Source organism: Pseudonaja textilis, chromosome 1, assembly GCF_049901715.1.
Source record: "Pseudonaja textilis isolate UNSWEBS1 chromosome 1, rPseTex1.2, whole genome shotgun sequence".
In the NCBI taxonomy this organism is placed as follows: Eukaryota; Metazoa; Chordata; class Lepidosauria; order Squamata; family Elapidae; genus Pseudonaja; species Pseudonaja textilis.
This window is the reverse complement of record NC_141990.1, coordinates 153,272,734-153,416,912: the sequence shown is the minus strand read 5'-3', so window position 1 is coordinate 153,416,912 and position 144,179 is coordinate 153,272,734. Positions and strand designations below refer to the sequence as shown.

The following is a 144,179-nucleotide window of genomic DNA, read 5'->3' as shown; positions in this document are numbered from 1 at the left end:
GGACAGGCTAACAATGAAATTAAGAGATAAAGAAGAGTCGATATATTATAATGTCTGAGATGCCTGGTATGAATGGTTTAAGAATAAAAAGAAATCAAAATGGCAATTAGGTAAAGAATAAGAAACTATGTAAATACCTATATCTATATTCATATCGATCTATGTTTATCTATATATTAATTTGAAATTGAATAATGAAAGAAATCTGTAATGGTAATGGAATTGTAAAGTATATATATAGAGAAAGATGATAAGGAAATGTAAAAGATGTCTTGACATTGGAATAATGATGTACAAAGTTTTATTTTATGTTTTTAAATTTTGAAAATTGAATAAAGTATTTTTTTAAAAAAGAGGCCAAAAGATTGGTAACATTGTTTTCCTAAAGGGGCAAATTGTTATCTGTAGGATTTTTGTTTAACTTTATTTAGACTCTAGGGTTGTAGAATAGACTCTTCAACAATGGTGTACCATATGCCTTAATGGCACGAAATCACATGTTAAATTCTCACTGAATTGGATGTAAAGGAACCGGTCACAATTTGTGCAGTCAGGATATACCCCTCAACTTCTCATCCAAAGCGTCTCTTGAACATGACCAAGAATCACCCCAAATCAGAGGAAGCAGTCTAGTTTTATACAGTTTTAGATCCATTGTAACAAGTCCACTAAAAAAGAATTATAGTGGTAATATAATATATGGAATTAGTAATTTTAAAATGTGAAGAAACTCTCCGTATTAAATAACATGCTATCTGCAGCTCAGCTCCAACTAAATACATTTGTAATTCTAAGCTTTAGATATCCATTATGTAATAGATAGCCCCACATTTGACATACAAAACATTTTCCTAACACATTAATGCTTCTGTTTTTTCTCTCTCGCTTAAGGCAATTTCATAGAATGTGGCTTGTGCTTGTACTAATGATGTCCCATCACTGAAATATATGCCCTTCTGCAACTGATGCAATATTAACAAGATCAGTGCATTGTGTCTGCTCCTGGGGTTAAAAGTGCTTTCTATCATAGTGCTTCTTCATTGATTGATGGCTAATATCCATAGATTTATGGCTTCTAAACGATATGGTACTGTGGGGTTTGGACTGTGGTTATTTTGCTGAGTTGGTGTGCATTAGCATGATAAAAAGAAAATGGACTCAGCTTGCCTTTAACAAAGGAAGAATCAACCAAGTGCCAAGCCTCCTTGGTTCCACCCTAAGCCAGGTAAGAGCAGAGCAATAGCTATCATTGAATGCTACTGTTTGAGAGAATTTACATTCCCCTTGACAACAATCTTGTTGCCCAGGCATATCCACTGCTTTCTTGCTGTAATTGCAGCAATAGGACAATTATGGGTACTTTTGTTGGTGTGTGGTGGGTGTGTTTCTATGAATATAGCAAATGGTATGTATTGCAGAACATTAGGTGCCCAACCCACTTGATTCTCAGAGAAACGTCAATGAGGAATCCAGGGAAGAGTCTTTGATTAAAATCCTGCAGGCATCCTCAACCAACCTTGCCAATGAGGCATTGCCATGATCCTTATTGCCATGACAGACCTGTCCCAATGTGTTTTTTTTTCTTAATTAGTGGTAATTGTCTTCAAGATTTTGCTGACTTAAGAACATGATTTATTTGCCAAACGCATGAATCCAATTCTCCCTAAGAAAAATACATATGGACTCTGCCTGTGCTTTCTACAGATCTCTAGTTACATGAAAATCAAGGACAGTATTGAAAAAATATATGAGAGGAGTAGAAGTAAAAAAAAAAGATATTAACAATAAAAAACAGTACCGGTTTAGTCTACATTTAAGGGATTAGAGAACTGTAATCCAGATGAAATAGCTCATTTTCTGTAATGGTATGGGGGAATGACCTTGGGAAACAGGAAGGAGAGCCGCAGACTGAACAATCAGTGTGTAAAAGATATCTCACCCCATAAAAGGAAAAAAGGCATGGGAAATGTTTCAAAATGAGCCTTTTTCAGAGGGTAGAAGGAAAAGAGGGGAGAAATATTTGCAAGATTCTGTTAAAGTAATCTTACTATAAATAATTATTGTAAGCATGGATTTGCTTTTTATCTGGACTATTTCATTATAGAAGATGAGCAGGTTGAACCAGAAGGTGGGGTCAAATGTGCCATCGGTTTGAAGTCACTACTCTCTCACAAGAGACCCAAGTCCAGCCCTCCTCTGGGAATTCCATTGGCACTAATTTGCCTTGACCATTAATAGATCAGATTCTTGTGTATACATTGAGTGTAATAACTTTTATTGCTTTGAACTCAACTCCTGTTCCTGGTTACTTGTGCCTGACACTCACAAGGCTAACATCAATCTTACACAAACAGTGCTTGAAAAAGCAAGCATTTTGTCCCACCCTCATATATACTGTATAATTTCAGGCAACTCTTTATTAAAAAGGAATACAGCTTCATCACAAATGGTTTCTTTGTGTGTCTCACACCTGAACTGTCTGATATTGTGTTTTATGCTTATACTGCAGAATCACTTGAATGTATTCTGTGTTTACAACAGCTCTCTCTGGCTTCAGGGTGGAAAGTTGTAATAAGTGTTTGGAAAGAAGACCAGTGAATAACAAGAAAGTCTGGCACGAATCTAAAATACTTGCACAAACAAGAGCTGAGCCAAAATGTTTTGAATATGCAACATTCTGGCAGAACAAACATTATTAAAGCATCTACAGTATTCTCCTGCAATCAAGAAAGCAATTGTTCGGTAATTCTGATTTAATGGCAATTGGTATTCACACAATGACAATAGTTAACTTCTGAGGGCAGTGCCAAAATAAAGCTAAAGTCCAATTATAACATTGTGTGAGAATCTAAGATTGGACAGCTTCAAAAGCCTTTCGTGTTGATCACAGAACATGCAAAGCAATCGCTATTTCTCCTCTAGGGCTGCCAATTATAACCATATGTATTCCCTGTGGTTATAATGGGCAGTATTCCTCAAATCAAAGTTTTATGGAACTGCTGGAAAGCATTATGAATCATAATCCAAGGAGGTCCCCGCAGTATCTACTGTAGTGTGACAGGAAAACCTGAGCTCAGCACCAATTTTATTACTGAAATAGTGGAAATGAAACATTTAGAGATCCTATCCCTATCCCAGTGATGGCTAACCTTTTCGTCACCAAGTGCCCAAAGCGCACGTGCACTCATCCCCAAAATGCAATGTGTGCATGCCGTGAATGCACCCCACTATCCCCATGCATGCATGCACCAACCCCCTGTGCCCCCATGCATGCATGTGTGACCCCTGTTCATGTTCCCCACCCCCATGCATGTGTCCCACCCCGTTTGCACTCCAGCCCCAGCCCCCACGCATGCACAGCACAGACCCAAAGACCAGCTGGCCGGAGGGAGGTGCGTGTGTGCATGTGTGGCAGAGCTGAGCTAGGGCAATGGCTTGCGTGCCAAAGGTTCACCATCATGGCTGTATCCTATGATGGCTGCTCAGAGGATAGCTGTCAAATACTACTAAAGCCCAAGAGGTTTAATGCATGTTCGTTGACTGCTGCTGAAAGGAAGCACATTTCTGGTTTTCTATATAAATAGTCCTCAACTTACAACCATTTATTTAGTGACCATACAAAGCCACAACAGCACTGAAAAAAGTGACTTACTTGGTAAGTACAATAAATATAATTTTTAGTTCCAGAGATTGCACAATGTCTCTTTCTCGTTTTACAAGTATACCTGGAAATGGAAATACCCGTATTTTTAGAATAGTTTATGATAGATAGATATAGAGATATATGTATATATGTATTTATATATATGTGTGTGTGTGTGTGTTACACATATTGTATATATAGAATAACACACACACACACACACACACACACACAAGCAACATCCCCATGGTCACGTGATCAAAATTTAGACACTTGGCAGCTGTCTCATATTTTTGATGATTGCAGTGTCCCAGGGTCATGTGATCACTTTTTGCAAACTTTCTGACAAGCAAAGTCAATGAGGAAGCTAGATTCATTTAACAACCATCTTACTAATTTAACAACTGCAGTGATTCACTTAACAACTGTGGCAAGAAAGGTTGTAAAATGGGGGGGGGGGGGAAACTCACTTAAAAAATGTCCTGGTTAGCAGTGGGAAATTTTGGGCTTAATTGTGGTCATAGGTCAGGGGCCACCTGTATCTCTGGTTCTATTCATATAAGCTGTTTTATTGCTGAGTTTTCTTGCTTTTAAAGTCTTCTGGGAAGGTCATCTTAAGCTAAAAGGCAGAATATTGATTTTTACAAATTAAACTTCCAGAAAAAAACAATGCTAAAAGAGGTCATGAGAAATATAATACGTAGTTCTCTGGAAAGTACCACCACCGCTACCTGCTGTTCACAATATAATCAGAATAGAATAGAGCTCGAAGGGACCGTGGATATACTATCTATTGTAGTACACACTATTTCTTAAAGCAAAATCAAACAAACATAGTACATCAGAATGCAAAGGATTTTTCTCCAAGCAGTTCCAATCTGCATGCAAACCAAAGTAGAATGCAAGGGCTGGCTTGTAAGCAATCTACCGTGTTTCTCCAACAATACGGCCTCCACCAATAGGAAGGCCCAGCATGATTTCTAGGCATGAGGTGAAATTAAGCCCCACCCCAAATATTTAGGCCTATTTAAACCATGCTTTTCCCGCCATTTCTCACACCATTTGTTAGAACTACACGAGGTGAAAAGAAATGGGTGGGGGAAGGGCGGGGGGGTGGGGGTGGGGAGAAAACTTGCCTTTATGAGTGCCCTGCAGATAGCCTAGGCTAGAATACCCGATAGCCGATAGAAGCTCCCTGAAGGCAGAGTCCCCAGCCGCTTCAGGGCAAGGTGGGGCTGCCTGTGTCCCCTCGCCTGTAGGCAGTCTCTTTCATACGATGGAAGCTCCCAAATGCAGTCACCAGCCACTTCGATCGACCAGTAGAAGCGGCCTCGGGGCAAGCGTGCGCACACACGCGCACACACACACACACACACACACACACACCTTGCCACGAGGCCGCTTCTACCGGCCGATCGAAGTGGCTGGTGACTGGATTTGGGGAGCTTCCATTGCCCGAAAGAGACTGCCTAAAGGAGAGGGGACACGGGCAGCCCCGCCTCGACCCGAAGCAGCTGGGGACTCTGCCTTCAAGGGAGCTATCATCAGCCAATAGAAGCGGCCTTGCGGCAAGATACGTGCATATGGGCCGCTTTAGGTGGGGGAGGAAATTAAGTTACCTCCGAAAAGACGGCCTAGCCGTTTTTTCAGGGGTCAAAAAAAATAAGGCCCGGCCTTATTTTGTGAGAAACACGGTATAGATCCTGACTAGCATAGAGTGAGCTGCTTTGTTGGGATAAACTAGGGTTTGGTTGTGCTGAGGATAGATAGATGAGGTGAAACGTATCACAACTGACTGGTATTATGACAGCATTAACAAAGATGCATTACTGCCAAGCTGTATCCTATTATCCAAACTGCCCCTTTGCCCAGCATAGACCAGTAGCCGTAATTTTCAGATGAGTTCTGCCTGTAAAACACTGGTTTGTGGGGTTCTTTTTTGCTTTGGTCACCACAAGTGGAGCACATCACTTTCCTCAAAGTCCAATCCTGCACTACAGTTGGGTACTCTGCAGAGGCAGGAACACAACCTCACTTCAAAGAGTAATTGCCAGTATTTCTGATGCTTTTTAGTTCTACCTTTAAAAGTAGTCCTGCAGTATTGATTATTGTAATGTTAATTATCAGTATTACTGATCAGTGGTAATAATGATATGTTGTTGTTAGTTGTGAAGTCATGCAATACATTGCAACCCCATGGACAACGTTCCTCCAGGCCTTCCTGTCCTCTACCATCTTCTGGAGTCCATTTAAGCTCACACCGACTGCTTCAGTGACTTCATCCAGCCACCTCATTCTCTGTCATCCCCTTCTTCTACTGCCCTCAATCTTTCCCAGCATTAGGCTCTTCTCTAGTGAGTCCTTCCTTCTCATTAGGTGGCCAAAGTATTTGAGTTTCATCTTCAGGATCTGGCCTTCTAAAGGGTTGATCTCCTCTAGGACTGACCGGTTTGATCACCTTGCAGGAGTCTTCTCCAGCACCATAGTTCAAAGGCCTCACAGTTGATACTGCTGATTATAATACTTGCTTAAAATACAAAATGTTGGTTCAAAGCATAGCAATTGTTATTTTAAAAAAACACACACACACCTGCATAATCTACTTTTCCACTAAAGCAAAAACAAAAAACCTTGTGCTGTTTCATCAGTTCTCCAATTATTTGAGGTAAAAGGATTTAGCAGACCTATACTAACATTCTCTGCTTCCTTGAGTGCGAACAGTTTGTATAAGTTGGACGTGTTTGCTTGGACATAGAGAACATGGTTGAAAGACTCAGATAATATCAAAAGCTTTTCAACATTTGAAATACAGAAAATTCTTTTTTTAAATCTCTTTTTACATAAATACAAACAGAAAATTATACGAATATAGAGAAGAAGTAACCATATTCATTGGACTTTAATATGGGACTATACAGAGGGCCCCATTTACAATGAAACAATGGAAAAATTAAAAACCTTTTAGACACAAAATTCTGGTACATTTCTTGGTGCCTAGAAACCATATGCATTCTTCCATAGGAGAAAATACTCAGCACTTAAAGGGTAAACTACTCTGTTGTAATTTGATCTGGTTAAATTAATTCCAGAGCACATTAAAAGTATTATCAATACTTTTATCATTGCTTATAAATTCCAAGCTTTCTGGACTCAGTGGTGGAAGATAGATTTGTGATGATATCGGTGATGTTTCATCATAAGCCATGCCACATATATGAATTTCTATTTATGGCAGCTATACATTTGCAAAATCTCAGTGCTGTCATCTGGAACATGCCTGGATGTGGTGTCAATAACTTTTTCAAACAAACCACATCAAATATTATCAGGGCTATTTTATTTGATTCCATCAACTGGTGATAGCTTTAAGTCCCTTGGTTAGGATCCTTCCCTGCTTGGATAACAGTGTCTTGCATTAGCTTTCCAAAATTTTCATTTGTGACCTCCGTTGGAAAAGAAGCTAAGGAATTGCTATAATGAAAATCGCCCTCGCCAATCATATAAACAAGTAGTTATTCCCAAGAAACTGTTAACGTGTTGGATATTAATCTGGTTTGGATTGAACGAAGGGAGCTGCTGCTTTGAGACAATTCGGGTTTGGATTAAAGCAAAATAAAACTTGCATAAAACTTGCACTTCGTTTTAAGTGACTTTAAAAAAAAACCCGCACCGCGGACCATGTTGAAATCCGTGGGTCCATTTTGCAAGTTTGCAAAATTCCGAATCAGGTTGTCACGAGAGATCCCGTTTCCCCAACAAATACTCTTTACGGAGGGTAAATTGAGGGAAGGCAGCGGAAAAAGCATGCTATGGTCCCGTAAGTTTGTGGGGAGGGGGAATCCTTGATGTCTTAATTGCCTCTCGCGCCTTTACCTTAAGAATAACTTTTATCCGAGTTGCACGGTTTGCTCCCGGGTTTCGCGCTTTTTCGAAAGGCACGGAAGGATTGGCCGCGGTCTCACCCGAGGGGTGGAGTTGGGAGCCTTGGCGCGCAGTACAAAAGCCCCGGGCTGGATTTATCCTGGACACGCCTCTCCCAACCAAGCGCTGTGTAATACTTGACTCACAAAGAAGAAGGGATTGACTTGTTCTCTAAGGCACGAGAGGGCAGGACAAGAAGTAACAGCTGGTAGCTTATTAAAGAGATCCAACTTAGAAATAAGAATTTTGCTGACGGAATATTCAATAGAACAGCTTTCCGCTTGGGGTTGTGGGTGCTCCATCACTGGTGGTTTTCAAAAACTAATTGGACAACCATTTGATGGGTGGTATAACAGCTACTCATTGTGAGTAGCTGTCAAAACCAGTGCAGGCCTAACCAGAGGTGTAGCTTCAACAATGGCCTCAAGACAACAAGAAGTGATAAAACCGCACTGATGAGACCATGCTTGGAATACTGCGTTGAATTCTGGTCGCCATGACACACAAAAAGATGTTGAGACTCTGGAAAGTGGAGAGAAGATCAACAAAGATGATAAAGTGTCTGGAGACTAAATTGTGTGATGAATAATTGAGGGAGCTAGGTAGTTATATCTAGTGGAAGAGGCGGCTTGGGGGACATGATAACAACTCTGTGTAATACTTGACTCACAAAGAAGAAGACTTGTTCTCTGCCTTAGAGAGGGCAGGACAAGAAGTAACAGGTGGTAGCTTATTAAAGAGATCCAACTTAGAAATAAGAATTTTGCTGACGGAATATTCAATAGAACAGCTTTCCGCTTGGGGTTGTGGGCGCTCCATCACTGGTGGTTTTCAAAAACTAATTGGACAACCATTTGATGGGTGGTATAACGTTCCTGCTTTGAATGGGTTGGACTTCCCAACCCCCAGGCTGTGGCCCACTACTGGGCTGTGACCTATTCAGAACCGGGCCACATGAGAGGCAGGCCGGTGCGCACACACAGCTCCACTCATGTGAGTGGTGCCTCAATGGCTTCTCTTGTGTGAGTGGAACTGTGTGCATGTGTGTGATGCCCCAACACTTGCATGGCCTGGTTTCCCTCTCCCAGCCAGGCCGTCAAGCTGCCTGTTCCTGATGCTTCAAAAAGCAGGACAAGCATGTCCTGCTCAGCTTCGCTGACTCGCCAAGGCTGCCTGCAGAGAACACCTGAATGGCTCTGGGAGCATCAGGCACCCTCCGTGAGTCTGAAGGGAGCATAAGACCGCACCCCCCAAAGGCTTTTCTGTGGCAAAGGGCTTTGGGGGAACAATTTTGCGCTGCTTCAGTCCTTCTGTCCTTTTGCAAAAGCTTTGGGCACAGAGAAGCCTGAAGGAGTGAGGAATCATGCCCCAAAGGTGTAAGTGGAGCTGCACATGCAACCCTCACGCTATCTGGTTCCCCTCTTCTTTCCCCCACCCCCAGCAAGGCCACCCAGCCACAAAAGCTGGGGATGTTTGGACTAGAACACCTTCAAGGTCCTTTCCAGCCCTACGTTTCTAAGGCTAGAGGAACTTACCTGTAGCCATTAGACTTTTGTCAAGCAAGGATTTCAGTACAATTATTATTTGGAGCACCTAGTGATTTATTCCAGACCTAGGTGGTATAATCTATTAAGTATAAATTCTTTGGTTCTGTACCAGGAACCCAGCATGTCTACTGCAGAGACTACAATCAGAGCTAGAGACAAGTTTGGTTAGTAATATTTAATTATGGGCTTAAAATTATCTACCATTGGTTGTTCTGTTATGTTTTCAGTGATATTCACTTGGAAGAAATCCTATAAATAGAAGTTCCTTCCATGTGTCCTTTCTCAGAACATTTTAATTTGGCTGATCTTCAGTTGATTTTACCAGAGCTTGCTGTAAAGCCCTTTCTTCATGATAGTGTGTGTGTATGATTGGGGGGGATGGGGGACGACGACCTTGGTGTCTTTGACACTCCTGGCAACTACTCAACAAGTCTGCAGTTTTCCTGGTATGATTTCATTGCCTCTAGAGCTGAGGACTCCTAGAACCTGCAGTCACCTGGCTGGCTTTGTGCCTAATGCAGGACAAGAACTCAGTCTCCCAAGTTTCCAAACTCATTTCTCGCTAATAAACCTGCTTATAAGAGAGCGCAGTGGCTCACATGGTTAGGATGCTGAATTGACAATTGCCAAGCCTGCATTTGAAGCCTGAGTGCTGTAGCATGTTGGGGTGAACTCCCGTCATTTGCTCCTGCTGACCTAACAGTTTGAAATCGTACAAACACGAGTAGATAAATGGGTACCACTTTGGTGTTCTCATTAACAGGGAGCCTCCAACTGGGCATCCCCTGGCCAATGGTGATGTAACCAGCTGATCCTTTCACCATGCAAGCACTTCGTACTTCAGATGTGGAAGTGGTAATAGAATACAGTCTACATACAACTTTGACGCTAGCAATGGATGGTAGAAAACTTGTTCCTATCTCTTTGCAATCTGACAAGACTCAGCGGTACCACATAGCAACCCTTTGGGAGTACTTCAGAGCTGTTTTGCTTCCCTTTTGGGCCCATCTTATCCAGAGTACTTAAGAGAATCTCTCTTATTCTCAAGCAGAGGGGAATTTTCAGGGACTGTTATATAAAGAGATAGCTTGGTTCTAGCTGATTTTCAGAGGAAGTTTGACTCCTGTGGTTCATGAAAACATTCATGTTACTGTCTTCATAGCAATATGGAAGTGACTTGCCACTACCTTCCAGGATGTTTTTTCAACTGCCCAGTCCAGTTCATTTTCCTCATATTTCCTGGGAATATCCTATCCAGGTAATAATGAGATTCAACCCCATTCAGCTCTTTGGAGATCAATGTCAAAAACGAAGAATCAGGACCTCATATGAAGTTCCAATTAAGTTGATTTATTGCTCATGCCTATACACAACAATCAACTAAGACTCAACACTAAATTGATGCTAGGTAAGAGTTAACAGGATTCAAGAGGACAGGATTCAACGTAACAATTCTAGATTCCGTCCTCTCTTGAATCTGCCTCTGCCTCTTCTCACACAACTAGTGTTGATCAATAAGACTTTGGTACAGGCTGTCATTCTTTTACAAATAACAAAGACACCATCCTCTTCCTATTTTCCCCACAGCAGTCCCGTGAGGTTAACTGACCAAAGAGAGTGACTAGTTTAAGGTCATCCAGCTGGCTTTCATGGCTAAGATGGGACTTGAACTCATGGTGTGCTGCTTTCTAGCCTGGTGCCCTAACCACTAGACCTCCTTATGCAATCTGACAAGCGAAGTCAATGGAGAAGTCAGATTCATTTAACAACTGTTGCCAACTTAACAACTGCCGTGATTCACTTAAAAACTGGCAAGAAAGGTCGTAAAATGTGGTAAACTCACTTAACAAATGTCTCACTGGGCAACAAATTTTTTTTCTGCACAATTGTGGTCCTAAGTTGATGTACATATAAAAATACAAAATAAAAATAGAAAAAGACAAATTGGCATGGGAAAATATCAACAATAAAATGTTTTCTTAGCTGCTGTGGTCGCAGTATTTTCAAAATAATTAATGCTAAGCCAAAATCTAAGAACTTTTTCACTTTTCCAAGACAAGCAGGATACCTGGAAAACCTGGAGTAAACATGAAAACCCAACCCTGTCAAATCCATTCCAGGCTTACTTTCCTTCTCTGTCTGGATATTCTGGAATGATCAGAGCAAGAAAAATGTAACATTTTCATTTAGTTGTTAATATGTGTAAAAATGATTTTTAAAACCCTGTTTCTTACCAACCACGAGACCAAACTGACTAGATAACACTCTTACATCCAGATATTGTAAAAACCTGTCTTTGTAAGACTTTCAATGATCATAGGTAGTTCTTTTAAATTAATAGATACTTTGCTTATCATCAGCTGCCTGTTTTTCTTGGCAACAGCAGTTCAGCAGTCATCTAGATCCTTTTTAGTTTTTGCCTAAGATTGTGGAAAAATTAAAAAATAAAACAAATGTCTGTCAGTCCACAAATTTACCAGCAACTAGGTATAGATATTTATGGATGACTGAATTTCTTTTCTTCACTATCTGGAAATATCCCTTAATTTTACTCTTGGATTTCCATTGTGGGACATGTATAGCCTATAACCTATAGGGGGAATCAACGCAAACTCCAGGCCACACACCCCCAGCTTCCTATTTATTGTTTCACAATTTACAAAATCATGCTCATCCTGATATAGGAACATGACTGACTAGATTAGCAGGGGTGTCAAACTTGCATCGTCATGACATCGTTATGCGTATTGAGACTTGTGGGCTGTGAATTTGACACCCCTGGACTAGAGAGAACATTTCTCTTTTAAATAGTAAAACAGGCAGGAGATGAGGAGACAGCCCACTATGAATCTTCAGGGGCCAGATAAGAATGAATGTTGGTGACCTATTTGGCCAAAGCTCAGCTTTCAGGAAAGAACATTCATAATGCCAATTATAACTCAATAATGGGATCAAGAGGAATAGATTTTTGATGCTATTTCTTAAAGCAAAGGCAACATGATTTTTTTAAAAAAATAATTTATTTTTGCATACTTATCGAATGAATGCTTGTAACACTTTTAATGTTATCTAAAACAGAATAGAGTAGAATGGAATAGAAATTGGAAGGAACCTTGGAAATCTTCTGATCTAACCCTAACCCTATACCATTTCAGACAAATGGCAATTTCTGAAGGTAAGCCATTCCACTGATTATTATTCTCACTATCAGGAAATTTCTCCTTAGTTCTAGGTTGGACTTCTCCTTAATAAGTTTCCATCTGTTAATTCTTGTCTTCCTTGGGTATTTTAGAGAACAGGGCAACTCCCTCTTCTTTGTGGCAGCCCCTGAGATATTGGAACACTGTTATCATGTCTTCCCTAGTCCTTCTCTTTATTAGACTAGACATACCCAGTTCCTGCAACTGTTCATCATATGTTTTAGCCTCCAGTCCCCTAATTATTTTTGTTGCTCTTCTCTGCACTTTGCATTTTTCCTCTGCACTTATTTGCTTTTATTCTATTGTAAGCTGCTCAGTCACTTTGATAGTGAGATGGCAGCATATTTATGAATAAATTTCACACTCCACTTCATCAGATGCTCTTCCCAGCATTAACAGGAATATTTCTTAGAGGACTATATAACTCTAGTTTAAAAACTGAGTAAATATTAAGCACAATAGGTTAGCTAAACTTTTTTAAGTTGTGTTGCTACATTTTAAAATATATAGCTTGTGTAACTATTTAAGGTTAATTTGAACTAAGATTAACAAGATTTTCAAGAGATGCAAAACAAAGTTGCAGTGTTTACTTAAAGTCTAAATTATGAGTTTATAATCTTAGGTGTTTTCTTTTTCTTTCTTAATGTATGTGCATATTAATAGTTGTACAGTTGTTGCAAGTTCTACTGGAACAATGATAATTTAACTCACAATCTCCACACCATTTTTCAATTTAAAGACCTCCAAAACTACATAGTAATGAAGTGGGACCCAAGTGGGAGTTTTTTTGTTGATCCTTATAACGTAGGCTAATGGTTTCTTAGAAATTAATAAACAGTATCTGCATAAATGTCTCAGATTAAAATATTTTAAAGTTCTCAAGACACAGAGCCAGTGGTGGGTGTGGCTTGGTGGGCGTGGCAGGGGAAGGATGCTGTAAAACCTCCAGTCAGAAGTGATATTTGCCAGTTTTCTAAACTACTCAAAATTTCTGCTACCCGTTCTCCAGAACTGGTCAGAACCTGCTGAATACGACCCCTAGAGCAGGCCCTTTGGCATAGGCGACCAATCCCTTCTCAGACATGGAGTTGGGAAAGGATTAGAAACCTTTTGAGGCCAATGGCCACACCTGAAACATTGGAAACAAATCCCAAATGTTGTCCCCCAAATATCTAGCACAATAAGCATGGCTAACTATCAGTTTTCAACGAGCCAATCACTGATGATTTAAAACATTTTAATCATCTGCTTCTTGCTATAAAGATTGATCTATCATACTTTTTAGCATCCCAGAAGGCTGTCTACCCCAACTTATTTGTGACTTTCGGATTGACAAACAGGCACACTTCCAAAGTGCTGGGCTATAACCACTACCATCTTTAATTTTGCCTATTTAGTCTGTGTGGGCCTCAGTAAATAAAGTTTGCCTGGCATACTGGAACATTCCAGTTTCTCATTTCATTTTTTTTAAAATAAATTCAGGTAGGCAGGGAGGTTGGCAGGTACCTGTGGTCACTGAGTTCCTCCCCATGTAGTTTTTCCCAAAGGTTTCACTAGATAGTGAGGTTGAAAGCCCTTTAAATATCCTTTTGCTGAGCTATACAAAATGATGGAGCCCTTTAAATTGCACAACCAAGGCATACACTAATGCAAGAACAACCTGCTTTGAGTACAGGCCCCAGTCAGCACCACGTGGCAATATCGTTATTTTTAGTTTCCAAATGTTTGCCAAAGGCGGCAGAAAGTTTGTTCTGGTCTGCCTTCTTAAATTAAAGTTAATCAAAAGGAGTTGTAAAGGTCTTAATGATTTGACGGGAAAAGGAGATTTTAGCAAAAAAATGAATTTCCCCCTAAGAAGTTACCTGATATTATGATATGCTCCCATATCAAGGGGTGCGTTTTTTAATGAGCTGAAGTCATTAAATGACCAATGACTGCATTATCAACAAAGAAAAAAGCAATGATTTATTACCTACTAGTTTTAATTAGTATTTTTATTATAGTGCATTGTAGTATTATTACAGACATAGACTGGTTATTCATTAAAAAAAAGAAAAGCTTACGTTAATTCCAAAACACCCCAGCATTTGAATAGGGCGGTAAATCAAATGAAAACTGTAAGGTTGAAAAAAGGTAGATTGACTAGGCTTTACACAGCGATCATCCTTGTGCGTCTTGCAGAGAGGCCCACCCCAGCGGATCCCAAACTGAGCCCCGCCCGCTCCGCCTCCCAGCCAAGCTGGCTCCCTTCCTTAACCGGGTCTATTTAGAACCGCTGCCACCTCCCGAGGCCAGCCGGGCTGCATTGTGCCCCCTTCCAGAGCCGGCGGCTTTCCCTTCCTGCTTTCCCGCAGCAAAACAGCTCGGAGCAAAGTACGAACGGAAGAAGCTGCAACAGCCTGAGCTATTGCTGACCCTGCCCGACTCCTTTCAGCCTTATGCCCTGCACTGGGCTTCCAGAAATCCGGGCCAGGGCTCCCTGAAGTGCCAGGGTGGCTCTGCGTCTTCATCTTCCACTGCACCGCTTCTGTTGCTGCTGCTGCTGCATCCCCAACTCCGCGCGGCGTGGCCGACTGGGGGATTTGCGGAGAATGCCTCCTGGATCCCGGGCTCGGGACAGGCGAGATTAGCTCCCGCCCCCGTCCCTCCCCCCTCTGGCTCCCTCCCTCTCGCCGCTTCCCTGCCAATTCAGCTCCGGATGCGCCTTGGCCAGCGCTCGGCAGGCACGTCTAAGCCGGGTTCTGCTCTCCTGCAGCTCCCCCTCTTTCCTCCTTCAGCCGATCGAGGCTTAGCTCGCTGCACCGTTTCAACAAGATGGCGGGATCGGTGGCAGAGAGGGACGCGGTGGTAAGTGGCCCTTTCCTCAAATCCTTCGCGGGTCCCGGGCGGCAAGGTGAGAGGTCCCGGCCGTTTCAGGTGGGTCGGTGGCGCCTGGTTCTGGTGGGGCTCTCTCGCCGGGATCCCGCCTGGCGACGGATTCCATCTGGGGGAAGAGGGGAGCTGCGGATTGGGATCTCGAGGGAAGGAGGGGACCTGTTTGCAGCGGCGTCAAGAAAAACGCCTCGGGGACTGAAAGGCGGTGGGGAGGGCTGGGCCCGCGATTTCTTATTCCTTCTCCTTGCCGGCGTGTGTGTGTGTTTGTGTGTGGGGGAAATAAGTGTATTTCGCGTTTTTGTACCTGGGTGATCAGGTGTGTGAGATAAGTGCCTAGATGGGGAGCGGGGGAGGGGTGCATGGATCTGAGCAGTCAGGCATAGAATTGTACCTGGAAGACTTTGCTGGGGAATTGGGAGGCAACACCCTTTGTTTTGCGAGAAGGGCTGGAAGAAAAAGATGGATTCTCTCTTCAAGACTTGAAATGAAATTGGCGCTCTGTTGCTCAGCAGCCTCCCCCCCCCCCCACAACTCCTTTCTTCCCCTTTCCATCCGTCCCTGGGCTGAACACAAAGGGTGCCTTCTATGTCTGAACATGTTGTTTTGTTTTTGCTTTTAGAAAATAGAGGACAGACTTTTAAACAACTCCTTGGGATCCCCAGTTCAAGCCGAAGTGTATTTTCCACGACTGGTAAAGGATTTGCTTTCCCTCTCTCCCTCTCTTTATTTATAAGCTGGCCTGATCTGGCCCCCTTCTCCTTCCACTCTGTAATCAGCAGCTACTCATTTTGACTCCCTGCAATCCTTTTCCAGATTGTCCCTTTCTGTGGGCACATCAAAGGAGGAATGAGGCCAGGCAAGAAAGTCGTGGTAATGGGCATCGTGGATCTCAACCCAGAGAGGTAACAAGACACAGGCCCAGCCTGCTTTCCCCTGGCAGGGCTTTTCCATCCCTGTCCATGCATTCCTTCTCTGTCCAAGAACCACCAGAAAAAGCCGTGTTCCCACAAGAAGAATGTATCTGCCCAACATCCATCATTCCCGAGGACAGTTATTTTTATCTGTAGTTGTAAATATAGAAACGTCGGTTTCTCATTTGACCTATAGGGAGGAGGCGGATATATAGATGTAATATTTATTTATAAGGGAATAACTCTTGTGGGCACAAGGAGGGATGCTTCACACGTGGTTTCTGGGTAGAGAGTATCTCCTTGGTAGGGGTGAAGGAACTAAATAGAAATGGAAGATACAAACTAGAGTGGGATACTTGAAACCTAAACAACGCCTACTATAATTATTGTTGGCAATGCTAGTTAGGAAGACATTTGTTTATACATTGGCTGCATCTTGGATTTCATTGCTTCTTTTGGATGAGTGAGGAGATATTCTTGCTTTTTACAGTTTTGACATCAGTCTTACATGTGGAGATTCAGAAGACCCTCCTGCGGATATAGCAATCGAACTGAAAGCCATATTTTCAGATAAACAGTTCCTCAGGAATTCCTGCCTATCTGGAGAATGGGGAGAAGAACAGTCATCTCTTCCATATTTCCCATTTATCCCTGACCAGCCCTTCAGGGTAAGTACGGAGGGTTTATTGACTAACCACTGACAGCGTTGACATTGATATAACTTTGATGCTTTTGTTCTGGGTGTGTTTCAGTGCTAAATTTTGCCCTCTAAATAACACTGTATGTAGACTTTATCTGTAGGAATGTAATATTAGGCAAACACCAAGACATACATTCCTTCTGATGGCAATTTATTCAATCCAGATAGAGAAACATGACAGCAAATAAAAGATAGCAATATTTAGAGGCACAGGAAACTTTCTTGGCATGGTTATTATAAACATAAATTAAACATGCCACTATTTGAAGGGGTTGCCATATGATTTCTATACTCATTGGTGTTGTTTTCCATGGCTTTTTGTTTTATTGAGTGTGTCTCCTTATTCTGTGTTGAAGTGCTTTTCATATATTGCTACTCACTCTCCTGGAATGAGTTTAGCTACTTATATCTATAACAGTCATAGCAATAGTGTTTTTTTTTAAACATACTTAATGTATTTTGATCTTATTCTTTTCTTTTACACCATCTCGTTATAATAAGAGAAAAGGGATGTAATTCAGGCAGTCCTCGACTTAAGATTACAATTGAGGCCAACATTTCTGTTGTTAAGTGAGACATTTGTTAAATGAGTTTTGCCCCATTTTACGATATTCCTTGCCTACAGTTGAATCACTGCAGTTGATAATTTAGTACCATGGTTGTTAAGTGAATCTGACACCCATTGATTTTGCTTATCAAAAGGGGACCACATGACTTTTGGACACAGCAACAGTCATAAGTATGAATCAGTTGCAAAAACATCTGAATTTGGATCACATGATCCTGGGGCTGTTACAAAGGTTGGTAATGAAATGTCTGCAAGAAAGCCACCAAGCTCAGAGAGCATCGAAGACCCTACAATTCAACTCTGAGCTACAAATATTCTCTTCTCTAGAGAAATTCTCTATTTTTGAAAGTAGCAGTAGAGACTTTGAAGACAAAGACTCAAAACCTCTTTTTTCCCCCACTTCCTGTCTTTGATTAGTTTTTAAGTTTTCCTGAATGATGTTTTCCCCCCAGGGGAGTCCATCTACAGAATAATTCAGTGTGGAAAAGTGGTCATAATTTTTCAGTGTCGCTGTAACTTTGAACGGTCACTAAATGAACTGTTGTAAGTTGAGGACTACTAATAATGTAATCAGATGCACATTCAAATGAAAAGCATTCTTAGACTCTTGATGTAGAGATAATCAACAAAGCAACGCATGCTGTCACAGCATTAGATTCAAATGGAAAGATAGGTTTTAGAGCTGTTTGTAGTTTAAAAGCCATTCTCCATTATTCATTCAGGCCTTCCGTGATTCTTAGAAAAAGGTTGCTTTTGATGTAAGAGCAGCATTAAAGATGCATTGTGAAAATAATTTGACTCATTAAAGCAGCTACATTTTTCAGGCTCAGAAGCCTGAAAAGGGAAATAATAAATAGCTTTAATAAATAGCAGAAAAAAGTGCTTTATTCATGATTGTTGAGCTACTAGATCCCTCTCCTCTTTTGTTTCCATATACCAGGGGTGTCAAACTCATGTCATCATATGATATATCGGGACTTTTTTTCCTCCCCTCTGTTAAACTGGACATGGGCATGGCCAGCATGTGACATATCCGGCCTGCAGGTTTAGAGTTTGACAGCCCTGCCGTATACATTCATTGAAGATACCTATGCAAGACTAGGAGGAGCATTGGATTCCTCAAATGACACTTCAAAATATTCCATTCAGGTGGTCCAGGAGAATGTTGGAAAACTATCAAGACCATCTGCAGTGGTCCCACTGTTTTTTCGTCCTTGAAAATGTTTGCATTTGTGATTTTCATAAGATAAATCTCCCCCTTGTAGGGTTCTTAAATTAAGTCTTTATTTAATGAAATATGCAGTTTGATTACTTACTTTATTTATTTATTTATTTAGTTTATTTCTGAAGACCCTGAATGACCTACAGGATATTGTTGGGTAGGGTATAATACGTACTTATAATAAATGCAGTCCATAGCAACTTGCAAACAATCTGATGAGCCGTCATTTAAAGGTCTTATTCATCCCCCAAAGCCCTCCTGTCATATTTTCATAGCTATTCCAAAATAAGAACAGTGTGGTTTCAGATATCAGGAAGTAGAGTTTTTCAAAGGAAGGTGTCATATTGGGACTAGAATCTTTTAAACTGGAGGTGTATCCAGGTTTGCAAAGATGGCAATTGACAGAGAAAAAGACAGTGGCAATGTCTATGCTTACTTTTACTATGTATACTGAAACAATTTACACCAGTGGTTGCCAACCGGTGGGCTGGGGACCACTGGTGGTCCATGAGAAAATTTTGGTGGTCCGCAGAGAAATGTCCCCCCCAAAGCAATTAATTTATGCTGTGCCAGAACACAAGGCTGTGCCACCCACATGGCCCGCCCACCCGCTGGCTCCCACTCTTCGGCCAAGCGCAAACCTTACCTTGAATAGAGCTGGAACTGGAAGGTAAGACCAACAGTGGAGGGAAATCCGCCCCGGGGTGGCTTGCTGATGTTGGTGGGAAAGTTGATCCCATATTCCAAAGCTGTAGTAGTCACAAGACTGGCCCTTTGGTCATCCTGGAGCAGCTGCTCCTCCACCCAGATACACTGGCCTGCCATGGATTTTCCCACGAACATCAGGAAGCTACCATCAGTCAAAATTCATATTAGTGGTCCACAGGAATTAAAATTATGAGTTTGGTGGTCCCTGAGGTTCAAAAGGTTGGCGACCCCGGATTTACATAGTAAAAGTATTTACTACAGGTACATACAACACAATCCTGGCTTTTGCTGGTTGTCAAATCCTAATCTGTCTCTCAGAGAGTTTTCTCTAATTCTCCTGCTAACTGCTTTATTTCCTTCCTCTTCATTCTATCTCCTTCCCATTTCTGGGCTTATTACTGAAAGTGAAAAGAAAAGAATGGACTCAAATCTTTCTGGATCCACCTGGCTGGTTACCTTCTCCCCTCTTGGGGGGAAGAATCACCTTCAAGGTCTTCTGCCCAGTCCTTCCCCAGAGATCAGACCGTTTCCAACTATAGCCAATTCGCTCCTTCTTGGGTGAAGATGTCATCTTGCTGGGACTTTCCTTCCCTTCCTCCAAGGAAGCCACCATGGATTATTCGTCTCCTCTCTGGCCATGAACCGAGAACTGTTCTATATGCTTATGTAACTTCACTCTTCATCTTTTCTCTCCAGCTACTCGCATTTCTTTTTCTCTTCTCTAATTTTGGGTCAGAACAAAATGGAATTCCCTCAGCAACTGAGAGGTGGATGTCTCTCTAGGACTCTAGTCCCCATGGGCCATTAAAAACCATATGCCATACAAGGCTATCACTGAAAAGATGTGACTATATGTTTCCTCCGTTGGACCATAATCAAGTCTCCTCTTGACCTTATTAGACAGGCAGATTCAACCATGAGTTGTATAGGGTTTGAAAGGTGAACATCAGCATCTTGAATTGCATTCAGAAGCTAAGTGCCATCCAGTAACATTCCTATTCAGGTAGGCCTTGCCTTATGCCCATAGTTGAGCCCAAAATTTCTGTTTCTAAGTGAGACAGTTAAGTGAGCTTTCCCCCATTTTGCAACCTTTCTTGCCATAATCATTAAGTGAATCACTGCAATTGTTAAGAACCCATATGTTAAGTGAATCTGGCTTCTCCATTGACTTTGCTTGTCAGAAGGCTGCAGAAGGGGACCACATGACAAAGCTCAACTTTGTCATGCTATCTACCTGCTGTTGAAACGTGGACTGCTGGTATAAAAGGATCTCCAAGGTATAACCGCAATCCCACCCAGGGTCAATGATAGACTACATCCAATCTCAGTCAGATTTTTGACCCATGTTCGCCCTGTCTTACTGACGTTCAATGTTAAGTCTGATTTTCTCATCCAGATGCTAACAGCTTCTAAGAACTGGGCTTGCTGTGATGGAATATTTAACCAGGTATCATCTGTGCATTGATGATGCCTCATTCTGAGTTGACCTCTTCAGAAGCTTCACATAGTTATTCAACAGCATTGACCTTATATCTCAATTCTGATGATCACATACTGATCTCTTCTCTCAGCCAACTGGAAGGACATTCATTCCTAGATGATTTATTGGGCTGGAATGAGAAGAAAAAAATAATGTTTTTTTTTAGAACTTTTAAGTTTTCTTATGTATCTCATATATTTATGTTACAGTTCTCCCCTGGGGGACTCTGTTCTCTAGGATAATGATAAGAAACAGTGCCATATAAGGTTTATACTTTACAAACTGGGCTTTTAATTCCTTTGTGACTAGTGCATCTTGGGATTATGTGATTCCTTGTCTTTTGGTAGAGGTCAGTTAGATCTATTTATATATAAAATGCATTACTTCGTTCTTAGTAAGTATTGAGTGGAAACTTGTGAGAAACCAACATTGTAATGATAGTTTTCAATATTGTTTATTACTGTTTTACTTTTTAAAAGATGTGAGGAAGAAAAACAAGTTTAAAATACAGGATAAGTGATATACACCGATTTGAAGTTAGCTCAGCTTTCTAAACCAAACAAGTCCTGCATTAGTTTCCATTGATTGGACTTCTCCAGTAATGTTACTGTTATCCTAAGAGCCACATTGCATTTGTTTTCAACACTGATTTTAGGACATGAACACAATATATTGCTTAAACATTATCTCTTTTGATGTTTACTATATCAGAAAACTGAGTAATTTAAAAATATTATTTAATATTTTAAATACCATATTTTTTGCACTATAAGACGCTCCAGACCATAAGACATACCTAGCTTTTGGGGAGGAGAACAAGAAAAAAAATCTGCCCCTGCCTCCCAGCAATTTGCCTCCTTGCAGCAAACAGCCTGGTCAGCTTCAGCACAGCCTGATTTAGCACGAGCAGCTGATTGGCAGTTGGATCAGCCTCTCAGAATACCGATGATCAGCTGTTCCAGGCTGCAGGGATCGCTGCTGCCCATCGTCACTGGTGATTGCTGCTGCCACCTATCACCATTTTCGGCCTCCGTGCACCCCATTTTTGCCCTCCGTGTGTCCCGTATTTGGCCCATTCCAAGCGAGGATCACTGCTGCCTGCTGCTGCCGTTCAGTGACAATAGGCGTTGATGGCAGCAATCCCTGCCACCTGAAACGGGCCAAAAACGGGACCCATGAAGGCAAAAAATGGGGCATGCAAAGGCCGAAAACGTGTGCAGACGGCAATGGGCGGTGATCCCCACAGCCTGGAACAGCTGATCAGCAGTATTCCAGGAGACCGATCCAACCGCCAATCAGCTGCTTGTGCTAAATCAGGCTGTGCTGAAGCTGACGAGACTGTTTTCTGTTTGCCGCAAGGAGGCAAATTGCTGAGAGGCAGAGGCCGAAGGGTGGGAGCCGGCAGGTAGGCAGGGCTTCAGCAACATTCTCTCTATAAGACATTTCCACCTACCTTTTTGGGTGAGAAAAGTGCATCTTATAGTGCAAAAAATACGGTAATTGTGAACCCTCTGATAAGAACCATTAATTTAAGCAAAATATCATTTGGGTTTGAGTACTAGATTTTGTTGCCTTCCGGCTGTAGAAATGAATATAATTCCTTGTATGTGTTTAGTATAGTATTCTCTGAATTATAACGCTTCCAGCAACAATCAGTGATGATGTTTCCAGCAAGTGATTATACTCTTTAATGGGCTTTCCCAATTATAGGGTATAATATAGGGCTTCTTCCAGAACTGTTGGATGATGGGTGTTGTAATCCCCAACAATATGATCATCGGTAGTCTACTCCAGCATGTTAGATCATTGATGGTCTGCTCAATTGTACTTCATTTGAAATACTAGAGATATTGCTTGTCATCAGACAAGGAAAACTCAGTTGTCAATAAGAAAATTTGAGGAATCATCTTGAACACTGTTCCAGTTTCTAAATTTTGTGGGTGTTGAGAAGAAATTTACAAGTTAGATACAATTAAGGATTTTTTTTGTGTGTGTGTGGCAAATATTTGCTTTCAAGTAACTTTATATGAATAATGAAGATGAGACCAGAACATTATTTATGGGTATTTGGAGATCTTTTTTGAAAAAGGTTTTAAAATTTCTAAATGAAATTTTGCTTTTGTCTTCCACTTAAAATGATCATGGTTTAAAAGTGCTTGGCTTTGATTAATTATGTCCATCATCATTGAGTGCTCTCTTTCTTTTTATTCAGGGATACGAGAAGTGAATGTCTTAAAGCTTCAGGGTTGTGCAGAGTCCCAAGAAATAGAAGCAAAAATGTATTACAAATTGTAATAGTTAATGTAACAGTGAAGCGAGATTATTAACTACATATAGTAACTATAGTGTAGTTGTATCAATATACAATACTTTTTATTAAATAGAGACAAAATAAAATGTTATATTTCTGTCCTGGCAGCAGCCATTATTTTTGGAAGGAATGAAGTCTCTACCTTATCATTCAAAATTCAGGTGTATTATTTGATTTTGATTTTTTTAATTTTCATGTTTACACACCATCATCTCCCAAAGGACATTGATATTTGCTTCTACAGTTATTAAGTACTCATATACATAGGCTTGAATTTAAGGTACCTGGCATGAAACTGTTTGCGCAAATAAAAGCCTTAGCGTGTTAAAGAGTAAAGAAAGCTAGTACAACAGAGTGTTTGAAGTTTTGAACTAGGCTTGGAGAGAACAAATCTTCCTTTAGACATGAAAGCTCGATGGATGATCAAGTGCTGGATATTCTCTCTCAGTGTAGCAGTGGTGATATTGTGGGGTGAAATCGGGTGAAAATCACAAGTTAGGTATACTGCTTTGAATCCCTGAAAGAATGCAGGATATTAATTTAAAAAATCTTCAACTGTGTTCGACTAATAGTAAAATGATGCAATTGGCAAATAAGGCTCTCCCTTTTTTTCCCTCTGCAATTTACAAGATCACAAATTACAAGATCTACACAAATTAACTCTGTGTAAGGAGACCATGAGAAACTCCAACCCCACCTTTAGAAATTGACTTGTATGAGGTTGGATGCAGCCCTTTATTTGCATCAATTAACTATTAGAATCCTCTCTTTTAAATACTGAATCAGAGAAAGATTTATATTCACACCAGAGATTTCCTTTAAGTGTTCTGAAAATACATATAGTAGGCTGATGGAAGAATTTTGCAAAACCTAAGTTATGGATATGCTTTCCCCATCTAGTTATGGGAGGCGTTAAGTATTAGACCTTTGCACACTGGTATTAGAAAAAAAAGACCAGAGTATTATCTATGAGGTTCATAATTAACATGCTGAAGAAGATAACCTTAGCTATTGAGTTATATTTCTTTATTTATATCCCACGATCTGCATTGCTATAGTACCATACTGTCTTTTCCTCCTTATCTACACCAGGCACCCAGTGATGCCATCAGTACTTTGATTATGTTCTGCCATTTTACTTTTCCATTTGCTTTAGTTAATTACGACTTGAGTTAATAACTGGGAAACTATACTTATTCTCTGACTATAAATATGAAACTATATTTGACTTGGGGGCTTAGGAATATCAATCAACGATTCTGTGAGCAGGTTTTCTTTTCTCAGCTGCAAATAAATAGCCTTTCAGTTCTGCATGGATCACTGTGTCTGTCTACTTGGATTGCAAAAGAGGACATATGTGAGTGATCTAATCCAAATCACATAGGTGGTCAAAGCTGTGTAAGATAGCACATCTTATATCAACGCTACTTGTGAGTCCTTCAAATGTTCTTTCCAATTAAAATTGTGGTCCTCATTCATACTTTATTTCTTACAGGTTGAAATATTATGTGAACACCCTCGTTTTAGAATATTCGTGGATGGACACCAGCTTTTTGATTTTTACCATCGCATTGAGAAGTTATCAGCTATTGATACAATAAAGATAAATGGAGACCTCCAGATTACTAAACTTGGTTGACCTAGGTTTTTCAAATTATCATTAAAAAAGAAAAAAAAAGATAACCAAAATTTTAGATTCCAAATTGGCTCGGGTTCTGTTAGACTCTGTCTGAAGAAGCAATGAGAATTTCGTTTGGGACACCCAGCTACCAGACAGGGATCATTATTGTCTTCTCAGCAGCAAAAAGACATGTTGATGAATTGAACTATTGTTTATTTGAATGAAGAAAGCACTTAATGTTAAATAGATACTGAGCCATCCTTCTTTTATGGAACTAAAAAGCCTATCCCTGCTGGATAATCACATTATAATGGATCTTGAAAGAGTTACTTCATTGTCTAAACTGTATAAGCTATTTATCTTCCCAATAAGAGGGCAGGTTTGGAAATCAACTGCTAAATCTATTACAACGGTGACTTTTCTTTTTGCAAATCATCATCATCATCTTCATCATCATAAAAAAGTTATCCCGCACTTAAGGGGATTAATGTAAGTGTGACACCAATCACAAAAATCAGGCCAAATATGGAAGTCATTATTCAATGCCTATAGTTGATTTTATTCAAACAAGTAGCAAAGGTCCCATAGATGTTAATGGTGCAGTGTTAGCTGGACAGTGGCAGTGGTCTATCACATGCTTACCTCCTTCACCCCACAGAATCAAGGGAAGATAATATACCTAATTACAAGATTGTGGCCACTTGAATTGCCAAGGAAAACGTAGAAACTGAGTAATGGCTTCTGAATTTAGCCTGCATATTTTAGTCAGGGTATGTGTATAGAATGTAGGTCATTACATGTTTTGCACAATGTAATATTAATACAATCTTCTAAGAGCTTTCCTCTAGTTTATTTATTGGTGCTCATTGTGTTAATGTATTAACAGAAAAGTCGAACAATATTGAAGCTTTAGAGAGGCAAAGTATAAGCATTCTCAAAATACAATGTTGTAGTAACATATCATTTTGGAAATACCTGCTGTTTATCTTAAGGTGGTCGGGGATATTTTTGTGGTGCCCTCACAATGTCACAAAAGATTATTGTCATGTTTTCACCAGAAATTGCTTTCAGTATGTTGTAATTTTGCAGTGAATGATATTCAGAATTCACTCCTTCCCTCAGTGAATAAGGATTTCTAATTTAATTGGGATATGCATAGTCTGCAGTCCTATTATACTCATTATCCAAGAGTAAGCCCCCTTCTGGGCAATGAAATTGATTTCTAAGTAAACATAAGATAGCACTGTTTGAGTTTGAAAATACCATGCATTTTTGCAAACCAATGCCCTTGGTGGCTGCTGTCCTGGTTGAAGGAGGGGATGAAATTCTCAGCTCATCTAAGGACAAAAATTTAACCCTTATAAATGGCCCAATTTATAATTTAATCTAATTTTCCTAGTATAGGAATATTGGATGTTGACAAATAGTACTTTTTATTGAAGAGCATAACTGTGTTATCACTAATTATATTACAGAATGAATGAATGAATGCAGTGATCTTTTTCCCCTTGGATCTTAAGTAATCAGTGCAATTTACACACGTGGGACCATATTCACAGTGAACTACAAAGGGTTGGTTTGAATGTTATGGTGTGAAGAAAAAGGTGTATTTGCATTATTTTTAGAATTTGTATTATAGGGACTTTTAAAGACATTTATTATGGAGACTTTTGTAGTATAACTTTTTTTAAAGGCAAAAAAAGGAACAAAATAATTTATGCTTGAATCATAAAGAAGGTCTGTTTCCATCAATCAGAGCGGGAATCTTCTTATTTAAGATTATATACAATTGTTTTATTATGCATCAACTCACCCTATCTGATCTTTGAGTTCACATCTAACACAGTTAATGAAGTGGAGGCATTAATTTATCTCTTAGTCTAGAAATCTGTAGAATAAACATGGCTTCCATTATTGACCCCAGAAAGAATAATTAGTTGTGTGCACTCCCTCTATGTTGGGTTATAGTTATGTAGTGTGTTGCAAAAGTGATTGACCTAAATGGTTTGAAATTTAAGAAAAATTGGAACCGCATCACACCCAGTCTCTTTGCATGGTCGCCTAAAAGTAGTAGCAGAACTTTGTGGCGCTCTTTGGCACAAAATAGCTATAGCTATTTGAAAAAATGCTTGAGAAAGTGGGGAGCAATGGCTTCCTTGCCTTTAAGAGGTGGAAAAGGGTTCCAAAAGATTCCTTCAGGATTCACTGCAGCCAAAGGAGTATCACAAAGTAACCAATTTACTAGGGAGTTAATTTTGCTTAATATCAGTGGAACTTTTTTTTGTTAAAATGTGACACTGCAAAATTCATTCACTGATGGTTGTAGGATTTATTTCTACAAAAAATATACTTAGCAGCCATCCTATAGGACTTTCTTAGGCACATTTATTTAGAACAGGCCAATTAGACATGAACGTAATTGCCAGATAATCTTAAATAGAAACAATATGACATGGTTCAGACTTAAGAATGGAGCTGATTGTTTTTATTGAAAGTTGTGGGAAAGGAGTCAGTCTTGACTAATTCTGGCTAGGATTGGAAAGCATGTTAAAGCCACAATATTTGGTATACTTAAATATTAAACCTATTTATTTAGACAAAGAATATACAATATTTTTAAAATAGCATATTACTTCTGAAGTAATATAATAATTTGCAAAAATCTGCATATTCTTGGGTAATTTGTCCATTGAATGCTTCTGTGAGCAAATACTGCACATCAGGGTAAAAACCATATTACGAGATGAGGAGCATATAAATTTGATAAATAAAATAACATTCTGACTGAAGTTGGACTCAAGCTACTATCTGGTCCGGCAATATGATGAACAGCTCAGTCTGCAAACTGATTTACAAATCAGAATTCCTGAAGCTGCATGAAACTAATCACAGTTTTAAGTATGTGAATTTTCACTTGGAAATAAATGACCGGATCATACAATAGAATCTCACTTTTTACGTAGATTCTCCAGAAATCTTCACCTTCTACTTTCTTATGCTTGGCACACTTTTATTTCTGTCTGCTGGTTATTCTTGGTTATTTGTCCTTCAAAAGTCCACCTGTGAGAATAATTGACATCCCCTGAGTTTTTGCAAGATTGTTTTGTCATTATAGTTAGGTCTTTGAAGATTCATTAAATACAGTTACCCTGAAATGTGCTACTGGAAGAAGCTTAACTTTGAATACCCTGATTTACCCTTATTCCAAAGTAATATCATACCCTCAATTGGCCTTTCCAAACTTCCCTTGATGGGGATTAGGGGAGGTGTAGTCTGGCACATTGGGGGGACTAGGTTAGGAAAGACTGATTACTTTTCAGGTTACAGTTTCCACTACTTCTTCCCAGTAACTTAAGTCAATTTATATGTCATATTCTCTTTGTATTTCTATTAGATTCTGTGTGGGATTTTTACCAGGATTTATACCATCTCTCTCTCTCTACATATATATATTGTTAAATTGTGCCATTTTTTAATGTCTTAAGAAATCCAACAATATTTCTATATAATACAAAAGAGAACAAGCAAGAAAGATATTCTTGAAAATAAAAGCCAGAGAGGAAATTATTTTATTTATATGTTTGGATTATTTTTTTCTACCATATATCAATATGCAGGCAGGCTAAGGAACTCTTGACCAATAGATCTCTAAGGTTTTGAGACTGAATTTATTTTTTTCTAATGCTTAAGATTACAGGAATAAAAATGCCATAATTTTTCCCATGTGGAAATATCTGGTAACTTTTAATTTTATCACTTCACAGCAAAAAATTGGGAATTTCTAGCTTTCTAGATGTTGCTGAATTAATTTTCAGCATCTTAGCTCTGCTTTCTATAACTATTATAATTTAGCTATAATAATTTCTGCATAATAATTTCTGCGTAATAATTTCTATCTATAATCAGATGTTAGAAACAGAATGTACACTAAAATGACGTAATTTTCTGCTTTAAGCGTCAGTCTTGAACATATTTTCTAGGGATTCAGCTTCATTGGGACATCATACAGTTCAATACTGAATTAAAATATCTAAAACCATATTTTGTAAGTAAAGCTGCAATTCTGAACATACCTTGAGAGCGTTGTCTGATTGGATATGCAAATGATTATTCAGCTCTGTTCCTTGATAGAACAGATTTCTCAATTCACTAGTGGTGAATCCTTCTGAAGAAGATATTTTAAGTGTAAAGTTGACTTAAAACACCTGAAATTTGATTTTTGATGATAACAGAAAGATCAATCTATTGTTCTATCCAGGTTTTAATTTTGGCTGCTAATGAATTTGGCCTTGCTTATTAACTAATCAATTTAAAACCATAAGTATATTTTCTGACCTGCATGAGATTCTACTATATCTGGTTATGCTATCCATGACTAAGCCAAAGAGACAATAGAGAGAATAGCCCAAACACCTTTCTGTAGCATGCTGCTTCTTTTTGTTTTAGAAGACATGCTGATCCCGCTGAAAGAAGACTGTGATTTTCGTTTGTTGTGGGATCCTTGGTGCTCTCTGAAGCTGGCTGTTTTCTTGAAAGATGCTTCATTACCCAAACTAGGTAACATTCATGCTCTGAGCATTGATGAGGTTATCTAGTTTGAGTAACGAAATTTCTGCTAGGAAAACACCGAACTCAGAGAGCACCAGAGATCGTTTCAATCCTGAATTATAAATATTCTCCTTTATTGATTTGATTGGTTGATTTATGTGCTGCCCATTTCATCTAGAAGTGGCCCATAAATCTTTTTTAACTTTTCAAGTTTTAAGTTGCTTCGTTCCTGGTGAGGTTTTTGACACAGTGAGATGCTAGTACCACTTGAAGAATCTATTAAAATCTGACTATCTTGCTTAGAGAATAATTGCTCTCCAGCTTAATTAAGGTAACACTATGTTTATACCTACTTGAAACCATTTTTTTACCAGCTCTTCAGATGAAAAGAGTCTCAGAACTGCCCACATAAAATCAGTAATCTTACTCATCTACCCTTTTAAGCTTAAAATCTAAAAGACATAAGAAAAAAAGGATAAGGAGAAAAGAGAAACACACCAATTCAAACAATTTTTTCCCCCTCAAATCACAATTATGCTATTTACATTGAACAACATTTAAAATAAAATAAAATGTAAAGGCAAGATAGTCTTAAGCCAATAGTAGTCAAGATGGTTCCTACTCTGCAATACCACAAACCCATTCAGCTAGCAGCATAGGTAAGTTTTTCAGTCAGTTTTCCACACAGCACAGGGGACAGAACAAAGCACAACTCAGATTTCAGTATCTAACGGAACATGGATACTGAAATATTTCTCAGGTAAGATTGACTATTTCCTTTCAACATGGATTCAGTTGAGAGAGGATGGGGCTTAACACTTCATATCATGTTGGTTGAGCTCTCACAGGACACTCGGGTGCAACACTAACCTATTTTCTGAGTTTGCCCCATATACTGAACCAAAGACTAGCCAAATGGGTTTGATTTGCATAATACTCCTAGATTAAAAAAGGAAACAAATTTCACCTGGAACATCCATGTTCAGAAAATACTGAATTGTTGTACAGTATATGGTAGTACTGGAGCTGCATAAATCAGCCCCAACCTGGTGGCAGACTGGGATTTTGTGTATCTCTGTTGACATCTAGCGGTCCTCCAAAGTATTGCAGTCTATACAATACTGAATTGTGGAGAGAGCATAGCTGCTATATATGTACTGTACAATAGAAGCTCCAATCCAGCTTGACTGCATTAGGGCAAATGCTATGAATTTTTTCTCATTTTTTTCTGCAGTAGAGCTCACAGTGGGATGCATTGCAGTAGAATGATTCCATTCTCACTTGCAGAGTATGGCCAAGTACTCTTCTTTCTTTTTTTTTTTTTTTTGTAAATTTTATTTGAGTTTTCACAAAATATCATAATACAAATAAAACATCCTTTTTGAAAGTAGCATGGTCCCAGGTTACACTTCTTCATACAGACACAAATTCAATTTCATGCTCATTTTTGTGTTCTGTTCCATATCTTATTACTGTTTTACATTTTCTACATAGCTTTTCTTAACTCTACATAGCCCCTCTTAATTTTCTTAATTTTATTTTGATTATCTCGTCTCAAGTCAAATCATGATATTTATACTTTTTGTCTGTTCTTTTTCAATTTCATATTATCCTTTCTCATTAAACAAATTTTCTCCTGTAGTTACTAATTGGAGTATGACACCTTTATATCTTTTAGTTTTATCCATTTAACTCTTATTTAAGCTTCAATGTATACCTTAAAGTTATAACATCCAATATAATACATAACTTCCAATCAAATTCTGCTTGGTACATTCTTAAAATACACACTATATTCTTTAAAAAAGATTAAAAATATATGTAATTAAAACACTCATTCCATTCCAATTCAGTTCTATCATTAATATTAATGTTCATTAAAATCTTAACTTCTTTAACATTACTTTTCAATTAAATATCATACTTCTTTAGGAACAGTTATAAGTTTTCCATAATTATTTTTCCCCCTATTCCTCTTCACTTATATTTTATAAAACATTGAATAATTAAAATCTTCCCATCCTTTCCTAATTCAATTCTCTCATTTGTTTTATTTTGTTTTTTTATTAACAAACATTTCTCTGGATTACAATAACTATTTTATCCATCATTTTAATCATAGTTTCAAATTTTCTAAAATTATTTCTATTTCTAATATAACAATACAATCTTATGTACCTTTACAGAATCCCCTTTTCAATTAAATTTTCACCCATTATCTCTAAATAGGCCCTGTTTCTCTATATCTTGTTTCTGTCCTTTGTAACTTCTTTTCCTTTCCCTTTTCCCTCTCTTCTTCTCCCTCCCTTTTTTACCCCCTTGTCTCTCTACTTCTATTTCTCTCTTCTGTATTCCCCTCTTCTGTTGCTTTCCAATATTATACTTGTTTTTCAAACTATTTTGCTTTTCTTTGGTTGTTTTTTAAAATCTTAAACTTTTCATTCTCTTTCCCCCCTTTCCTTTTCCTTCCCCACATAAAATTAGTTGTTCAATAAAGTTGGCTTCTTCTTTGTCGCAAACTTCTTGTTCTGCAGGCGTTTCTTCTTGTTTTTCATAGTTCCAAATCTCCATTTCTAAAAATTGAAATACGAAGACAAAAGAACTTCTTCTTGTGCATTTTCTTTATACTTTTTAAGTTCCATCTTCAATTCTTCTAAAAGTGGTGCCATTTTAAAAACTTTTAAACAACCACCCGATTGATTTTAGTCATTCATATGCAATAACCAAAAATCCAGAGATCACCAAGTAATCCAAATACTCCCAAGCTGTTTCTTTTTGCTTCTTTTTTCCACTTTCTCTTCCTGGGGTTCTACTATTTTGTTGCCAAATTTCAGTTAAAATGTATCTTTTAGAAGTCTTGTTAAAGTTTTACTGTAAATTCCTTTTAGTCTCCTCCCTTTTTTTTCCAGATCCTGCCCTTTTATTCCTTTTCTCTCCTTTCCTGCATTTAAAAGCTTTAAAGTATCCAGAAATCTTTATTATCCCTTTGACATTTTATTTTCAGCTTCAATGCCTATTGATGTCAAAGTGGATTTTTTTTTCCAATTTCTTGCTTAAATCTCTTAGCTGTCGATACAGGGAAAGGGAAAGGAAAAAAAAATCCAAATCCTTTGCCTTCTCTCTCCTTCGCTGCTTCAAAGTCTTCTTTGGGAATGTTACTTTTTTTTGTAGTTTAAATTCCAGGGTACCTTAGTTGTTGCTTTTGCAGTTTAACCCGGTCAACCAAGACTTTCTCTTCTTATCTTCCTCCTGCACATTCTTTTTCTGGTCAAGTTCTTTGAGGTGGCCATTTCTGACCACCGCTGCGACCACCTTCGGAAAAGGGAGTAATGGCCAGCTGAGGAGGAGAGATGCGGCTCTCCTCAACTCTGCTGGCAGTCTTCCCCTTCTTCACCACTTCTACGGGGTGGCTTAGCCCCAAAACCAGCCATCTAGGGGGACTCCAGCGGTGAGCATGGATCGAAACTGTGCACGATCGCAGTTTCGGTCTGTCCATGAAGAAGCTCAAACCGGAAGATGCCAAGTACTCTTCTTAAGTATGTACATATACAGTATATATGCATATACATGAGTAATAATTGAAAAAAAGTGCAAGATAGGAAATAGAAAATTAGGAAAAGAAAGAAAAATAAAGGCAACTTCCAATCTTAACAGCAGTTACACCCACTCTGCCAGGGTAAAATATGCCAGTAATTTCCTTCTTTCCACAGTCTACTCTTTCTAATAATCAAACCCATAAATCACAAGCTCTTTTTTTGTCCTTTTTTCAGAAAAAGCCCATAAGGGTTTCCCAGTCACTAATAAATATAGTTCTTATCCTTTTACTAATCAAGTCAATTTTACCATCTGTCACTTCTAATTATGTCACCTTCACCAGCCGTTCCTCCTCTGTGGGTATTTTAGAGTCTTTCCATTTTTGTGCATATAATAATTTCCTAATAATTATCAGATATAAAAATATTTTCCTACAACTCTTTGCTAATTGCCTATCCTTGATTTTAAATATTTGTTTCAGGTTGTCAATGAGTTTCTATCTTGGCTTGTAGTAGTTATGTTATTTTCACACTTTACTAAAGTACGTCATCAAGAAACCAATCTGGGATATAAAAAGTAGAGGCCAAGAATAAGAGAAGGAGGATTATTGGATTTGTTCAGTCACAAAAACTATTAGCATTAGCTTGTGTAACCCTCTGTCACTTAGTTAATCTTGCTGTTGAATCAAGAACAAAACCAACACTTGTCTAAAAGTACTGTATAATTTTCTAGCAGTAATCAGTATTAATGTCTGATCATTCATAACCTATTGTAACTGAAGATGTGTGTAGAATATTAAATATTAACCACAGAATATTAATTCTAAGCTTTTGGTGGACTTCTGGTTCAGGCTTCTCCGGTGACGGACCAAAATCGCGATCATGCACGGTTTTGATCTGTGCTCGCCGCTGGAGCGCCCTGAGCCACCCAGATTCGGGGCTGAAGCCACCCCATAGAGGTGGTGAAGAGGGGGGAGCCGTCAGCTGGCTTGAGGAGAGCCGCATCTCTCCTCCTCAGCTGGCCATTAATCCCTTTCCCAAAGGTGGTTGCAGCGGTGGTCAGAAATGGCCACCTTAAAGAAGAACCTGACCGGACAAGATTGTGCAGGAGGAAGTTTAAAGGAGAAAGCTTGACTGACTAGGTCGAATGGAGAACATCTATTCAAGGTACCTGGAACCTGAACTTTAAAGACTAATACTATTCCTAAAAAAGATCTTAAGCGGCAAAAAAGAAAGGGAAAGGAAACAGAATTGGTTTTTCTTCCTCTCACATTGACAGTTTTAATTGACTTGGAATGTTAAGAAGAGATTCTAATATAAAATTGATACTAATCCACTTTGACATTAATAGGCTATTTCTAGCTGAAAATAAAATGTCAAATGGATAAAGATTCTTGGATAATTTAAAATTTTTCTTAAGAAAAAAGAAAGAAAGAGGAGGGAAAAAAGAAACAAGAGGGCGGAATCTGGAAAATGGAGGAGACCACCTGGAACTTAAAAAAATCGATAGTGGAATTTTAACAAGGCTTGCAAAAGATACATTGTAGCTGAAACTTTGTTACAAGACAATAAAGCCCCTGGAAAGATAAAGTGAGAAAAGAAGCAAGAAATAGTTTTGGATTATTGGATGATTCCTGGAATTTTGGATAGAGGATCCTAATGAAACAAAATAAAATCAATTGGGGGTTGTTTAAAATTTTTTAAAGTGGCATCACTCCTTGAAGAGTTAAAAATGAGACTTAAAGAACAAAAAGAAGAAGCACAAGAGGGAAGAGGATCTTTTGGCTTTGTATTTCAATTTTTAGAAATGAAGATTTTGAACAATGAAATGCTGGCAGAACAAGAAGGGCGGGATAAAGAAGAAGCCATCTTTAATGACCAAGTAACTTTAAGTGGAGTAAAAAAGGGAAAGGGGGGAAAGGGAGTTAAAAACTTAAGTACTGAAGCGACAAACAAAAAAAAAGAGTAATTTGAAAAGTAATCATAATATCAGGAAGAAGCAGAAGGGAGGATCACAGAAGGGAGAACCAGGTAGAAAAGGGAATAAAAAGGGGAGGGAGAAGAAGAGAGGGAAGAGGGAAAGGAAAAGAAGCTACAAAGGATAGAAACAAGATATAAAGGTACAGGAAAAGAGTACAAGAATTAAAGGTATAAACCTATTTAAAAGACACAAAGACAGTGGTTAAAATTTAACTTAAGGAGAGGGTGCATGGGATAGCATTGTTATATTAGAAATAGAAAAGGGTTAGAAAATATGTTTAGATGATTAAAGTGATAGGAAAAATTTGTATTGATGTATAATGGAATATTTGTTTGTAAAGAGAATAAGGCTCTCAATGATTTAAAAAGAAAGTTTAAAAAACTGAAAAGAAACATGGAAGATTTTTAATCAGTTGACAAGATGAATTGAATAAGAATAATAATTTTATTGACTATTGTTAATAACTATTGTTTTGTTTTTTTATTTAAAGACAGTAATAAGTAAAATATGAAATATAGATGATTAAAGTGAAAGACAACTGATATTATTAGGCAATGTTTGTTAAAAGGAATAGAAATGTAAAAGATTGTTATTAATATTAATGGCAGAACTACTTGAATAAAATAATTATTCCATTTACTATTGTTATACATATATACACAGATATATATACATATATACTTTTTTTTAAAGAATTTAGTGTGTATTTTTAAGGGAATGTACCAAGCAGAATTTGATTGAAAATAGGTATGTGTTATAAAATAGAGGTTAAAAAATGAATGTTATAACTGTAAAGATGTAACTTAAATTTTTAAACAAGATTTGAAAAAAGATACAAATGTGTTACACTTCAGTCTAGTAATTACAGTGGAAAATTTGTTTTATGAGAAAAGATAATGTGAAATTGTAAACAGGACAGACGAAAGTATAAAAACATTGGTTAGAAAGATTTTAAAAAATAGAAAAAGATATGTAATTGAGTTAAGAAAGGAATGAGATAATTTAAAATAAGGCTATAGGAAGTAAAGAAAGGGAAAAGCTATTGAAAAAAATTGCAAAAATAGTTATAAGATATGGATTAGAAAGTATAAGATAAATATGTATTGAGTTTATTTCTGTATGGAGAAGTGATAACCCGGGATCACACTGTTCCCCAAAAAAGATATTTTATTTGTATTTGTATGTTTTGTGAAAACTTAAATAAAACTTTTATGTAAAAAAAAAATATTAATTCTAAGCTTTTAATAATCCACGGAGAGTCACTATGATTACTCTCTATAAAGAAAAAGGCACGTATATGGAAATGCAGTGTTCTCAGGATTCAAATGGACATAAGTAGAAGCTTGCATCACATAATCTCAGTTGTGAGTGATTTTCTTTCCTTTAGGACAGTGTCTTAACCCAAGGAATTACAGTACATCACCCCATGAATTATGAGAATTCCTGGTCAGCACATGTGGCGGGGGCATTTACTCTTTAGTTCAGTGTTAGAATAATGGTGCTGGTTCCCTATTTGATGCTGCGTGCTGGAAGATGCAAACTTAAGAACAGTTGCCTGTAAGTACAAGTAGTCTGCCAGTTGGCGCCTAATGATTCCTGCTTCCAATTGCTATAATAACCCAATGATTGCCTGTCAAGAAGACATACTTCTAAGGCACTGTCCTTTTCATTCATTCACCTACATGGGAGATTAGAAAAGTTCAACTTTAGTGCTTCTTGCTAATAAATCTGAGACATTTGGGATACTTTTTGTGCCTTACTATGATTAATGATATGTGAGTTCTAGTCCTGCCTTAGGCATGAAAGTTACTCCCCCTCTGCCCAACCACCTCACTGTGTTATTGTTGTGGGCGAAGAAAGGAGGAGGAGAGAGTATTAAGTTTAAGTTATAATAAAGGAGGGGTAAAAACAAATAACAATAACAATACAGCTGTGCTATCTAAAATCAGGGTGCTCACTTCCTATAGCTGGCGATAGGCCTAATGTTGTTTAATGTTTGCTGCCAATATTATTTGTGCTAAAGGCAACTGGGGTTATTTTCGTAGTACTTCATAGGCATTGATTTTTCCCCCTATTCTCTACGTGAAAATAAAACTATAGAACTGCCTAAGATTTGGTTCTGTGATTTAACTGATATATATTAGCAAAGGGTTTTATTAATATAATTTAAGTCATTCTGATATAATTTAAATCAGGCACTTCTGGAATAGTCATTTTGAATTGTAGTGACTGCACCTTCTGCTGTGATTTTCAGATTGCTTTTCCAGTTATTTATGGGACTTTCCAGGATCCAGTCAAGGAATTCCCTCAGAAAAAGTTTTGGTCTTTCCCTGAAATGTACAGGCTAAATAGAATGGTCTGGAAAGCCTTTCTTGAATCTGATGATCTCCAGGTGTTTTGGATTATATCACTGCATGGTCATTGGCTGAAAAAGTTTTACATGAATCAAAAGTCTGCTGTAGAATGTGCCATAAGGTATAAGGATTCTTCGGAAGATTTCTTAATTTAAAAAGAATTCCTGGAAGATTAGGAAGTTTAGTATAATGAGCCTGAAAAATGTTTGGTTTGTATATGTGTGTGTGTGTTTGTCCAAACAGTTTCAATCAGTTTTGGCCTTGTGTTCTTCTGTGGGGCTTTGACTGGAGATCTTTGCTCCTTACCTAGTATAAATTGGACTCCCTTAGACTAAAGAAATGGAGGGTAGTTTTTTTGGTTATTAAAAATATATATATTCATCATTTTTAGCTATATCTTATTTTTGTGATGTTCCATGTAGATAGCTGAAGATAGCTGAAGATAGATTGGATTGTTAATGAACGTTCATCTGTTAAGAAAATGCCTCAGAGGTTTTAGTTAAAATTAATTGAACCAAAAGCAAAAAAGTTTTTTAAAAAGTGCCTCACATGTTTATTGTTTTATAGCCATGATGAACCATACAATTAAAGTAATAAAGTATGCCTCATGTCAAATTTAGCAATATGTGCAAAAGAATATCATGAACTCTCATTCTGCCGCAAGTCTTCTGAAGTTTCTATTGCTACATCTTTCGAAACTGACATAACTCATTACAGATTTTGAAAGTTGCACGAAAATCTTATTAACAGCTACCTTCATTCCTGCAAGGTAGAAAAAATAGGGTTTTTGTATTAAGTGTTTACTGCAACCTTCCCCCAAATGGTTGCCTTTAAACGTGTTGGATTACAGATCCCATCGCTTATAGGCATGCTAGCTGTTAGTGATGGGCTTTTTAGTCATCACAAGGGCACACATTGGGAAAAAGCTGTTTTACTGCAATAAATTGAAATGGATGTAATTCAACAATAAATTAAAACTTGTGCTGGAAACAATACTTATGGAGCTCAGACAAAAAATTTTATTTAAACGTCAGCAGAATGGAAAGATTTTGCTGTTGCAATAATCTGAATGGATAGTTAAATAGTATCGGTTTAGGGGATTCTTGAATTAAAGTTGAAGGCTTGCCAAAACCAATTCCCTATCAGTGGTACCTTATGTACTTTCTATCTCCATAACTTCAACTGTGTTCCTGGTGAGTAAGACAGTTTTCACCCCACCCCCCAAAAACAGATTATGCAATTCAGAATTGCCTTTAAATATAATATGCAGTGACAGAAGACCCAAATGCTTTGGTAGAGAGAGACTCTGCAGCTTCATTGAGAAAGAGAATGACCTCAGAAGGCCTCATCGCAAATCTTGCCATAGCCACAAATCAACTAGAGGCTTTAGACAAGGCACAAGGCATTGTTTATTCTTTTTGCTTGCTCTGTATCCATAATGGGAGAAATTTGCTTTGAACAGATTTGCCTTGAACTGTTTATGTAAAACAGGGATTTCTCCATTTGAGGGCCTCAGATGTCATTTCTCAAAAACTCTAGGACAACTTGTCATGGCCAACTCACCATAGGACAAATCGCTATGGGAACAATTCAATGCTGTATTAATTATTCAGATACTTTTACGTGTTCATCAAAATTATCGTAACTCTTGTATTTCTGGATTGACTTTATTTATTTTATTATTATTGGCCACATTTCCATCAAAATTCATTTTTGTATTTGTTGAATTGTCCCATGGTGAGTTGGCCATGATGAATTGCCTCATTCCGTTCTGAAATGGGGTAACAAGTCAGATGCGGATGGAGGGAGGACTTTTTATTGCTTTCTCTCTGACCCACTCTTCTCTCCCTGCCCCTGCCCATGTACCTCCCTCTGGGTTGCCCAGAGGAAGGGAAGGCAGCACCTACCTGCCATTTAATTGACTGGCAGCAGAGGAGTGCCAATTAGGCTGCAACCAATATGTGTTCTGAGATGGATGGTCATATCTGGCCTGCCTGTAGACTCAACTGCAAGCCAAATATCAGAGGAAAGGGATGTGTGTGTGATTACAGTATATATATATGTGTATATCTATATATATCTCTACACACACACACACATATGTGCATATGTGTATATATATGTGTTGTGATATATATATATCTATATATATCTCTACACACACACACACATATGTGCATATGTGTATATATATGTGTTGTGACTCCGGGATTTGCATCTGGTCCGTCAGCAGATGTGAGCTCGAGCGAAGAGGATCTGGCACTGAGATTTGAGCCTGCATTGTTGAGTGATTTTGAAGGTAGCCAGGATGAGGAAGTGGACTTAGCTATGAGAGACAAACCTAATTTATTAGGTTCTTCGAGTCCCCCCCCGAAGATCCCTCTCTGATTACACAGCAGCCAGGAACAGATAATCAGGAAAACATGCGAGAGGTTTCAAGTGAGGAAGAGGGCTTTGAGGGATCTTGGCTTGACGTGAGAAATAGACGGAGATTGAGACGTCAATCTCAATTGGGAAAGAAGTGTCAAACCAGTGATTAATGAGACTAACACGCCCTCTTTAGGGGATAAAAGAAAACGGATTGGCTTGAGAAATTTGCCAGAAGCAAAGTGTATTGTTGGAGCGAAAGAACTGTGAAGATTCTCTGAGGCATTGTGATTTATAGGCACTTCAGAATTGCCAAACAGATTTCAGAATTACTGCTGAGGACTGGAAAAACCTCAGCAGTTATCTTTGTTGGGGTTTGCTTTCGGTTGCTTATATTTTTGGAACTTTAGAGTTTTGATTGCTCACCTGTGGATACAGGTGAGACATAACATATATGTATGTGTGTGTGTGTGTGTGTGTGTGTGTGTGTGTGTGTATGTGTACATATCAGAGGTGGGATGCTATCAATTCTGTCCAGTTCTGCCAAGCCAGTAGTTCCGAAGAGACCACACCAGTTCTCTCAGAACATCTGCTGTGGGACCCACCTGTCCGTCTGGGCTCCCATACTTACCTTTATTTCCTGCTTTTGAAACGCAGCTGCTTTGCACGCACAGCAGATTGCCACGCGTCAGCTGTGGAAGACACAGGGAGCATGAAGGATTGCAGGAGGTGAGTAGAAAAGCCTCTGCACGTGCGCAAAGGGTGCCCACCCAGCCACGCCCACTGAACTGGTGGTAAACCACTTTGAAACCCACCACTGGTATATATGTATATATTTCTACAGACACACACACACACACTTTTGACAAAGGGCACCAGAATTTCATTTTTATGTGTGCCATTGTCTACGCAGAAAAGCGACAATAAACATTATCATATCATATCATCATATACAAATATCATCCTATGTCCATTTTCTGCAGACAAAAACAAAATACAAAAGACCAGAAATATCATGTAGTGAGAAATTCTTTATAATAGTTTTGCCAATGGAAACTTGATCATGTTACATTTCAACAAGAGCTGAATGCCAAGCAATGAAGATCAGGTAAGGGACGTACATAGTTGCAATACAACAACTAAAAATAATTGATTGATGTACCTTTCATTTTAAAGGGAATTTTAAAACCTGCAAACTGATAATAACACTGTTCTCTGAACTACCAACAGATGGAGGAAAGTTTGTTTCTCTCCACAACTGATATGCAATTCTGAGATCCTCAGCTTACATTTTATGGCAGAAGAAAGTCTCTACATGCCCCTTAGGAAACCTGAGGCATTGTGGTGACACAATAGTTAGAATGCAGTGTTGCAGGCTAACTCTGCCCACTGCCAGGAGTTTGATTCCTTTGATCCTAAAGGGCTCAAAATTGACTCAGCCTTCCATCCTTCCAAGGTTGATAAAATGAGGATCCAGATTGTTGGGGGCAATATGCTGACTCTGTAAACTGCTTAGAGAGAGCTGTAAAACACTGTGAAGCGGTATATAAGTCTAAGTGCTATTGCTAAGATGTTCAAACATTTGGTAAGAAGTGAACCTTTCTTTCCATTCAAGATTTGTAGCTAATAGGTGCTAAAGGCAATGGGCAACTCTGTCTGGAGAAGGAACTTCCTGGTTTATTTTTAATCTCATCTATTTTAACAGAGAAGAATAATAGGTGCTCCATTGAAATAATTCAGAAATGCAAAATACAAATGTAGATGTGACTGAACAATTCTGCTTCTGCCACACAGCCACAAAAAGAGCATAATTTGATTCTGGACATATTTCAAGTCCTTCCCAAGTGATTTTATACTTCTCGTATATGTTCACATACACAGATAGAGATTATAATGCATGCAGTTTATGCAGAATCACAGCCTGGTTTTTCATCAGGGAATAATTCTAAAAAAAATAGAGCATCTTCTAATCCACGGCCTTCTCCAATCTGTAGTGATTAAATATCTTCTGTTTACAGCCTTCTTCCTAAGGCCGCCTAGGCTGGTTTCATTTTCAGATTAATTTTAACAGCCTTTTACTTCCCCCAGCTCTTGGTATCCAGAGTGATTCTGACCCTCAAAAGAATTGATAAGGCATGGTCCAGGTGTGTATTATTTTCATGGCTTCCATTTAAACACATATCATAGAAATTAAACAGGTTCATGTTCGGAACGGTTACAGGAGACTGAACTTCAGTACAGGAACTATGTCAAAGAACAGTCACAGATGAACATAGAATAACAGAGTTGGAAGGGAGTTGGCAGGTCTTCTAATCCAACCTCCTGTTCAAGAAGGAGACCCTATATTGTGGGAATAGTGGTGGATTCAAAAAAATTTTTTACTACTGGTTCTGTGGGCATGGCTTGGTGGGCATGGCAGGGGAAAGGTAAAATCTCCATTCCCTCCCCACTCCAGGGGAAGGATACTGCAAAATCCCCATTCCCTCCCCAGCTTTCCAGCTCCATTCTCCTGTGCAGGGCAACCAAAGAAGACCCAGGCAATTAGCTGGGACTTGGGAGGCAGAGAATAGATGGGGGCGGGGCCAGTCAGAGGTGATATTTGCCGGTTCTCCAAACTACTTAAAATTTCCACTACCGGTTCTCCAGAACTGGTCAGAACCTGCTGAATATCATCTCTGCCCTATATGCCATGAGATGATAAATTAAGGAATGAACATGAAGTAAATTTCAAAGACCAACTCTTTAACTGGTTCATTAACTTAATAGTAACTACTTGATTACACTTTATATCATTTTATATATTTGTGTGTACTTCTATAGCTGTAAGTACAAGAAATTAGATGACAACAATTCCCTTCATGTCCTGATGGACTCTTCGCTATATATAAAATTCGGTAGTAACTGTGCTCCCAAAACAACAGATTATATAAAAGATAAACATTTAATATCTTTGAATCTTCCCCTCAAAAATACTATGGTGGTTATTGAATGTAGCTTCCTACTTTAGGCTGTCTAAAAATGTACTGAATCTTTCTTCATATGTATAACAACAATTACTCTATAAATAGTTTTTTCTCCTTACCTTAAATTATATTGCCCAGTAGAATGACTGTATGTCATTTCCATGAGCTGAAATATGTACCTGTTCAGCAAATTAGATATTTGATTATCAGTACTTTGTACAAAACTCTGAAGAAAGGAACAGTGCAAGTCTCTGTTTACTGTATTTTTTTAATCATTGTGTTATTAGCTTTATTTTTTCTTTTATCCAATGTACCAGTGGTAACTAAGAAATGGAACCCTTTCTGTTTGTTAAATTGTTAAAAGATAGCAAAAAGAAATGGTCTTAGAAATTGAGACTTGGAGTGTAACTGACACGATACAAACACTTATATTAAATATGCAGTAAGGAAAATTCATTCATTCATAATCTTTTCTGTTCACTGATTATCTATTGATGCTGCTAGGAAAGGCCAGATGACAAAGGCTGATTTATCTAATGTACAGAAAAGGCTCCAGGGTTATAAGTCAGAGCAAATTCTCTGGGTCAACTGGGGATATCTGGCTTCATCAGATTTAGAGAATATGCATCTTTTTCACCACTTGAAAAAAAAAATAACATAGAACTTGTCTATTAACTTTGAAATACAAATGGTGGGAAAAACTAATTAAAATTAGCAAGGAGTACACTGAAATACTGTATTGCTGAAAAATCTTGTTCAGTTTACCTTTACATTTCTGGTGAGAACATGGTAAGCAGCATTGACTTAAAATGGAATAGCTATGCCAGTTTCCTTTGTGGCCACCTAGATGCACTGGACTACAATTTCAGAATTGTATCAAGCAACCTACTGTATATTCCACATAGTCAGCTAACTTTTTACACCCAAGATAGTGTCCAGTTTAGTGGGACATGGAGAAAATATTCTTGTGTAGATGATGTGCTTAACATGCTTGAGCTGGTTTGTCTTTAAACTATAAAAAATGGTATTAAATCCCCTGATGTATTTTAACTTAACTGATTTAGTGAGCACTCTTTATATCTGTGTTGCATTAGGACAAATATCCTAAAATTACTGTCAAAATGCCCTGGGAAGGTGACATGCTTCTGTTTGCCATTGCTACTTTCAGACTTGTATCCATTTATTCTTTTATAGAGATTGACCAGGTTATGCTGCATAAAGTATGGTGAATGGATTAGTGGTGGATTATGCCATATTTTGCATTAGAAAATGGACAGGTGTACAATCCCTATTGTTTAATAGCGTGGTTTTCAGAGTCAACAGAGTTGGCATTAAGAACAGCTACAGATTAGTTCTTACATTTGCATCATTACAACACTATTGTTTATATTTATTAGCTGCTGTTATGGTCTGGTGGCTATTTGAAAATGAATATGTGGTTATTACATAGGACCTGAAAGATGAAAAAGTCACTGCTAAGATTGTTACCAATATGTATCAGTGGTTTTAGCCAAGGAGTACAAATAGTGGCCTCTTTATTTATTTCTCTTTCTTTAAAAAAATAAAAATAAACTTCATTTGATAGACATTGGAATTTGAGAAATGTCTGATTTAAAGCCCCTGGCTGGGTGTTTTGATGAAATGAGCTTTTTTAAAAAAGGGAAGTGCTGGTGCATTGTAGCCGTAAGCAGCAGAATTTATGATTTATGGTGAATTTTTGATGATAGAGATAGCCAATGCTTGTATAGCTGTTGTGTAGTTTTATACCTAGACCAGTTTAGATTTAGGTTGATGGAAAGGTAAATATTCTCAAAGTGTTGATAGGATTTTGATTGGTGGGGCTTTACTGATGAGTCCAACTAAGAGATATCAATACATCACAGGTTTTAAAAAAAGCCTTTATGGACAGGAGTGAGGAAATCTTTGTTCTTCAATGATTTCCCAGTGAAGATATCTGTTTTAACATGATGAAAGGAGAAAGACAGTTTCTGAATCCCTTATTGGTGGGGATTGGCCAGCTTACTCTCAGGAAGACATTTTGTATTTTTCTCCATCTCTTCTAAAATACACATTACAGGAGATCTATCAGCTTAGGACAGGGGTCTCCAATCTTGACAATTTTAAGTCAGGCAGACTTCAACTCCCAGAATTCCTCAGCCAGCTTTGCTGTTCACGCCCCTAAATTCTGAGACCAATCCCTAAGACACTTGAGTCCCCTAAGGTCACTTTGGACATCTAATCCTATTCAAAAAGAGGGTATGGATGGATGTATATGGGGTTTGCTAGGGTAATCCCTCAATGGGCATTTCAAAAAGGCAAAAGCATATGTATAATCTCACTGTCACCATGTTACATGCAGCACTATGTCTTCTTTTAACTATATTGATAGAAGAGTGGCAGGAAGATCAAGAGGTAAATTGATGTCATTTCAATGTACATAGACTAAAGGTTCTTCTTCGAACTTCATTTCAGCAATACTACTTATTTGTTCTGTACTTCTATGATGTACCCTCCAAAAAATCCAGCATATAGCCACATGCTTACAATCTTATGCAGTATGCAACAGATTGCAGATTCAAGCCATCCAGTTTTTCCCAGGAAGAAGAATCCAGTGACACAGGTCGGGCTGAGAGTACTGGTCCCAGAATCATCCTGTGCACTTAGTATAATGGAACAGTAAGGGAGCAATCATCCACATTACCTACATGTAATGTGGGAAATACTCTTCTCTATTTCTGATATTCTGTTATTAGTTCTTGTTTGGTTGGCAAGAGAGGTCCTATTTAAGAGGATCTAAACATAGGGGACATAGATCTTTGTTCTTCAAGTAAAGCTTGCCTTGGAGTTTAAGACCCAATGGAAACATTATCCCCTTGTAGGAAATTTATAGTACAGTCTTACCTTGTTACTCAACTGCTCTGAAACTCATCAAATTTGGTACTTGACGCATTTTGACATGAACATTTTGTCCCTATATTCATTGGTTCTTTTTGTACTCAACACACAAGCTATAATTTGTCGGTGCCATGTGATTCACTACCCTTTCCAGATGAAACAAAGGGTCATGTATTAGTCACATGGTAGCTCTTGCATATCCACTTGCGGTCTTTATCTTAGTTTCTATGGTCATTTTGTGTATTTTTGTGCCCTTCCCCCCCCTCATCATGGGTCTTTGGTTTGGGAACACATTAAATTTATTTACATTATTCCTTATGGGAATAATGTGTTTTGGTACTTCTCATTTTTGGTACTTGTTGCACCTCCTGGAATCCATTAACAAGTAGCGAGGTAACCTCTTTCAACTGGATTAAATCTGTTTCTGTTTTCAGTCCCTGGCTTTATTCGTTCCTTTTGTTATTGGCATCTCCTTCTGGGAAACTCATTTGACCAAAGTACATGATTTAGCAACCCGGCCTAAATCACCCAGGGCTTTAAAAAACTATGTAAATTCAATTATTAAATGTTTGCATGGTAAAATATTTTTAAAAAACAGAATGCAAAAAATCCTATGGCTTCCCACCAATACTGTATAACAGATAATAGATCAACATGGAAAGAGAAATATATTTCTTTTAGTCAAGCTAGGAAGTACTTCATATTATTGGATTTCTAAACATAACTTTTAAAGTCACCATTTCCTGTCTCTGCTACATTAAAGCAGCTACATTGATATATATCTCTCTTTCAAATCTTTATGTTCTCATATATTTTTGCCCTCTCTTTCCTGAGTCCTATGCCCTTCTTGTTTACATAACTCTGCCATATTGAATCCAATTATCTTTTTGTCTCATTGGACCCTGTAATGGAAAGCAATTCTGGCCAAATGCATTCCAGCTTGCTTGCTTCTCCTCCTCCTCCTTCTCCCCACTGCACTCATAAACTAGTCTGCAAGCTATCGATCTTGAAAAGTTATCAGCTAAAGGATGTATAGCTGTGAAGTTTTCCATATTTCATTGGCCCCTATAACTAGGTGCATTTTCTTTTTTTAAAAAAAAAATCAATAACCAGTGTAGAATACTATTCCTCATGTCATTTACTTACTGGACTGAGTCGTAGAAACAATATATGAAAGAAAAGTGGATGGATTTACAAAGAATGTGAAGATGAAGAAGGTCAAATAGAATGGAGTTGGTAAGATCCTCAAAAAGAAAAAAGGTAACAAGTTTAAATAAGAAAAGGCAATGAATGAAGTTGGATACAAACATGATGAAAACAACGACACTTCACTAAATTATGGGAGCCTGTTTGGTGTAGTGATGAAGGTGCTGGCCTAGAAACCAGGAGATGGCAAATTCTAGGCCTCCCTTAAACATGAAAACCAGTTGGATGAATTTGGGTCAGTCACTTTTTCTCAGTTCAACCCACTTCACAGGGTTGTTGTTTGGGGAAAAATAGGTGTCAGGAATATTAGGTCTGTTCACTGCCTTGAGTTGATCAAAGTATTTGAAAGGTGGGATAAAAATTTAATAATGATACCATAATAACTCAATTTGCTAGATATTCTTATCATTTCATAAGCCTTTAATTTCTTCAGCTTATTAATTTCTTTCTGTGCTTTGTATAATATTGCTTATCAGAAAAGGAATGGCATGATATGTATGCTTTTAAGCTATCATAAGTGAGTATTCTTATGACCTAAGTTTTATCATGAGCCTGACGTGATTAGTGAGGGGAAAGAGGTACCAAAGGATACATCAATCCACAATTTCCCCTCCTATTCTTGGGTTCTCAAGATGTCCCTGGAGCTTATTGATTTATCAGATAAGGGGTATAAGCATTTGAGTGTTTCCCCAGATACTCAAAGAATAAATAGCCTTATGCAGGGCAGTGACTGAATCTATTGTAGCCAGTCAAGAATAAACACTGCTGGAGAGAATGCTATCAATCACCCACTGCTCTCATTAATGTAAAGGTAAGAACCTAACTATGATAATAAACAGTTCTTTCAACCTTCTGAAAGTGACAATATTATATCTGAATAGATTTGTGAAAGTAATTTCAAGATGTTTGGGGCCAGTTTCTATAGAATATTAGGCATTTTTATCAAGGAAAGACAGACAAGGACATGAGCAACATTTTCAAATTGACCAAACTAAATATCAGCTGTGCAATATTGATGTACTAAAGGAAAAAATGTCCTGTGACAATTTGGACTTATTATATATTAATGTATTTGAGAGTTGACAACAAAGTTAGACTATCTTGGACTTTGAGGTATTCTGATTGCACTTTGAAGATATTATCTTGTCCTTAAAGTTTTTTTAATAAATGAATATACTTCTAAAATTTAAAGAAATTGTCTCAGCAGTTACAGTATAATATATGGCAATCTCGCTACGGTAACCATTTATGTAATTTCAGGTTACTGGGTTTCTGTTATGTCCTGAGAACTCTAGGAGTTCTCACTCAGGTCCACTCACTTTGTGTGGGCGTTATTCCCCCATTCCCATTGGTTGGTTCTCTCCAGCAGCCAGCTATAAAAGCAGGCTGCGGGGTCCAACCCGTTGCTGATTGCTGCGAGCCAGTTCCAGGCGTGGCAAGCACGGTCAGCCCTTTATTGTAAAATAAAGTATTGTTGCACTCATGCTCTGGTTCAGCCTCTCATTGCTCAAACTTAACACTGGCGACGAGGATGGGATGGCTACCAGAAGCACCATGCAACCGCTGAGTCACTAGCCACCGATCCGCAGCCCAGAGAGAGCGATCGGCTGGCGATAAGGGAAACGCTGATCCGCAGCCAGAGAGAGCGGTCAGCCAACAAAACGAGCGATCAAAAAGAGCAAACGCTGATCCGCAGCCAGAGAAAGCGGTCTGGTTCAAAAGTTAGAAGCGTCTGTAGCCGCTTGTTAGCCCCGCCACGGGAAAGTGAAGCGCTGCAGCCGCAGCCGCTCTGTATTTGGCGCAAATTCAAACGGGTGTCATTTGAATTTCGAGCCAGTAGGAGACACAGCACAGCGCTGTAGGAAGTCACTAACGCCCACTTTGGCGCGAATCAAGACACCTCCAACGGCTAGCAGCCAACGTGGTAACCCAGAGAGAAAAAGAGAGGGTAGCAAAAACCTCTCCAGAGCTGATATCACTAGTAACTCACGAGCGCCCGTTGTCCCAGAGAGATTTTTCCGCAGGTAGCCCAGCCGTTCCAGCACCATGAGTTCCAACCCAGTATTCCCGGTGTTTAAACCAGACGAAGAGAAGTGGGAATCGATAAGAACCGCTTCAATCATTACATCGATGCGGTCGGCCTGGCGGATGCGGGAGAGCATCGGAAAAATCCTATTTCCTAATCTACTGCGGAGCCACCGCTTACGATACCGCCGCAGCACTCGTGGCGCCGAGAGAATTGAAAACGCCCGTGGTCCGAAGTTGCTTGAGATCCTCACTAACCACTACGCTCCCAGGCCTTCACAAATCGCCAGGAGGTTCACGCCCGTATGAGGAAGCAATCAAGTAAGGAGACCATCAATCAATATATGGCCGCCTCAGAACAGCAGCCCTGCACTGCGGGTTTGGAACATACCTGGAGGACATGCTCCTCGATCAATTAGTTTGTGGGGTCAAGGATCTCAACCTACAGAGGCGCCTGCTAGCAAAAAGGACCTCAACCTCGCAAGCGGTCGAGGAGGCCCTAGCAGCCGAGCTAGCAACGAACTCAGCCACCGAAATTCAGGGCCCAAGTGCCAAGTTGGCATCGCTCCCAGTCCATTCCGAAGAGGTGGAAGCGGAGGAAACCCACAACGATGAAAACGACGCGTCCACCGCCTCGCCAACGACAGACGGTCGCAGGTAGGGGCCAAACAAGAATACACCGGTCCACCCAAGCACATCACACTGTGCCTAGCCTGTGGGGGATCGCATCAAAGGGCCACCTGCAAGTTTAAAGGAGCCACTTGCAACAACTGCCATAAGAGGGGGCACATCGCGAGAGTCTGCCAAGCCCTCAAAGCGCTGCACACAGACCCCCGTCCTCGCACTCGGGACCACAGAGGCAAGTATTAAACTGTCGCACGCACCGCCTTGCCAGGCGCACTTGCCACACTGTTAGTAAAATTTCTCTCTCCGTTTCCCTAGAAGGTAAACCGTGCCACATGGAGGTTGACACAGGGTCAGCGCTCTCAATAATCTCGTGGAGCACCCTCAAGAGACTCCATCCCAGCCTATCTACTACCCGGCTTCAAAGATGCCAGTTCGGTCTGAAGGACTACCAGGGGAAGGCCATTCCCGTGATCGGCAGAGGCAAGTTCTTTGTCAGTTTTAGAGCTTTTAAAGGCCACCTACCTCTAGTGGTAGTTAACGGCAATCTACCCACCTTATTGGGGCTCGATTGGTTTCCCCACCTCGGCCTAGGGCTAACAGGAGTCCATGCTGTCTCAACCTCAGACACTGACTCCTTATTCGCTGACTACGCAGATGTGTTCAGCGAGGAGCTGGGGTGTTATAATGGAACCCCATCTCGCTCACCGTTGACCCCCAGGCAGTCCCAATCAGATTAAAACCACGTAGAGTTCCATTTGCTATTCGACCAAAACTAGACGCTGAATTGGATAAACTACTAAAACAAGGGGTCATTGAGCCAACAGATTTCGCCAAGTGGGAGACGCCCATTGTCACACCCTTAAAAAGATGGTAGCCTGAGAATTTGCTCGGACTACAAGACAACAATCAATAAATATTTACAAGTTAGCGCCTACCCCAGCCCGTCATTCAGCACTTATTACACACATTCGAGCCGGGCAGTATTTTTGCTAAATTGACATGTCTCAAGCATATCAGCAGTTCCCTGTTGATAACCAAACAGCGGAACTTCAGACCATCGCCACCACAGGGGTGCCTTCCGATGCAAGCGTCTCCAATTTGGCGTAAGTGTTGCCCCGGTATTTTTCAATCCCTCATGGAGCGGATTTTACAGGGCCTCCCTGGTGTAGTACCCTACTCGACGACATCTTGGTCTCGGCCAGGGACAGACCCCAACTCTTCCAGAGAGTGCGAGCAGTGTTAGAGAGGTTCAGACAGCATGGCCTCAAGTTAAAAAAAAGAAAATGCGCCATTGCCACTAGACAGGTGGACTTTCTGGGTTATAAAATTGACGCCTCTGGCATTCACCCCTGGAGTCCAAGGTTAGGGCAATCCACGAAGCTCCCACACCAACCTCCAAAACGGAGCTACAAGCTTTCTTGGGGCTGCTGAACTTTTATGCATCCTTCTTGCCCCATAAAGCCTCAGTAGCCGAACTCCTACACAGATTACTAGACAAAAAGTCACCGTGGCACTGGGGGCACAAAGAAGACCAGGCGTTTAACGCCGTCAAATCACTACTTACGTCAGAGGCAGTGCTCATCCACCCGACTCCAACCTTCCTTTAGTACTGGCAGCAGACGCATCCCCTTTTGGAATTGGGGCGGTCCTTAGTCACAGACTTCCCAATGGCGCCGAGGCCCCCATCGCTTTTTCTCCAGGACGCTCTCGGCCACGGAGCGAAACTACAGCCAAATAGACAAGGAAGCCCTAGCAGCTGTTGCGGCCGTGAAAAAGTTTCACGAATTCCTTTTTGGCCACTTCTTGAACTGGTCACCGACCATAAGCCCCTCCTGGGCCTACTGGCCGGCGACAAACAGACACCTCAAGTCCTTTCCCCTAGGATGACAAGGTGGACACTTTTCCTAGCGGCCTACTCATACAAACTTATTCACCGCCCGGGCAAAACTCTATCCCACGCCGACGCTCTCAGTCGCTGCCCCTTACCCGCTCTGGCTGAAGACCCAGCTCCTGTCAATGCCATTTTCGAAATCACCCAGTTGGACCTGCCCATCACCGCCCTTGACATCGCTGCTAAAACCAAGGCAGACCAAGCGCCGCCCAGGTGCTCGACTGGGTGAGGAGGGGTGGCCGGGAGGCAACGTTGATAACAAATTCGCACCCTTTAAGACTCGCATGCAGGAGCTGTCCAGTTTGCAGGGTTGTCTACTGTGGGGCACTCGAGTGGTCATTCCGACCTCGCTGCGCACCCGAGTCCTGGAGGCGTTGCACGAGGGACACCCGGCATCGTGAGAATGAAGTCATTAGCACGCAGCTACGTGTGGTGGCCGGGTCTAGACGAGGACATTGTCAATTGGGTAAGTTCCTGCAGCATTTGCCAGGAATCCCGCCCTGCTCCCCCATCGCCACCCCTACCAGGTGGGAGAGCGCCAGCGCCCTTGGTCTAGAATCCATATCGATCTGGCGGCCCCTGCATGGAAAGATGTTCCTAGTGGTCGTGGACGCTTATTCCAAATGGATAGACGTGGCACAGCTATCCACGACCACCACACTAGCAATCACCAACGTGTTAACGCGCCTGTTCGTTACACATGGACTACCCGACTCCATTGTCTCCGATAATGGCCCACAGTTCGCATCAGTAGAATTCAGCCGTTTTTCTGCCAACCTGGGCATTCGCCACATTTTCACAGCCCCATTTCACCCTGCCAGTAATGGGTTGGCTGAAAGGGCCGTCAGGACCACCAAAGAGGCCCTCGCTAGGTTTGGCAGGGATGACTGGCACCACAAACTCGCACGGTTCCTGATGAGCCAGCACTCAACCCCCTGTACAGTCACCAATAAGTCCCCAGCGGAACTTCTGATGGGCCGGCGCCTGAGGACTGTATTGGACAGACTGCACCCTCAATACTGCCCTGACTCTCCCCTCGCTTCTACTTCGGGGTTAGACATTTTATGTTACAGGAGCCAGTATTCGCAAGGAATTTCGCTGGGGACCCACTTTGGATTCCAGGCGAGGTCATCGCCGTCACCGGGCCGAGATCGTATAGGGTCAGGCTGGAGGATGGTCGCGCCTGGAGGAGACACATAGACCAGCTTAGAAGGCGCCCCAGCACCCTTGCCAACAAGAATCCAGAGTCTCCAGTCGAAGAGGAACCACCACATCCGCCGCCCAGCCACATCGCACCCAACGACCAGTCTGCATCAGCGGTCGCTCCGGTCAACCCAAACTCGGACAACAGCGCCCAGAGAGTTGACCAGCCTGATCCAACCCACGAGAGCTCGACTCCAGTAACCAACCCGGTGGTTTCCGAGGATGCCCAGTCCGGAGGGAGCGTTGGCGACACCATGCCGGCTCAACCGTCACAGACTGATACCGAACAGACAGACAATGTTCCCGAGCTGCGCCGTTCCGGGCGCCAACACAAACCCCCCATCTACCTCAAGGACTATGCATGTTCGCATCTGGGGGGGAAGGGGTGTTATGTCCTGAGAACTCTAGGAGTTCTCACTCAGGTCCACTCACTTTGTGTGGGCGTTATTCCCCCATTCCCATTGGTTGGTTCTCTCCAGCAGCCAGCTATAAAAGCAGGCTGCGGGGTCCAACCCGTTGCTGATTGCTGCGAGCCAGTTCCAGGCGTGGCAAGCACGGTCAGCCCTTTATTGTAAAATAAAGTATTGTTGCACTCATGCTCTGGTTCAGCCTCTCATTGCTCAAACTTAACAGTTTCCCTGTTGCGTGAATTGATTGTTTTCTGAAGTAGGTCACTGGCAAGGCTTCCTGAGTTGATTTACAGCTCCAGAATCCTATGTCAGAAATTATGAACAGATTTCCATATTGTCCAGAAATACAGTGGATTCTTGCACATTTGCTATTCATTGAGCCACTATGACAATTGGCAAAAATTCTCTCTTACATTAGCATCAATATTTGTATTACACGTTAATAATAATAGCAGGCTTTGCAGAAGAGTGAATGTAATCAGGTGGCATGATAATGCTCCCATCACACCATTTAATGAAACTTAAAAGAAGACTGGATGGACATTTCTGCAGTTTTAGTTCTATTAGCAGAAATACCAGGGAATTAAAAAAAACCCACTGAGCTAACATGACTGGAGGAGGAATTCTGGGAGTTGAAGTCCACAAGTCTTAAAGCTGTCAAGTTTGAAGATCCCTGAGTTATCAGATAGAGCAAAGAATAAGATGTTACAATTAGTCACATCAAACACAGGGCTGCATTGCAAAACTAGTAATTAATGGAGAAACCACAACAATATAAAAATATGCAAAGGAGTGAGACAGGGATGTCCGCTTACCTCACTACTATACATCTTATCAGCGGAAGTATTTTTAATTCAGATAAGGAAAAACTGAAATATTCAAGAGTTGACTATTAAACAGGAAACATACAAATTGCAAGCGTTCGCTGATGATATTGTCTTCATAATGGAGGACCCAAAAGAGTCAAGCAAAAATGTAATGGAAGAGATAGAGGCATTTGGCAAAGTAGCAGGACTTAAGATCAATAAAGAAAAGATGAAGATAATGGTCTAAGATATGGGTATGGTTAGAAGAGATGACAAAACTACAGATCAAACTTAATCCCGAGACCTTCTTATTGGGAATGTCAGAATTGACATGGAGCAAAAAACACCAGCATCTAATATTACATATCACAGTGGCAAGAATATCTTCGCCGAAAATTGGAATTCAACAATGGTACCTACAGATCTGGCAGTAATTAATAAAATTCATCAATGCGCGGAAATGATCAGATTAGCCATGTTATTAAAAAATAAGGAAGAGGGAGATTTTTTTACAATATGGAATATATGGTACAAATGGTTGAATGAAAAGGAAATAAAGATGTTTAGTGAAAATGATTAAAGAAATACCAAGGAACAATAAATATAAGGATTAATGTATATATAGCTATCGTGTTTCTCACAAAATAAGGCCAGGCCTTATTTTTTTTTTGACACCCGAAAAGATGGCTAGGCCATTTTTCAGGGGTGACTTAATTTCCTCCCCCCACCTATAGTGGTCCATGCTTCTATTAGCCGACAAAAGCTCCCCGAAGGCAGAGTCCCCAGCTGCTTTGGGGCGAGGCGTGGCTGCCCATGTCCCCTTGCCATTAGGTAGTCTCTTTCGGGCGATGGAAGCTCCCCAAGTGCAGTCACCAGCCACTTCAATTGGTTGGTAGAAGCGGCCTCGGGGTGAGTGCACACAAGCACTCCCCTTGCTGCGAGGCCGCTTCTACTGGACAATCGAAGTGGCTGTTGACTGCATTTGGGGAGCTTCCATCGCCCGAAAGAGACTGCCTAAAAGTGAGAGGACATGGGCAGCCTTGCCATGCCCAGAAGTGGCTGGGGACTCTGCCTTCAAGGGAGCTTTCGTCAGCCCATAGAAGCAGCCTCGCGGCGAGGGGAGTGTGTGTGCGCTTGCCCCGAGGCCGCTTCTACCAGCCAATCGAAGTGGCTGTTGACTGCACTTGGGGAGCTTCCATTGCCCAAAAGAGACTGCCTAAAGGTGAGGGGACATGGGCAGCCTTGCCATGTCCCAAAGTGGCTGGGGACTCTGCCTTCAAGGGAGCTTTCGTCGGCCCATAGAAGCGGCCTCGCGGCGAGGGGAGTGTGTGTGTGCGCTCGCCCCGAGGCCGTTTCTACCGGCCGATTGAAGTGGCTGTTAACTACACTTGGGGAGCTTCCATCGCCTGAAAAAGACTGCCTAAAGGTGAGGGGACATGGGCAGCCATGCCACGCCCTGAAGCGGCTGGGGACTCTGCCTTCAGGGAGCTTCTATTGGCTATCGGGGTATTTTAGCCTAGGCTACCTGCAGGGCACTCCTAAAGACAAGTTTTCTCCCCATCCGCCCTGCCCTTCCCCCCCAGTTCTCTTCACCGCGTGTCGTTCTAAAGAATAATGTGAGAAATGGCAGGGAAACGCATGGTTTTAATAGGCCTAAATTTTGGGGATGGGGCCTAGAAATCATGCTGGGCCTTCCTATTGGTGGAGGCTGTATTGTTGGAGAAACACGGTATGTATATATGAGTAGTAATATAGATAAATAAATATTGTATTATAATGTAATAATAACATAAATAAGTAAGAATTTAGGAATTAAGTTACAGATTTATTTGTGGTAAATGATTTTAATTGACATTAATAGAAATGTACACTGTTATGAAAATGCTGCAGAGAACATGGTTCTCTTTTCAAAATATTTTTTCTTGAAACTTTGAATAAATAAATAAATAAACATAGGGCCGCATTAATAAGTGACCTGAGCCACAACTTTTCTCAATCTTTTCACAGAAGACTTTAAAAAATGTTTTAAAGTGAGTTCACACCCCTTCATATTCCCAAACAATATCTTCTTTAACATCATTTAGATATATGCCACGTGACCCTCGCAAGCTCCATTTTTGCTGGCAGAGGCACTGCGGGCTGGTCCTTCGCTATTTCCAGGGCAGCCCCGCAAGCCAGATTTAAGCACCCCATGGATAGCATCTGGCCCCCAAGCCTTGAGTTTGACACCCCTGCATTAGATTGTTTGCTTGGTTAGTCCCATCTTTGTTACTTTAGAAGTAACTCAAGGCAGAAAACATATATAATACTTCTTCATCCTACTATTTTCCTTACAACTACCACATTGTGAGGTGTATTGGGATGAGAAAGTGACTGGACCAAAGTCACCCAGCCAGTATTCATGGATAAGGCAGAACTAGAACTCATCGTTTTCTGGTTTCTAGCATAGAGCCTTTACCACCAGACCAAACTGCTTCTCTTCTCTTCTCTCCTCTCCTCTCCTCTCCTCCCCTCTTCCTTTCCCCCTCCCTTTCCCTGCAATCTTTTCCATATCCTTCGTGTTTGCTCTACCTAGTATTACTCAGCAGCATATTTCTTGATAGGTTGCTTACACAAAGTAGCTATTGCCAAAATGTGTGTATGTGTGGTCTGTGTGTATCTTTATGTATAGGCCTGAAAACTCCCCAGTCTGTGCTGGGAAATGTGCTGAGAACCTTTTCACAGAATCAAGGAATCGGAGTACGACTGATTATTTCTTGAAATGTAGGAGAAATGATAGAAAAGTGATAGGCGTGTAAATGTTTACACCCCCTTATACATGGGCTAGATCAGAAGTTGTTTCATAAGCATAGAAATTGTCTCTTTGAGAGCAATAAGCTACACATAGTTATATATTATGTAATGTGAGCAGAGAAATTGTAATTATTGGAGACAAATGTATATTTGGGAAAAACATAAATGACAACTCATATAGGCACAGCATATGTTTTGGCTCTGTTTGCACAACATTAAACCAATTCCCCCTTGCAATTTTTTTACTGCAGGGATAATCTCCCCTTCCTGGGTTCAGCACAGAAAAAAAAGAGGCTATGTGGAACATGACTTCTTTAGGTCTTCTCTCTCCCCCTTCTCCCCACCACATAGGAAGTATGGAAAACAGATAGAAAGAAATGGAGCTAAGGCATTTTAGACTGATACTCAGGCAGACTGGGTGTGTTTTAATAGGAAAATCTGAAGGACATTTATCTCCAATAAAAAAGAATATTGGTAGCACAAGGTTGGACTGTGGAGTCCTTGGTGCTCTCTGAGCTTGGTTGTTTGCTTGAAGACAACTAATTAGGTAACAATGCCAAATGTTCATCTGTCTTCTAAACCAGATGTTTGCGTGCCTTGATGAACAGTCAGTCTAGCAAATTGCTGAGATTTTGCAGGGCAAGGGTGCAATTTACTTGTCAAAATTAAGCAAAGTTTTCCTGGGGACTAGTTGAAAGGCCAATGGCTAGTGTCATTTTGCCATTAAATCAGAAAGAAGTAGTAGAGATCCAATGGGAAATGGTAATTACTTTGTTAGAATTATCTGGGCAAGCCCTATGAATTAACCATACAATGTTGTATTCTTCCTTCTCCAGTCAGCTGGGTTAACATGCTATCCTCCAGACCTTAATGTCCATGAAAAGTGGAAAAAAAACAAAAACAAGTTATGATATAGTTTTATATGTGAATGCCAAAGTCAGGGGGTTCTTTGGTCAAGAAACTATAGTCCAAGAAATCTTCAGTGGATCAATTTGAGGAACTCTTTCAGCTGTTCATAGGGAGTTACATCTAGATTGGAGTATAACATTTATTTATTTTATTTTATTTATTTGATTTGTCAATTGCTTACAAGGTAATAGGTATAAGTATATACATAGTTATGAATACATGAAATGGGTACATATAAGAAAAATAAAAGAAACAATAGGACAGGGAGGCTAGGCACATTGGTGCGCTTATGCACGCCCCCTAAAGACCTCTTAGGAAAGGGGTGAGGTCAATAGTAGACAGTCTAAGGTTAAAGTTTTTGGGGTTTGGGGAAGAAACTATAGAGCCAGGTAGAGTATTCCAGACATTGACCACTCTGTTGCTGAAGTTGTATTTCCTGCAATCAAGTTTGGTGCGGTTAACCTTGAGTTTGTATCTATTGTGTGCTCTTGTGTTATTATGGTTGAAGCTGAAGTATTCATTGACAGGCAGGATATTGCAATGTATGATTTTATATACCATACTTAGATCAGACCAAAGACGGCGTAATTTAGGGTTTTCTAGGTCTAGAATTTCAAGTCTGGTGGCATAAGGTATTTTACAACGAGTAGGGGAGTGGAGAACTCTTCCGGTGAAATATTTCTGGACTTTCTCAACTGTGCTAATATCAGATACGTAATGTGGGTTCCAGACTGATGAGCTGTATTCGAGTATTGGTCTAGCAAATCTTTTGTATGCTCTAGTTAGTAGTGTGATATTACCAGAGAAAAAGCTACTTAGGATGAGGTTAACAACTCTTAATGCCTTTTTGGCTATGTAGTTACAGTGGGCTCTAGCACTTAGATCATTAGAGATGAGTATTCCAAGGTCCTTTACAGAGTTTGGATCATCAACAAGATCTTGACTATTCAGCCTGTATTTTATTTTCTGATTATTATTATTTTGCCAATATGTAAGACAGAGCAATTATTTGTTGAGATTTGAAGTTGCCATTTGTTTGACCATTCTCATACCTAGTCTTTTTGAAGGGTAGCAGTATTGTCTGTGGTGTTGAATAACTACATCATCAGTGAAGAGAACACAGTTGCTCTTGATATGATCACAGAGATCATTTATGTAGAGTATGAAGAGAGTTGGTCCTAGAACACTGCCTTGGGAGACACCACTGTTGACAGGTACAGAATTTGATAGGACGCTCCCAATTTTGACCATTTGTTGTCTGTTTGACAGGAATGCTTCTATCCAGTTATGCAGGTGTCCAGAGATACCATAAGATTTTAGTTTTAGGAGTAGTTTGTCCTGTACCACTAAATCAAAGGCTTTACAGAAGTCTGTGTAGATTGCATCTATTGCTTTGCCCTGATCGAGTTGTGTCGTCCATATGTTTTTGCAGTGTAAGAGTTGCAGATTACATAACAGTTTTTCCTGAAACCAAATTGTTTATTGGAGAGTAGGTTCTTTGTCTCTAAGTGGAGGATAATGGATTGGTTAATAATTGATTCCATGACTTTACAGGTGACGCAGCATAAGAAGATTGCTTTGTAATTTTCAACTAGGCTGGGATCTCCCTTTTTGAAGGTGGGGATGACCGTGGATTATAACCATAGGTTAGGCAAGGAGCTGGTCCTGAAAGATTTTTCAAAGATTATGCTTAGAGGTTTGGCTATGGCAGTGGATAGCTTTTTTAAGAAGTAGGGACATATTCCGTCCGGTCCAATAGATAGAGATGGTTTTAGATTGCATAGTGCCTTTTCAACATTGTCTTCTGTAAAATCGATAAGTATTAGATCATTGTCTGTGGTTCAGCTAGGAAATACTGGGCATGATCCATTATATACTGAGCCAAAGAATGTGTTAAAGATGTTGGCTTTAATGGTGTCATCCCTGCAATCTTTACCATTAGGTCCTATCAAGGGTGGGATGGACCTTGAGTCTTTTAGTTTGTTGTTTACAAAATTGTAAAAAGTGCGGGTGGAATTGGTGCATAGAAGGTTTTCCTCTTGTTTAATGTGATAATTGGTGCATTCAGTCTTTATCTGGTGGCATAAATTTTTATATCGGCTTTAGAAATTGGCAACGTGACCAGATTTGTTTTTCCGCCAGAGTGATCTCTTTTTGGATTGAAGTTTCCTTATTGTTATGGGTAATCTGTTTTTTTTTTGTTTTGGGAGTTGTTGTTGGTACATATAGTTTGATGACTCTTTTGACTTTAAGTACAAATATGTTGTAATGGTCTTCAACAGTATTGCATCAGTGAATAGAGCTTGCCAATCAAGGGATGAGAGATCGTTGTCTATAAGATCATAGTTGCCTTTTTTGAAGTTATAATTGGGGATTACATCATTGTGATGATTTTTGTGTGGGTGTATGCTGAGACAAAAGTCAATCATATTGTGGTCACTGCTGGAAAAGGGTTCTTTAGTTTGTATTCTGTAAATTAAATTCAAACTATTGCAGAAGATGAGATCAAAGCAGTTGTTTAGTCTAGTGTTGTTCGTTACTAGTTGTTCCAGTCCCAGATTTGTTCCTGCATTGTAGAAGGTTGTGTGTATGGGTTCAGTTGTACATTCATTTAGGGTACAGTCAATATGAGGTAGATTGTGTATAGGATGTTGATATGTTCATTGTTTCAGATCTCTATCTATTCTTTGCATAAATGTAAGACTGAGCTACAGAAAATAAACTAAATAAAATAAAATAAAAATATTCAAAACCCAATATAAAATTTAAACAGGATGATTTTTTTTTCGGTTGCTATTGATTATTTCTCTTTATGGGATCTCAATAATTTCTATGCTTTAACCTGTCAAAGCAAATGAAACATCCAAGTAATGCCATCAAAAACCCAAGAATATGTGTGTGTTGGAGAAATATATATTTCAGAAATAACATGGAAAAGGCTCTTCTTCTCAGCATCCTCTTTTTTCCTGCTATGTCTCTGTGATGTTGCCTTCATTTCACCCTCAATACATGGCTAAGGCAGCCTTGAGTGCCTTTAGTTATATTGGTATAAGAGTAGTGTTGCTTCTTAAGTAGCTCACATTTTTAGGTGAGTACATTTTAGTAATGATGAAGTCAGGTGACTTTTGCAGCTGGGATCAGCCCAGTAGCACTTCTTGGCCACTTATTGATACATTTTCTCTTCTCCCTCTTTTATTCTTTCTCTTCTCCTTCCCTGTGATTTTTTTCTAGCTCAGAAATAAGCAAATATGGAGGAAAAATTTAGGAAACTATAGGCCAACTACCTATTTTCCCCTACCATCTCTCCTAGCACATACCCCAGTGATCTCCAGACCTGGAGAGATAGCACTTAAAGAGGCAGAGTTAATTCCTTCAGAGGCCCAGGTCACCAACCAGGATGGGATTGCAGAAATGGCAATTTAATCACGCTTTGAAAGAAGTCAGGTGTCAGTGACCACAAAGTGGACAATAGTACTGCATCATCATATCCCTAATGGTAGTTTCCATGCTGCTGCTAGAACCTTTCCTTATTACATGGCCCACAAGCACATTTTTATTATTAAAGTGAAATACTTCATTTTCAGCTGATGGATTATGACAAGTCCCTTCTTCTACAATCTGCATGTGGCAGAGCAGTTTACATGGGTTAGCTACCTATTTAAACTTACCCTCTCCCCATGCCCCATCTCCTATCACCATCTTGATGTATAGATGGTTTTTCCATTAACTAATGACATCCAGAAGGAGGAAGAGTAGCAAAGTCAGAGAATTTGACCGATCATTTTGATTAAGTTGCCCCTCAAAATCAAAACCAAAATCAAGACTCTGTAATTTGATAGAAAGTCAGAACAGAGACAATAGGATTCTTTTCACTATAAAACTGGGGTGTCAAACTTGCAGCCTGTGGGCCGGATGTATCTCACATTGGCCACGCCCACCCCTGGTTTAGCAAAGTGGGGGAAATTTGTGATACATTATGTGACAACAACATGATGCCATGAGTTTGAGACCTCGACTGTAAAAGATGTGACATTTTATTTGCAGTAGCTCTAAAGCATCTATACCATATTTTTCTTTCTTTCTGGAGATCTTTCTTTTAGATAAGACCATGGAAATAATAAAACATGGATAAAGAAATAGTACACTTTGGCAGGAGTAATGAGCAAATTGGTCACGGAAATGACAAATAGCTTATGAGTTTTAATCCCTTCAAGTATTTTGACCAATTACAATAGCAGACCAGCTGGCAGGAAACTAGACAAGCCTTGAAATACAAAGCGACATATTTGTTGTATTAAGCAACTTGTTGAAATGTACACAGAAGCAATGGATTTGATTTTTTTTTTTTAGCAAAGCAGCCAGATAACATGGGCTGTTAGCTGTCTAGATAAGTCTATTTGCAAAAAACATTAAGCACGCCTTCCTTAGGGCAAATAGCATGTCCCATTCCAAATTCATTTGCTATGACAGGTTAAGGCATAGAAATTATTGAGATCCCATAAAGAGAAATAATCAATAGCAATTGAAAAAAAACATCCTGTTTAAATTTTATATTGGGTTTTGAATATTTTTATTTTATTTAGTTTATTTTCTGTAGCTCAGTCTTACATTTATGCAAAGAATAGATAGAGATCTGAAACAATGAACATATCAACATCCCATACACAAATATTTGCTGGCTGTAGCATGTTGAGACAAATAGCACATTTATACTGCTATTTCATATATCCCACTTTAATACTTACTGAAATTAGTTTTAAATCTAATTATAAATTCAGGAATAATATACAAATATAACCTATGTCAATAATTCTGAATGCTTCTTTCCAGCAGGGGAGTGCCTACTTTAAGTCAACATATTTAAAGCATTTTCTTAGCTGAAACTAGAATTAGCTTTATATTATTTTGCAGAATTTTATTAGCTACAAAAAATATGGGACCAAATCTAGACTCAAAATCTGTGGGTTTTATGCATAGCTAATCCAAATTCCTTTGATTTCAGTGACTGTATTTTAATTTTGATTCAATCTTGATCTTAATCTATTCCTTTTTATACTTTGTTCATACTACTCATTTTTCTGGTTGTAGATATTATATTACAGGGTCAATATCACAAATGAAAATGTTGGTGGTGCTAATCTGATTGTTGAAGAATTATGTAATAACCAGAATGCTTTTGCAAAGACTAAGCTTAGTTTTATTTCCAAACTAGCCAATAACCCACATTGCCTGGGTATTTAGTTATCCCAATCCTGTATTAGACAGGAAAATCCTGTAGTTGGGACTCACGCTGCTGTAGTGTCTCTCACACAGCGTGACAATTCTATTCCTCTACAAGAGGGAGTCCCCTTATGGAGTACTGTGAAGCCATTACCATGGCAAATCCACTGTGCTGTACAGTAGAAGCCATTTTAAGGCGCACATCCCTGAGGGGCATCAGGGGTATCTTACCACCACAGTATTTGTTTCCAGAGGGTAAAGTTATCTGTATACCAGGTTTGGTTGAAATTGCTCAAGGTGTTCCAGAGCTATGCTGGAACACACATACACACACACAGAGAGAGAGAGAGATTCACTATCAGCCATTACAAATGAACAAAGACATAGTAACTAAATTGATAACTCAACGGATATATCAGCTGAATCAAAGGAAAGCTATTTTTCAATAACAGCATCTGGAGATTCTAGAGGAAAGTTAAAGTTCATTAACGTTAATTGAGCATCTAAGAAAAAAGAGCTAGCTAAGAAAATCTTCTCAAGACTTCACCAATTTTCTTTATTCAACAGAAGCAGAAACTGAACAATTGGTAAAGTACTCGAAGACATCCAAGAGTGTTTATTAAAATGATGAAGTAACTTTAACACATTTCATATGATTTTTACAATAATTCACATGCAGCAATGTAGCTATGAATTACCATTGGATTTCAGAATAGAGTATGAAATATTTGCTTCAGCTGACAGACATCATAATGACTCAGATATATATATATATTTATATTTCTCTCTCCCACCCATCCTCTTCCTCAATGTCTTCCAGTTTGGGATATTTACCAAAGACAGTCAAAGAATTTTTGCACCCTTTATAGATAAAATTATCCTATTGTCAAATTGAGAGAAATATTCTCTCATTTTGACAATAACATTAAAAAATAGGAAAGAAAAAAGTCAAGGAAATTCTTCTATATGGCTATACATATGACAATCTTACATGAAGCAAAATACTTATTTCTGTACTTTGGAGAGCTCTGACTGCAATTATTGAAAACCTGATCACTTGATAAGAGAAGAAACAGCAGCATTCATTTGTTTATTTATAATAGCTAATGCACTTTTCTTTGGGGTTTGTACAAAGCTGATTTTATTTTATTGATTTCTTTTCATCGCTTATCTAAAAGAAAACTGAGAGTCATTGTTATCATTTAGTAAGAAACACTGCACTGGAAGAGACATTGCTGGGTATCAATTTCCCATTCTAATGCAAATGCACGTATTGAAAAATTTCTGAACTGAATTTGCTAGTTTTCTTTTAAATATGAAACCAGTTGCTTCATTCTTTATGTAATGGTTAAAGTAGAAGTGTACCAAAAAAGAGGAAAAAGTGATCAAATAAATTTAACATTTATACTCCAAGACACTATTTTTTTCTTTTTTGTTGTTGCTGGTGTTGAATTTATGCTTTTGTTTTGGTTTGGGTTTTTTTCTGTTTTACTTTTTATGATAAAATTATAAATAATAGCAGTAACCCTCTTGGAAAATACAGAAGCAATTAGATTATGGTTTTTATTTAATAATGCCAGTAAACACTTTTATTCAGAATGATGATACCTCACATGAAAGAATCATGACATGTTTGTTCTTTTTTCAGTATGTGATGTACTCTTTCTGAAACTACCAAATTATTTTACTCTCAAATACTTATTATTTTGAAATCAGGATTGCTGAAGAACTTTTAACCATGTCATTTAAATGAAGAATTGCCAACACATTTTGTAGTATTACATGCACGAATTCCCATCTGCAATTAATCTCTCAACAAAGATAGGGTCTAGATAAGGCCATCCTGTTTTATCTTTTATTTCTTATTCTCTGAGGTAAAAACAATGTAATTGTTAGTTTTTTGCTCTTCTAACAGAGTTTTTTTTTAACTCAGTTCTACCTTCTGCCACTATATATATAGTGGTTGGGATCACAGAAACAAATTCTGACCACTGTTTTTAAATGGGTTCTAAATTAGAAACTTTATAACGATGTGATAGTGAGAATTAAATCACTGATTTGGAGTTTTAGCATCTGTACAAGACATCAAGCATTATGTTTTCCTTGTGTGGAAAAATTGGCAGCCTTCCACAAGCTTTGTCCTAATCCAAAGAAGCCCTTGGAAATCAGCAGTTAAAAACTTTACCAAGGTCCATCAGACTCTTCCTTGGCTGCTGCTGCTGGAGGAGGAAATTAAAGAGAAGTAAACAGATTCTAAAGAGAATGGGATGGGATCTCAGACAAAGAAAGTACTTAAAGAAATAGAACCAGACCTCACTCATCTTTTCTTGAGGATCTGCCTGTGATATTTCAGCTTCTTATCTTCTGTGAATTTTGCAATGTAGCCCTTGACTGAGTATTGTTCTCTTGAAGCAATCAGCCTTCCACCAGAGAGGTACATTGCTACCTCTGCCAGATGGGAACAGAAATTTCCCATACCCTATAATTAATGAAATTCTTATTTTTTGTTACAGGGAATATATAGGTGTAATTTGTTTTTGTACAGCTGGATGAACTCAACATGTTTTACACTCTTGTGTCAGGGTCCTACAGCTGTGACCTTAATTGAATCAAGATAGGGTATAATTTTACTATTTTTGTCCAGATGAGAATCAAATATCTCATAAGTATTATCATAAAACCTCTAGGTTTTCTTACAGTTCCCCATGTCAGACAGAATTACAATTAATATTATATCAGCTGGTTGGTATCAATGTTAGGGAAGTAAATGAAGAGCTAAACTAAATGAAGATATAGTTGTTTTAATTATAATCCCTGTCTTCCATTTCATATCTGTTTTATTATTTTTGTTAGTCTATCTAGTCCAGCTAACTGGGTCTTGTCTTTTGAACTATGGCAAATTGAAAACCCAGCTACAAAAGTACTGAATCATTCTGACACCGGCTAAAATAAGTAAACCAAAAGCGTTACTGCCTAGCCTGATTTATAAACATACTATATACGTTAAACAAAAATATAGGCTGTTATTTTTATAATAAGGCTTTTTGTCCAGCTCATAGGTCTGTAGTCCGAGCTGCAGTACAGTAACCCTTCAGAGGCTACTGGTGAACCTTTTAAAATTATTGCGCTAGAACTGTGGTAGAGAATTGAAAATTGGATCTTTTGTATCTCATATGTCAAATAATGGGCTACCCCATAATGTTGCTAAGCTAACAGAGCTTTTAAACGCCTTCTTCACCAGTGGTTAAACTCAAGCTGCCATTTTTGCAGAGCTGTCAAACTGTAGGAGAGTCCTTGCCTGCCAATCAAAATCAGTTTGTGGCTTCTAATACTGGTTTACGAGCATTTGCTTACAGGAAAGACCAGGTGATAATTATACTATACACAGGAAGGAGAGAGCATCTTTCTCAGTTTGTCCAAATAGCCCTGGTGATAGTTTGGTTTCACTAGAACTAGCCCAGTCTTACATATCAAAGAACTATGTCTGGAAGCATTAAGTTCATTTCACACATCTGCCAAAAAGCAATCAGTGAAAGCAGTGGGGAAAAAGCATCCTGAGAATCATCTCGTTTTTAAATTATCCAGTAATCTCTAGGTAGCCAGCTGTCTCTCTAGTAATAGTTGAAGCCCGTTCTGGTCGCTTTTTGGTTACCAGCAATTTGTATAATGCTGCCCTGTATTTCTTTGAGACAAGATTGTAAAGGATTGGGTTGATAGTAGCACTCAGGTAGAAAAGCTGCAATGCAAAAACGTTGAAATACTGAGAGAAGAGCATCATCCTGTAGTTCTTTGGGTTGATGTACATGATCCGGCCAACATGGAAGGGCAGCCAGCAAATGAGGAATGCCAGAACCAGGATAACTGCAAGTGAGTAGAAAAGAAGGAAATAAGATGACCTGTTGATCTGGTTCAGTTACACCTAAAGCATGACCAGGAGCTTTTGGAGTGGACTGATACTCACACATACTCTGACAAAGGGTAAGTCAGAAAATAACAGCTCTTCATCTGAATAGGAATTATCTGAGGCATTCAACAGTAAGTGCCTTGATAAAATTAACATACCATTGAATTTATTGTTCAGTCCGACTAATATAAAGAAACTATGTGAATTTGGATAATAGATGGGGGAGAAGAGGTTTCAACTCAATTCTGGCAAGGTGTTTTTGGGACCTCGATTGCAGAGGTTTTCCATCTTTAGCTCTGTGTGGGAATACAGTCAGAGATGGTATGCGATTTGAAGATGCTTCTGAAGACCTCCTGTGCTTTGAAAACTGAAATATTCCCATGAGCCCAAAGCTTTCTGTGTTGTGAGATTCTGAGGAAGTGTTACATCCCCACAGAAGTCTGCATTCGAGGGTATGAGCAACAAAACTTTCTTCAGGATAGGGGTTCATCCTTATTTTTTTAAAAAAATTCTGAGGCTGGAGTGCCACACAGCTCCCTGGGCTATGCAACCCTGATTACATGCTAACACTCATTAGACACAAGCAGGATTAGCAAGACATTCTGTAGGTGAACTTGGAACTAGATCGTCCTCCCTCAGTACTTTTGGACTCCACAGAGCATCTCCGTAGTTGTTTATTATACACCAGGATTTTTGGGTTTCCATCAGTTCTGGAGCTCTAATAGGTGGTATAGTAATAGATTGGGAGAGTTTTAGATTGTCAACCTCTGCTACAGAATTGCTAACAATGGAAATCTGCTATGAATCCAAGAGTTTCCTAATTCTAAATAATGGGGCTGGGGGAGTTTCTTTGATAAAGATAAGGGATGGACAGGACATTGAAGCACTAAAGTAATGTTTCCTCCCCCATTTTAAGATATCCTCCACTTACTTACCCAACATGCGCACTGTTTGCTGATGGTTCCGGTATGAAGCCACACCAAGACGTGCTTTGCCAACACACAGAAGTTCTCTAGCAATCAAGCCATGGAGGATGTAGAGACAGAAAAAGGGGAGGATGAAGTAGCTGGTGGTGACCCAGAGCATTGTGTCCAACAGCCCCGTCTGTTGAGCGTACAAAGTAGGGCCACATTCACGGCTGAGATCATCCTCACTGGAAAAGTTGCCAGCCTGTTTGACTCCCGTAAGGAATAAGTAAGGTGCAGCAGAGAGCAGTGCCACAGCCCAGAGCACTACCAGCAGGGCTTTTACCCGCTGTTGGGTCACTAGGACTTTAGCCCGCAGTGGGAAGCAAATGGCCAGATAGCGCTCACCTGTCAGGGCTGTCAGATGCAGGATGGAACAGTAGGCACATGCCTCACTTGACCAGTGCCACACACAACACAGCACAGTACCCAGCACCCATGGCTGGAAGCGCCACAAACGGTACAGATCCATGGGTAGACCCAGGAGGAGCATCAACAGATCAGAGATGGCCAAACTGCCCAAATATAAACTGGTAGTGTTGCGTAGCTCTTGGGAGCAGCTTGTGACAATCACAGTCAAGACATTGCCACCCACACCCAGCACCAGCAAGACCAGGCAAACAGCTGTCACTGGGATGAGAATGCACATGGGCAGCACTGGGCAGAGGTACTTGTTGCAAGGTGGAAGGGCCCAGGTTTCAATGCCCTGTTCTTGACACACAGCTAGACTGCTGCTGTTGGTCGAACCCATGTTGCAGGCAGCACTGCAACTGGTCCCCATGCTGCTATTACAGACCATTTGGAGCACCTCTTGACGCAAGGTGTGAATTCCCTTCTAAGGCATCAAAAAAAGTTTCCTGCTTTCCTTGGTCTTGCTTGATTGGATGTGTTGCTTCTGCAGCTTTTTCTGTTCTGTCCTTTCCTTCTTTCCTTTCTTGGTCTCACTTTGTACTGCAGCGTTCAGCAAAATCTCTGGAGTTGCTGCCCCTTTGCCTGTGCAGTGAAATGAAGTGCCAATGTTCCAATCCCAGTCTGACGGATATCCATGGTTACTGAAAGATAACTCCTCCCAAATAGACAACAAATAAGAAATCAATGTTTTTTTTTATTTGCTCCAATTGAGCTTCGTTCTTTCATATCAGAACAGAAGCAGCTGTTGAGAAGCAAATAAAGATCCCCCCTCAACCCAAAGTACAAAATAGCTGCTGAGATGTGAAAGAGAGCCCCCAAAATAGGAGTACCTAAATGAGAGATTCTTAGATCCCTGAAAGAGATCAGATTTAATACATAGTATGCTTTTGACTTCATCAGACATGACATCTTGTTCTCAACTGACTGGTATGTCTATAGAGATTCTCAATCATCCAGGGCAGGCCATGATTGTTCCAAAGATGATTTTTTTTAAAAAAAAAAAAGGCCACTGGACTTTCTTTGTTTTTGTTTGAAGACATTTTGCAGAATTGAAGAAGCTTCTTAGATGAGAAGCAAAACGTCTTCAAGCAAAAGCAAGGAAAGTCCTGTGACCTTTTAAAAAAGCATCTTTGAGGCAACTGACTGATGTATACCTGTGTTTATGGGAAATTGGGAGGAATTGTAAGCAGCTTAGCTCATGTGTAAAAAGCACAATGTGTGTGACTAGGAAATTAGAGTGTATGAAAAATAAACACTAATTGCTAAGGGCAGATGTTCCAGCTTTGCTGTGTGCTTTTGCCCTTTACTGTGTGAGAAGATACCTATGTCTTGAGATTTACAGTGGTAATTAACATTTCCTGATAAATTTTGATTTATACATTTCATGCTTTTTGTTGAAGAACAATTATTTAATTAGATAATTTTCTTTTCAGGGAGGTTAAATCAGAGGTGGTATTCAGCAGGTTCTGACCAGTTCTGGAGAACTGATAGCAGAAATTTTGAGTAATTCTGAGAACCAGCAAATACCACCTGTGACTGGCCCCACCCCCATCTATTCTCTGCCTCCCGAGTCTCAGCTGATCAGCTGGGTCTTCTTTTGTTGCCCTGCACAGGAGAACGGAGCTGGAAAGCAGGTTAGTGGGGTGGGAAGGGAACGGGGATTTTACAGTAACCTTCCCCTGCCACGCCCACCAAGCCATGCCCACAGAAACAGTAGTAAAATTTTTGAATCCCACCACTGGATTAAATGTTCTCCTGCTGATTCCTGAACATTGATGTTATCATTAAGTGATGGTACATATGTCCTTTTACTTTGGGTTATAGTGACTGGCTAACATCATACACACTTCATGTTAATGTATTATGTGGTTTTTGTTATTGTTTTTACTGGGAGTAAATCATAAATCCAAACAGGTTTAGTGATAGTTACAGTGACAGTGGACTAGGCCAAGGATCTTATTTTAAAAAATAACTGAAGCAAAAAATGATTGTGGGCTTTATTCCTTGCACACACATATTCAGGCACCCTGACTTTGCTCTTATCTTTGAGATAGGTTTGAGAGTTTATCTTGGCTGTAATTATTCCACTCTTATTCCTACACCATGCAAAGACAATTTTAAGGGGGTTTATAATCTGTTACCAATTAACTTAGAAGCTAGGCCAGTATTTCTCAGTTCTTCTCAGAAAATAGAAACTGCATAGGAATTTGTGGGGATCAGAAATTATTTATTTAAATTTGTTATGGCTGTCCACACTGATACCCTGAGTTGCTTACATAATCTAAAAAAAGCAGTCAAAACATTTAAAACATAAAAATAAAAAACTGGGACCAGAGCCACTCATCACTTAAGGACTCAAGATGAGCTAATAGACCTTCAAGGCATACCAAGAGAGAAACTATTGATATATGTGTTTCAGCAATGCAGCAGAAAACTGAAGCTGATGTTTGACTGGATATGAATTGGATATTTTGGAAGGCAGTCATGTGAGCAAGTTCCTAATAGAAATTATTAGGTTTTTTTTTTTAATAGTGTAGGCTGAGACGGGACAGAGGTGGCATTTTGATTTATTGTGGAGCTATTTTTATCACTTGAGTCTTTTTCATGGGTAGTTCTTCCTAGAGTTTAGAGGCATATTTTAAATGGTTCAGTTTGTAAATAATGCCTGTAAGTGGAAGCATCTAACCAAACGTGGCTGAGTTTTGAAACCAGAGTTAGCAACGCTTTAATAGTTACCTTCTACAGCAGTCCCTGTGAATAAAACAGCTGAGGTGTGGCAAACCGCTCTGCCACACAAATCAGCTGTGTTCTAAACAAACGAAATAAAGCACAGGAAAGAGCAGGGGTGGGCAGGCAGGCCTACATGCCCATCGCAGCGGACCAGTTCACTTCCAGTTAATCTTTGGAGCAAGGGGTTCACCCAATTCAGTCCAAACCAGTAGAATCCCACCCCTGGGCACTGCTACCACCAAATCAAACAGTGATGCAGTTCCAAACACTCTCAATTGTGCCTCTGTAAAAAGTGGCCAGGGCAGAAGGAGAAAGATGTGCTCCCCTCATCCAATGTAGGAAATGCAAGGTGCTGGTTTGCATTTGCTTCACTAAGGATGACGTGGAGAAACCAGTTCAGATTGTTAGGGATTAAGCACCCCCAGATACTTAACACTGTTGACCATCTCTTGATACTGAGTGGAGTATGACTATGCCGGCTCTTCCTAAATTCTGCAATGATCTCTTTTGTTTTATTAACGTTTAGAACCAGGTTACTTTTATTATTATTATTCTCCTGATCCCATTAACTAAAGAATGTAATCTTGTGGGACACAGGATATGTACCTATTTTGTTCTAATTGCTGCTTTCTTAAATGATCTCTGCCTAGAAATTAGTGTGACTCCCAACCTGACTTCAACTATTGAAGACCGGGGTTGTTCTCGCAGGCCTTGGGTGATTATGAGCCCCTCTTTTGTCCTTTAGTCTGTTTTTGTTTTAAATATTTTGATATTTTGGTTAGTTGTATATTTTATATGCTTCCTATCATCCATGCTAGCATGATCAGTGGTCATGAAAGTTGCAACAGGAGGAACGTACTGTACAAGGTATTCCAGACTGCTATCTATAACCTTGTTATATAAAAGTCTGAGCAACAAGAAAGAGGCAGTCTGCTTATTTCTTGAAAATATGAGGGCATCCTATTTCAACAAAATTTGTGCCAAAGCCCAATTTTAACAGAAGGAAAAGATTCCTGAGACAGTATCCATAGGATACGTTTGTCCATAGCTGGATGTATGATTGGAATTATGTTAAAAAGAAGTCATGCTGTAGTCTATGCGGGAAAATAATTGGCATTTACACCTTTTTGTCACATGAATTAGGATGATCCCCTCTGCCTGTCCAGATAAGCCCAGTATGGCCAGATGGTAATGCATGTGGTAGAATGCCCTGAAGTCTGTCAGAGCTTAAAAGATTGAGATCCCCTGCTTTCCTTACTGTCTTACACTTATGATTCCCTGCAGCCAGTGATCCCTTTAAACAAAGTTTAGAATGATTTGCTCAATGGTTTAAAATGCTGCATTGCACTATTATCTTTAGTAAGCAATATTTATATTTTTCTGTGGATCCACTTCAAACCTATCAGAAAGGATGAGGTTCACAATACTGGAACCTTTTGAAATAAATTGTATTTGGCTTTAATGTAAATAATTTTGGTGGTGCATATGATGTTCCTACAAATTAAAATGTGTTTTCTTTTGAAGTTAAGAGAAATAATTACAATTGTTGTTTTTTTTTGTCTGGAAAAAATATGCTAATGCATAACCATCATTACTTTAAACATGATTTTGTCCTTGCTTGACAGAAAATATTTCTCTCTACCAAATGGCAAATTATTTACAAACATCAGCTGGATCTGAAGAACATATTTTTGCTCTTTCTTGTAATACCAGCAGTAATCATTTCCTTTGCAAGATTGATTCTTTTATATATTTTGCGTAATTTTTTTTCAAGATTTATTTCATTGGTTCATAATAATTTTCTGTGTATGTACTATTACAAGAGATTAATCAAGTGTTAATATACATGACTCCTGTATTGTATTTCATAAAAGTTCTGCAAAAGGGCCTTTCTTTTCAGAATAAATATATAAGAGCCAGACTTGCTAACCACATTAAAGGAAGAATAAATGAAATTTTCCACAATTTGACTGTGGAAGGTCTACAAAACATGTTTGCTTTATAAGAATTGGCAAGCAGGTAATGGTGAAAGCTTTAAATTTGAGAACCTTTGTCTTTTCTTCTTCTTTTTTCTACACCTTTTCTGCATCTCCATGATCCAGCTATACTCATTAGCACATTCTCTTCATCTAGGTTGGGAAAAAACGTGGTGGCTACTGAGTTTTAGCACTTTGGAGACAGGTGGATTCATTCAGAATTCTTAGAGTACATTTAGGAAGTTCCCAACGAATGGCTTAAGACACTTTATTTTTACAGTATGGATGAAAAAAAGAAAGAGGTAGGAAACCTCCACAAAAACATAATTTTTGTCTTACTTAGCAAAATTATTCTTGCAATGTGCATTCTGGTCATGAACTACTGACTTTTAAATTATAGCACAATTGGAAAAAGGGGGAAATTAATCATATGAACCAGCATACATAGTCCCCATATTTAAACAACCCTCCAAATAATAAAAAGCTTATTCAGATAGGAAAGGTGATATTTGAGATTGTTCTTCCTTGCTCATAGGAAGTTTACATGCTGAGAAGTCAGCAGTCATAGCGTTATTGATCACAAAATCACTATTTATCAAAAGACAACTGAAAAAGTTGTTCTCTAACAGAGTTCTAGTCCCACTTCAAGTGCCTTTGTCATTCTAACTTACCTTTGCCTATTACCTGTTCAGGTAAGTATCCTTCTAAACAAATTACTGAGCAGACATCATGAATTGTTTTTATTTTCTAAGAAGGCTTCTACCATTTTCAAGTACATACCATAAAGTCCCTTCTCTTTCTTACAATTTTCTTTTCACTGCAGCCTTATGTCTTTCTTGCATTTCTCGCCATATTACTTCTTACTGATTGAGCATCAGGTCAGATGTCAGACATAGAAATCCCATCCCATCCAGATGACAATTGTTAGAGATTTGGGCTAATGAGACAGAACATAGTGAATGAAATAATGTCAGTCACCCTGTGGAGATTCCCAAAAGGTCCTCTTGCCAGTAGACATTTGCCATACTTCTGGTGTATATTATAAAGATCCAGCAAATCAGCTTAGAAAATAGCTAAAAGATGCAATTTGGTCTAGTGGTTAAGGCACCAAGCTAGAAACCAGGAGACTGTGAGTTCTAGTCCCACCTTAGCCATGAAAGTTAGCTGGATGATCTTGGGCCAGTCACCACCTCTCAACCCACTTCACAGAGTAGTAGTTGTGGGGAAAACAGGAGAAAGGAGTATTAGATATGTTTGCCACCTTAAGTTGTTTATAAAAAATAAATGTAGGATATAAATAACAGTAAATAAAACCTAAAGTGATAGACAAACTCAAGGGAAAAATAATCCAAATTTTCTTCCTAGTTTCAGGGTGTTGGTTTTTTTTTTTATAGCTTGTCATTTGCAGGTTGGAGAGATTGCAAAACAGATTTTGCAGACTGTTCCATTTCTCAGTAACAAAAATATATTACTGCTAATATTGGGGACAAAAACAACCCCTGTAGTTCAAGCTCCACATGCAACCTTCAGCCTAATTTTTAAAGCCTTCTGCAATCAGCTCAAATCTCTAGTTAGAGCTCCGAGTCCTCCTCTCTCCTTAGTCACTTGCTTTGAACTTTCCATTATTAGTTCCATACTACTTGCTTCCCCTTGGTTCAGCACAATCTTTTTTGATTAGAAAAAAAATGTTGCTGTCCACAGACTTGCCCTGTCAATTCTAGCAGGAAGAGGGAAACTGAGAGGATTTTCCAGATGTTGCTAAACTGCTACTTCCAGCAATTTGCACTGAAGTTGAATTGATTGAAGATGCTGGGAATTACAATTCAGGAACATCTGAAGGACTCTTGGTTTCTTTAGAAGCTTTAAAGACATCTGGAGCCGACAGCATGTATGAAAATTTATCAGCTAAATGTTGGAAGTGTAATCAGATACTAGGTTCATACTAACCATATGTGGTGGACATGCTCAAAGGCAAAAAACATCGGATTAAAATACATAGTTGGTTAGAAAAAAGTGATAAAACAATATATACATTTGAAACAAGGTATATTCTTGTTGGGTATATTACCAGAACAGTATGACAAAGGGAAAACATATTTAATCTTATATATATTAATGGAAGCAAGAATTGCGTTTGCACAACAGAGGAAAAATGAAGAGATCCCTACAGATAAAAGTGCTATTAAAAAAAAAAATTTAGAATGTGTGAGATGGTTAGATTAACACTTAAAGAAAAGAAAAAGAAGAGACAGAATATTTCTTGACATGGGATTTGTTTTATCAATGGTTAACTAACAGAATCTTATTAGAATCTAATAAGATCTAAAAGATAATAAAAACTTTTGTATGGAAAATTTTGTAAGATGGATAAACTAATTGTATTACTGCTTTGTGATCATTACTGATATGTTTATTGTGCTTATTATTATGATCAATGTTGATTAATATTGCATTTCTGCTTAAAAGTAATTGTGTCCAGACAACGTGCTGTTCAGATAGATATGGAATTTTTTTTGTGATATAAAAAGAAAATGTATTAATAAAACATATGTTTAAAAAAGAAGTGTCTTATGCCTCTGTATCTTTTCAAATATCTTTCAGAAGAATCCTTGCTGTCCCTAGAAAAACCAGGAAGAATTGCTCTAGGCCATTTTTTACTAGATTCCCCACACTTTTTGTTGCAATTTAAAAATTGTCTAAGAAACCCAAAGAAAGGAAGAGGGGAAGAGAAGGAGAAGCTATGTAAGATGTTCACAATTTGGGTTATCCAGTTATTGTTTCTTTATCCAAATATTTACACATTTTTATTCTTGTTTTGGTGTATCTGGAAATTGTTAGTATATACTGTAATTTTGAACGTCTATATTTTATAAAAGTTCAGTTAAAGTCTCAGAGGCCCTAGTGCGTAGAGAGAACAATTTCCTTACTAGAAGATCAGTGACATTCTTTAAATAAGCTGAGCTTCATCTGTTTCCTATCAGTTTTAGGGAACTACTTTTGTGCCATTAGATTTCCTAATTAGACTTCCACATAATCAATGTCACCATTCCCAATCATAATACTCACTGTCAGAGTATTTGACAATGGCCTGTATCCCAAACTACAGCCATTGAAGGAAAAGGCAAGGCTGACCTGCACTCCTTCCATCCAACCAACCAGTGAGGGAGCACAGAATTCAGTCATCTACTAGTAACCTACCACTCCTTACTGCCCCTCTCCCTTGCATTGCTATCTTTACTCATGAGAAAGAAAAAGCAGCCATTTTGGCTACAAAAAGACTCACAGCCAAGAAGAAGGAAAAAAGCAGAGGGCAGTTTTGCAACTGGAAGATGGAGATTACTTAAAATTCCCACAGGGGGAAAGGGATCCAATGTCCAGCCTCTGGAAACTGAAAATAGTTCCGTTTGGGACTTTTGCACTATGAGTTTTTGGCAGCTGAGACACTTTAAAAAAAAAAATCAAATAGGTCAACTTGGCTGCCCTCTAGGAAATGTTAGCGTGAGAACCCAGAGGTCATATTCCCACCAGGGCAGAGGTTGGATTTGATAATTATCACTTTCTTCTTTCTCTCTTTCCTGCAGCCAAAAAGCCTGTGGCAATTTATGTGCCACCCATAAATATCTCTTTAAGAGATGGGAGACATTCTGAGGAATGATAGTGTTCGGAGTAGAGATAGCCCTACCATAGTTGTAGTGAGGCTGCAAAAGTCCAGGTGATCACTAGAAATGGAGAAAACTCTACTTCTGTTTTTTTTTTTTCAGACTACATATGATAGCTTTACATTATGGGAATAATGCCAAAGCCTCATATGGACGTGTCTCATCTGTCCTTGTGTCCACTGATCTATACACACACACACACACACACACACACACACACACACACACCTCATGCCATCTCTTTGTCTAGTGGGACAAAAAGAATACATCTGTCCTGCCAGTCATCAACCATATGAGCTCATATTGAAAGCTCATCATGCAAATTTTACCTCTCAACACTGGTATAACTGGGCCAATTTCCAGGGCCCTGCAGCTAAGTGGCAAACATTTGAGGCAACATGCATAGGCCAAGTGTCAACTTGGGTTGACGTGGGCATATCAGACCTTGCCTTTCTCTTTGAAAAATATTTTACAGCAAGATTAAGAAAATATGTATAATTATATTATTATGGTTCATTGGATAGTCAAACATCTTTGATCCATTAATCGTTGTTCAGTTACATCACTTTCCAGGTGTTTTTCCTTCCATAGTTGCATCATTCCTTTTTGAAATCCCCTGGCTATTGGTTCTCCCTGGTAGGAACATTTGATGATTTCTCAATTTTTTTCCAGTTGTCCAGGTTTTACACTTTTGTTCCAGTTGCTTTGCAGTTGCACGCCCTGGTTCCCCGGTAGTAACGACTGAACCCTGTAGCCTATTTTTCGAAAGATCTCCAGGAGCCAAAGCATCTGACGGGACCCATAGCATCTGACACGGGCAACGACTGAGCCAGTGTGGAATTTTGTTGTTTTCTTCTCATCATTGGTGATGGTAGGTGGCTAAGCCACTACCGATCCAAAGGCAGTAATCCCATAATTATAGGGACCACACAGGATAGCTGTCCAGGCCCAGGCACGGCAACCTAACTGCCCTTTGGTGTCAGGAAGGCAGGGCCAGGCATGGGGTGAGGGAGGAGGAAAGTGTGCTGATTATCTAATACCACACAGTCTGTTTATGCTATAATCTTTCCGTTTCGATTTTCAGATCCTGTTACTTTGTGATCTTCTCCAATTGTCTTCAGCTGTTCTACTATCTCCTCCACAGCAATTAGCCACACTTTCTTCTTTTCAATCAACTTTTATAACACAGTGGGATTTGGAATTCCCACATTTTAGCCTACTCATTTTTTGCTACTTTTTCAACTATATATTCCTACCAATTTTTCATTACTAATGAAACAAAATTTTCATTATTTCATATAATTTTTACAGAAGTTTCAGTGAATCATGTTAGCAGTTGTGTTGGGTCATTGTTAAACAGTTTGTGTGATCTTGTTGTACAAGCTAAATATACAAACTGCTGTTTCTTCTGCTTCTTTTACAACTTGCATTTTGAATCATTTGATGAATATTTTCCCCCAGTTTTGGCATTGATTGCATTAGTTCAAATAGTTTGCTCTTGAGCAGCTAAAAATCAAGCCTTCAGGGTTTTTTAAAAGTTCCACTTGGAAGCCATTGTAGGGTTTTATCTTTAGCCATTTTTCCCTTGATCTTTTCCTTGCCAGCATTTTCTTCTTGCTTTTATTACACTATTTTGATATTTATTATTTGTTTTCTACATTTAATAAGTTCCCATTTTTAAATTTCATAATGCTTGTTCTTGGCTGTCTTTTACATAATTAAATGCATAATTCTCTCCTTTGACAGTTTGTTTGATTTGAAATAAACCTCTAATTCCATTTCTACACAGCAGGTATCAATAGTACTATAGGAAAGTAATGCATAGTGAATAATCATTAGGTTTCTTGTTTTTTTCAGTCCAAATTGTCCAGTTCGGCTTATTATTATTATGGCTGGTTGCAAAATCAGCAATACTGATATCTTTTCCAATTATCAAGTCTTTCTATTATTAGTACTGTATATTTCTGGATAGAGATGTATGGCTGTGTAAAGCAGCAGAGACTAAAAAGTATTTTTGTCAGTTCTAATGACACTTGTCACCCTGAGAATCCAACTGAGGGCAAAGGAGATATGTGGGGTCATGCGGATAGGATTACAAATGAATAAAACAATGGGTCTTCTTCTCAGATTCAATTTAATGCAAGAGATAGAAATAACCAGAATTCAAACCCTTACCTAAATCAGCTTTCCCCTTTCAGAAATGCTGGGGCTATAACTTCTACCGCGACTTTGTGAAGAATGAAATTTGGTAATGTCCTAAAAACTATGACAATTTAGGAAATCTTGAGTTTGTGGACTTAACCTATCTGGAGAAAATCTCATTGAGATGACTAGCCAACATATTTCATTGCAGAGCGCCGTTTGAATCAGCTACCTGGAAGAATGTTCAAGCTGATCCCTAAGGTATCAGCATTTCTGCAAATCTCAGACACTTGAGTATTTTATGATCCCTGTAATATTTGTCTTACTGGCAATAAACATTAATCTTTTGGAACTAATGGAAAATGATAGAATAATCGCATGAATGTTGTTTCCTAGATATATTTGTGCTGATTAGGTGAGATGACGCATCAGGCTCCTAATAATATTACAGATGAGAAAACAATATTACAAGCATCCTGTGGAGAGGAAACTCTAATCAAATAGTACATATTAATTAAATGATACATTATATAAATGAAGCCATAAAAGTCTTCTTGACTTTGCTTCACAAATGTTTGTCAAACGCCTTCTAATAAAAGCTAAACTGCTAAAAGATACTTCACATAGAAGGGTGATCCAAATGAATAGTAAGGACTTGCGGTCTAGATATTTTACAGAGGAAAGGAATTGGGGCTAAAAAACCTCAAATTTTCTTTCACTTATTAATTTAGCCAACACGTTTACATTTCTCTATGATTTCCCATCCAATGTCTACACAGTTACGACCATATTCAGCCTTATTGAACCAAAATTTATCGAAAGGTATTCTTCAGAGCAGTGAAAGTGCCACAAAACAGCATTCAAACTTTTGACTTCCAAGAGCTCCTCAATAGGCAAATTGGCTAGAAAAAAGCCAGAGAATTAAAAGAAAAGGAAAGAGCCCTCTCCATATAAAATAACATTTTTGAAGAAATTGTGTCTGTTTTGACATTCAAATTAGGTCTTTGAGGTCTCCCAAAGATTGTTGGAACGATGCTGTGTCAGCAAAGGCATGCTTCTTGGGTCACAATGTCACTGTTTAATTGAAGAGATCTAAAATGCAAACTGCATAGGTTCTTGCCTTGGAAGAAAACAAGAACATATAAATACTATAGTTTTGATATCAGGAAAGCCAAATCATAATATGGATGAACTTCACTAACTAGAGTATCATTGTAAGCTTAAGTTTTACTAAGTAAGCTAAAGATTTGATGAAACTCTGATCTGTTAAAAAAAACATCTTCAGAGCACTCTCAGAGTGTGGCTTCATGTAGAAAAGTGTATCTCCTAAAAATAAAGAGGAAACAAATATTCTATTTATTCCCTATTTTATTAAACTGCGCCCTTGTTTCTTAAGGAAAAAGACTGAGTTAAATGACTTCACAAAAACAGAAGCCCAAAGAATGATACATACATCACCCATAGAACTAGTTCATATATTATTTTCCTGTTTCAGTGAAGAACTCAAGCAGTTTATAATAAACCATAATAAAATATAATAGCTTGCTAAAGTATTTTAAAAAGTAAAATTCCATGTTTCTTTTACTGGACCTTTGGTGACAATGAATGAATGATGCTTGTTCCATACTAGCAGGCTTGAAGACCTGCATTCCTATTGGTCCAGAAGAGTCGGGCCAGGATTGGACGAAATACGCAATCGTGATTGGTTCGTAAGGGGCTTGCCGCGATTGGGTAAAACCAAGCGCGGCAAGCTCAAAAAGCTGTCATTGGCTGCCTAGCCGCGGCCGGCTCTATAAAAAGAGCTGCCGTGGCTGGGGTTGCTGTCTCAGAATCTGTTCACTAAATAAAGAGCTGTTGTTCATTACCCGTGCCTCGCCTCTCTATGGGACCCACCGACCGAACATAACAATGCTGTTTTGGGATTTTGATTTTTAGTTAAGAGATGAGTTACAGGGCAAACAAAATTTACATTATATTTACAGATGATGAGAAGCTATTAAAACATTTTTTTCTTTTTTGATATTTTTGTAGTTTGCATCAGCTTTTATTCTCTTCATTTGTAATTCTTCATAAAATTATCTGAAAAAAAGTAAAATTCCATGATTGCATTTGTACATTATTATTTTTTATTATTAGTACTTCTAAATCACTTCCATCATGTTTCTAGCCATCTTATAGAATAACACAGAATACACATGAATTTATTTAAAATATGACAATTATAATAATATATATTAACATACAGCGCAAATAATAATAGCATCATAAAACCGTAGGAGCTACTTCTGTATTATACTGATCCAACACGTTTATGTATTGCATTACATCATCTTCAGTTAGAAAAGTTTACAGTATCCAATCATTAGGGGTAGCTATCAGTACTTTGTCAGAATTAACAACAATTTATTAAACGAATGAGCCACCCACTGCCAGAAAAACGCTTGGCCAAGCCCATGTGTTTTCAGCTGACACTTTAAAAACCACAAATCCCAGCTCATCTCCATGGAAGAGAATTTCATATGGCAGAAAGAGCATTTTCTGCTCTGCTTCCAAATGAGCTTTAGTGAGCTTTAGAATAGCAAGCAAGACATCATCCAGACTATGAACAGAATGGTTAAAGTCCTCCATTGAGAGACAGTTTCTCTCTCTGAAAGAAGATAATTGACAATCGAATGAACGCATCCATTTTGTTCAGGGAATGCCTTATTTTCAAGTAATCTTCAATAATTTTGCTTCTGCTTTTGGTACAGTACGAAACCAATGGACCAGAATTAAGAGAACTTTTTGATTGGACATGAAAACTTTTCTATAAACTTTTCTAAAGTTTACTAAAGATGATCAACATTAGGGACAAAGTAATATTCAAACAATCATGTTTCCCACAAAATGACTAGTACCAAATTATCCTTGGGAACTCATTATCAATTGTTTTCAAATGGTTTAAGTCCTAATTCAATCAAATCAAAGCTGAATCATGTCCAATACCAGATTTCCAACGGTATTCAGTGGATTAAGCTCCTGTTGATCAGAGACATCTGTACAATATGTGTTGCTTAAGGAAAAAAAAGCACACCCTCAATCAGGTATAAAGAGAAAATGCATGGTAGTGGGATTTTCACTTCAATTCTGAAGAGTGCTATTTTTAATTGTCCCTGAGAAAACTAGCAGGTTACATGACACACACCTCTGCCCTCCATCAGAGAGATGCTCAGGAAGAATTGCTGGCAGAGACCTGCTTATGTGGCCTCCTAAAATTTGCCACTTGAGGTAGGCACTTCATTCTGCCCAATGTTAGGGCTAGCTCTGCAATCAACAGCATCCAAAACCTACACCAGCCCAATTTTCTTTAATGCTCAGTTACTTCAAATACCTTATTTTGGCCTCATCAGGAAGGTGCTACAAACACTATGAATGTTGATCTCCCTGTTATGCTCTTTTCCTCACTCTTCCAAGCAGAGGTGGGATTCATTTTTTCACCACTGGTTCTGTGGGCGTGGCTTAGATGGTGGGCATGGCTTGGTGGTCATGTGACTGGGTGGACATGGCTTGGTGGTCATGTTATTGGATGGATGTGGCCAACTCAATATCACTCACATCAAGGCACGCATCTCCTTGCCTGGCCTCTCATGACTTGGGGGATGCTGCAACAGTCGTAAGTGTGAAAAATGGTCATAAGTCACTTTTTTCAGTGCCATTGTAACTTTGAATGGTCACTTCACACAAGCAAAGTACCAGCAAAGGAGGGGGAAAAAAACCTCCAGAGAGCTTCCTGAGACAGGAAGTCTAGTCCTGCCAAGAATATAATAAGGGTTAATGGAGAAGCAGTTTCTGTAAGCAACACCAGAATGTTTCCTTCCTGCTTTCCTTACAGGATTAGGCCAGTAATTTCTTCTAACAACCAGTTCTCTGGACTGTTTAGAATGTTAACAACCGGTTCGAGTGAATAGGTGTGAACTGGTAGAATCCCACCCCTGCTTCCAGGGTGTAATTGTAACACAGCAATCTGAACTACACACATTATGAGCCTGCTTTGTTTCTAGTTCCTGCACTAATGAAGCCCACTACAGAATTTTTCAGCTAAAACATTCTCGACTGACTTTTTCATCACACTGCTTAGTTCAACTTCAGGGTAGTCTATATAATTCAAGATTGCAGTAATTTTTATATCGTTCGAAAGTTTAGATTTCAGGTGGTGTGCAGTATAAAACCAGCTCTCTCCAAATAGAAAAAGGCATCACCTAGATGTAGATTAAAACTTGTTCAGTTAAATTATACACAACCTAGTGTCCCCAGTTTTTTTTTTTAAGACAAGTACTAAACTTCCTAGCTATATACCTCACTGGCTGAAAACATCTGGAGGAAAGTAAGTTGCTTACCCGATGTCTAATCAGTAACTAGTATTATTGGAGGTATTTTATTATATAGCATTGTAAGCTTGAGGAGGACCGCAAAGATCATCTCTTTACCTCTATGGAGGATAAAAACAGAGAAAGGCTTTAGTAAATGATTTAATAGCAATTTTGTAACAGTTAATTTTAATAGGGCTAAAATGAATAAATAGTCCATTAAAATATATCAATCAGAATAGATTGGGACCTTGGAGGTCTTCTTGTCACAACCTAGTGTCCCCAGTTTTTTTTAAAGACAAGTACTAAACTTCCTAGCTATATACCTCACTGGCTGAAAACATCTGGAGGAACTGCATCCAGTTTTGGTCATTATAAAATATATGTTGAGACTCTAGAAATAGTACAGAGAAGAGCAACCAGGATGATTAGGGGACTGGAGGCTAAAACATACAATGAACGGTTGCAGGAACTGGGCATGGCTAGTCTAGTAAAGAGAAGGACCAGGGGAGACTTGATAGCGGTCTTCCAATATGTGAGGGGCTGCCACAGGGAGGAGGCTGTGAAGCTATTTTCTAAAGCACCTGTAGGCTGGAGAAGGAATAATGGATGGAAACTGAACAAAGAGAGATTTAACCTGGAAATCAGGAGAAACTTTCTGACAGTGAGAACAATCAACCAATGGAACAGCTTGCCCTCGGAAGTTGTGGGAGCGCCATCAGTTGAGACTTTCAAGAAGAGAGTGGACTGCCATTTGTCAGAAATGGTGTAGGGTCTCCTGCTTGGGCAGGGGGTTGGATTAGATGACCTACAAGGTCCCTTCCAACTCTGATTATCTGTAAATCTTTAGTCCAAGGTCTTCTAACTCAAGCAGGAAACTCTATGCTATTTCAGACAAGTGACTGTCCAATCTTTTCTTTAATATCTCTTTTCTAAGAGCATATGAGAGGTGGGGGGGTGCTTTTGTTTTCCTTCATACTTTAATTTTTACATGGAATCTTAATTGTTGGCCATTCAGTAAGAGCAAACATGTTCTAAAGTTTTCCTAATTCAGTTTTGGGTATTATCAATCATGGGTAACTAACTTAAATAGTCCCTGGTGAAGATTTTTGGATGGTAAAGGAAATGATGGTGGTGATGGCCATGGTAATGACAATGACACAGAATACTGAAGACTATTATATGCAAGCTCAAATCAGTCCATCCATTCCAATCCACTGACTCATGATACAGATGCCCCAAAGTGACATATAATAAGCAGGTGAGTGGTTTGGCCTTAGCACTGACTACAACAACATGGTTGATTTTAAACCTTCCTTCTGGAAGAATGTCAGTATCATAAAACACCTCATAATCATGCTCAATAACATTTATTGTTAAAGCAGCCATGGAAGCTGTTTCCAAAGTACTGTTCTCTGGGCATGTTGGAAATTGGATGGACCTCAAGCATAGGGTGCCATCTTGTGGCATTGTACAGCCACACAAAGCATATGTTGATTGTTTCTGGAATAACCTCTTAGCAATTCTAGTCAAACTGTCTTTTTATAAAAAAGACTATGAACATGGTCTCAGTCACACCTAGGCAGGTAGTTGTTTCCATTTGTGGTGGGAATTCTGTAAAGTAGGAACATAATGGCAAAATCATATATTAAAATTCTTGATCCAGGTCATTGAGCATTTTTAACATTATTAAAACCAAAAAATTCTACTTATTCTATTAAACTAAGCCAGGTATAAAGACATAATATACAGTACAATATACAAATCACAATTTACAATTACTCAAACCATTTCAAAAAATATGAACCTCAATCTAATAGTTACAATGTCTATAGGGCAACGTTCTGGTCCTCAGACCAGCCATATGTCAATATACTGTATCTATATATAATTTATGGACTCATCTAATTCTGTTTAATGCTAAGGCTTTTTTTAAAATTAGGACTGCAATTGATCTTCCCAGTTATTAAAAAATCTCTTGGACTTTCTTATAAAGTTACCATATTGTTCCTTTTTATTTTCCCCTATGGGTATATTTTTGCATTATTTCAACCTGATGTTTTGGAAGATATATATGGGGGACACAGTTGGACAAGTTGGAGAAGGTTCTTATTAGAGTATGCACTAAAAACATTTCATTTTATACCTCAAACTTTAGAGTTTAGCCAAGAAACAATGTTAACAAACAATGTTAAAATGCAGAATTTGAATCTACTGTCAAGCATGGAGAAAAATATATCTGATGGACTCAAGAAATAATCTTCAGAACTTTGTTGATCATAAGGACTGTCAGATGTACCCAAACTATTTTAAAGTGCTGTGCTGTGAAACTAAAATTAAATAATAGCAATCTGTAAAGTAAACCCTGTAATCTGAAATCCTTTAGATAAGAAGTGAAAAAATGTTCAAAGAATAGCTTTGAAATTCCATGGAAAGAATTTCAGGAACACCTCAGCAAGAGTTTTATTGGTTTATTAGTGCTTGAAACATCTCGGAGTAAAATCCAAATAAAATTTTTGTCTTCTCGTTTTGCAAAAAAATCCTACAGTTGAGGGTAGTGAAGAAAATTTAAATGAAGGATTTTAATAAATGAAATCTTAAAAACGGGATATATTTATTTCACAATCACGATAAAACTACAATATTGAACAAGTCAGTTTCTTGAGAAAAATAGCCATCTCTGCAGCAATATCTAAAATTAATGAACTGAAAACTTCTGAATTCAGAGTAGTGATAAAAACTTAATTTTGAAAAATAGAGTTTGTGTTTTCCATACCTTTATGTCTATGTGAAGAAATATAATTGGGAGACTTTCTGAAGGAAGACTAACAGTGAATATATAACGATGAAATGCAGACATTTATCAAAGCATGCATTTTAGTTGTGTAATTCAATCTATTAAATCAAACTTTATATATATAAAAGTTTAAATAATACAAAGTAAACAGGCAAAAATTGTTCCGCTGCTTGCCTCCTGCCATGCGAGGCTACCTCAAACTCAGCTTTCTGTAATCTGTTGAAATTGTAATCCACTACATGAAAAGTCAGGGTTCAGGAAGTCAAAAATGCATACTATACCTGTTTGTTGATTCTGGCTGCTCTGTACAATCCTCCTCCTATTACTGAGTGAAGGCTAAATGAGTCTACTCATAGAGATTATTTTGCATGGGTTATTGACATTTTTCCGTCAGCAAAGTTGTACTTTTGTAATTTTCAGGGATCCTAACTGGAGGATTTCCCAGAAATGATTGCATGTATGGTCTGCTTTTGTAACTTCTCTGTTCCCCAAATTACAAGCCACAAATTTCATTTATTCTAGAATACTTTTAGATGCCTCTGGTTTTCAAATAGGTACTTGGCGTCTTAAACAATGGCATGTGAGAATATTTGCTGCCCTTCAGGAGCCAAGTAGTGTTTGTTGAATAGCTTGTTCATAAAATCATGGGAGTTGTAGAGATACCAGCATTTTTCCAAAACAATCAGAAGAGGCATGAAAGAAAGCTTCAAATGAACTTTTATTTGTTTTGAGCTGGCCATGGTAGCCAAAATCAACATTGATGATGGGCACCCTGCCTTACTGGTTTGACTACAGCTTGGAAAAATTCAGATATGGTCATCAGATTTTTCAGTGATTCAGAAAGGGCCTGGTTTCCTTATCATTCCAAGTGCAGACTGGGGTGGAGGGGTTGTCATGGTGGAAACACAACTGCTGATTCAAGGCATTAAGCTGTATCAGCCATACCACTACAGAATAATAGTTGTCCACTGCATCTGTAGCTCATGAAAAATTATGTCTTTTGATTAAGTGATTCAATTGGAAAAGATGCTACGAGACTGCTTCCAAGTTTTTAGAATAGCCTAGTAAACATGGAGCTGATAGCCATACAGTAGCTAAGGCTCAGGAAAAAGCTAGGTACTAAGAAATTGATTATAGGGAGGAGACTAAAGGCAAAGCAGAAGAGATACTTAAATATTTCATTTACTTTAACTTTGCGACTTAACTCCTTCCCTTACTGGGTTTTACAGTGCAAATTTTTATGGCTGCATCTAGTTCTCCAACTGGAGGGAGGCCTCAGAATGAGAAGATAGGTGACTGAAGAATTATATAACTTCCTTCTACTCATTCTCTTTTGATGGCACTATGCAGAAATTGATATAGTAGGCTGTACTTCAAAAACATGAAGTAGAGGCATTCTAGGTCTATTTTGGTTGTATGCCCCCCTGGACATCAAAACTACTTCCCGGATATGGAATCAAGATCTGATTAACAATTGGCTGGAGAGTCCATAGCAAAGTTGAAATTCCCCACAATTCCTCCCTATTCAGGTAAAAAACCTTTTTTTTTATCCTTTTGGAAAATATTCAGCAGGAAAGAGACTCTAGAAGGAATAAAGAAATGAAAAGGACCTAAGATAATAATTGCTCCTAAAACTCAGAATTAAAGCTGTGATCTAGAACAGCAGTCGCCAACCTGTGGGCCGTGGCCCACTGGTGGGCCTTGAGAAAATTTTGGTGGGCTGCAGAGAAATCTCCCAAAGCAATTAATCCAGGCTGCACAGAAACACAAGGCTGTGCAGCCCACATGGCCTGCAGGAACGCTCCTGCCCACTCACTCCTTACCCAGCAAATTTGCCTGTTAAAATTGCTGTTTTTCCTTTTTCTGACCATCATCTGTTCTGCAGTGCTGGGAGATTTAGATTAGCTAGGAAGCAGAAAATGGTTGGATTTCTTGCTTTCTAGCTAGTCTTTAGATCTTTGGCTCTGCATCCCTTAGGATTGAAGGTTTGCTTAAAGGCAAATTCAGTGCAGACTCATGGCAAGCAAATTTGAGAGACTGAGCTAGCCGATGGCAGATAGATAGATCAATGAATGATTCTGTGAGCAACTGAATCTGCCTGCTTTGCCTGCTTTTGGGTAAAAATTGCTTTTTTTATTAAAAAAAATCAATATTTACATACATGGTATGTTGTGAGTTAATTTCGTGAGTTTGCTTGCTAGCACAATTTATGTGACAGACTGAGCTAGCCAATGGCAGATAGATTTCTGAATGAATCTGTGATTCTATTTATTTTATTTATTTGATTTGTCAATTGTTTACAAGATAATAAGTATATACATAGTTAGGAATACATGAAATGGGTACAGATAAGAAAAATAAAAGAAACAATAGGACAGGGACGGTAGGCACGTTGGTGCGCTTATGCATGCCCCCTACAGACCTCTTAGGAAAGGGGTGAGGTCAATAGTAGACAGTCTAAGGTTAACGTTTTGGGGGTTTGGAGAAGAAACTAGAGTCAGGTAGAGTATTCCAGACATTGACCACTCTGTTGCTGAAGTCGTATTTCCTGCAATCAAGTTTGGTGCGGTTAACCTTGAGTTTGTATCTATTGTGTGCTCTTGTGTTGCTATGGTTGAAGCTGAAGTATTCATTGGTAGGTAGGACATTGCAATGTATGATTTTATATAACCATAGTTAGATCAGACCAAAGACGGCATAATTCAAGGTTTTCTAGTTCTAGAATTTCAAGTCTGGTGGCATAAGGTATTTTACAACGAGTAGAGTATTTTTGGACTTTCTCAACTGTGCTAATATTAGATACATAATGTGGGTTCCAGACTGATGAGCTGTATTCGAGTACTGGTCTAGCAAATGTTTTGTATGCTCTAGTTAGTAGTGTGATATTACCAGAGAAAAAGCTACGTAGGATTAGATTAACAACTCTTAATGCCTTTTTGGCTATGTAGTTACAGTGGGCTCTAGCACTTAGATCATTAGAGATGAGTATTCCAAGGTCCTTTACAGAGTTTGGATCATCAACAAGATCTTGACTATTCAGCTTGTATTTTATTTTCTGATTATTTTTTTTTGCCAATATGTAAGACAGAGCATTTATCTGTTTGAGATTTGAAGTTGCCATTTGTTTGACCATTCTGATACATAGTCAAGATCTTTTTGAAGGGTAGCAGTATTGTCTGTGGTATTGAATAGCTTTACATCATCAGTGAAAAGAACGCATTTGCTCTTAATATGATCACAGAGGTCATTTATCTAGAGTATGAAGAGAGTTGGTCCTAGAACACTGCCTTGGGGGATACCACTATTGACAGGTACAGAATTTGATAGGACGCTCCCAATTTTGACCATTTGTTGTCTGTTTGACAGGAATGCTTCTATCCAGTTATGCAGTTATCCAGAGATACCATAGGATTTTATTTTTAGTAGTTTGTCGTGTACCGCTGAATCAAAGGCTTTACAGAAATCTATGTAGATTGCGTCTATTGCTTTGCCCTGATCGAGTTGTGTCGTCCATATGCTTTTGCAGTGTAAGAGTTGCAGATTACAGGATAGTTTTTTTCTGAAACCAAATTGTTTATTGGAGAGTAGGTTGTTTGTCTCTAAGTGGAGGATAATGGATTGGTTAATAATTGATTCCATGACTTTACAGGTGACGCAGCATAAGGAGATTGGTCTGTATTTTTCAACTAGGCTGGGGTCTCCCTTTTTGAAGATGGGGATGACCGTGGCTTGTGACCATAGGTTAGGCAAGGAGCTGGTCCTGAAAGATTTTTCAAAGATTATGCTTAGAGGTTTGGCTATGGCAGTGGATAGCTTTTTTAAGAAGTAGGCACATATTCCATCCGGTCCAATAAATAGAGATGGTTTTAGATTGCGTAGTGCTTTTTCAACATTGTCTTCTGTAAAATCGATATGTATTAGATCATTGTAGTTATCTGTGGTTTGGCTAGGAAATACTGGGCATGATCCATTATATACTGAGCCGAAGAATGTGTTAAAGATGTTGGCTTTAATGGTGTCGTCGTTGCGGTCTGTACCATTAGGTCCTATCAAGGGTGGGATGGAGCTTGAGTCTTTTAGTTTGTCGTTTACAAAATTGTAAAACGTGCGGGTGGAATTGGTGCATAGATTTTCCTCTTGTTTAATGTGATAATTGGTGCATTCAGTCTTTATCTGGTGGCATAAATTTTTTGTATCGGCTTTTGAAATTTTTTTGATTCTGTGAGCAACTCAATCTTGCCTGCCTGCTTTGCCTGCTTTTGGGTAAAAGTTGCTCTCTTTTTAAATAAAAAAATCAATATGTACATACATGGTGTATTGTGAGTTAAATTTATGAGTTTGGTTGCTAGCAAATTTTGAGTTTGCTTGAAAGCAAATTTTATGTGACAGATTGAGCTAGCCAATGGCAAATAGATTTCTGAATGAATCTGTGATTCTGTGAGCAACTCAATCTGCCTGTCTGCTTTGCCTGATTTGGGGTAAAAGTTGGTCTTTTTTTATAAAAAAATCCAATATTTATATAAATATTTATAATATTTACATATAAGCCATACCCAGTCAGTCACATGACCAAGCCACACCCACAAATTAGGCCACACCCATAGAACCGGTTAGTGGTCCCTGGGATCTAAAATTATGTGTTTGGTGGTCCCTGAGGTCCAAAAGGTTGGTGAGCCCTGATCTAGAAGAGTCAAGAGAAGCAAATAGAACTTTTTTTTTTTTTGCTGTAATGACTGTTTCACCCGTCTAAATAAACATTTCAGCCAGGAATCTACCATTAGATCTTTTTTCATAAAGTGAAAACGTTTTTTAGATCAGCCTTTCAATTTAAAAAAATATATGTTAATTTAGTCTATTCCTTGTGAGACTGATCTCACTCCCAAAAGGAGGTGGGGAATCTTAATTTGTGTCGAAACAGGCAGCGGAATCCAGAGAGATTCAAACGATGAACGCAGTGTTGTGCCAATGTGATGCAAGTGATCTCACATAAACGAAAGAAATAAAGCTTGCATTGCAGCAGAGCTATGTTGCTTTTGCCATTTGGACAAAATTGCTGCCGGCTGCTGCTACCTCTAGTCACATATCTCCAAACTCTACTTACAACCATGTGAAGTAAACTGAATGTATTTCAGTTTTATCAGTTTGTTGTGTTAACTGGCCAGGAAGATGAAGTCAGCAGATGTATAACCAGAAGGTTCGGAGGGAGGATTGAGACTTCTAACCCTTTCTTTGGATAAGAGCTGCTGCTATGACTTCAATAATATCCGAACAAATGTTGGATTTTTCTGAGGCAACAAAAACATCAGAATATCTATTGCTGGTAGACATTGCTTATGAACTCTTTTGACAGATTGGACAAGCCTAGGTTTTAAGTACTATGTACACTTAAGTCCAAAAAGAAAGAAGATAGTGATATTCATTTTCCTACTCCTTGGATGGGCTAAGATATGAATTTGAACTCAGAAGTACTTTTCTATTTCTTCTTCTGTAATACAAAAATATACAGCCTACCTTTTCTGGAATGCATATTTAATGAAAAGTGAATCTACTGTCTCCCCTCCCCCCCTGCCCCAAGTATATTTTCGTTAATAGCCATTTATAATCCATCCCAGAACAATTTAAATAATAATATAACATAAAGCAGGAATGTAAAACACATTGGATCCAAAGTCAAGAAGATGCTTTAGAGTTGATAGAGGCAGACTATCGACACATCCTTAAATCATCCTTAGTGTTTTCCTGGAAATCTGCAGCTACCATGTCAGTTCAGGAAAAGATGCATAGTTTTTAATAGGGGTGGCAATTAGTGTGATATATGAACCTCTAACCATGCAAAGCATCTTTCCACTGCATATTATTCCTGTTAATTTAAGTATTCCTAGTCATTTTGAAATTGCTAATAAATGATTAAAATAAATTAAGTTGAATATTCTTTGCTTGTGGTCAATTTAGGAATTATCCATAAACTGTGGATACTGAAACTTGTCAAAAATAAAGCTTCCCTCACCCACCAAATATACCCACATTTGCCAGCAGTATGACATTACTCAGAAAAAATCCCTATTTTTTAAAGACAACGTTCCCATTTCATGCAGATGCTGCAAGACAGAAATGAGCAAATTGCAAATTGACATGCATATTTTTTCATGCTTATTAATGGAAGACTGTTCAGCTTATAAATGGAAGACTGTTTTATTTATCTGCCTATCAAATGGAGGTATCCCTAGCTCCTGTTTTACCCCTACTCTGTTTTATTTGCAAGATTTTTAAAATGTATAAATAGCCTATTCTGGCCAGTGCCTCTTGCTCAAACCAGTGAAGTCACAGGCACGTGTAATCCAAAATCCATCTGTGAGGGAAGGCTAATATTAGACAGGTGATCCCAATGCCAACTATGTTTTCATAGAAACTGTTTTCTTCCTGGGCAATGGGTTTACCTAAAAAATCTAAGTTGCAAACATCTCAAATGATCACTTAGTGGCAGTAATAAGATTCAGATATCCTTGACTCTGCCCCTATCTAGCGGCCACCTTTGATTTGTAGGCCAGTTTTGTCAGCTTTAATGTCAGTATCAGGCATAGGTATACAACTTTTTCTCCAAAGTACAAGTAGTCCTAGGGTTATGATGGTAATAAGAACTGGAATTAGAGACTGCAATCCTGGCAGTTCCAGTTGCTGTTGTTAAGTGAGGATCTTTCGTGACTGCAACTTTCCAACAGGCAAAGTCAATTTGACAGGGATGTTACCAAGTGCCCAAATTGCAATCACAAGCATGCTGCAGTGGCTGGATCTTCGAGGGCCATCTTTCAGTATCACTTGTTCAGTAGTCACTAATCTTTTGCACTGAAACTGTTGCCTTTGTTTTTTTTGGTTTTTAAAGATGATGTGGTTAAATTTTGAAGTGCAGCTTTTAAGTTTAGAAACACCTGTAGTTGCTTCCCCCCACCCACCTTAGACAAGACAAGGTTTCCAGATCTGGACAAAACAAGATGGCAGCTAAGAGATGTTTCATTTTTTTAAAAAAAAAATCCTGATTCTTTCTTACCATTTAGTTGTTCAAATTTTGGCAGCCCATATAAGGATTGGATAAAAATGTAATAAATAAATAAAGTAACATAATTAGCAAATGGAAGTGGTCATTCGTATAGGCTTAAGTAAAGGTGGAAGGTGTCCCTTCAAGTCAGCTTTTGATACCTGGAGATTGCTTGGATACCTGGAGATTGCTTGCTCTCTGGAGTTTTCCTGGCTGTTTTTCCCGAAGTACTTGCCATGCCTCTTTTCTAGGGCTGAGAGGAACTGGCCCAAGGTTGCCCAGCTGGCCTTAGCCCTAAGGCGGCACTAGTACTCCCGTCTACCGGTTTCTAGCCTGGTGCCTTCACCTTTACATCAAACTGCTAAAAACTTAAATCCACATAGTAGGAAGCCTGCTTTCCTAGTAGAAGTGGGCAGAGGCAAGCATGACTTTGGTTTGCTTTGCCCTTCAAACTTCAAAAAACGAGGATGGAGAGAAGATCAAACTTTTTTTTTCCTCCCGGGACCTCGCCAGCTTTATCTTGTCCATCTACAATTCTCTTAAGATCTCTCTATATCTCCTGCTGGACTTTGTAACGTTCACACGTTAAACCCAACCGTAACGATAGTTCGGATACATTTTAGGATTCCCAGGCACCGCCCTCTTCGCCAGAGATCCGAGCAGCCCCCGGAACGCATGCAGATGTCAGAACTGCAACAGCTGCAGTAGAGAGACCAAGTTGCACGCGAGGCGGGCCCCGTCGTAGACTGCAGGTCCGAAGACTCTCTCCTCCACCGCTCAAACTAAGGGAATTCTGCCCTCGCCAAACATGGCCGCCTATGCACCAATTGACCTCCCTCTTCCCGCAGACTTCAAAATGGCCATCCCGCTCCGCCAGGGAATCAAGCGTGCCCACATTTGATATGGCGGACCTCGCTTCCTTTGGTAAATAGACCAGAGCATAGGGAAAGTTAAAGAGAAGCTTGGCTTCTGATGCTTTCCGGATCCAACACCACAGAAGCTGGTTTCTTTCCCGGAAAGCTCGGGATTTATAGAACTTTACAGATCTCTTCATCATGGGACCACTAGATCCCCCCAAAATTACGGCAAAGTAAGTGGACGACGCGCGTTGGAGACGTCCGCAGTCCACCTCCAACGGTTCCTAACCGGTACGTATTCCAACGGATGCGGGGGGGGGAGAAGCTTCCCCTCTCCCCGCCCCCACCGCTGACGGACGTGACGTTGACACAGGATGTGGCGCGGGGGAGGGACACGCAGAGCTAGGGGAGCCGTTTAGCCGCGCGGCATGCCGGGAAGCGGCGAACTAAGTGGGCGGCGAGGGGAGGTGGGTCAGTCCAAGGCGTTTCCTGGGCTCTGGGGCGGGAGGGGGAAGTTCGAGAGAGATTCACCTTAATGGCGGTTACCGCGGGAGGCCTGGAGTCACCCTCCCAGCCCCGTGTGGCCCGGCCATGCCCGGCCCAGCTGCCCCTGCAGGAGCCCAAAGGTAAGAAACGCGGCGGATTGCCGCCGTTGGCTAAAAATGTGAGGCTCTCAGCCGGACGGCCAGCCGGGACCCTTCGCCTCGGCTGCCTGCTGCCTCCCATGGACCGGAGCGTGGAAGGGAAGGGAAGCCGCCACCTGTACGCCAGCCTCCCTCTTCGCTCCGACATGGAAATGCACCCCTCGGGTCTGAAAAAGGGGGACTCGTTTCCCATCCCAGCCCCCCGGTTTCGGGTGGCGGAGTGCGAGCCAAGCGGCCCCTTTCCTGCCCGGCTGGGGAGCGTGTTGCGGCGAGTAAAGGTGTCTTTGGAAAAGTCCAAAGTGGGAAAGGAACCGTGATGTATCCCGGCGTTTCCTTTTCCCCTCAATTATTAGACGAGCGTATTTCCTCCCTTTGAAAGTTGGAAGAAAACAACCAGGGAAGGGATGGAGGAATGGGGTTGTGTCGTCGTCATGACGGTACGCTTCTTGGCCTGGTTTGGGCACTCAGAGGTGTTGGGTTTCTTCTGGAGTGGTTCCCAAGCTTGTCTCTTGTCTTTGTTCTCCTAAGGCAAGTAAGTAGCCGGTGGTGCATCGCTGGCCGGTAAAGTACCGGGGTTTCTTCATCTCTCCTTTTCTCCGTCTCCGGCTGTTTTCATCCTTCCATAAGTGAAGACGGATCAAGCAGTGGGGATTTTATGCTCATTGGCACTGTGCCATATCAGTGTTTTTGGTTTTGGTTTTAATTGCGGGAGATTGTGGCACAAATTAGGTGGCTGGAATTGCTTCCCACCTACTTACCCAGAGTGTTTGTTTTTTTAACCCTTAAAATGAGTGTATTAGGGAATGCCAATCTAAACGATAGTATTATTATAAACAGCAGAGTCAAGATTCTCATTCTCATCATCAGAAAAGTGCCGAAAGATAACACTTCGTTTTGAAAGCCAAAAAAAAAAAAAAGGAGTTAACAGCTGTTTAATGCCACAGCAACATTGTGGAAGTTGGCACTTGTCAAGTCTTATTTTTGACATTACCTTAAAGGTTAAAAAGTTGGTTTCAATTAACAATTCTTATAAAAAATATTGAACTACTCCCCCTCCAATCTTTTGTTTCATTGGAATTGATGAGCCTAACTTCAGACCTGGCTAAGGTTCTCTTACCTCTCCCCTGTTCTAGCAGCATGTCAAGAATAAGAAAAATTCAAGAGATTTGCTGCTTTTCTCAAAATACTCCAGTGTTATTTCTATTCTACTTCTTTGTGATATCAGAGGAGTACTTCCTGCAACTGGAAGAGAGATGCTAAGTCAGTTATCTCTCTTCAAGACTTTTTCCCTTATAGAAGGAGGGGAAAAAAGCTAACATTTGTGGATTCTCTTCCAGTCATCAAATCTTTTTATGACTTTTTTACTGACTTAAAAAAAAACACAGAATTTATTTCTCTATATTTGGCTATGTAACCCCTCCTTTTTAAAGCACATTTTCATATGAAGAAGGGTATGCCAAAATTCCGGAACTGCCATGTTGTAAAAATTCATATATGATCTTACTCTAAAAGAGCAGGAATTTATACTTTTTGTTTTGATGTTTCATGCACTTGTAAGCAAGAGAGAATGCAGCAACACAGGTAGTAATGGGGATGTTTTAAATGCCCATGTGTCATCAGTGCTGTGTGAATTGCCTTAATAGCCACATGACTTCAAATACTGATTGTCACTTATAAAGTCCTTCATGGAAGAGGACTTCATTATTTGAGAAACCATGTTTCTTCAGTGGTTTCTGCCCGTCAAATAACATTGGGAAGAGTAGGAGTGCTCCAGTCCCTTTCATTAGTCATCTAATAGGACCCTGGAAGCACACTTTCTCTCTTGTGTAGTCATCTGGAACAGCATGCCCCCAGAGACTTGCACGTCTCTCACTGTACAGGGGTTACCTATGTCTTTGACAGTGGGATTTTCTCCCATTTGGGGTTAGGTTATTTATTGAGCCCAGCGTCATTTTCTTTTGTTTTACATTAAGTGGTTTTGTCTAGATGTGCATATTTTCTTTTTTGTCTTCTTTTAATTATGTAGGCCACCTGGAATTACCTGGGAATCAGATGTCCTTCAAATCAAATAAATAAATAAAGTTGTAACAACAGTCCTGTGGCAAAATTAAATTTTGGGTTGAATCATACTAATTATAACTAGTAGACCCACTGAAATTAATGGGTTATATTGTACTTAGATTTGTTAAGGGGACTTACATTTCAGTGGTGTAAATATGTCTAAGCTGAAATCAGTCCCTGTTGATCTACATTAAATATAATAAACACATCTTTGCTATAAAACCAGCTAAAGGTGTGGTAAATAACTTCCGTTTCAGTTATGAAAAGTTGCAGGACAGATACATTCTATGAATGCTTTAGTGTTTAAGGCAAGGAAAATTCCCAAATGTTTGTCATGACATTAAATACCAAGAGTTACATCTATTTGTGTAACTCTTCTCTAGATATCTTGGTTTTCCTATTAACTGCCTATTATTTTTTTATTGCTAATTAGTACAGCTACAGACTCTGCCCTGACTTCAAAGGCATATTTTTAAACTTACTTTAAGTAGGCTTTTTTCTTCTTCTGTCAATCGTGTTTAATTCTTGGGGACTGCCTGAACAAGTCCTTGCAGTTTTCTTGGCAAGGGTGTTCAGAAGTGATTTGCTATTGCCTCCTTTCTAGGACTGCAAATGACTGGCCCAAGGTCACCCAGTTGGCTTATGGTAGGATTAGAACACGCAGACTCCCAGTATCTAAGCCTGATGCTTTAACCACTACACCAAATTGGCTCTCAAAAGTAGGATATCTTTCTCTAACTTGCTGTGTCTCAAAGTCCTTCATGAAACTTTACCTCCAATATGCCATTTGGGTGCTTGATGCCCTAAAACAGTATAGTATAGAAGCTTTTTCTGTTTGTTCAAAACAGTGGGACAAGTAAAGGCATTGGGGAAGACAGGGAAATACTGAATTGAGGAACCATCATATCCATCCTCAAAGTACAGGTAGTCCTTTGATTTAAGACCACAATTCATTATCCACGGTTAATACTACCCTAAATTGCTGAACAAGCTTTCAGTTCTGAATTTGAATAGGTATTGAAATTGAATATTAATATGGATGAGAAAAGCCATCGGTTCTCAACTACTTTCTTGTTATATTATGAAATAAATATATCTGGTTGTAAGTTTTTCTCCAATCTCAGCAGGTATGTGTAAATTGCTGCTATTTAGAAGAAAGATGAGCTAAGTTAAGCAGTAGTTCACTGTTAGTTGTACAATATCATCTATTTTCATGTATTCATAAATTCTCATGGAATATATGTGGTTAAAATTCTGTAGAATATTGCACTCTGAATAGAAACATTAATGCACTAAATATGATGGCCACTAAAGATAGTGTATGTCCGGAATGGATGTTTTTATTATAATCAAATGAAATATATCAATCTTTATACGATTGCAACAGTGTTTCTAAGAGGAACCTTAGCTATAATCAAATAATATTGTAGATCGGGGGTCCCCAACTCCAGGTCGCAGCCTGATACCGGGCCGTGGCCTGTTCAGAACCAGGCCATGCGAGTGGCAAGTGAGCACATGAACACGCACAAAGTTCCCCATGCACAAGTGGTGGCCGTTTGTGCAAATGTGCAAAGCTCCCTTTGTGCAAATGGTGGGTGCTATCACGCACCTGCCTATCACTCACAGGGAACTATCCCCTCTCCCCCTGCTGAGCTGCCAAACGAGAAAGGTTGGGGACCACTGTTGTAGATGATCTAAACTTAAGTTGGCTAAGCTAACTACAGAAGGACTTGACTTAGTTTTAGTATGAATTATCATTTAAGAGAGCATCATTTACCACTACTAGCTAACCACCTCTCAGACTTCCATTCTTTTTCATTGTCAACAAGTGGCAATTAGAGAATATGCTGGTTACCATCCACACTCAGGGCTCAAGCATCCAAATAAGATTAACATATATAGGTCAAGCAAACCCATGCTTGATTTTGTGTTATAAGCTATTTAACTAATACAAATGGAAAAAAGTGGCAGCAAAAAAGGCAAGAAAAAAATTAAAGAAAAATAGAAACAAAATAAGAAAAATACAAAGTGGCTTCCAATATTTTTCACAACAGATATAAGCACAATTGTATTTTAGCCTTTCTCTTTAAAGCAGAGGTGTCAAACTGGAGGACCGCAGGCCAGGTGTATCACACGCAGGCCATGCCCACCTTGGCTCTGCAAAGGCAAAAAACTCACGTGACAAGATCGAGTTTGACACCCATGTTCTAAAGCAGGCTTGTCCAACCCACAGGCCCAGGTCACCTCGTAATGCGGCCCAGTGCCCACCCCAACCTTCGTGCCAGAGCCAGCGAGGAGGAGGAGGAGAGGCAGGCACGAGGCGGGGCGAGGCGAGCGCCAGGCCAAGCAGCAACAGAAAAGGTGGGCGCCGTCAGAGCGCCACCTCCTGCTGTTGCCACCACCGCCGCCGCTTCTGCCCCCGCTGCCACTTCTGCCCCCGCCGTCGCTGCTGCTTCTGCCCCCGCCACCGCTGCCGCTTCTGCCCCCGCCACTGCTGCTGCTTCTGTCCCCGCCGCCACTGCCCCTGCTGTCGCTTCTGCCCCTGCCACTGCTGCTGCTTCTGCCCCCGCCGCCGCTTCTGCCCCGCCGTTGCCGCTTCTACCCCCGCCGCTGCTTCTGCCCCCACCCCCGCTGCCCCTGCCATCGCTTCTGCCCCTGCCACCACCGCTGCTTCTTCCCCTGCCACCGCTGCTGCTTCTGCCCCCGCCGCCGCTTCTGCCCCCGCTGCCACTTCTGCCCCCGCCATCGCTGCCGCTTCTGCCCCCGCCGCCGCTTCTTCCCCCGCCACCGCTGCTGCTTCTGCCCCTGCCACCGCTTTTGGCCCCGCCGCTGCTGCTGCTTCTGCCTGGCAGTCCTGCCTCATCCAGCCGGGCCATTTGCAGGAGAGGTAGGCGCAAGGCGGGTGAGCTTTCTCCCCCCCTCCGCAAAATTTGGCCGGAAAATAAACCGTGATAAAAAACCGTGATAAAAAATAAATAATTTTTAATAAATAATTAATAATAAATAATAAAAACATCTCACTAACTTCATTTCCGAATAAATTTAATATGTTAACTATGTTTTCTATGGTTTTTTTGGATGATCAGGTATCGTTACTTTTATTTTATTTTATGTGCGGCCCAAACCAAATTTTCATCTTCTAATGTGGCCCAGGGAAGGTGAAAGGTTGGACACCCCTGCTCTAAAGTGACATAATGATAGTAGCACTTAGACTTATATACCTCTCCATAGTGCTTTACAACACTTTCTGAGCCGTTTACAAATATAAGTATATTGCCCCCAACAATCTGGATCCTCATTTTACTGACCTCAGAAGGATGGAAGTCTGAGTCAACTTTGATTGAACTCCTGGCAGTGGGCAGAGTTTACCTGCAATACTGTATCCTAACCATTGTACCACCACAGCTCTTTCTCTTTAATCTGTCCAATCATCAAAGCTGTAAATCATAACTCTTTTTTCATTTTATATAAAAATTCTATAAGAGGGTTCCAGTCCATAATAAATGTAGATACTGTAGATACTGTAATATCTTTTTTTTCTAATCAGGAAACTATCTTGTCAAGATGTATCAATTTTACTAACAATTCCTCTATAGTAGGTAGCTTGAATTGTTTCCATCATTATGCATACAAGAATCTCACTACAGTAATCATATATTGAAATCGTCCTCCATGGCTTTTATCTAGCTGTTTACCCATTAGTTCTAAAAAGGAATTGCTCTGACTTCAAATGAATATTCATCTTTAAAATCCTCTGTATGCTTGTGATGCAATCAAATAATGGAATGGTAAGTCTAATCACATAGAAGTTTGTGATTCTGCCAGTGGGTAAACTGAATTACCAGAAAGTGCCAAGTATAGAGCATCTTCTGATTGGCTCTGATAAGAAACATTTTATTTGGTGAACTTTGAAGTTTTTACGTATTATAAAATATAAGGAATTTTTTCAAATATAGTGGTGTAAATTGTTAGTATTTAACACCTAGTCTGTTTCAATGAATTTCTGTCTTCTTACAGGTGCAAATTAATTTTTATAAAGAACTAAATAATGGAACCAGACATCGTTCGAATGTATTCTTCATCCCCTCCCCCATTAGATAATGCACCAGATGAAGAGGAGGAGGAAGAGGAGGAGGAAGAAGAGGAAGAGTTTGGTGATTTTGGTGGCTTTTCTGACGTTGGGAATACAAGCGTAAGCTTTGATTTTGCATCAGAGTACTCCAGTTCAAAAGAAGAACATAAGTCTTCATTTAACTCTGATTACTCAGGAAGGGTAGATAGTGTTATAACTTTTACCACAATAAGATATAGTAACAATAAGGACAGCATTGCAGAACTTCCTACTTCTATAAAAGAACTTCCTGATAGTACTAAAGAAAAATGTGAGTGTAGAAACTTGGGTACATCATTTGAAGATGTCATTCCAGTAGAAGTAAAAAGAGCTGGAAAACTGGAACCATCATATCCTGAAATCATTAGGACTGATCTAAAAGTTCCAAATGATCAGCAAATAGACAGCTGTAATGGCGAGAGGCTACCATGCCCAGAAGTTCTAACAAATGGATTTTCAGAACCAGATACAGCAAACTCTCAGGGAGTGGACAATATCGATGACCCAAAGGGATTAAAAACAATTAGCACTCATAGTACTGAATTAAATTTGGATTCTATACCCAGCACACAAGAGAATTTTGCCACATTCTCACATAAACAAACAACCCAGGTAGAAGAAACAAAAAATAAAATATGCAAATATTTTAGCAAAAAAAAAGTATTAAATGCACAGGAAAATTATGTAAATAGAATTGGAGAGGCAGAATCTATGAAGGAAGCTATTTTGGACGAAAGCTGTGAATGTGAAGGGGAAACTTTCACTGAAGGTGAACACATCTGCATTTCAAAAACTAACTTAATAAATAATGTGAAGGCTGAAAAAGACTGCACCGAATTGGAATCCAATGACACTGTCACTTCTGTACAAACAAATGTGAATTCAATAGGCACAATTAAAAATGCTGAAAAAATGGGGGAGTACAGCACCGGAAACACCAGAGATGCTGCAAAAACAGCAGACCTCAGCCTAAGTAGGCTTGAAAGTCTTAGCAGACTTTCTAGTGGCAAGAAGGGAAATGCTAAAGTTTCTGAAATAGTAAAAAATGGTGAAAGTGACCCTGGGCATGCATCATGTAATGATGTTAGTGAAGATGATTTTGGTGATTTTAGTATTGTCAGTAATGGATCTCTTGCTTTCGAGGATAGTGTTCAAATTTCTGCAAGCCAAGAATCCCCTTTTGAAAACCTCAGTAATGAATGTAGTGAATTCACAGCTAGTAGTCTTCATCAGCAGTCAACAAAGATGGCTCCTGGTCAACCAAATGAGATTTCAAGTATTCTGTTGGAAGAACATCCAATGGTTGCTTCTGATTTTAGCAAAAAGATACAACCTTCCGTAGAATTGGAAAATGGGGAAGATAATGAGTTTGGAGATTTTGATTCAGGGTCAAAAAGATTTCCAGACTCTGATGAATTTTCAGATTTTAGTTCAGCTGGTTGTAACCAAGCTGCAGAGTGGAATGCTTTTGAAACTGAACAAGAAGAAAGCTGCTTGTGGGCTACTTTTGAAGATGAACAAACAGTAGAATCTCATCCTAGAGAAGATGTGTGGCTATCCCATACAGTTGGCACAACTCCTAGTGCAGAAGATTTGGTTAATCCAGCTGGCAGTGAGCAGTTGCAAGAATTACAAGTTTCAGCTCAGGTAACTATATTTGTTTTTTGTTTTCCCTTCTTTAGTTGGTAAGAATATTTTTCTTTCTACAATAGAAAAAGCATATGTTGTTGGTTTGAATATCCTATACTAAGTATGTTTGGGACTAGATGCAAGATTGCCAGGTTTGCTTTGTGGACATGACACTGCAGGAAATGCCATTATAGCCACATAGCCTTTGTGCTATATTAAATGCTATTAATCTAAATTCCACAAGTAGCTTTGCATTGGTGAAAGGGATGTATGAAGTACAACAGAGGAATAGCTCTCCAAAAGCCATAGTATATGCATAAAATGCATTTGTTTGGATCATTGTTTACATGTAAAATAAGGGGGGGCCTACTAACTGTATCTACAAAGTATATTTGAAATAATATTTATTTAATGTATTTTGGAAAGCACATTTGTTCTGTAACGAAGATGATATATAGCTTTTTTGAATTATTAAAAAATAAATGAATTATTTTAGTACTGTCTGGTAGAATAGAAGGTATGTATACCTCTTGTTCTCCACTTTTTTAATGGAAGAATGTTTGATTTAATATGAATTGAAATTTTAATTAATGTACATTTCAGATATTTGAGAAAATATGTTTATTATTCCTTACCAAAAAGCAACAGTGGATTGTATCAAGGAAGCAAAAGTAATATTCTGTGAACTTTAAAATGCTACCTCATAATATATCCAGTATTTTGATAGAATAAATACACTGGTAGTTTAGACCCGTGTTTCTTAAAGTGTGTTCCTTAAGACATCTGGGAATTCCCCAATACTTTCTCAGAGTTCCACAAAATCAAAATTGTTTGTCAGCATAAGTTGAAAAATAATATTAAAGTGCCATCAAACAAATTGTGAAAAGCTGTAGTGGCAGCAAATGCATCACTTTTAATTTTTCATATAGAAATAACCACAGATATAACCCATACAAACAAAAGCCCTTTTTAGGTCCCCGATGTATGTACTACTAAAACTCTTAATTTTGTCTATGTGTACTTTTAACTGGGCAAACTGACAGAGTGCATCAAAAATACAGAACCCCTTACTATCATGGAATTGAAATTCAGCAAATTTTATAAAAATTTTAATGACATAATTATTGTAAAACATGACATAATACAATATGTCATAAAACCTTTCCTGTGGTCAACTCCTGATGTTTGGCTGTGCTATACCATTCAAAATGGGCTACTTTCAAAGCAGATACATCTTTCAATATTTCCTTGAATTTTTAAGAACTTTTCCAGTACGTGAAAAGCTCTGCTATTTTTGAAAGCATTGAGGAATCTGATAAGGAAACGTTTTCAAATGCTGACCTAACAGGTTATGGGTTCTCTAGTAATTTTTAAAAGTGCGAATTTGTCCTAAGAAAAAAAAGAAAGAAGCACTGGTTTAGATTACATAATACAATTGGATCATAAAAAAAATAGAAATTCAGCAGAGAATAGATAAAAACTTGGATACATTGAACAAGTCTTCATCTTTTAACTTTGTTTAATAGACAGTGATCTTAAGGGAAATATAAACATTGTAAACATCTATATAATATTTCTGCACAAAATGATGTTTATACCGGCAGAAAGTATTCTGTTAGAAGAAATATTGTTAATTCAAATAATGGTTGATCAGATTTGTGGAAAACTATTTTGTTGTTTCATTTTTCTGCTAGAGCAGTTTTTCACATATTAAAGATTATTAAGCCAAATATTTTAATTTTCTGCTCTTTTCTGATAACAAACTTGGCAGCTAATGAAAGGAATGGAATTAAGTTCTTATGTTGCCATGATGTATAAATGCTAGAGGAACTACAGAAGCTAAGCCAACTGAAGCGTTCATTACAAAAGTGGGATGAATGATTTTCTTCTTCAAAAGCTTTCATCCAAAAGTTGAAAAAAAAATCAGTTTTGTCGTCTAACATAGTTATGCATGGCAAAAGATTTTCAACAAAACTTATTACAATCAATGTAAGAATTCATTGGTTGGATTTCCTTGTTTTTAAATAAAAATGTTTTCTTATATAATTTTGTCCAAGTATTTGTTGAATTACTTGAATTGTATATGAATATTAATTAAACAATATAGTGTTAAATTAATGAGATCCTAGATACTTTATTAATGAATAATTATACTTGACTCATCTGAAATCAAATTAGTACTCATGATATTCCTTTTAAAAAGCTTACTTTTGAAAAAGGCAGTGGCAAACATCATAGTGTAAACAAGGAAATTGCATGGCTTTATTTTATTTACTTAAGAACATCTATATAGCCATTCAACTCACTCTCAATGACTACGTGGCTTACAAAGATAAAACTCTCCTAGAATAACAATAAAAAGTGATAGCTGTCCATTTCCATAGCAACAGCAATCAATCAAATAAGAAACTTGTTGGGCTCCATTCCACTCTGAGTTCCCCAGGCTTGTTGGCAAAACCAGGACTTCAGGACCTTGCAAAATAGTCTCAAAATGGGGACCAATCTTGTGGTTTTTAAGGCTACCAAGAGGTCAAGTGGAACGAAGATGGATATACTACCCATCTTGCTCATGCCAGAGATCATCAAAAAGCATTCTGTTTCATGTCTAGTCCTGAATCCTGACTGGAAAGGATCTAGATCAGTGGTAGTCAACCTGGTCCCTACCGCCCACTAGTGGGCGTTCCAGCTTTCATGGTGGCAGTAGGGGTTTTGTCCCCTACTTTATAAATCCCCATTACTGTGGAACTGGTGGGCGGTTAGAGAAAACTTTACTACTAACAGAGATACAAAAGTGGTAGGTATAAAAAGGTTGACTACCCTGATCTAGATGATCCATTTCATCCAGGAACCTCTAGAGCTGTCACTTAAAGATCTTCTCAACAACCTTCCTCAGAAAAGGAAAATTGGAGACAGAAGGAAAATTATCCAATTGGTTCTTGAGAAGAGGCTGCACCACAGCCTCCTTAAAGTGCTAGGGCACCATCTCTTCCCATAGGAAAGCAATAATCCCAGCCAGAATCTACCAGCATGTCACCTCCCAGGAAGCTTTTACAAGCCAGGTAGGGCACGCATCTAAAACACAGGTGCTTGTGCTCATACTCCCTGATCACTTCCTTAGGAGCAATGGGATCAAACCTTTCCCAGATAACCAGACAAGAACTGCCTCAGGTCCTTCCACCAGACCAGCAAACATGCTGGCATTTTACTGGGAATAAATATGAGCACTTTTGTCTTCCAGAAAATGAGCAAATTCCTCAGTGCACCTCTTCAGGTGAATCTCTGTATCGTCCTTCCCTAGGAGGAAGTGATTCACCTTAAAGAGGTCACCGGCCAATTATCTGCAGTCTCAATTAGTGCAGAGAAGTATTTCATGAGGTATGCTTTAATAGCATCTCTTATACATGTTCAATTGAATTTGTCCCTTGTCGTCTTCCAGCAGCACTCTGGACGTCCCTTTATTCATTTCATCCTTCTCAATTCCTCCATCTAACCATGGGAGACAAAGAGGTTTATGAGTTAGGAGAAGTTGCATGGGCGCAATTCTATCCAGAGCCTCAGTCATTTTCCTATTCCATGTAGCAACTAAGGCTTTGGCAGGACTATGTAGCACACCCCAGTTTCTTCTGAAACCCATCAAGGTCCATTAGTTGCTAGGGGTGGACTGACCTAATAGATCCTGCAAGTGGGTGTACATTTCCAGAGAAACTGATCACCACCAGACTGATCAGACCATGACGAAGACCAAAGATAGAGTCACTAATTCCAGGTCACAAAGGCACTGCTCCATAAGAACACCAAATCAGCTATGATTTCTCCATGTAAATGCAAAGAATTTTCTTATTTAATAGTTTATCTTTTCACATTAAAAATGACAATTCTGTGACAATTTTTGAGGGGCTCTAAGGACCATGCCCAAAGCTTTTAGAGGGATACAGTAGTTCATACTTTTAACGTACAAATATGATCATTTTAATTTGAAATGATCATAATTAAAGATACAGTCTACTTTTCAAGCCATGATGAAAGAATAGATTGACATGAATATAACTATTAATCAAAATAATGTGGGCAAAATAAAGGCCTTGCTTTGAGCCCTATGTTCGTCAAGGGTCCTGAAACCCTTGGAAGCAGTCATCTAGGTTCTTTCAAAATGGTTACCAAGTTGTAATTTTGAATATGGAGAATAGAAAATAATTAATTACTTGGCAAATAATCATATTAGCTACATGCTAAAATACCAATTCTAACATTTTTTCTTTTTGTTGAGCATGCCTGTTCTGGATTACTTAGCCCCTGCCTTGACATTTAAAGTCGCTTTAACCCCAAGCTCTGCACCTCAGCCATATAGCATTGTTGCATTTATATTATTCCACAGATTTTACTCAGAAAGTGAGTGTGGTTAAGAAATAGTTGGCAGAGCAGAAGAAGGTGAAGAAGAATTAATGTTGATTCAAACATACTTTTTAAAGAAATCTGCCTCCAGCACTGACCAGCCAAATGCTTTTAAGATGTTTAAAAGCCTCTAAAAGCCTAAGCAGACAGTACAGAATAGCACAGCAGGTATAATTTTGCCATCATTGCCCCAATTTTTCGTAAAATAGAATATAATATCCAGGTCTTGGCTATGTGTTACATACTTAAAATACATGCTGCCCTTATTTATTTTTAATTAGTCATAACCTTTTCAGAAAATTATCCTGACTGTTTCCAAGAGGTTTGTAACTGAAATCCATTGTAAATTTTTGCTGGAGATTTTTAGCTGTGACTGTAGAAGACACTTGGAGGGTCTCTTCCTAAATCACAGGGAAGCTATACATACGATCCCAAGATATTTGTCATTCCTTTAAAATAGGCCAGGCCATGAAATAAACTCAACAAAGACTATTGAAGGTCTATTATTTAAACACATTATATAACAACAAAAGCTTGAAAGACTTGCAGAAAACTCCCCCCCTCCCCCGGTCCGCAGTACCAAATAGAATTGAGGCAGAGCAATTTTGACTCCCCCCCCCCTTCCTATCTTTCAAAACTAAATAGCTCTTCACCTACTATCCATTGCTGAATTCCTTCAAAGCCATCTCCATATTCTATATAATGTTCATCTGTACCTTACAGTTCACATAACAAGTTTTATCCATGAACATATATCTAAAAAATATTGAGAAGATATAATGTCTCAAGGGAGGGTAATCATTGGTTAGCGAATACCATCATTAGCTACACATGTAATTTGCAATGGAAAGGTTGCAGGCCTTAGGATTAGGATTGATCAAGTTGAAAACTCAACTGCAGCTATTCACAAACAAATAGAAATTTCACTTGCTTGGAAAATTCTGGCAACAGGTAGAGTCCCCTCTTAACAATAAAATTGAGACAGGTAACTTTATTGCTAAGTGATGCAGTCGTAAAGCATAACTTCACATTACTGTGTCAACTTATAGATAGCAGTTACGGCAGTTCCATTTTCCATTATTAAGTAAATCCCATGTAGTTGCAGTGGTCCCACAGTCATCATTTGTGATGACCTGTCAGCTTCATTTGTGATGACCTGTCAGCTTCTTCACTGATTTTACTTGTCAAAAGCCAGTAAAGTACATAAATGGTGATCACTTGGCCAGTGGATGCTATGGCCATCATAATTGTGAATTGGTTGCCAAATTCTAAACCTATATCAAGGGATACTGTGACAACCACAGTTGTAAGGAACAGCCATGTACCCTCATTCAGTGCAGTTATAACTTCAAAGAGTCACTGAATGAGGAGTACCAATACAGTCAAATACAGTATGTTTATGAATAACAGAAAACTAGGTAAATTCCTGTTCACATTGCTTATTGGAGGTGTTTCTGCTTGATGTTCTACTGTCTTCTCAGATAATCCTAGGTACTATGTACAGACAGTTATATCTGAAGTCATCATATTATTTTTTTTCCACAATTAAAAAAGATACTTGCATGATTTTCAGCATCAATTTGGTTTTCTTTGTCCTAATACAGGTTGTGCTTCTAAATCGTCTTGAACGAATATTCAAGGCCTGTTTTCCTCCTGTGCTTGTTTCTGAAATGAGAGAGGAAATTCCTCCTTTAAATGTCATGTTAGAAGTGGGCAGAAAACCAGAGAGAACAGTGGAGAACTTGTCAGAAAGGTATGGAATATTTAGTGGCATCAAAAGATGGAGAAGAAGAAATTTACATTTTGGGGAATATTTTCTGAGACAAACTGTCCTGTTGGGCAGAAATAGATAATTTGTATGTGGAGTATTGCTTATACTTACAAAAAAGTATTACATCTAGTGTCTTCTAAGTAGCACCAATCTATTTGGTATGAATCTCATTTTCTCATTCTATGATAAAAGAATAATTGTTCTGTAAATAATCATTGTTATTTCCCTAGAGGTTAAGTGCTTGGGTGGGATCTTAATCAGTACTTTTTTAATATGCCAGTCATTTAAAAATGCAGAAGAAAGCAATTAAATCTGCTGAGTGCCAGTGTTTTTCTTTTTTGCTCTTTCTCTTGACTTATAACATGCTCTGTAGGGAACTACTTGATGTGTGGGCAGAGCTTCAGGATATCCATGATGCTTATGGACTGAGATACCAGTGGGGTGGCTCCCATAGCAACAAAAAGCTTCTCTGCTCTTTGGGAATCGACACAAGAAACATTGTGAGTTTTCAGTTAAGGTAGAAATTCCTCCATTCTTCTGGAATGCAGAATAGTATATAGTTTTAACTCTTGCGAGTAATTTTACATGATACTGTATATTTCATAAGTAAACCTACAAAACTCTTGGTCTTGTTTAAAAAATGGTTCTTGAGACTAATTGAATAAGTTTGCAAATAACTTGGACTAATTAGATGGAAATGTCTTTTGTTTTAGCTCTTCACAGGTAATAAGAAGCAGCCCGTCATAGTTCCCATGTATGCAGCAGGGCTGGTAAGTTCCAACAGCTCAATGTAGTTGCATCTGCATAACAGTCAAAGCCAATGGCCTTTCAGATCAAATGCAGCATAGTCTCCAAGTCATGTATCGGTTATTTAAGTTTTAGGGAAACTAGAGTAGCATTTAATTTAATTTATTAGCACGCTTTATAATATTATATCTTGTGATATTATTGTATTGGGGGAATGGTATCGTTTAATGTAAGATTCTTCCCTACTCATTTCCTCACGTGCGGTGGAGCAGTTCTGATATTGAGGAATTATTAGCTCTATTCTGTGATGATTACTCAGCTCATAGTAGAGCTTTTTGGGTGCATCAGATTTAGACAACAAATCCTGTTGCACTTTTGGATCAGTTATTTTGTGTGTAAGGTATGGAGTAATGTTCTTGGATTCCGTTTGCTCTGGGACACAAGCTTTGTTCCATTTTGTAGGACATTTGTTACAAACGTCTGATAGATACTTGTAGAAAATGTCATATCTGTCATTAGGTTGGTCTTTCCTTATATTTTTTCCATGACTCTTAGATACTTAAGGAAAAATAGGAGCCATAAATAAGCCATTTTGATTGCTTAGGCTCATTCAGCCCCTGTCCTCTGATATTCCAAATCCTTCCATTTTTCCCAAGTTCAGAAAAAAAAATTAGATTGAGATATTGCTTGAATTAAACAAACTCTGAATGCTACAAATTATATTTTGCCTCAAAATGGGAAATCTCAGTCTGAATTGATATTCACTTAGGTTTGGGGAATTGATTACAAATCATTGCAAAACTTGCCTAATTCATATGTGATAAAAAACTATTTAGTAGTAATAATAAGGAAATGATAGAGCTAACCCCAAAGCTATAAAGATATGACAAATCATTTTCTTTGGTAAGCTAAAGCTGCTATGCCATCTTTAGCCAAATCATTTCCAACAGGAGCACTGGTACTTCTAACAATACTGATTATAGATAATACTGATAATAAGAGTTATAGAGCAGCTATATCACATCACATACTACAAACAGTCCAGTTCTTGGACTGTGAGAGGAGCTCTGCAAGAGCTTAGGGATGGACCATTTAGCTCTTGTACACTTCTCCAGTAACAACAATGGTTTAAATTAACACATGAATAAAGCAGTATGGACTAGAAGGTAGATGCTGTTTCTGCATTAATTGGTCATCTGGGAAAACACACTGAGGTCCCTTTCACGTTGAGGGAAAATGTGGGTGAACCACAAAAGGGGTGTGTGTGTCCAGAGTAAAAACATTGGGGATGTGAAGATGGCCACTCTCCATCATTCAGCAGCACACATAAATTACGTTATATTGTAATATAAATACAGCATGTTAATTGAATATATTTATGTAATGAGGTGCAATCAGTTCCTTGAGAAGTAGGATTAAACAAAAAACATTTATTTTCATTACTATGCAATTTTTTAAAAAAGTAAAAAATATTTCTATGATTTCGAATGCAAGAATAAAAATATAACAATGCTAGTCTTCTTTTTCTTTTCAACCAGAAGTAAAGGTTTCTTTATGCTCTATAGTAGATACATTAGACAGACATCATTGTTTAAAAAATATGCTTGGTGTTTGTTTATTTAGTGTTACTAAAATGGTATGTTTTGTGTTCATAACAAAACACAATAAGAGTGTTTTTTATTGTGATAGATTTAGTTGGCCGTATGCTGATTTTGTTTCATTGTATTTATAGGCTTTTATTTTATTTTTCTGTTTCTGTGTGTATATGCTTTTAAAATCTTTTTTAACTATTTCTTTTATAGTTTTTACCTTTTAAAATTACTAATTGTATCCTCTCCTCCTTATTTTTGCCTGTGACCGTAATAAAGATTTGATTGATTGTGTTCATTTCTAGGGTATGTTAGAGCCTACAAAGGAACCCATGAAACCAATTTCTGCCGCAGAGAAAATAGCCTCAATAGGACAGACGTCTGCTATATCACCAGAAATTAATATATGTACACCTGATCAGTTGCAGGTAAAAAAAGGAAGAATAAGAGTGGTTACTGTTCAATCAATACATTCTTAATGACAATATCCAAAATTCTGTCAGTCTGCCTGGGAAATATAAATCTTCATATGCTCAGAGAAACCTGTTGAATTTGTCAGAGCTGGATTCATTAGCACTCATCTGCTGGTGGAACAACTTAACATCTGTGAATGGGAATGAAATATTTCTCTTTTTTAAAAAAAAATTATTATTTTATATCATACATTTCCTTTCTATGTTGAGCAGTGTGCTCTCTAGGTGTCCAAGATATTAACATACAAACATCATCATCATCATGATCATATATATGTAAACAAATATGCAGTAATATATAAACAAATATTACAACATCAATCATAACATATATTATCTTCCATTATAGTGGGCATGAATTATTTCTTGATTGTTCCTCCTATTGAGCATCTACCAATCTATTACTAAAACTTGGGAAACCCTTCAGCAATATTGGATGGATGCAAAGGACCAGTGGTGAGATAAAAGGACAGGCCCATTGGTCAAAGAAACCTCTAACATAATTTAGATGTTGCATATTATATAATTTCAATTTCTAATGTTATCTGAGCTCATGTGTCGCCTCCCAAACTCTTCCCTACATGGATTTTGTTCCCGTGTGTGAGTGAGGCCTGTTTCTGAAGTCTTTCTTCACCAGAGAAAAGAACAATCTCTGTATTAGACTGCAGGAGCCCAGGGGTGGGTTTCTACCAGTTCTGTCCACCTCTGTAGAAACGGTAGCTCTGAAGAGCAGCAGACATAGAACCGGTTCTATGTCTGCTGATGTTTTTGCCACCCACCCGCCCAGGCTCTTACCTGACCTTTATTTCCTGTGTTTTCAACTTCAGCTGCTGTGCAAGGCACAGCTACAGTTTAAAAAGCAGGAAAAAAGGGCTTTTTCAAAGGCTGCTTCTTGGCACGCAGTGCTGCTCAGCTGTCCAGGCACCAGGCTGATGACGATTTACAGGTGCACGCGCAGCGTGCAGGGAAGCACATCGTAAATCACCGAACCTCATAAATCACCAAACCGATTGTTGGATCCCACCCCTACAGGAGCTTATTCTTATCTTAACAGTTGTCTGCTTTTTAACAGTGATAAATAACTGAACAGTTATAGTTATAACAAATAACAGTGGTTTAACAAATAGTTTGGTGCTTGTTCATATTGCTCTTTTCTGTGCTAAAATTGCTAAGCCCTTTTTATAAAAAAACATACAAAGCTTTAATTATGCTTTTCCTATAATATTAACATTTTATTTAAACATATATATCCACTTTTGATTTTGACAAAAGTCACCTTATCAGTGAGAGGAGCAACATATAAATTTAATACACAAATAAAAGAAATCCTACTGTTGATGGAAGTGATGGAATGGCTATTTTTGCTTAATTTTAAAATAGCATTTTGATAACAATTGTATACATTATGTATGATTACAAGTAGTCCTCGACTTATATCCATAGTTGGCACTGAAATTTTGGTAATCAAGCAATGTGGTGCTTAAGCAAGTCATCATGTGGTTGTTAAGCAAATTTGGCTTTGTCCATTGATTTTGCTTGTTGGAAGGTTGCAAATTGCAATTATGTGACTGCAGGACACTGCAACCATTGTAAATATGAGCAGGCTGCCTAACACCTAGATTACAGTCATGTGACTGCAGAGAGGATGCGATAGTCATACTTTCAAGGGTGGATCATAAGTCACTTTTTTCAGTGCTGTCATAACCTTAAGCCTTTGTTAAATATATGGTTGTAAGTTGAACACTACTTGTATTTTGATTTGGGTATAATTCAGGGAAAATGTTCAACTAATATTGAAATCTTTTGAGAATATGAACAAAATGTAATGTAGAAGTAGATATTTATTTTGCATCTAAACAAAACAAGATTTTAAAACAAAATATATATTCAAATACAAATATATTTCAAATAATAAAGTGATTAGATTAATTTCTTTATAAAATACATGGAAGTTTTGAATTACACAGGTCAGGTTGGCCAGAAGATAGCTTAATGAGATACTGCTATCTTATATTTCCTTTCAATTCAAAATTATTGAAGTAGCAGCACTTTTTAGCATTTTTGACATTTCACTTTAGGTAAAAGCAAAATATCTTGAGCTATTTGATTCAAACCTTGCTGTAAATAAAGTTTTTGTGATAGATGATGGTAATTCTGTGCCAGTGTTGGACATCCTCAGATATGGGGATTGTCCTAATCATCACCAGTTCTTAGAGATATGTGAATATAGACAAAGCAGCGCTATTACATTGTGCTCCTTTCCACTGCATAGGTTAAAAGTGTTGCAGTATCATGTTGGGACATATTCACAGAGTTAAGGAATTGAGCATTTCGTGTTTTGTAATTTTTTTGCAAGTCATTGACTGAATAAATATAATTGGTTGATTCTGTTAGTAGACAATTTGAATAAATTACAATTAAGCATTCTATCATAATTTAAATTATATGAAATATTAAGTAAAATCCTAAATTGCTTTCTTATACACTATACATTCAGTACTTACATTGTGCAGTTTTGCAAGCTTTAATTTTGGTTAAAGAAGATTTAGTGAAATTGTTTATACACTTTGCTCTTGCTTTGCATGTATGCCTTTTTGCAAGAAAGAGATAAAGTTCAGAATGAATATGCTAAACAGAAGTATCAGATAGATAGGGCAACACCTGTACGAAGAGATAAAATATACAATAGTAATAAAGAATAAAGGGGTTTGTATTTGCTTGTTTCCATTTAAGCATCATGAAGCTCTAAAGCAGGGGTCCGCAAACTTGGCAACATTAAGGCTTGTAGCTGGCTAAAGAATTCTGGGGATTGAAGTCCACAAGTCTTAAAAGTTGCCAAGTTTGACTACCTCTGCTCTAAAGGACAATACAATAGTTTTATTCTCTTTGGTTGTCAAGGTAAACTTAGAATTTAGAGATTCTTTATGACATTTAGTTTAGGGTCAAGATTCTGTTCAGAATTGTGTTTGTTTTAGAAAATGTTAATTTTTGTTAACTCCCCTTTTTTCAGCATTGTCCTGTAAAAGTTGCTATGGTTCTGCAGAAGTTTTTAGAGTAGCATGGGACTGTGGAGTACAAAGGAAAGGTGTAACCAGAAAAGGTTCCTTGTCCTTTCTTTAGTAGGAAGTTACTGCTAGATCTTTGATTCTTTTATAAATGAAAGTAGTGTTTGTTCTTTGAATAGTAACATCTGGGTCTTTTTAAAATGCAATATGCAATTCTAATTATTAGTGTGCAATTTGTTCCTTTGTCTTATGCTTCAAAATTAGCAGTTTGGGTAGTAATAGTTTTCATATTTTTGCTTGTTTTGCTCATTCTAATTTATTATCATACTTAATACCTTAGCTAAGTGTACTGACCATTTTGAAACATAAGTCTGCTTTGTAAGATTTTACTTTTTAGTGCAATTCAGTGTTTTTATTCTTAAATAATCATGACTATACTATGATTATTTAGAGAGTTGTAGTGATCCATTTTTCCATTTATTAAATATACTACATTAAATACATTGTAATTGTCCGTTTTTATTTTCAAGAATTAGAAAATTGTATTTTGATGTTACTGTTCTGCTTCTCTTGTATTAATCATTTATATCTTTTTATCTGCCAGAGCAATATCCCTGTCTGGAGTAATATCATATTGTAATTTTTAAATACAATTGTCCATCAGAGAGATCTAGACTCCCCAGTACTAGAAAATAATACCTTTTCATGGGTTACATGAAATGCATTTTTAAGGATTTCATTTTGAACATTGTGCCTTGAGTCTGTCTTTTGTCTTTTCAATGGTAGCCTTTTTGCATGCACAAGAGCACATAAGACATTTTATTATACTATGACCTAACTATAAAATCTGATTTCTGACTTTTCAACCCTAGGAATCTCTACCACCTGTCCAGTTTGACTGGAGTAGCAGTGGCCTTACTAACCCTTTAGATGGTACGTCTCTCCGTAGAGCCTCTAGCACCAGAGCTAGAGTTAAGAAAGCTACAAAGTTCAGACAAACGTCTCTCTGCTGATAGCTTAAATATATATTTTCTTAGCTTTGGAAATTCAGGCTTTCTTTCTGTTTAACTATGCCCAATTTAAAGCAGTCTGTAGTGTTTTAAGAGCAAGGTAAGACATATTTTTGCTCAATTTGTGTTATGTACACATCGCTGTGTAATATTGTATTAATAGAACATAAGTTTGGAGTAATTATTTATTCTTAGTTTATAGCTTTCATCTCAACAGACTGTTGCCTTTTTAGGCTTCTTTATAGTTCTAAATAGCAAAACCACATGTGTAATAATTGCTTCCAAGTTTTTTTAATCAAACTCTGTTTGTAAAACATTCACTTTTTAAAAGCTACTTTTCAACCATGTACAAATATTGTATATGATAAAATGCTAGCCCACTTTAAGTTTTGTTCGTTGTGAAATTTTACTAGAGTAAATCTTTTTGTTAATGGCTGCAAACTGTATTGTCATGATTTTCTCTAGTTAAGTGCCAAAAATGAGAACAAAGCTTCAAAATGTAAAAATATGTACATTAAATACATCTGATAAATTAAATAAGATTTAGTAAACATGGCATCTATTCTGTTACAGTTCAGTCATACATCATAATCACCAGCCATGTCGGTGAACTGAAAACATTGCTAAACATTGTTTGAGGATGTTACGGTTTTATGAAGGTGCTGAAGGAAAGCCTGGATGGACTCTCTTGCTGTTGTCTGGTGTCTTATTTCTTCAGTCAATTCATCATGCTTTCCTTTAAAAATTTCTTTAAAATGTATTTTTGATTTTTCTGTTTCAGTATTAAAGGGGAACAATGTAACTTGACACCAAGGAGTTGGTTGTAATGAGAACGACTACTACCAATATTCCTATATATTGCTTTGCTATATTATTTATTAAATTGATAAATCATTCTATGCCTGCCAAGCACCTGGGGCAATATATCTAGATATATATCTAGCTATTATCCTAGAGAAAAAAGTAACAATGCACAATAAAATTTCAAAACAATAAATGAGAACGTATAGTCCTGCTGTATTTTCATAGACAACACATTATTCATTCACCACAGTTCAATTTAAAATGGTAAAGTTGTGCGCATTTACTACAATGTGTACTAATTTTGTACAGCAGTATCTTTTTTTTTCACGTAGGAGAGTAGCTTTGAATTTGCAAAATTGTTTCCCTTTAATTGGACATACCCTTCTGATTCTCTCTGGTTCTATTCATTGTTCTGAAAATTTGGGCTAGCTTTTAAGTATTGGAATCTCTGCTGCATTTGTACATGACAATGTACATTGATTTGTTAACAGCTATAGAAACTGCAAACTAATCTTGTAAGCACTATTATATTTTTTATAAAATGATGTACTAAGTACTAATTATAACTGGCATGTTCAAGTGTGTGTCTTACCCCCTTTTTACACATAAATCCCTCCCTTGGCTTACCTTCTATATGGCTGCCTACCAACATGGTCACTGAATTTCAAGCTAGTGGAGGTTCGACTCTTCTGAACCTTGATTTCTTTGGGCCCGTGGATGACAGTAGCTCTAGCACCACCACCACCATCCCAGGTCAGCCAAAACACTAAACGCTGCAAATTTAATCTCTTAACTTTTGTACTAAAAGCATGAGCTGCATTGTGTGACTTTCCTACAAACAAGAATACATGAGTTTTAATTTATTCTTGGATGCCTATCTTTGACACATAGCTTCTTCCTCCATAACTTGTTCCAGTTAGTAGTTAATAGCAATAGCATTTAGACTTATATACCACTTTACAGTGCTTTACAGCCCTCTCTAAGCGGTGTAGAGTCAGCATATTGGGTCCTCATAATTCTTCCTTTTTTCTATTGAACGGCAAGTTCGATAATTAGTTTGGTTATGTATCTCAGATGTGTAGTTTTAACTGATGTGTTTTAGCCAGAGATATCCAACTTTAAAAAACGTTTGGAACAAACTATGAGTATCACAAAGAATATTTTCAATTCCTAATCTTTCTGCTTGAAATTATGCTCATTGGTCTCAGTATCAAACTATAGAAGGTAGCAATGGACAGCTGCAACTAACAAAGTTGCATAAAAAAGAGCTGGCATCTTGCTGCCTGCAGAAAAATTGAAAAGTTGATATTAGGCAAAAACTTGTGTTGTAATTCTGAACAGTTTAATACTTCTGAAATATTTTGCTGAATAAGGGAATATTCTGCCAGCTTAGGATGAAACATGAGAAGGTAGAGCATGTTAACCAAGTACTTTTTGCTTCTGTTTAGTTCTCTTGATAGGTAAAGGTTTCAGTTTACTTGAAAGATTAAACTGTAGCAAAATTAATTTTTAAAAAGAAACAGTCATTCGTCAAGTTTGTCCCGTTATATGTTGCAGATACAGCCTTGCTCTAAAAACTCTTGTTCTCTTTGAATTGTCTGTATGGATCTTAAACCACTCACTGCTTGAGGCAAGATTCTCCTCTAGATGTAGCAATCATTTTAAGATGTAGCAGAGGCCTTGGTTACCTAGCAATGTTCCTTAATGAAAATCCAAGCCATGATGAGAGACTGAAAGATCTGTATATAGTGTGTCTCTTATATCCCTTTCTAATACTCTGCTGGGAGTTCAGATGTCTTTCTGTGGCAAAGCATGCCTCTGTGTACACATGAGACGGATAGAGGAGTACAGGTCTCTGTTAAGCTTCGATGATCAAATATCTAGGAAGAGCATCCCTTATCTTTGTAACTATAGAAGCTTTTGATGGTACATTGTGCATTTTTAACTCTTAATATCAGAATTGATCAATAAATCATAGTTAGACATTGGTGATTTAATTTTGCATGAGGCATATGTATTATTTGATACATTAATGTTTATCCATCCATTTTAATTTTCATAGTATTGCTCAGCGGTGCACAGTTATGGGCCTCTTGTAAAATCAAATTTTATTTCTGACATTAAGTTATAATTATTGTGAAAATACATAGTTACCTACTCTTGAATTTTCATTAAAATTGTGTCCTCAAATTAATAGAAACCATGTAGGAAGTAGTGACATCTATCTTGTTTCTTGGAAAGTCATTTGCTTCTAGCTTACAATTCTGAGTGTTGAAAGTGGATGTAATAGTGTATGTCTGTTCCTAAGCTTAAAGCTCAGTCTTAACTTAGATCCTAAATTCCTTTAATCTCATTAAGGTTTTTCAATATGACAATTTTTATATTAAAATGGTATGGATATTTCCAGGCAACACAAATTAGTTGTACTTACACAGTCATATTTCATATTCATTTTATTTTAAAGGCCTTGATTTAAAAGTAGTGAAATCAAATTTAGAACTTTAGCAGTTATTTCTTAATCATATGTGAAGATAAGCAGTTTTTTCTACTGAATGTTGTTGGCTTATGGCTTGAAAATGTTAATTGTAATAATATGTTAAATGTATCAAATGGTTTAATTGTGACTTAAATTTTGAAATACTGGCAGATTAATATGCTGCCATACTTTAATGGGATTTCTGAAAATCCATTAACTATTTTTTCAACTGTATGTTTCTGTTTATTTAAGAATTCTGTAAACATCTGAAAATTTTAAAATACTCTGTACCCTGAATTTAAAGTTTGTATGTTACCTACATATTTTCAGTTGAATAATAAGTCTGCAGTGGATGCAGAGTGACACGGTTTTTATCATTGGTTTAACTGAAAGGATTTTTGGTAGTTGTAGGAAATGACAAATTATGAGCACTTTAATCTTCTCAAGCCTAGTTTCTGAAAACAATTGGCCTTTTTCCTTGGAGCTACCAGTATATACTTTACTACCAGTAAATTTTACTACCAGTATATTTTCCTCTTTTTGGGTTGTCAGTTGCTACTCATACATATGGCAATTAAAAAAAATATGAATTTGAAGTTTTCCAAAAATCACTACTTCCAAAAATTGGTTTATTTTAATTATGTTATGGCTCCTGTTAGTTTCCAATATCCATGCCTTTCTTAAGTGCATTCTCATAAAAGAGGAGAACCCAAAAGATTATTTTTTTTAAAAAAAACACCATTTAAACTTTTTTTTTTTTTTGCATTACTAACATGGAGAAAAAAATGCCATGAGAACTCTAAATACTACTTGTGTGGTGATAATGGAATGAAAATGGATGTTATATGGTAATGTAGAATTGAAACCATTCTGCTCCTTGATTTCATTAGAAAAATGCTACTTAATTTGGGATAGTCTTCGGTTTGGCTTTTATGTCATTTTATCTGCTGCTCTTGACTCTCACTTAATAGAATGTGATGGAAATTAACAAAATGTCTATGATCTACTTATGAGGAACATTAATACTTCAGATGTTTACAGACAATGGAAATAAAAATTTCTTAACTGAGATTATACGCAAACAATTTCTGCTATCTGCTACTAATTATAATTTTGCGCTATAAGGTGTCGATCCAGAGTTGTATGAGTTGACAACTTCCAAGCTAGAAACTTCCAAAACCACCAGTAAAGTGACTGATGCATTTGCAAAGCTAATGTCTACGGTAGAGAAAGCAAGTACATCGGCAAGGTAAATTTCATTGACTAATGACATTTAATGATTCTTGAGTACTGATATATTTTGTAAATTTGATGGATTGCCCATCTCACAACTGAGTGATGAACAAGGATTAAAGATATAGCTACTACCAATAACCCATGGTGTCTAAAGTAAACAAAAAAATACATCCCAATCATGAAAAGCTATATCAGATGTAATTATATTCTGAAAATCCAGGAAAAAGGAGAAATTCTCACCAAATTTCAACAACTCAATTCAACTACCGTAGCCTTAAAATTATTAATTTTCTTTTGAAGCCTTAACAAGGGAGTGTACAGGGTGCAGTAAAACCTGAAAGTTCAGCAATCCAGGCCAAGCAAATCAGCAGAATGTCTTTTAACGTACAGTAACATCATCAGATTTGAGGTGCCAAAATCTATTTGTTCTAAGTCTCGCTGTACTCTTTATTTTTGCCAACTAGTAATTGGGTGTTTATAGTTTTTGATTCAGTGTACTTGACAATCAGGATGCTACCGTGTTTCTCACAAAATAAAGCCGGGTCTTATTTTTTTTTTGAGCCCCGAAAAAATGGCTAGGACATCTTTTCGGGGGTGAATTAATTTCTTCCTCCCCGTGCACCAGCGCCGTCTCCAACAACAGCATCTGTGTCGCTCCCGCTTTTCCCCCATCCCCGTAACAACAGGAAAAAAAAGATTTTGAGGTACCTGGGAGCGCCGCGCGCTGCATTTTGGTTTAATCCCAAGTGGCTGGGTGGGCGTGAGAAGAGCCGAGTGAGCGCCTCTGCTGCTGCTACCCTTGGTGCTCCATCCTTGGGCTCTGCAAGTTTGCAAAAGTCCCGGTGCGCAGCCCGTTCCTGCATTCCAAGCACCCAGACCGAGCTGCAGCTCTCCCTCTCTCGCCAGCACTGTCTCCAACAACAGCGGTAGCAGTGGTGGGAACCATGGAAGTTACGGAGGTGGCTCCCCCCCCCCAAGAAGGGCTGAAACGCTTCCATGGTTCCCGCCACTGCTGCCGCTGTTGTTGGAGACAGCACTGGCGAGAGAGGGACAGCTGCAGCTCGGCCTGGGTGCTTGGAATGCAGGAACGGGCTGCGCACCGGGACTTTTGCAAACTTGCAGAGCCCAGGGATGGAGCACCAAGGTTAGCAGCAGCAGAGACGCTCGCTTGGCTCTTCTCACGCCCGCCCAGCCTCTCGGGATTAAACCAAAATGCAGCGCGCAGCGTTCCCAGGTACCTCAAAAAAAAAAAAAAATTTCCCTGTTGTTACGGGGACGGGGGAAAAGCGGGAGTGACTCAGATGCTGTTGTTGGAGACGGTGCTGGCGAGAGAGGTGCCAGCACCAGTGGGAACCGTGGAAGCTATGGAGGCCTGAGAAGCGGCTGAAACGCTGCCAGACATCCATGCTGACACCGCCCTCCTGCGGACCCGGGTAAGGGAAGGGTAAGGGAGCCCTCCTTGCTCCACCATGATTGGCTGTTAGGAGCGGCTGATGGTGAGGTGTAGTTGCCCGTAGGGTACTCCTAATGACAAGTTCCCCCCCGCCTTCCGCCCCCAATTTCGCATGTTTTAAACTAGGCCTAAATTTGGGGGGAGGGGCTTAATTTCATTTTATGCCTAGAAAACCTGCTGGGTCTTCCTATTGGGGGGGGGCTTATTGTTGAAGAAACACGGTAGTACATATATTTTAAAACTCAAAATACTCAACATTCAATCAACTATCCAGAGCAACACTGACAACTTTCTGAAACAGCATTATGATGTTAGATTGATAAGGGAGAGGGGTATATCTCTTATGCATGTTCTCATATCTTATAGATTGTGGAACTTACAGTTTGCCTTTGAAGAGACAGTCTCACCTCATTTCTAAAGATAATCTAAATTTGAATATCATTTACACGCACAAATATGGTCACACTCAATAAGACAACTAAACCAAAACAGTAACAATACTCTTTAAAGCAGTGGTCTCCATTGCTTGAGGCTTGGTGGCCCCAGCTGGGGCGGAGAGGGGAACTGGGTCGTGTGAGCAGCAGGCAGGCGAACACAAGCATGCAACCTTGTGCAAGTGATGGGCTGGTGCACACAAGTGCAGCTCGACTTGTGTGAACAGTGGGACAGTGCGCACCCATGCAAATGGCTTGGTAGTGGGCCACAGCCCAGAGGGCAGGGACCCCTGTTTTAAAGTGTGTCCAACACTTACATTGAATTAGAACACATAATAGTACATGGGCATATATTCAGTTTTTCCTTTGCTTGACATCTTCCTTGAAACCTGCTACATCAACTATAACAGTTAATTCTTTTTATTGAAAAAAGAACAGTAGTCTATGTTCCAGAAAAGTAGGCAATGACTTTATAATACTGGAAGTAGCATACACTCCCATTTCTGCCTAGGTTATGATTTGGGAGTCAGAGCAACACTTAATGCACCGTGTATACAATGTGGAGCGAGGCCTCACAGCTAGTGTGCTGCAGTTATTAGATCTGGGTCAGTAACTGGGACCCAGCAACCTCATCAATGGCTATATAAATAGAGTATGGGAGTGGAACTGAAGGTAGGGAGGCTATGAAAATGTCACCTTTGGTGAGATGGGCAGCAAACTCGTTTGATAAATAAAAGATACAATTACAGTGATAATACTATTTGGGATATTCAGCTAACAGGAATATCACTGATGTGCTGTTGTTGGTTTTGTGAGAAGTACCACCAGGAACACTCGTTCTATCTTCATTGTATGCTTATATTAATAGAATCTTGCAAGGCTGCAAGTCCTCCTCCTATCCCTCACTTTTACTTTCAAGAAGTTAGGGAGGGCTGGGATACTTTTGCCACCCTTCCTCCCTCTTTCAGACTCTAGTTTATCAGACAGGCTGAGGTTCCTCCTCCTGTCTCCCAGTTACCATTACAGCCAGTGGTGGTATTCTACCGGTTCAGGCCGGTTCTCTCTGAGGAGCTGCTGTTTGGCCCACCCGGGCTTCCATACTAACCTTTATTCCCTGCTTTTGAAGCGCAGCCGCTTTGCGCGGCACAGCAGATTGCCGCGCGTCAGCTGCTGAAGCTACAGGGAGAGTGCAGGATTGCAGGAGGCGAGTCAGAAAGCCTCTGCGCCTGCACAAAGTGCATGTTTGGAGTGCTTGCATGCGCAAAGTGTGTGTGCGCATGCAAAGCGCGCCCACCAAGCCACACTTACCAAACCGGTGGTAAAAATGTTTGAAATGCACCACTGATTACAGCTGTTCAGGAACTGTGAAAGATGCCAGAAGGAAAAAAAGGTGGCCTTATTATTAATTCTATCCCCTGCCTTTCTGAACATTCCATTCAGAGCAATTTAAACTATAAATCCTAAGGCAGCAGGAGTGACTCACAATCTAATGTAATTGCTAGTCCTTTGCAGGAGCCTTCCTGGTCCTTTCTGTCTCTCCTGATGACATTCAAATCCAAAATGACTCACTGGGCCATGTGCTGGTTAAAGGTCTTCCGCTTCCTTCTACTATTCCATAACTGCCTCTTGAAGTTGGTTGGGCTGAGAGAGAAGGCCTAACCCTAACCCTAACCCAATGAGCTTGCTGCTCAAATGAAGAATTAAAACTGGATTTTTCTAATCTAAGCCTAAAATTATAACTGCTGGTCCCTGACACTGATTTGTCCTGGTTGCTGTATTGATCCAAGCAAAAACCCCTCAAAAGTCAGTTGTTGGGTGGAAGAGGCTGGACAGCACTCCATTTACATTGCCCAGAACAGCAGTGAAAACTGGAAGCAGCTTAGGTTGAACTCGGATGCTTGTGTTCCTCTTATGAAATGCTTGAAACAGCCATTTGAAGCTCAACACAGTTCATGCGCAGACTGTTTTTCACACCCCTATTAGCACTTCACATTGCTTTGTATGATTGATTTTCTCGTATCTCTATACTAACTGTGTTTGTGTGTGTGTGTGTTGCATTATAGTGTATAAATTGTCCTGGGAGTGCTTGACCATGCTTCTAGTCGGTCAGTTTCTGGTGTGCTGCAAAAATTTCCATTTGAAATTTGTATAAAGCTTAAGTATTTGATTTTTAAGAGAATATAAATCATAACAATATGGCTAGTGCTGCTATGCAAAATACAAGTAGAAAATGACAAAAAGAAGAGGGCTGCAATTTTTTTTCTTGTTAATTGCTGGAATTCTTGCATTTAATTGCAAGATTATATTCTGTCCACAATTACTGCATGTAAAATAAGGATATGTTCATCTCAGAAGTATAAAATTCATCCCTCACAAGAAATGTATTCCTGTTTCCTTAGCAACTCAAGCATTCTAAATTGCTACTATATAAAATAGCCTTCTCTCATCTCCAGCATATCTGGATGATTTGAGCTGTTATTATCTAGCCAGTGTGAAATATAACCTGATGACTAGAGACCACCAAACAGAAGAAAGCTGGGCTAACCTAAAGTTACTTTAATGTTGTGCCACTAGGGGGAGTGCTAAGCCTCAATGATTTGGGATTATTTTAAACTTTGTTTTTTTATAAATACAGGAAAGTTTCCCTTCCAACACATAGTTCAGTGTTTGTTTTTTAGATAACATGTTAAAGCCTTTAGCTTTTCTTGCGTTCAGACCATTCCTTGACTTCATTACTATTACTAGAACATATAGATGATAGATGGTATCCAAAAGCAGCTTTAGTTGCATACTATTTTTTTGTCAATTATTTATAATGTGGGTTCTCTGTGCATTTGGACTAACATTCACAAATCTGCTCTAGGTTGCCTGAATTTTGCTGTTAAACTTATTGCTCTTAAACAATATTTTTCATTAAAATTACACTTCGTTATAGTCATTTAGGTGGTTTTTAAAATGTTACAGAGCAAATAATAATGGTTCAAAATAAAGCTATGTTCAGACAGAAGAGATAAGGTCTCCAAGCGTGTGACTTCACATCCATACCTCTGTAGTTATCTTGACAACGGTATGGAAGTGATTTGCCATAGCCCCTTTTGGGATTTTTTTTTTACCTCTCAGCGTAGCCTGCAGTTCCGGGAGACCCTAAGTGTCTCCCATCCAGATACTACGGTATCAAGATACGACCCTGCTTAATTTCTGACATTCAGTGGAGCTCTCCCCTAAGCATAGCTAGGTAGTTGAAGGAAATAGTAGGAAATAAAGCGGGGAGCCATCTGAGTATAAAATAACTACAATTTAAACAAATGGTTCCTTCCGGTTATAAGAATTAGTACATTGTACCTACCTGTGAGCATGATCTTATGTTCTGTTGTTTAACCTATTCCTACCCATAAATTTACAGTTGAACAGCCACAAAGAGTTAACATTTGTTGGATTCTGCTTGTTGTAGAAGAAGAATTGTAAAAGAAAATTGGAAGCTGCATAGCTTATGGACTGTCTTCCTGTAACTTGGGGTAGCTAGAATAATATACACATTTCCAGAATTCCTAGTTGGGGAATAAATATTCATTTAAAATTAACGTTTAGCATTTAAATCAAATGCTGCTGAAAGAGAAAAAAAAATACAATTCAGTATGTTTCAAGGATCAGGAGAAAAAACATGTCTCAGAGCAGCATTTCTGATAATGCTACAAAAGGAATGTACAGTATGAGAGATACCAATATGTTTATTTCATTTTAGAGGAAGCATAATTTGTTTTCATAATCATTACGCTAGCTAAAACCTAAATATTAGGTAATTTTTGTCCCTCCCGGCCCACTTTTATATTGTAGGTGGAAGAGCCATTTTGGTGTAGTTAAAGCATCAAGCTAGAAATTGGGAGATCATGAGTTCCAGTCTTGCCTTAGGCACAAAGCCAGCTTTGGCCCAGTTACACACACTCAGCTCTAGAAAGCAAGCAATGATAAACTATTTCTGAACAACCTTGCCAAGAAAGCCGCAGAGATTGTCAAGGCAGTCTCCCAAGAATAAGTCACAATTGAACAGAAGGAAAAATAATTCTAGAGAGACCAAGTACAGCCTTCTTAGAAATCAGCTTCTTGCACGTAACAGCTCTGGTAAGATAAGGGTGCTTGCTTTATTTTTGCCATTTTGTATTTCATTGTGGACTGCCATAAAGGCAGAAAGGTTGGATTAAAATTGTAGTGAATACTTTACAAGTCATATTTAGCATATTATGTTCCATTTCCTGCATTTTATCATATTTGAGAGATAATTGTTTTCTCCCAACAATTCAATAAGATGCAGTCAAAACCCGCAGGCTCAGAATCCCTCTCCCTCCACATTTACGTACCTTCCAGCCAGTGGCGGGATTCAAAATTTTTTTACTACTGGTTCTGTGGGCGTGGCTTGGTGGGCATGGCAGGGGAAGGATACTGTAAAATCTCCAGTCAGAGATGGCATTTGCTGGTTCTCCAAACTACTCAAAATTTCCGCTACCGGTTCTCCAGAACTGGTCAGAACCTGCTGAATACCACCTCTGCTTTTAACATACATACAGATACCCTTAGAAAAAGGCAGAGGAGAGATAGAAAAGGGAGATACAGGAGACTGATTCTTCAAGACCAGACTAAAAAGGATAATTATTTGCTGGCATTTATTATAAGATAACTTACTCAACAGAATCAAACTTCCCATGTATCAGTAATGTAACTGTTAATCATTTGATAAAATATAACATGCCATTTACTTCAGTTTGCAAATATATGGTGATCATTAGACCATGAATTTATCTGGAAGAGCTTATCTTTGGCAGAATTGTCATTTAACTTTTATATAATTGTATGGAATGTATGTTTGCTGTGCAACTAAGCATAAATATGTGTTTAGTTAAAAAAAACAATACAAAACCAGTTCTTAGTATTTTAGTTCTAAAATAAAATAAAGTTCTAACACAAATTGCAGCCAATGACCCTAATTAGCTTTAGTTCTGACTTCAGTATTCTTTACCAAACTTCTAATAGTCAAATATTCTTTTTAAAAAGTAGTTTTCAGCCTTTCTGAGCAACAGAGTTAAGCAGAAAACACAATTTTGGCTTTCTTTGATGTCTTTCCAACCAGTCGTTAAACTCTGCCTCTTATTGACTAGTTCTGTTGAAAGACATGTTACATACAGAAATATTGATTCAATATCTGTCTGGCTTAAACTGCTGCTAAGTTGAAGACATTGATCACTTGGGTCTGAAAATACAGTATGAAATAGAAGCCTTAGAAAACAGTATGTTTTTTTAATCAGCTGCTGAAATGGCAAAGTTGATTAATTTCTGAATGTGAGATGCAACACTTAAGGGAAATGTTCAAAAATGTGCAAGAGGAATCATGCTAGGTCAGCATTAGATGCATAAGTTTCTGCTGTGCCATGATCATTTGGATGATATTTAAGTATTTTTTATATTTAACAATAACAGTCTTGGAAAGTTCAACAAAATAGATTATTCTGTCTGTATCTACAGCAGTGGTAATCTAGAAAAACAGTATACATGTAATAACATGAGAGCTACTTTGTCAGTTTCTCATTTGTGTGAGCATGGTGTATCACATGTATTCTGTCAACCAGTGAACAAGTCAACTGAATTTCTTTTTAAGTAAGCCAAATGAAGCTGCAGATGAATTAACACCCTCATCAACGGATGGAAATTTACAATGCATTCAGAAAGTATTCAGACCCCCTTCACTTTTGTCAGTTTTGTTATGATGCAGCCCAGAGGTGGAATTCAATTTTTTTTTACTACCAGTTCTGTGGGCCTGGCTTGGTGGGCGTGGCAGGGGAAGGATACTGTAAAATCTCCAGGCAGAGGTGATATTTGCCGGTTCTCCAAACTACTCAACATTTCCTCTACCAGTTCTGGAGAACTGGTCAGAACCTGCTGAATACCGCCTCTGATGCAGCCTGATTCTACAGTTGTTGAAATTTAGTTTTTTTTTCTCATTAATCTACACACAGTGCCCCATAATGGCAAACTGAAAGCAGAATTTTAGAAATGTGTGTACATTTATTAAAAAGAAAAAAAACTGAAATATCACATTGGCATAAGACCCTTCACTCAGCACTTTGTTGAAGCATCTTTAGCAGCAATTACAGCCTCAAGTCCTTTTGGGTATGATGTGACAAGTTTGCACATTGGATTGGGGGATTTGCTGCCATTCTTCCTCTCAAGCTCGGTCAGGTTGGGTGGTGATCTTCAGTGGACAGCCATTTTCAAGTCTATTTTCAGAGATGTTCATTAGGGTTCAGGTCAGGGTTGTGGCTGGGCCACTCTAGGACATTCACCGAGTTGTCCTTAAACCACTCTGGTGTTGTCTTGGCTGTGTGCTTAGAATCGTTGTCATGTTTGAAAGTGAACCTTCGGCCCAGTCTGAGGTCCTCAGTGCTGTGGAACAGGTTTTCATTGAGGATATCCCTGCACTTTACTCCATTCAGCTTTTCCTCAACCCCGACAAGTCCTTGCTGCTGAAAAACACCCCCACAGCATGATTCTACCACCACCAGTGGGATGCTGCCAATATCTTGGGATGAAATTGGGCAGGTGATGAGTGATGCCTGGTTTCCTCCAGACATAACTTTTAGAATTGAGGCCAAACAGTTCAATCTTGGTTTCATCAGACCAGAGAATCGTGTTCCTCAGTCTGAGAGTCATTCAGATGCTTTTTTGCAAAATCCAAGTGGGCTTTCATATGTTTTGCACTGAGAAAAGACTTCAGTCTATTTGGCTTCTTTCCATCTACCATAAAGCCCAGATCAGTGGAGGCTGCAGTGATGGTTCTTCAGGAACTCTGTCCCATCTTCACACAGGATCTCTGGAGCTCAGTCAAAATGATCATCGGGTTCTTGGCCACCTCTCTTACTAAGGTCCTTCTCCCCCAATTGCTTAGTTTTGACTAGGAAACCAGTTCTTGGAAGAGTCCTGGTTGTGCCAAACTTCTTCTATTTGAAAATTATGGAGGCCACTGTAGTCTTAAGAACCTTCAGTGCAGCAGAAGTTTTATTGTAGCTTCTCCCAGATCTATGCCTTGCAGTAATCCTATCTCTGAGCTCTGCAGGCAGTTCCTTTGATCTCATGGCTTTTGCTCTGCTACAGTATGCGTTGTCAGCTGTGAGGCCTTCTATAGAGAGGTGTGTGCCTTTCCAAATCACATCCAATCAATTTAATTTATTACAGGTCGACTCCAGTCAGGGTGTAGAAACATGTCAGCAGCAATCAAGAGAAAGGGGGGGCACCTGAGCTAAATTTAAAGCGTTGTTGCAAAGAGTCCGAACACGTATGCCAATGTGATATTTCAGTTTTTTTTATTTTTAATAAATTTACAGACATTTCTAAAATTCTGTTTTCACTTTGTCATTATGAGGTTACTGAGTATAACTTAATGAGGAAAAAAAGAATTTCAACAACTGTAGCATAACAAAATTGACAAAAGTGGAGGAAGTCTGAATAATTTATGAATTCACTGTAATTATTTCTCAACAGCATACCTAACAGCAACAACAAAATGTATGTGTCACAATGCCTTTATTTCTTTTGTGTTCTTGTCCTTCAAGATTTTAATACCCTTTTGAAAGAAACTATCAGCAATATCAGAATGCCTCGGATGGTTTTTGTTTGGAAAAAAGAGCAAATTGAAAGATCAAAAGAAAATAATTCAGATGATGGGAATTGGACATGAGTATGTCTCCCCTTATACATCTTTTTTATATTAACTTCACATTGCCAAATCAAAGAAAAATTTCAGTATTAGCAAAGATTTAACTATGTCTTGTTTGTTGGAGGCAATCCAAGAATGTTTAGATGAAACCACTAAAAAACTGAGAAGACTCCCTCATTTTTACACGTCCATTTCAAAAAGTGCTCTTTTGGTTTTTTTTATTTAATGTTAAAATATATACATGATTTTAGTTAGATAAATTTACTGACAGTACTGACAGAGCCTTGCTGCTTGTCTATGTTATTTGTTTGATTAGGACAAAGAAAGTTAAAGAAGAGATATTAAACTGTATGGAACCAAAGAAATAGCTGGTGCTGAAATATTTTTCTTTTTGTCAGATTATTTTTCAAGGTCCAAAAATGTCAGAGTATATTTCAGCTTGTAGCAATAGTGCAATGAATGAAGCTGATGGGTGTAGAATAACTGAAATTATTGATTAAATTAAATGTAATTAAATAGGATTTAAATTAGATTTATAAATTAAATAATACTTTAAAGGTTTTGTTAAGCAGGGCTATAGTTTAAAGAAATAATCATGAATGTTGAGTAGATACTAAGAAAGAGTGAATAGACAATTTGAAATAATGAGATCGTTTTGGGCCAGGAAATGTCTAGAGCAGGGCTGTCAAACTCCCGGCTCATGGGCCGGATACGTCACATGCTGGCCACACCCATACCCGGTTTAGTGAAGGGGAAAAAAGTTCCAATACGTCACATGATGCTGCTAAGACAACGTGAGTTTGACATTTTTGATCTAGATATAAAGGCAAGGGATAAGGAAGATAGAGGATGAAACCAAAAGTATGTAGAACTCATCCCTGCAGTCTCCAGTTTTGGTTCTGAACTGTCCTATTGGTTAACTAAAATAACACACTGGGCAGGGGGAGGACCCATTAGGTTGAATTTGAATGTAGTACCTATACTTCTTTGTAAGGCAGTCAAGTACTTAAAAGTAACATTATTTGCTAAGAAACATATGGCCTTGCAGCCTGAATGAATCACCATTTTGAGAACTATCCCTGCTTATTGAAGATTTTAAAAGAATTTCTGTATATGACAGGTTTGGGGAACCAATTGTGACACTCTTCTTTTTATGAGAACCATTAGTTTTTCTCTGATCAGGGCTTTTTGGATAAGCTTCCCAAAACTACCATGGAGTACTTGAGCAAAAATAGAATTATCATATTGTGGCCTAGGGTGGTTTTTCTTGAGACCTCTCTTGAGATCTATTATGGCCTTGATAATCTTTTCATCTGCTTATTCATACTTTTGTTCACCAAGCTGTATCATAATAGGACAATGATACTATGGGCCTAACAGACTACTATGCTCCCTCTTGCCCTTCTGCCAGGTTTAATTAACTGAATTAATCTAGTTTTAGTATTCTTATACACACACAACTTCCTATTGGTCAGTGAAGTGTGTCTTGGGAATAAAGCCATCTCATTTTTTAGTGGATATCTGAAAAGAATCTGGTTAATTGATTTACATGATATGCATCATCATCATTTTAACCACCGTCTATCCACTTCAGGATGAAGGCTTCTTAGGAGCAACCAATATGGTCCTAAGCTTGCTTTTACTAATTGAACCCACATTACTTGCTGATTTTGTCGATCTCGTTGTAAGTCTCTTTCGTGGACACTTTTTTCGTAGTAGTTAGTTCAATTTCCTTTATTGTGTTACCTTCCATTGAGATCCATTGGCCAACTATGTAGTGGTCAACTATGTCTAGTTCTTTTCCAGATATATGTTTTTTCTTTCTTCGGTGAATTTTCTTTCTTTCTTTTCTTTTCTTTTTCTTTCTTTGGTGAAACATAACCTGGCTCTTTTTCCAATTTATTATGTATATTCCAAAAATAAAAATGCATTGTTCTTTTCAATATTGAAGAAAATGCACTAAAGCTATATTAAAAAAGTAATATGCACTTTTATTAGAAATGATTACAGATGGTTCCTAACTAGTCAGTAAATTGTAATTTAAGTCAGTGTCTCAACCTTGGCACCTTTAAAATATGTGGACTTGTGGAGTTGAGTTCCATATATCCTGAAGTTGCCATGGTTGAGAAGCACAGATCTAAACCATTAAATTAAATCTCCCTTATTAGTAATTTAAATTAACATGATTGAAATCAAATCCATCATACTGGTAGCATACAGAATTAATTTTAAAAATGACTAAAACCAAATGTACAAGGCACATATTATATTATACTCCCCAAAATTGGTGCCAGATTAGATGAAATGCAGCCAAGAAATTGACCTATTTCATGAAATCCACTTTCTGCGTTCTTCATTGTTTACCATCTTGTGTGTTGAATTAGAATCCCCTTACCCCCACCGTGGCTATTACATGACGATGTTTACTGGCTGGGAAGAGTAGGTAGGTTATTGCAAAGTTTGCAGATTTAAAAAAGAAATATCTGTATTTATATGGAATAAGTTGTGATCTGGCTTGGTCCTTTAAAAACATAGAGAAAAATAAGTTGTGTTATTTTGTGGCTAAGTTCCAGCTTTTGAATAAGTTAAACTTGTCATTCAAGTAAAGTGTGTTTGGCAGAAAAATGGAGAGGAAGTTAAAACTGGATCAAATGAAATAAAAACAACTATTCTGATATTTTTATTACCTGAATTTTATGAAGGAAGCAGATGAGAGGAACAAAGATTGTTGTGTAATGTACCATATATACTTGTATGTTAGAACCTTCATGGATAAGCCAGTTCTTAAATTTTTAACCAACATGCCATGACAAAATGTGCCATCTGCTGATAAGCCAATCCTTGAAATTTTTGTATGTTTTAATTTTCACACTTAGCTTATCCACAGGTAGCACATTTTTCACTGTATTTTGGTTTATCTACAAATATGTACTTTCTGATGGCACTTTTAAAAAGTATTACTGAAAATACTTAAGAAGAAGCTTGCTTGCAGGTAAGCCAAACCCAATTTTTAAATGCATTTTGGCACCCAAATTTCTCAGCTTAACTGCAAATATATATAGCAATCTTATTACCGATAATTTGAGAATGCACTTACTCCAGTTTGCGAGGTTTATTATATCCTAATGTATCATTCAAAAAGAAATGAAAAACTATTGAAGGATCTGCTACTTTTTCCTTCAATATATTTATGAAAAAAATAGCTTCTCCGGACTCAGTATAACTTATATTAAATATTTAAAAACAATCTTTAGACAGAAAGATTGTACAAAAATGGATTTTAATATTGGGAGGGGTCAGCTATAATTATTAATTTGTACTACCCAGTACAGTATAATGCAGTTCTCAGTTTTTCCCTTTTTATGGCAACAACTACTCTATCAAAGAAACCTTGATAAAAGGCCCAAGCAACAAGATCAGAGTCTGGTGCAATTTGGCTTAATACCAACTACATTGTTCTTTATTTTGCGTGATGAAATCTTCTTGGAAACCTCAGAGCTTATTTTGTAAACTTTTATTTGATTTTTTTAAAAAAAGTATTATCTCAATAGCGATTTTTGTCTTTTTTCTCACTGTTTTATTAAACATACTTGCTTTTGTTTTTTAAGTTACTGGCAGGCAAATAAGAAAGATCTAAAAAATGCCCCTAAAACTGTTCCCAAATAATAATATTAGCTATTAAAATATGCACAAAGCATTATGAATAAAGATAATGTAGTTTTCACCTTCCTCCTTCAAAAATTTAAGCAGGAAGAACATTAGTGAGATTTTGGCTCTGAAAATAGCTTTAAACAAATAGGAATATAAATATACTTTTGTATTGCAGGAGTGTATTTATACTTTGGTATTGCCACTTGAAAGAATCCCATTCTTAAAAGAGGAGTGCTATGTCTGTATTGTTAGTAAAGTATGCAGACTTAAATTGCAGCTACCGAAATCTCATGGTACTTAAGTAAACGTATGCGTTTGGGATTAAATTAAGTAGATTCGTAGAAGTTTTGCTCATTTTTGTGAACGTTGTACAGTTGCATATGTTGAGGTAACCTGAAGGGACTTGTGTCTGCTCAAGTGCACAAGTAATTGCAGTAATTACACTTACTGTCTTCTTCACCTGAAGGAATGGGTTAAGTGTATTTATACTTTTGTCTGCCTGCGTTCGCTTACATTTTCAGTTCTGCACTAGGCAAACTGGTTGTTAAATGATGTGAAGCCCACCTCTGTAGGAAATAAATTTAAAATTAAGGGTGAGTTTAAGCAGACTGTGTGGTCTTCATGCAGCTCTATTTGAACAGTGAAGAGCAATAAAATTAGTGTTATATGTCTGACTTGAAAAAAACAAGAGAATGATCTTGTTATCAAGCTTGGCAACAGTTGAACTTGAAAAGGAAGGAATTTACACAAAAGGAAGAATCCCCCTTCTTCCAGCTTTCCCTCCCAATCATGGCCCATAATTTCCTTGCACAGGGTAGAGGAGGAGATTTTTTTCCTGGTTGCCCTATCGTTGTACATTTCTTGAAATGGAGACCCCATCCTATCTATCAAGGCTCTCCATATAAACGATAGTTTTCAGAAGTTAGGATCCTTAGCTGATGGGAGTCCTTTCTGCAAACATCATCTTCAGTGAAGAAACTGTTGACTCGAGAGCTACACATTCTTTATACAGTTGAAATCAGAATGTCAGAACGAAATTCTAGTCATCAGAACAATTTCAGATTTTGTATGTGGGTGCAGAATCTATTTAAAGTTAAACTGGAATTGAGTCTCTTGCACAGGCTTTACTTGTTATGTGCAGGATCGACTTAGCAAGACAAAGTCCTGAATGATATTCAAAAGGTAATGAGTGAAGTGCTGTATCATTTTCCTTGTTGCAATACCAGCAATGAGCTTTGCCCCACTGAGAGGTGCTGCAAATAGAATTTGTCAATGGAAAGAATTTCTCTGAATAACATTCTTCTGTAACTTATTCCAATTATATTAAATATTAAATCTTTTTTTAATAGAAAACCCCCAAAGGAAGAACAACTCAGCGACGAAGCTGCCAAGGTGATTTCTAGCCTTCCTGACTTATCTTTCATGCATGCCAAGGTGTTGATGTTCCCATCTACGTTGACACCTTCAACAGTTTGCCAAGGCAAGGTAGACTAAAAGTGAAGTGGATTGGACAATTTCTATTAATTTTTCCCCTAGCTCTTTTCTGTGACCTACGAATTATCTTGCTTTAATTAAAATCCAAGTTCAGGTGATTTGTTGGTAAGCAGCACTAGAAAGATATACATAATAATGTATATTTATTTACATACTGGAGCCCTGGATTTATATTAAAAAAAAATATGTAAATAATTGGGGAGGATTGCACCTTTTTTGAAAACATCCTTTTTTCTGTGTGCTGGGGTGTAAACATTTGTCTTTGTGGAATACACTGGTTGTGTCCTTCTTATAAAACTTTATAAACATTTTTTTTAAATGAAAACACCCAGTTTTTGCTCTTCATAAAATTTTCCACGTTTGTTTATTGTTTTTTTTTGTTTGTTTGTTTTGGTCAGAATGAATCACCTAACGTTTAATGAATTTTTTTCCCCCCAAAATGGGTCAGGCTTTTTGTTTTGGGGGGTTGTTTTTTGTGTTTGTTTTAGCAAGGCCCTTTTCATCTAATGAGGCCTTTTCTTAGGGACTTGGTGGTTGATTTTGAATTTTCTGCCTTCTAGTAATATGGCTTAACATTATCTTTTATGAGTTTACTTCAGATTCATTTTAGAAAAGTAATAGATCACTGCCTAGCCATTTGATTGTTGTGATCTTTGTAGTAATCAATATGGTTTGGGATGGAAGGACCAAAACTATCTGAATGTCTTACAATGAAATATACTTGTTACATTTTTTTTGTTGTTGTACCACTATTCTTATGTTTGATTTTGCACAATGTAAATTTGACATAATCATAGGTTGCTATGGTTTAGGCTGTATGTACAGAAAAAAAAACTATGGGTTGTAAATGTTTGGGGAAATTCCTATGGAAAAACAGAGAATGCTATGTAGAACAACCTCTAACAAGGTTCATGTGCATGCCTGAGGTCTTTTTGAAATTTCAGTGTACAAATTTCTCTTAGCCTAATCAAAATAAACAAATAAAGTTATATAGTCTGTTAATGCGTGTACTGATGTTCTCTTTATGTTTTCAATATTGTTGAAGGCAGAACTGAAGAATCCTTTTTTCCATACATGAAAAGAAAATGTGTACCTAAATGGCTTCTTACCCCAAAGAAGTAACAAAACATACACTATTATTAATTTAAAAGTCATATACTTTTATTTCCTATTGGTTTGTGGAAAGCTGTTTCCTTCTTCTTGGGATACCTGCCTGTAAAGAACTGGATCTTTTGGGACCTTAGCTACAGTTTCACCTGAGGGCCAAATCTTTCCCATTTTAGTTAGGAAGCTTAAGGATTATCCAGATGTTTAATTTTTCTCTGACACAGATATACTGAAGAACTATAGGTAAGTGTATAAAGAGACAGAAAATAGGAAATGCGACCGAAGTATTACATAGCAAAGAGCCAATTTGGTGTATCTCACAAGAAATGGTGGTGTATAGCAAAAAAAAAGTATAAAAGAGTAAAACATGGCAAATACTCATATTTTTAAAAAGGGGGTAGTGACCTTGGGCTAATCGATCTCTCAGCCCTAAGGAAGAAGGAAATGGCAAACAATTTCTTTAGAACATTGCCAGGAAAACTGCATGTTCTAGCCCAGGCAGTCACCAGGAATCAACACTGACTCAACATCACACAAACAAAAATATTACATAGCAATATTCAGTTGAAAACTCTTGACAACATTGTATGGCAATGCGTGATAGGATAGGGTAGGAAAGGAAAAGAATTTCAAGTAAACATTAGAAGGGATTTTACTGAAGGTTATGATCCATTTGACAATGAATGAATTACTTTGGAAAGGGGCCAACTCAATTTTGTTGATCTAGAATAGTACTGTGTAATGCTGTGATAATAGGCCTTCTCAGTCAGTTTGAAGGTTCAGCTAAGTGAGAAAAGCTAAATGATTTTAGAAATCCCATTCACCTTTGTACTTGTAAAGTATGGAAATGATGTTCTCTAAGGACCAGACCTCCCTTATTCATAAATGTTGATTTGTCAGACATATTAAAGTTCAAGTAGATAGCTGATACAATATACTATTCCATTCCTTACTATCCACAAAGGTGGACTCATTATCATCTGATGCTGCGATCAGAGAAGAGAAATGGAAAGCACCTTAGGCTGCAGATTTTAGCTCAGTGAAAACCAAGAGATCATCAACAAGCAGGGACAGCAATTTTAAGAATGTTGTATAATGTTTAACTTTGGATAAAGTTTTTCATGGCTCCAGCATCTAAAAATTCTCACATCTCAGTGGATTAATTTTTTTAAAAATCACCTTAGGTTTACATGATTTAATTTGATTAATTTCAGGATAGTAGATGAGATAAAATAGTGAGCATGCAAAACAGAGACAGCAACAACTTAAAATCAGTGAGCTAGTCAGCAATCATGAAGAGTTATGGGATGCAGAGTAACTTGGAAGCTGATTGGGTTGGATTAAGCATACCATGAAGTGTGGAAACAGTAGAAAACTTTGCCAATTTTCAAAAGTGCTGAAATATGATCTGATAGATACATGAGGTAAAGGTTCCCCTTCACATGTATGCTAGTTGTTTCCAGCTCTAGGGGGCAGTGCTCATCTCCATTTCTAAGCCAAAGAGTCATGGCTGTCTGAAGATGTCTCCATGGTCATGTGGCCAGCATGACTAAATGCCAAAGGCGCAGGGAGCTCTGTTACCTTCCCATCAAAGTGGTCCCTATTTTTCTACTTGCATTTTTACGTGCTTTCGAACTGCTAGGTTGTCAGAAGCTGGGACAAGTAATGGGTGCTCACTCCTTTACGTGGCTCTAGGGATTCGAACCGCTGAACTGCCAGTTTTCTGATTGACAAGTTCAGCATCTTAGCCATTGAGTCACCGCATCCCTTGATACATAGAACTGATCAAATATACCTGCCATATTCATTAGAGTGAAAATAAAGTACCAGCATAGGAAACATCAAAGAATTTGATTCATAAAGGATATAACACACACGCATGCGCACTCAGTGAATGGGATATTTTTCAGTATGTGCCCAGAAGCAAAATCGATGGCAAAAGGTTAAAACAGGCAAATATGAAGGCTGCTTACTGGCTGATTTGCAGTGAAATGGTTCTATATGGGTGCTAAATAATTGGAACTTGACTCATATCCTATATCCCAAACATATCTGAAAATAGCTTTGGTTTATAAATCCTAATAAAATTAAAAATTCAAGGGAGAATCTCTATGATTGAAGATTTTTTAAAAAAATCTAGCCTAAACCTTATTGATACAATTGATTGGATTGCATTGTCCCATGTGAAAGTTAAGGCAACAAACTGGGTAACAGATATGTCAAGACAGCTGTGTGTTGATGCCAATTTTGAAAAGGCACTGAAACAGTCCAGAAATTCTATATATAAATTTAAGTCAAAATCATTGTTTACTGATTAGGATCTTGCAAAAACAATTGGCTGTGAAGAGTAAGCCATTTAGCCTCAAAGTAAGAATGAATGAAACTTGCAGAAATATCCACCTTGGACTATAGGAGAGGATTTGGTTGCAGGTTTTTTCTGCAAGTGCTTCTGCACCTGAGTAAGCTTTTTTGAAGTGAGCATTTGCTTATTATTTGCCATGAAAACATTTCAGGAAATTGTAGTAAAGCTCTGCAAACCTAAGTAACATTTTGCATGACATTGTTAACTGATAATATTGGAAGATCATTTCAGCAGAGGTGAAATGCTTACATTATTTCCCTTCCTTTCCACTTGGAACAGCCTTCTGCATGGTAACCGCAGCTGCTTCTGTTGCCATGGCCTAAAATACCAATTTTTTTTGAGCGGGGACAGCACTATAGCTGCAGGGAAGAGCTAGATGGCTATTGTTTCAGAATGGAAGTTGAGAGTTAACTCAAGATTCAAAGCTAGTTGGATAAGCAATTGAAGGATGGGGTTAGTAGGCTGGAGTGGAAATGCAAGCGCGGTTGTTGTCTTTAGACAATTGCCCTTGGGGGCAGCTGCCCAATTTCTCTCAATGTGCAGGGCTTGGTAGCTGAGGCTTCTTGGATAACTTATTGTAGTGTGGCTTGCCATTCTTGGCTAAAATGGTCCATAAAGGACTCCTCTCCATTAAATTATTAATTTGTACGGCTCCCCTCTTATTAACCTTCCCCCTACAACTCTTTTCTTGTCTAAATTGCCTTTTTTTAAGAAAAAAAATATATGCTTGGGATTCCTTTTTGGCTTCCTTGTATAGAGGGGCTCTGCATCACACCTGTCCTGCAGTTGTTATAACCTTGACTTGTACATAGTATATGTTGCACCAAGCCTTCTGTTGTTAAGATGTTACTGACCCTGAGCCTATTGCAAAATTTTCAGAGCTGCCCACTTCTAGGAATGCCGTTTGCTAAGCAAGAGTCCCTCTTCTGTAATCCCTACCACAGACAAAAATGTGGTGGAAAATTCTTTTTTTTTCCCCCCCTTTCTGATATGGACAAAACCAAGGACTCAGGCAAAAGTTACTCTTCATATCACTAGCATTTCATAATCATTCAAGCTACACGTGATAGTTCTGCATCTGTTTTCAGAAGGAGATCACGTTAACTGGATGGAAAGGGAAATGAGAAGCAGCAGGAAGGACAAAACACCACCAGGAAAGAGAAAATCCATTATATGCCTCTAATGACCTTCCAGAGCAGGCAAAATCTAACTGTAACTCTGCCATGCCAGCCATATGTGAGTGTTTCTCCTCGTCCACGTTAAATCAGTTTTCTGGTTCACTCTCAGTTTTATTTGTTTTCTAGAAAGCACATGGGCAGGGCTACTAGGTCAGGGCTGCAAAAGTCCAAATGGCCAGTAGATGGTAGCAAGGGATTACCGAACTCTTAACTCTTCCTAGCCTAGCCACATTTGGGTAGTTGCAATGCAGATCTGATCAATGCGAGAGCATGCATTGTTCTGCACTATGTCTAGACTACTCTACAGACTTAGTCTGGATTATGCTGTTGTGCATATGTAAATGGAAAAATATTCATTTGTGTATTACAAACAGGCATATGGCTGGGCGCCCAGTAATCACTACAATGATATTTGAATTTGAATATTACTGCAATGTGTGTACATTTCCAGCTATGGCAGGGTAGAGGACACGTTTGTGCCAAACATCATGGAACAATTACATTATCAAGCAAGTTAATTCTTAAATTCCTAACTCTAAACAGAACCTAACTTGTTTTAACATTTTTTAAAAAATATCTTTTTTCCCTTTTGTAAAAAAGAGGGATAGGAAAAAAGTCTGCTGATATGGCTAGTAACTTTTGGGGAGCAGGGCCATTGAGAGCACTACTGAGAGCTATTTCTACCCTCACAAGGTAATTTTGTGGCACAAACTTCTTTGTATCAGGTGATATTGATCCGAACTGCCCTTGAATAACTTTGAGGTGCCAATGGAAAGCTGATTAGAGTGTATAAATGAATAGACTTTCCCCAAGGGCAGCAATAATTACATTTAAAACACATGTCGGATTATTTGCTGAGTAATCTGGGAATTTTTTTTTTCTTTTCGAGGCTTTGTGTATTCTGAACCGGTCCACCCTCAAAAGCTTCTGTACGACTGACCCTCTTGGTACAGAATAACTTCATCTCAGAAACCTTATATCTTTAATTCAATATGTTGATCAAAGAATTCAAAGAGCAAAATACGATACAAAATATGATACAAAATACTTGGAAAGCAGAATATTGTCATTTTCATCAATATACAAAAATAAAGAGGATGCTACTGCATCTCTTAATTTAGGTATAATAAAATTTCACCGTTGTTTGACATATACACTGGGGGATAACTTAGTCAAGCAGTGGAATCTATTATATATTTATCCTTTTATAGCCTTAAACACTGTAAGATGATTTTCACAATAAAGGAATGAATGGAAGAAGCAATACATTTGCTATTTATTCTTTTTTTTTTTAAGCAAATGAACAGTTGCAAAATATATTCATAAATGGTTACTGCTTATCCAACCTAGCATGGTTTTAACTAGTAACTGGTCTCCACTGGGGATTTACATTATTTTTGCCTTTGCTAATATAAATAGACATATGGCTCTGTTCAACTATATTAGACTCTTGTTTCTTTTTATTTATTCTCCACTCTGCCTCACTTATTTTTCACAGATTTGCCTATTCCTTCTATCCTCTTTCAATTGTTTTGTGCTTCTATAACTAATGTTTGGTTCCCTAGAAGCTAAATAATTAAAACAATATTAAGTTCTTGGCACTTAAGAACATTACTATAGTTAGATACCATTGCCTGAGTGAATTGCTCTGTTTGTTTCTCCATTTATTCCTATAGCTGAACCATGACACTTCTTTCTCTCTCATCCTTCTTTAAATGCTGTGCAAAACCACACTTGGAACAAATGGAGATGGATGGGAAACCATCCACCTGATATGGAAATGGGTCGAGCTTTAGCCCCCAAAATACTAATTCACTCAGTTCATTGCCAATCCAATCCGGACAGCTCTTCAAAGCCCACAAGAAAATAAGGCAGATATTTCTCTCCAATATAATCAGGGCTGTCTTCAGAGGGCTGCCTCTGAGAAACATGGCCTCGGGAAGTTAAAAAGCCATCCTGCTGTTTGGTTAATCCCATGGATCTTCGTGGGTGGGATTATGTCTTTATTTCCCTAATTTCCGAGGATAGTTTGCCAATGTAGCTCTGTAAGCAAATTGAAGAAGAACCTTCACTGTTTCTTTGCCAGGACATCCTTTGAAGAACTGGCCCGTGCAAAAAATCAGCCATAGGAAGGAAGTGATTTCCATCCCAACCCCATTGCAATCATAGCATCTCTCAAGGATCCCAAATTGGGGTAGGCTGAGATTGACAGGTTTTCTGATTTTCAAGTTAATTAAGGCTCCTGGTTTTCAAGTTAATTTATCAGTTCTGGGAGGGGGGGAGGGGCTTGGTGTGATTAAACAAGAAATCTGCATGCTTAGAAAACAATTGCCCTAAGCCTTCACTTATTAAAATAAATGTAAATGACCTACTTACAAGGGGCACACTTAAGTATATTGGTTATTCTTGAACTGGAACCCTGATTTTAATTCCTTAGCTTAACATGTGGAATGGCAGCTACGCAACAGTCTTTCCCCAAACAACCACTCTGCTGATGTGTCTCTGCTCATGTCTTTTGAACTGTCATCATACAGGATGGCCTGACTCAGAGATGCGTGATTTGGCTGGCTGGTGTAGACGCCTTGATATTCATTTCCTGTTCCCTTTTCCCTTTCCTTGGAGTGGGAGGAGGAGAGGCTCTCTTTAGTGCAAAACCCCATGGCCACTAGGGGGCAGCAAAGAGGGGTTTCTATTCATGGCCCTCTGCAGTGCAGATCTGGGAAGCCTTCCTCATGACAGGCGAGGTGATTGACAGGAGTGTCCATCTGCTCACCTAAGGAGATTGAGCCTCCAAGCTATGCCGTATATGGTCAGCATACCTTGAAACAGGTGCCATCATAAAGTGGCTTGGGCTGCTGCTGTGCAGGATGGGATTGTGTTACAGTGCTGGCAAGGCTGTCTTCAGTCCAAACGACTGATTATCACAGGAAATCAATTATCTCTTTGCTTAAATTGAAGCAGTTTAGAAAATAGGAAGAGGGAGGAAAGGAGGGAGGGAGGGAGGGAGGAGTAATCCAACTGCAAATGTGGTGCTGCCTGCTGCTGTCGCGAAGATAGCAAGTTTAAAGCGGCCCTGCTGAGTGAAGTCTGGAGCCGTGTCCAAGCCAACCAGCCGTCCTGTCATCGAGCACTTCAGCAGCCCACTTTCCCTCCTCTAGTTTTTCTGCCTTTCTTCTCCTCTCTCTCTTTATGCATCTGGAGCTCTGTGCCCCTCCCTACCCCTGCCCTCCTTTTTGGCTGAAAGAAAGGAAAGGCTGGGGTTTGTTTTCAGTGGGGGGGCGGGTAGTTGTGCCTTGTGGAACAGTTTTTTTCTTTGAGTGAGAGTTCATTTCTGCCCTCCCATCATCGGATGGCTTGCCAGAGCCCTGGATACGTTCGCGAGGAAGTGAGACCCGCTCCTCCTGTTGGCATCAGGGCAGCTCCTGAAGTAGAAGCTGTTAAGAATTTGGTAAGCTAATGCCAACACTTGGAATGAAGCAAAGGGCTAGTATTGGGATAGGAAGAGGGAAACCTTAATTATTACTTTGACTCTGCTAGATTTGAAAGCTGTCAGCTTTGCGAGGTGGACTAGTCTGGAAACATTAGCTAGATGAGCGAATTCTACTTTATTGTAAGGTTATATTTTACTTGTTTATTTTATTTGCTTGCCACCCATCACACCACGAGGTGACTCTGGGTGGCTTACAATATTAAAAGCAGTAAAACCATAATAAATAAATATGAATATATATATATATATATATATATATATATATATATATATATATATATGTATATGTATATATATATATATATATATATATATTTTCTGAGGTTCTCGCATGGTATTTGTATGTGGCTCTTTGGTTGTTCGGGTTTTCTCCGCGTAAGATTCAAGTATCTAGGCAACGTTTCGATGAAGTCTCATTCATCATCTTCAGGCTTCTGTCTTCAGCTCTGTGCTTGAATCTTACGCGGAGAAAACCCGAACAACCAAAGATACATATATATATATATATATATATATATATATATATATATATATATATATGTATATGTATATGTATGTATGTATATGTATATATATATATCTATCTATGGATCTTTGGTTGTTCGGGTTTTCTCCCGCGTAAGATTCGAAGTATCTAGGCAACGTTTCGATGAAGTCTCATTCATCATCTTCAGGCTTCTGTCTTCGGCTCTGTGCTTCTCACTCTGACACACACACACACACACACACATATATACATATATACATATATACGTATACATACATACACACATATATATATATAAACAAAAATGCAAATTATGATTAAAAGATTAACAGTTTGAAAGTATATTCCCCACCCCTATCCCTTTTATAAGCAAAGAAATTAGGAAGCCCTTTGCCCTGCTCACCTTCCTGCTGCAGACTAAGTTGCATTTTATCTGCCCATCCTCTTAGCTGCGTCTCTTCGACCTGTCTCCCTGTCATTCCAACATACCATTGCATCAGCATGTATGATATTCTTGGAAAAGCCAGTTTGTGTGTTATACCATATGGTATACGCTGCTTGTAGGGTATTTGGCAGTAGCTCCTATCCTGAGAAACATCCTACGGTACACTAAGCCCCAGTGTTGCCATCCCATAGGTATTTTTTTAAGATGTCATTTTAATTTTCCTAGTAATTTTAATAGTACAAATGAGCCCACCAGGTCTGATAGAGAGCGCCATGCTCCAGGTCTCTTCCGTTAAATACTGCCAATTACTGATGATAGCAGCCCCTGCCCTGTGAAACCCACTTCCCCTTAGATTGGCAGGTCCCCAACTTTCTAGCTTACTGAAAAGACCTAAAGACTTCGCTATTCTCATCTCAGCACTCAGGGGTTGTAAGGCTGGAGCTCAATAAAGTTGTGGATGTGTGTGTGGGGGATGTTGCTTTTGGGGGGCACCAATGTGGAATATTTGTGTTGGATTTTATGGGGGTTTTTTTTTCCTGTTTTGGTTATTATTTGTGAGCCATCTGGGTTTACGATGCATAAAATGGGCAACTATATAATTTTTAAAAATAAAAATATTTAAAAACTCCTCTCAATTTTGTTACAAAATGTTTTGGGGGCTCGCTAATGAGACATAGTAAGCAGGTACTTTAAAAAATAAAAATAGGGTTGTACGATCCTTCAGTTTCAGTGAAAACATGCATTGAGTCGAAGGAGTTGCGCTTTGAAGCCATTTTTGCCTTCAAATCCTAAATCTCACTCAGAAAATACAATGCCTTGAATTCAGCTGAAATTATGGAATATGCGTCTCTCTTCTCCCATTCAAGGCTACCCAAAGAGAGCAAGTCTACATTCGGAAAAACAAAGTTACATTTCCGTTGAGTTCAAAAAGAGGGAGTTTTGTTTGTGACCAAACATCAGTAATTTGATGTAGATTGGGATTAAAATCACATGTTATTTCAGTTTAAATTTACAGCAATATACAGTCACAGAGTTTCAGGTGAAACATAAACTTGGGCAATATGGAAAAACTAAGCAGGAGCAAGCTGTTTCGTTTATTTAATTTACTGATCACATTTTAAAACCACCCATCTCTCTCACAGAGGGACTCTGGTGTACAATAAGATATTCA

The 144,179-nt window shown here is 38.5% G+C and overlaps 3 protein-coding genes and 1 long non-coding RNA gene across 7 annotated transcripts; 2 read left to right on the top strand and 2 right to left on the bottom strand.

Annotated features, from left to right (window-relative positions):
- The first annotated feature begins 14,605 nt into the window (after positions 1–14,605).
- Positions 14,606–26,458, top strand: LGALSL (galectin like). Its single transcript, XM_026712870.2, has 5 exons — positions 14,606–15,158; positions 15,805–15,876; positions 15,999–16,087; positions 16,587–16,764; positions 24,581–26,458. The coding sequence occupies exons 1-5, from the start codon at positions 15,126–15,128 to the stop codon at positions 24,722–24,724; spliced, it is 516 nt and encodes a 171-aa protein (XP_026568655.1). The 5' UTR covers positions 14,606–15,125; the 3' UTR covers positions 24,725–26,458.
- A 37,186-nt stretch (positions 26,459–63,644) lies between these two features.
- Positions 63,645–68,356, bottom strand: LOC113444228 (motilin receptor). The gene is made up of 2 exons (XM_026712874.2): positions 67,277–68,356; positions 63,645–66,298 (listed from the first exon to the last, which is right to left on the bottom strand). The coding sequence occupies exons 1-2, from the start codon at positions 68,103–68,105 to the stop codon at positions 66,015–66,017; spliced, it is 1,113 nt and encodes a 370-aa protein (XP_026568659.2). The 5' UTR covers positions 68,106–68,356; the 3' UTR covers positions 63,645–66,014.
- Positions 68,357–79,820: 11,464 nt separating this feature from the next.
- LOC148127875 (uncharacterized) lies at positions 79,821–85,960 on the bottom strand. Its single transcript, XR_015741175.1, has 3 exons — positions 85,649–85,960; positions 82,601–82,692; positions 79,821–80,303 (listed from the first exon to the last, which is right to left on the bottom strand). It is a non-coding gene; the product is annotated as an uncharacterized LOC148127875 (long non-coding RNA).
- Positions 85,961–93,330: 7,370 nt separating this feature from the next.
- AFTPH (aftiphilin) lies at positions 93,331–134,941 on the top strand. Of its 4 annotated transcripts, none has more exons than XM_026712902.2 (10): positions 93,331–93,490; positions 99,980–101,720; positions 107,699–107,847; positions 108,239–108,365; positions 108,579–108,635; positions 110,507–110,629; positions 114,552–114,612; positions 116,163–116,246; positions 119,095–119,218; positions 133,795–134,941. In XM_026712902.2, exons 2-10 carry the CDS (start codon positions 100,011–100,013, stop codon positions 133,937–133,939), a joined length of 2,580 nt encoding a protein of 859 aa, XP_026568687.1. In that variant the 5' UTR covers positions 93,331–93,490; positions 99,980–100,010; the 3' UTR covers positions 133,940–134,941. The 4 variants fall into 4 exon arrangements, with proteins under 4 accessions (XP_026568687.1, XP_087775443.1, XP_026568686.1 ...); XM_026712901.2 differs by lacking the exon at positions 93,331–93,490 and adding an exon at positions 93,756–93,883; XM_087919317.1 differs by lacking the exon at positions 116,163–116,246 and having other exon boundaries at positions 93,344–93,490.
- Positions 134,942–144,179: the final 9,238 nt, after the last annotated feature.

Bases quoted from the DNA above. Each gene is read 5' to 3' on its own strand.
- LGALSL (XM_026712870.2), top strand. From the start codon at position 15,126: ATGGCGGGATCGGTGGCAGAGAGGGACGCGGTG. The intron at 15,877-15,998 runs GTAAAGGATTTG...ATCCTTTTCCAG, and splicing joins AAGTGTATTTTCCACGACTG to ATTGTCCCTTTCTGTGGGCA. The intron at 16,765-24,580 runs GTAAGTACGGAG...TATTTCTTACAG, and splicing joins TCCCTGACCAGCCCTTCAGG to GTTGAAATATTATGTGAACA.
- LOC113444228 (XM_026712874.2), bottom strand. From the start codon at position 68,105: ATGGTCTGTAATAGCAGCATGGGGACCAGTTGCAGTGCTGCCTGCAAC. The intron at 66,299-67,276 runs GTAAGTAAGTGG...ACTCACTTGCAG, and splicing joins GCAAACAGTGCGCATGTTGG to TTATCCTGGTTCTGGCATTC.
- AFTPH (XM_026712902.2), top strand. From the start codon at position 100,011: ATGGAACCAGACATCGTTCGAATGTATTCTTCATCCCCTCCCCCATTA. The intron at 101,721-107,698 runs GTAACTATATTT...GTCCTAATACAG, and splicing joins AATTACAAGTTTCAGCTCAG to GTTGTGCTTCTAAATCGTCT. The intron at 110,630-114,551 runs GTAAAAAAAGGA...TTTCAACCCTAG, and splicing joins GTACACCTGATCAGTTGCAG to GAATCTCTACCACCTGTCCA.